Source organism: Pelodiscus sinensis, chromosome 5 (assembly GCF_052426305.1).
Source record: "Pelodiscus sinensis isolate ZL-2025 chromosome 5, ASM5242630v1, whole genome shotgun sequence".
NCBI lineage: Eukaryota > Metazoa > Chordata > Testudines > Trionychidae > Pelodiscus > Pelodiscus sinensis.
Genome location: NC_143056.1, coordinates 134595121 through 134729520, shown reverse-complemented (window position 1 = coordinate 134729520; position 134400 = coordinate 134595121). Strand labels below are relative to the sequence as shown.

The window sequence follows — 134400 nt, the reverse complement described above, 5'->3', positions numbered from 1 at the left end:
GGAGCGGAGGGGGGAGCCGTGGGGCGCTGGGGGCCCGGACGCCTGGGCTCTCCTGCGGGGAGTGGGGTCAGGGCACTGAGGGCTGGCTGAGGACGCATGGGGGGCAGGGAGTGGGTCCCACTGGGGTGCTGGCGAAGGGGGCAGAGAGCGAGTCTGCCCCTGTCCTGCTGCTCTGGGCCCACGTGGGGGGGCATGTTTCTGCGCCCCCCGAATGAGCCCCCCCTTCTGAACGGCCTAGGGCCCTGATTCCCCTCCCTCAACCCCGGCCTGGCCCCGCTCCACTCCTGCCCAGACTGCGTGCAGTGTGGGGGGGGGGAACAGCTGGAAAAGGCACCAACCCCCCCCACTAGCGCCCAGCTCCCCCCAGCACATCTGCCCCCCCGGCTTCCTGTGCCAGGCCCTGCCTTCCCCTCCCCCACATGCTCGGCTCAGCTGTGACCTTAATGGGGGGGTTTTATCTGGAGGGCATCTGGTGCAAGTGGGAAATTCGTCTTTTGTACAAGAGCTGGGCTGGCAGGGGCTGTGGGGCAGGAGTGGGGGGCACCGGCAGGGCTGGGCTGGCAGGGGCTGTGGGGCAGGAGTGGGGGGCACCGGCAGGGCTGGGCTGGCAGGGGCTGTGGGGCAGGAGTGGGGGGCACCAGCAGGGCTGGGCTGGCAGGGGCTGTGGGGCAGGAGTGGGGGGCACCGGCAGAGCTGGGCTGGCAGGGGCTGTGGGGCAGGAGTGGGGGGCACCGGCAGGGCTGGGCTGGCAGGGGCTGGGGGGCGGGAGTGAGGGGCACCAGCAGGGCTGGGCTGGCAGGGGCTGTGGGGCAGGAGTGAGGGGGGGCTGTGGGGCAGGGCTGGGCTGGCAGGGGCTGTGGGGCGGGAGTGAGGGGCACCGGCAGGGCCGGGCTGGCAGGGGCTGCAGGGCAGGAGTGAGGGGCACCGGCAGGGCTGGGTTGACAGGAGCTGTGGGGCAGGAGTGAGGGGCACTGGCAGGGCTGGGTGGGGGGCAGGAGTGGGGGGCACTGGCAGGGCTGTGGGGCAGGAGTGAGGGGCAGTGACGGGCTGTGGGGGGCAGGACTGGGTTGACGGGGGCTGTGGGGCAGGAGTGAGGGGCAGTGACGGGTTGTGGGGGGCAGGGCTGGGCTGACAGGGGCTGTGGGGCGGGAGTGAGGGACACTGGCAGGGCTGGGCTGGCAGGGGCAGGGGGCTGGGTTGAGGGGGGGCTGTGGGGCAGGAGTGAGGGGCAGTGACGGGCTGTGTTTGGGGCAGGACTGGGTTGACGGGGGCTGTGGGGCAGGAGTGTGGGGCAGTGACGGGCTGTGGGGGGCAGGACTGGGTTGATGGGGGCTGTGGGGCAGGAGTGAGGGGCACTGACGGGCTGTGGGGGGCAGGACTGGGTTGACGGGGGCTGTGGGGCAGGAGTGAGGGGCAGTGACGGGCTGTGGGGGGCAGGACTGGGTTGACGGGGGCTGTGGGGCAGGAGTGAGGGGCACTGACGGGCTGTGGGGGGCAGGACTGGGTTGACGGGGGCTGTGGGGCAGGAGTGAGGGGCACTGACGGGCTGTGGGGGGCAGGACTGGGTTGACGGGGGCTGTGGGGCAGGAGTGAGGGGCACTGACGGGCTGTGGGGCAGGGCTGGGCTGGCAGGGCCTGTGGGGTGGGAGTGAGGGGCACCGGCAGGGCTGGGGGGCAGGGAGTCTCAAAGGCCTAGGGGGGTGGTTTCTGCTGCCCCCTGCAGTGAGCCCTGGGGGGCGAGGCCGGGCCGAGGGGCAGGGGCCCGGGGTGCAGGGGCGTTGCTATGGGGCTGGTGCCCAGTTGCCCCAGCCCAGAGCCAGCCGCATGGCAGCCTGGGGAGGGGGGTCCTGGGCCGAGCTGCCGCCAGGCGTCTGGGCTGGGGACGGGAAGCGCCCCCCCCCCCCGCGTGCCGGTGGCTTCCTGCAGCCCGCGGGCTCCTGGGCAGGCGGAGCCGGGGGCCGATTCTGGGAGCTCCTGGCAGGGGGAAGGAGCCAGGGGTCCTGGCCCCCGGCCGCTCGCCGACCACTAGGCCCCGCTCCCCTCCCGGCCCCGGGGTCCTGAGCCCGCACGGCCCCGCGGGCCCCCGAGGAGGCTTATGCCCTTATATGGGCACAAGTGGCCCCTGGGGAGGAGCCCCCCCACCCGGCAGAGGCTCCAGGATGTGGCTGAGCTGCGACTTCTGCTATTTCAGGGCCTTGCTCTGCAGCGGAGGGGGAGGGGGAGGGGGCAGGGCAGTGGGGGAGGGGGCGGGCCTGGGGGGTGGGTGTTGGCCCCAAAGGTCAGGCCGTGGGGCCCCAGGAGCCCCCCACCCCAAGAGAGGCCGGACGATGCATGAGCCAGCCCCAGCCCCGCTCCCCTCCCACAGGGGGCAGCGTCCCGAGCCCGCCCCTGCCGGAGCCCGAGGGCCCCCCAGAACACATGGGGGGCCAGAGCCGCGGCAGCCCCCCCCCCCCCACCCCCCGCCTCTGGACTTTTCCATGACGCAGCCAGTTCGAAACCGCGCCCAACGGGGCCGCCCGCCCGAACCACAGAGTGTGACGAGCAGGGCGGAAACGGCGCCGCGCGGATAGAAACAGCCCCCCGCCCCACACCCGTGCCCCACGCCCGCCCCACAGCCCTGCAGCACCTGCCAGCCCCCCCACGCCTGCCCCACAGCCCCTGCTAGCCACGCCCTGCCCCCCGCCCCGCCGGTCCCCCACGCCCTGCCCCCCGCCCTGCCGGTCCCCCATGCCCGCCCCACAGCCCTGCAGGTGCCCCTCGCTTCCGCCCTGCAGCCCCTGCAAACCCAGCCCCCCAGTCCTTCCCCACAGCCCCTGCTGGCCCCGCCCTGCCGGTCCCCCACGCCTGCCCCACAGGTGCCCCTCGCTTCCGCCCTGCAGCACCTGCCAGCCCAGCCCTGGCCCCCCCCCAGCCCTGCCAGTCCCCCCACGCCTGCCCCACAGCCCCTGCTGGCCCCGCCCTGCCGGTCCCTCACGCCCACCCCACAGGTGCCCCTCGCTTCCGCCCTGCAAACCCAGCCCTGCTGGTGCCCCCCACTCCTTCCCCCCGACCTTCCGGTGCCCCCACACCCGCCCCCACAACCCTGCAGGTGCCTCTCGCTTCCACCCTGCAGCCCCTGCCAGCCCAGCCCTGCCGGTCCCCCCACGCCTGCCCCACAGCCCCTGCTAGCCACGCCCTGCCAGTCCCCCCACGCCTGTCCCACAGCCCCTGCTAGCCACGCCCTGCCAGTGCCCCTCACTCTTGCCCTATAGGCCCTGCCCCCACCAGCCCCACAGCCCCTGCCGGCCCAGTCCTCCCCCCACTCCTGTGGGTGCCCCCCACTCCCGCCCTGCAAAGGGGCTGAGAGTCAAGCGTGTTTGTACTTTCCTAGCCGCCATGGTGCACCCAGAGGGGCCGGGCTCTGCTCGGTGCAATTGGAGCCCTGCGGGGTGACCCCTCCGGTCTGGGCGGGCCCGTCCCTCGGCCAGTCGGGACCCCTGTCCGGCCGCCGTGGCGCACACCATCCGCGAGCGCGGCCTTTCGCTGCCACCGGGCCCCAGGCCGGCCCCGGCGCCGGCTCGCACGCCTACGGGCACCCCTCGGCCGAGCGCGCCCAAAGGGCCAGGCCCCCCGGCAGGGCAGCCACCCCGCTCAGCTTCCGTGCCCCAACCCGGCACCTCGCTTTCCTCGGCCTGAGCAGCTGGTCCCGGAACGGGCACTTCCGGTCACCTTGGGCTGCCTGCCTCAGTTTCCCTCTGGCCTGTGCCTTGCCCAGCGGGTGCCAGGCTGGCGCAGGTGTGCGGGAAAGGGGCTGCTGGAGGGGCCCAGAGCGAGGAGGTGCGGGGGAGGAAGGGATGTGTGTTGTATGACGGCCCCCCAACCCCATTTCCGCCCCCGCTGACCCCGCGTGGCCCATGGTTTGGGCGCTGGCTCACCCGGCCCTCCTGGTATGAGCCTACACTGCCCCCCCCCGTGAAACACCACAACGTTCGCACAGCTGGGAGCCCCCCATGGGAACGCCCCCCCATCCCTGACCCGCCCCACGGCTAGCCCCCCCCCCCCCCGTGTCTCGGCTCTCGCCCCCTCACTGACCTGAGGTCGCCCCATGAACGTTAGATCCCCCCGCTAGCCCCGTCTGACCTCAGCTGGCCGTCGGCAGACCCCCCCCCCCTGCTGAGCCTGCTGTGGGAGCCAACCCCTCAGCCTTGTCACCTTGTGACCCCCCAGTTATGGGGCACCCCACTGAGACCCACCCACACCCCCGTGGGCCCAGTTGCTACCCCATGTGACCTCCTCACCCCACATTGCCTGAGTGGTCCCCTGAAGTGACTTGTCTTGACTCCATTTGGACAATATCCCCCCCCAGGTTCTGGGGTCCCCCCCGCTAGGGTGGGGATGAGGCAATGAGCTGAGCCCAGCCCCCCAACACTCTCTAGAGGGGCTGGGGCCCCATCATGCCTGCAGAGGGGGAGACTCCGAATTCGGGTTAATGGGGGGACTGTATGATGGGGGGGCTGTGGGGCACCGGTAGCACTGATGGACACGGGGGCCCCTGAGCTATGGGGGGGCTGTGGGGCACCAGTAGCACTGACAGGGACGGGGACCCCTGAGCTATGGGGGGCTGTGGGGCACCAGTAGCACTGACAGGGACGGGGACCCCTGAGCTATGGGGGGGCTGTGGGGCACCGGTAGCACTGACTGGCACAGGGACCCCTGAGCTATAGGGGGGGCCGTGGGGTACCGGTAGCGCTGACGGGCACAGGGACCCCTGAGCTATAGGGGGGGCCGTGGGGCACCGGTAGCGCTGACGGGCACGGGGACCCCTGAGCTATAGGGGGGGCCGTGAGGCACCGGTAGCACTGACGGGCACGGGGACCCCTGAGCTATGGGGGGCTGTGGGGCACCAGTAGCACTGACAGGGACGGGGACCCCTGAGCTATGGGGGGGCTGTGGGGCACCGGTAGCACTGACTGGCACAGGGACCCCTGAGCTATAGGGGGGGCCGTGGGGCACCGCTAGCACTGACGGGCACAGGGACCCCTGAGCTATAGGGGGGGCCGTGGGGCACCGGTAGCGCTGACGGGCACGGGGACCCCTGAGCTATAGGGGGGGCCGTGGGGCACCGGTAGCGCTGACGGGCACGGGGACCCCTGAGCTATAGGGGGGGCCGTGAGGCACCGGTAGCACTGACGGGCACGGGGACCCCTGGGCTGTGGGGGGCCGTGGGGCACCGGTAGCACTGACGGGCACGGGGACCCCTGAGCTATAGGGGGGACCGTGGGGCACCGGTAGCACTGACAGGCACGGGGACCCCTGAGCTGTGCGGGCCGTGGGGCACCGGTAGCACTGACGGGCACGGGGACCCCTGAGCTGTGGGGGTCGTGGGGCACCGGTAGCACTAACGGGCACGGGGACCCCTGAGCTATAGGGGGGGCTGTGGGGCACCGGTAGCACTGACAGGCACGGGGACCCCTGAGCTGTGGGGGCCGTGGGGCACCGGTAGCACTGACGGGCACGGGGACCCCTGAGCTATAGGGGGGGCTGTGGGGCACCGGTAGCACTGACGGACACGGGGACCCCTGGGCTGTGGGGGCCGTGGGGCACCGGCAGCACTGACAGGCAGGGGGACCCCTGAGCTATAGGGGGGGCTGTGGGGCACCGGTAGCACTGACGGGCACGGGGACCCCTGAGCTATGGGGGGGCCGTGGGGCACCGGTAGCACTGACGGGCACGGGGACCCCTGAGCTATAGGGGGGGGCTGTGGGGCACCGGTAGCACTGACAGGCACGGGGACCCCTGAGCTGTGGGGGCCGTGGGGCACCGGTAGCACTGACAGGCACGGGGACCCCTGAGCTGTGGGGGGCCGTGGGGCACCAGTAGCACTGACGGGCACGGGGACCCCTGAGCTATAGGGGGGGCTGTGGGGCACCGGTAGCACTGACGGGCACGGGGACCCCTGAGCTGTGGGGGCCGTGGGGCACCGGTAGCACTGACGGGCACGGGGACCCCTGAGCTGTGGGGGGCCGTGGGGCACCGGTAGCACTGACGGGCACGGGGACCCCTGAGCTGTGGGGGGCCGTGGGGCACCGGTAGCACTGACGGGCACGGGGACCCCTGAGCTGGGGGGGCCGTGGGGCACCGGTAGCACTGACGGGCACGGGGACCCCTGAGCTATAGGGGGGGCTGTGGGGCACCGGTAGCACTGACGGGCACGGGGACCCCTGAGCTATAGGGGGGGCTGTGGGGCACCGGTAGCACTGACGGGCACGAGGACCCCTGAGCTGTGGGGGCCGTGGGCACCGGTAGCGCTGACGAGGACCTATGACAGCCCCCCCGGCTGGTGCTGCATCCCACCTTTGGAAGGGCCCGTACCACAAGCCCTCCCCGCAATGTGCCAGGCCCCGGGGCCCCGCTCTCCCTCCCGGTCGGCTCGTGGGAACGGCTCCCCATGGCCCCCAGCAGCCCCCGTTCTGGGCGCCCGTCGCTGTGTCGTCAGAGGGGCCGAGGCCGGCCAGGCTGGGAGCTGCGGCTGTCGGTTCCTTTGCAGCGTGGCTGCCGCGTTGGACTGTCGCTCCAGCAACCGTATGGCCCGAGGCCCCAGGCCGGCCTGCAGCGGGGCCAGAGCGGCCGCACGTGGGAGGCACGAGGCAGCCGGGGAGCCGCTTGGGGGGGCGCTGCCGTGTGGACAGAGCCTCCGGCTGCCCTGCAGGCAAACATGACGGGGAAACTGAGGCACAGGCAGGCTTTAGAAAAGTGTCTCACCACGTTCCTCTCCCCCTGCTCCTCCCCCCAGTCACGGGGGCCTCAGCTTGTGTCCGGGAGAGGCTTGACCCCATGGGGGTAGCTGACCCCCTGCAAGGTTTGGGGTCCTGCCACTACCTGCTCCCCTTGTTGGACAGCGGGAGAGATGGGCAGGCGTATTTCCAGGGTGCCAGCAGCTCCCCCCCACTGGCAGGCCCCATCCAGCCTGTGCCCCAACCCCAGGGCTGGGTGTGTGAGGAGCCCACGGAGCCACCAGTAGAGGTGGGAAGGGAGGCCCTGTGTTACCGGGGTGCCCGGGGGACCCCAATGTCTGTGATGAGCAGAGGGGTCTCTGGTGGGAACTGGGGTACAGCTCTGTCTGCGGGCAGGCTGTGCGGTCTGGGGTGGAAGAGTAGGGGGGCTAGCAGGGTTAAGGGGTGCCACACCCTGCTGGTTTGCGAGGTTCAAGGGAGGCAGCCTCAGGACCCCCTCTATGACGAAGGTCGGGGCGCCCCAGAGGATTCTGGGGGAGCCCCAGAGAACTGCCCCAGGCTCAGACCCCACACAGGGTAACACAAAACCAGCCAAACCTTTATTGTTTCCAAACCCAAGAGAAGATGGATGGGGGGCGGGGGGAGGGCTGGTGACGGGAGGTTGATCCCAGACCGGGGGGTGGGGGGCTGTGTGTTGGGGGCCCGGGGGAGACACTCTGGGGCGAGGGGTACTGCGCCCTCCCCCGAGCTCACTGCACAGCCTGCTCGTTCGCACTGCTGCTGGAGTCCTGGGGTTTCATGACGTCGGGGAGCTCGGGGGGGCTGGAGAAGGAGTCGATGCGGAGAGCCTCGAAGGAGTCATCTGCAGGAGAGGGGAGGCGGATCAGAGAGACAGGCTCAGTCCCCCCCGCCCGCCAGCGGCCTCTTCCCCCCACACACTCACCCCCGCCTCGGAAAGCCAGGCCCACCGTGGCCGGTGCCTGGGGCCGCGCCGTCTGGCTGGTGAAGCCGCAATCTCCTAGGGTCTTGCTGTCGTCTAGCAGCTGGTCATCCTGGGATGGAGAGAGAGGAGCGGGGAAGCTTGAGGTGCTGAGATGCGGCCAGGTCTGGGGCGGGGCGGCTGGGGAGCCGCTGCATATAACGTGGCATAGGTGTGGGGGGGCTGATCAGTGGTGACACAGCCAGCTGTGGGGTGGGGCAGCCATACCACAGGGAGTCCCTGACAAGGGAGAGCGCCCCCGGCCAAGCCCCCTCGTCTGCATAGACTCCCGCCCAGACCTCTGCATGCCCCTCACTGCGGGGGTCGCCCATTCTTTAAAGCATGGTGCCCCATCCCCCCGCCCATGGCGCCCTCTGCCCCACAGTGCCCCCCGCCCAGCTCCCACAAATCCCCACCCGGTGGCAGCCCTGCCCAGCCCCCCGCCGTATCCTCACCAGCCCCACACCTTGTAGAGCCGCTGGTCCTCGGGGGGCCGCTTGAGGATGCCCTCCACGATGCGCTTCAGCTCGTACACGGTGCTGGACTCCTTGGCGTCGGTGAAGATGGTCGTCTTGTGGCGCCGGATCATCAGGAACACGTCCTGGGGGGGCAGGGCACATGCTCAGCGCCGGCCCCTCCACCCCAACGTGTCTCAGCCTCCGCGCCTCAGTTTCCCAGGTACAACACTGGCCCCGCGGCCCTACCCCAGCTCAGTGCTGGCCACCCCAGGCCGTGCCTCAGTTTCCCTAGCTTTGCCCCAGCCCCAGGCCGTGCCCCAGCTTAGCACTGGCCTCCCCAGGCTGTGCCTCAGTTTCCCTAGCTTAGCCCCAGCCCCAGGCCGTGCCTCAGTTTCCCTAGCTTTGCCCCAGCCCCAGGCCGTGCCCCAGCTTAGCACTGGCCTCCCCAGGCTGTGCCTCAGTTTCCCTAGCTTAGCCCCAGCCCCAGGCCGTGCCTCAGTTTCCCTAGCTTAGCCCCAGCCCCAGGCCGTGCCTCAGTTTCCCTAGCTTTGCCCCAGCCCCAGGCCGTGCCCCAGCTTAGCACTGGCCTCCCCAGGCTGTGCCTCAGTTTCCCTAGCTTAGCCCCAGCCCCAGGCTGTGCCTCAGTTTCCCTAGCTTAGCCCCAGCCCCAGGCCGTGCCTCAGTTTCCCCAGCTTAGCCCCAGCCCCAGGCCGTGCCTCAGTTTCCCCGGGTCGGCGCCGCGCCCCCCCCCGGCCGTGCCTCAGTTTCCTCGGCTGAGCACCAGGCCCCGCGCGGGGGGTGCCGGGAAGGGCCGCGCGGGGGGGGCCGGGCCGGGGGGGAGGGGCGGGCCCGGGGTGGGGGGGGCCCGGTCTCTCTCTCTCTCACCATCCCGGCCGCTCCCCGCTCGCCCAGACGCAGCCGCAGCCCCCGGCTCCGCCACGGTCCCAGGCTGCACCGCGCGACCTCTGCCCGCACGCACGCCGCGCGACCCCACGCCGGCCGCCATGTTGGGAGTGGCGCCGCCGCCGCCATGGCGGGTCAGGGTGTCCGGACCAATGGGGAGGCGGGACAGCGGGCGGCCATGCTGGGAAGGTCACACCCCCCCCCACGGAGCGGCCATGCTGGGAAGGTCGCCGCCGCGCCCAGCCCCTTGAGAAGGTCGCGCGCAGAGCCGTCATCTCGGACAGGGTAAAGGTCGAGGGAGGGAGCCGCACGCGGCGGAAGCCGTCTTGAGACGGGCCGGGGACCTCCCGCGGGCCCCCCTGGCGCCATGTTGGGAAGGTCAAAGGAGTTGTGGCCTCCAGGGCGCCTGGATTCTATGCCCCGCCCCCAACCGAGATCTGCGGGTCAAAGCCGCCGCCAGCGCCCCCGGCCACGCCCCCAGCGCCCTCGCCCCGCCCCCGGACCGAGGCCCCGCCCCCTCCCGCCCATCCTTCGCCCCCCTCCCACTGACTGGGGAGACCAGAAAAACACCGGGCAGCTGGGACCCCCTGGGGGGGGGGCGGGGGGGGGGGGGGGCGGGGGGCGGGGGGGGGCCGAGGGCAGCTGGGACCCCCCGGGGGGCGGGGTCCGGGGGGGGGGGGCCGAGGGCAGCTGGGCTGGCCGGGGGAGGTTTCGGGGGGGGCGGGGCGGGGGGCCCGGGGGGGGGGTTTCGGGGGGAGCTGAGCTGGCCCGGGGGGGGGGGGGGGGGGGGGGCGGGGCTGGCGGGGGGGGGGGGGGGGGGTGCCTGGGGGAGCTGAGCTGGCCCGGGGGGGTTTCGGGGGGAGCTGAGCTGGCCCGGGGGGGGGGTTTCGGGGGGAGCGGGGCTGGCGGGGGGGGGGGTGCCTGGGGGAGCTGAGCTGGCCCGGGGGGGGTTTCGGGGGGAGCTGAGCTGGCCCGGGGGGGGTTTCGGGGGGAGCGGGGCTGGCGGGGGGGGGTGCCTGGGGGAGCTGAGCTGGCCTGGGGGGGGGTGTCGGGGGGAGCTGAGCTGGCCCGGGGGGGGGCGGGGGGAGCCGGGGGGGGTTTCGGGGGGAGCGGGGCTGGCGGGGGGGGGGTGCCTGGGGGAGCTGAGCTGGCCTGGGGGGGGGTGGGGGGGAGGTGAGCTGGGGGAAGGGGGGGGCGGGGGGGAAGGGGGGCTGGCCGGGGGGGGGGTTGGGGGGTGCTGAGCTGGCCCGGGTGGGGTCAAGGGCAGCTGGGCTGGCGGGAGGGTGTCGGGGGGAGCTGAGCTGGCCCGGGGGGGGGGTTTCGGGGGAAGCTGAGCTGGCCGGGGGGGTTTTTGGGGGAAGCGGGGCTGGCCGGGGGGGGTGTCGGGGGGAGCTGGGCTGGCCGGGGGGGGGGCCGAGGGCAGCTGGGCTGGTCAGGGGGTGCTGGGGGGAGCTGGGCTGGTCGGGGGGGTGCCTGGGGGAGCTGAGCTGGCTGAGGGGGGGCCGAGGGTAGCTGGGCTGGCGGGGGGGGGCGGGGGGGAGAGGACTGGCCCAGGCGCACGCAGATCTCAGGGCGCAAAAGCACTTTTTGCAGAAAAGCGTCCGTGCCAATCTAGACGCGCTTTTCTGCAAAAAATCCCCGATCGCCATTTTCGCCATCGGGGCCTTTTTGTACAAAACAAATCTGAGCTGCCTACACTGGCCCTTTTGCGCAAAAGGACTTTTGCCCGAACAGGAGCAGCATCGTATTTCCGCAAGAAGCCCTGATTTCTTACATGAGGTCGTCAGTGTTCTTGCGGAAATTCAAGCGGCCAGTGTAGACAGCTGGCAAGTTTTTCCGCAAAAGCACCTGCTTTTGCAGAAAAACTTGCCAGTCTAGACACAGCCTAAGGGTACGTCTACACAGCAACACTATTTCGAAATAACTAGCGCTATTCCGAAATAACGGAGTCTGGATCTACACAGCAGGCAGTTCTTTCCAGATTGTGTCAAAATACTGTCAAGCTGGAGGACTTCTTACCCCGACTCCCATAACCCTCGTTGTAAGAGGAGTAAGGGAAGTGGGAGGAAGAGGGCTCGATTTTGAACTAAGTGCGGTGTAGACACTCCCTATTTCGAAGCAAGCTCTGCGACATAAGATACGCAATTGACATAGCTTCTTTCGAGTGACGTCCTGCAGTGTAGTCGCACCCTAAAACAACTTGTCGAGGAGGATGCTGATTGGGACAAGGCTGCCGGTTGTGTGGACAGAGCTAACTGAGTCAGGTCACATGTTTAATGGGAAACATCTCAGCCCCCCACTGCCGGGCGCAGGGCCTGCGGATGGGAGAGACCCAGGCGGGGCACAGTTGTACTGAGGACTCCTGCTTATGGAGATGTGCGTCCAGGGCGACTACCCCAAACCGACCCTGTTGACTCATGGTCTCTGCTTACACCAGACAACACCTTGAGCTGCTAGACAAGTAAGACAGGCTCTGCCGTTTGTTTTCTAACTCTGAAAACACACAGTGCGTTGTCACGTGTACCACTTTCCCTACTGACGGTGAGAAGTTAGTGTGGAAATAGCAACTTCACCAGGGCACGGGAAAGCCCCGTTCGAACTGTGGTTGTGCTTTCCTGCTGTTTTTTCACACCCAGTATTGAGCAGATTGTAGGGCGAGGCTGCCAGCTAAAATGTTGCTTGTTCTTTAACCAAAGGCCCAAATTCATGGGCGGGAGGGGGGATGGGGAGACAGATTAAGCATGTCCCATCATTTCTGTCCCCTGGAATGCCACAGAAATCTTTTTCACTTTTTTCATTGTATTCCTTTGGTATATAGGGTCATGCCAATTCTCTTCCAGAATATGATCTGAGGAAGTGGGTCTGGCCCATGAAAGCTCATCACCTGATAAACCATCTTGTTAGTCTTTAAAGTGCTGCATAGTTTTTCCTTTTGTTTCAGCAAGATCAGACTAACACGGCTACCTCTCTATTACAGAAATCTCTGACGCTTTGAAATGAGCATTTTGAAAATGGGGGTCTTTTAACAGTTTGTTGATGCTTCAATTGTTCGCGGTTTAGGGGCATAAGCGCGGAGCCTTTATTTTTTCCTTCCAGATGATCTACGTGCGACCTCAGGACTGGGCGGTGAGGAGGGATGTGGTTTTTTGAAAGCATTTTGTTGCAAACTGCTGGATGCTTAAAAATCCCAGCTGCCAAAAGTGTTTGCATGTTTTAAAATGGTGAAACAATAGGTTTTCACGTTTACAATGTTTAGGGACACGTGCGTGACAGACGAGGGTGGCTTTTCTGAAGTGTTGTGGTGCAACTGCAAACCGTTTGCTTTTAGGCGCTTAAAATACGGGGATTTTTCTTTTTGTAAGTCTGCAAATGTATGTTTTAAAACGGGGTTAAAAGTTCATTTTAATGCTTAAATTCCTCACACAGGAAAACATGTGTAGGATTTTAATGTTATTTTGTTGCAAACTAGCTTTGGACGCTTAGAATACAGAGTTTTTTACTTAAAACAAAATGTGTGTGGGGGGGAGAGACTGTTTGAATGCGTTTGCTCTTCTGGGTTTGGGGAAATGCGCTGGTCTTCAAAATGTCTGTTTTAAAGAAACCCGAGTGGTAGAAATGAAAGCTAACCCTGTGTGGGTTGTAGTGTGTGTGGTGGGTATTTTACAGTCTGAAATTGATTGTGTAATGCCGCGGTTTTTAAACGGCCCCGACGCGCCCAAAAACACCCCCTAAATTAGCACTTGAGTTTTCAATTTCACACGAGTGTTTCCTGTGTCTGGTAATGATGTTGACTTTCCACAGTACGAGCAAAACAAGAGAGAGGCTCTTAGCCCAGAGTGCAAACAAGCCAAAAGAGACAGGAGAAATTCTCCAGTGTCAACCTGTTGAGAAGCATTTTAAATATATTTTGATTGTTTGGTCATTTACCCGGTTTGTTTTTTAAGCGAGTACCGTGGGTGGGTGGGTGGGTGTTGGCGAGAGGCAGATTGTAGCGTTGTTTGGTTGTGTAAACTGAGGCATCTTTTCGCAATCAATCTGTGCCACCGTCAGAGTTTTGGAGACGTGGGCGGCAGAACCACCGAACAACTGGGATCCAATGAGTCTGTTACTGCACAAGCAGCAGCAGGCCTGTGCCCAGACATCGCAGCCAAAACAAAAGACTCCTAAGTCAGCCCTGCAGCTCCACCTGCAGCTCCTCCGCGGCTGACATGGCCCTGAGCCCTGAGCAGGCTGTGAGCGAACACCCGAAGGCGGCGTGTGTGCTGCTTTGGGGCGGAGAACAAAACCCCTGCGGGTTGCAAGTACGCCGGATAGAAGTGTGGCTCCAGGCTGTGATAAAACTGTTGCAACAGTTCCTCTCCCAGAGTCTGTCTCTTATTGATCCCGGCCGGAGGGGTTTGGAATCAGAAGTTCTGTCCGTGAGTTGGGTGACTCGGCGGGGGGCCGGGTGTGCGCAGGCTGGGGGGGACGGTCCTGAATTGGGGTGTTCGAACAGGAGACGGACGCGCTGCCCAACCGGACCCAGGTGTGACCATGAGCACGGGGTGACCACGGGAAGGCGCAGGGCTGGAGAGGGGCCGCCTGGCTCAGGCGTGGCAGGGCCTGGGGGACAGACAGCCAGGCGGGGCCGGTGGAACAACGCTCCAGTCTGTTCTGTTCTCAAGTCAAACCGGAGCCCCGAGGGCCTAGGCCGACGGGGCCGCCCACAGCCCCCCATGGGGTGACGGGAATGGGGGGGAGGCCTTTGGCTTCCCTCGTGTCAGTGCGTCCCCTTTGGCTCGGCCCTTGGATGGAAATGGGCGTCGGAGCAGCCCTCCAGCAACCCCCCAGGAACACCCACCGCTCCCACGTGGGGGCAGGGAGGAGGCAGAAATAGGGGGCATGTGACCCTGGCACTGAGGGGTGGGGAGCCCCCAGGCCCTGCCCCCACCCGCAGCCAGGGGGGCTCCCAGGGACCCAGCGCGGCTCAGACAGGTCAGCACAGGGACCAGGGGCAGCCAGGGCAGCCCAGTCTGGGGGGAGGGGCCCAGAGCCGGGACCCTGGACCTTCCCCTGCCTCCCCCCAGCCATGACACCCCCCCATCCCACAGCCAGGCCCCTCTTCCCACCTTTGTCCTGCTTCCTGGGCACAAGGTGTCACCCGCTCCCACCCCCTCCCGGGCTCAGGGCACAAAAGGCCTCGGTCGGGGGGGGGGTGGCTGCCCCCCCGAAATGCTTTGAGCCTGACCCAGCCACGTTTTGGGAACGCCAGGGGCGGGGGGACACGCCCTGGGCTGGACACTCCCTGAGCAGCAGCAGCTGCCGCGCCTGCTTGTGTCTGAGCCCAGCTGGGTTGGGTTTCGGCCCAGACCCCCAGCACGGAAAGGAAGCTGCTTTGTGCCAGGCCCTGGCCAGGGACCCCCTGGACCCTTGACACTGGGGTTGGGGTCCCCACTGTGGAGGGCTGGACTTGGAGCCTGATTTGGGAGGAGAAAATCTCCCGGGAGTGGGCTGAGGGCTGCCCTGGAAATGGAGTCGGCTCCCGCACGGCACGGGGAAGGGGCACTGAAAGTAACAAGGTGGGTCAGCAGTGGCTCAGGGGCTAGGGCGTTCCCCTGGGGAGCACAGGGTGGTGGGTTCAAGTCCCAGGGATGGAGCTGGCAGGTGTTAGGGCCTTCTCTCAGGGTACTCTACACTTGCTCCCTACTTTGCGCTAGGGATGCAAATATTGGTGACCGAAATTGCTAATGAAGCGGGGATTTAAATATCCCGCACTTCATTAGCATGATCTCGCCAGTGCGCTATTCTGATCGCCAGCTGATTTGAACCAGGAAGTGTGAATCAAACCCCTTGGTTCAAACTAATGTTACTCCTCAAAAACTGCAGCTTTACCAACCCGGTAACTCAGCGCTGGAGCAACCGGTGAGGCTGGCAGGCCGGGTGGGCGCTGGGGTACCGTTGCTCACAGTACGTAGGTGTTGGTCTCTACAAGCTGCCCCAGGCGTTACCTGCCTAGCAGGGCCTGCGCTCCGGGTCGCAGGGAAACGCGCCCGCTTCGCTTTACAAATATTTGCACTGCAGGTGTGAACGCCCAGAGCAGGCGGACTCTCGAAATCACAGGCCACCAGAGACTACAGCAGTGCCAAGGCCCAGCCAGCCGCCTGTGCATGGGAGGCGGAAGGGAGGAAATTAAAGGAGGCCACCGGAGGAAAAGGTTCCATATGTTGGTGGTTTGATCGCGCACAGGGCCGGAGCCACCCAGTGAAGGCCGAGATCCGCCGGCCCCCCGTGTCTGCCCTTCGCGGGTGACTCAGACCCTGCCGAGACCTCTGCTCCTGCTCTGCCCCCGTTAACAAACCCGCAGGTCGCCTGGGACGGGGCTGGCCGCAGGCGCTGTCTGGGGCGTGTGCTCCCACCGGGCTGGGGGACGGGACCGGTCTCGGGGGTGGAAGTGCCCAGGGCGTGCTGTGATCTTAGGGGTAACGAAGTCCCGGTGGTGGGGGGCGGGGAGGGGCTGGCCGTGGGTCCGGCCGTGACTTTGGAAGGGCCCAGGAGTTCCCGTTTGTTCCTGGCTGGGCGAAGGCTCAGGACGGACGTGGCACCAGGTGGGGGGGGGGGGGGCTGCCCTGCGCCTGGCCCTCCGCTCCCCCACGGCAATTCCCCATCACCGGCCCTAAGGGCTCTGAGCCGGCACCGCCCCCTGGCGTCGGCCCGGGAGGCTGCGGGCGGAGGGCGGCCCCGTAGCTCACCTGTGTGGTCCAGATCCCGCAGGGAGTGTGTGTGTGGGGGGGTGGCACCGGCTTTTCCCTGGGTGGGGGGGGGGGGGTTGGTGTGACGGTGGCCAGGCACGAAGGGGGAAAGGGAGGGGCCACGGCTGAGCCGAGGGTTACCAGTGGCTTCAAAAAAATACCGGACACACTGGGGGGAGGGGGGGACACCAGCTGGGAGGGGAGTGGGGCTGGCCGGGAGGATGTGTGTGTGTGTGGGAAACCGGCTGTCGGGAAGCAGGGCTAGTGGGGGAGGGGAGTTCGGGAGCAGCGGGGGAGATCGGGGAGGGGGAGGGGGAGGAGGAGGGGGAGGGGGGCGGGAGAACTGGCCGGTGGGAAGCAGGGCTGGCGGGAGGGGGGGGGGGAGAGATCGGGGACGAGGAGGCGAGAGGAGGGGGGGGAGAACTGGCCGGTGGAAGCAGGGGTAGTCGGGGGCAGCAGGGCTGGCGGGGGGGGGCAGTTCGGGGGCAGCAGGGCTGGCGGGGGTGGGGGGTTCGGGGTTAGCGGGGGAGATCGGGGAGGAGGAGGAGGCGGGGGGGGGGAGAACTGGCCCATGGGAAGCAGGGCTGGCGGGGGGGGGGGCAGTTCGGGGGCAGCAGGGCTGGCGGGGGAGGGGAGTTCGGGGTTAGCGGGGGAGATCGGGGAGGAGGAGGAGGCGGGGGGGGATAACTGGCCCATGGGAAGCAGGGCAGGCGGGGGGGAGAGTTCGGGGGCAGTGGGGGAGATCGGGGAGGAGGAGGAGGGGGGAACTCTGGCCCATGGGAAGCAGGTCAGGCGGGGGGGGGGAGTTCGGGGGCAGCAGGGCTGGCGGGGGTGGGTGGGTGGTTCGGGGGTAGCGGGGGTGATCGAGGAGGAGGAGGCGGGAGAACTGGCCGGTGGAAGCAGGGCTGGCGGGGGGGGAGGGAGAGTTCGGGGGTATCGGGGAGGAGGAGGCGGGGGGGGGGGAGAACTGGCCGGTGGAAGCAGGGCTGGCGGGGGGGGAGGGAGTTCGGGGGTAGCGGGGAGGAGGAAGCGGGAGGGGGGGAGAGAACTGGCCGGTGGGAAGCAGGGCTGGCGGGGGGGGGGGAGTTCGGGGGTATCGGGGAGGAGGAGGCGGGAGGAGGAGGGGGGGGGAGAACTGGCCGGTGGAAGCAGGGCTAGTGGGGGCAGCAGGGCTGGCGGGGGGAGATCGGGTGCGGGGGGACCGGCCGGCGGGGGCGGGACTGACCCGGGCGCGCGCAGATCCCGGGGTGCTGCCCGCCCCCTGTAAAGCGCGAGCGAGTCCGGCCCCGGGGATTCCCCCCCCCCCCCGCCCCGTTGCGCCCTGCCCGCCCGGTAGACACTGACCCGCGCGGGCGGATCTATCCGCAGCGCGCAGCCCCGCCCTGACCCCCAATAACAACGAACCCGACCGCGTGTCCGGTATTTTCTTCATATTTCCCCGGGCAGATCCCGCAAATGCCTCTGCCCCCGCTCTGCCCCCGCGCGACACGGCCCAGGGGTGGGGGCTGGGGCGGGGCGGGTGCTCGCAGTGCCCCTCTCCCCGAGGCTCAAGGAAAGCCCGTGGGCTGGTGCACGCAGGCTTGGCTGGGCTGAAGCCCTTCAGGAACCGGGGTGCAACTCGTGCGGCCGAGCCCCCCCCGCTCGAAATGAGCCGGTCTCGCCACAAAGCGTTCGAGGTGAGCAGGGATCCCCTCCCCGCACTTTGGGAAGTTTGGGGTTTTACTGCTCATTCCGATCCCCCCCCCCGGGATGTTTCCGAGGGCCGGGGAGTAGAACCCTGGTCTCCTGTGACCTCGCCTCCTGTCTCCCCCCCAGTGGAAGCCCATTTCTTATCCTGCCCGCCCTGCCCAGGGGGGACACACCGGCTCCCGCGGCTCTTTGGACCAGCCCATCACACCCAGGCGGACTGGTCCCCTGGGCTGTTTTCCGGCCTCTCATCCCACTCGCCTGCGGGCGGGGACTTGCTCGCAAGGGGGTTCCTGGGTCCCCACCCGCCTGCACGCCAGGGACACCCGCCAGGGACTGCGTGGCAGGGCTTCCCCGCCAGGGCCGATGGACCCTCCAGCGCCCACGGTTCCGCACTGTCGCGGCTGGCAAACCGAGCCCGGCCCAAGCACCCCACGACGGCCACGATCCCAGCTGGCGCAGTTGGCTGGGCTTCTGCGCCTGCCCGGGCAGGGGTGTGTCCCAGGGGCGGGGCCAAAGCATGTGGGCGGGGCCACCCCCACTGGGGCTGTGGGAGACACAGAAGGCGGAGGGGTGGGGTCAGCCGGGGCGCCCGCCTGCCAGAGTCTGCAGAGAGCCTGGCCCCGTTGCTCAGCGAGGCGGTAGCTGCTCGGGATACACCTCTAGGGGGCAGCACTGGGGCAGCCAAGCCAAGGCAGCTGGGATTGGCTCGCTGGGGGAGGCGGGCTGTCTCTGGGGGGGGGCGTGGTTTCCAGGTAGCTCCTCCCACATCTCCACAGCGCCCCCTGCTGGTGCAGAGGGAGACCTGAAAGGGGGTTCTGGGGTCCAGCCCCTGCCAGCTCGGCTGCTTCCTACGCTGCCCTCGGAGGGGCCCGGAGCAGAGTCCTCCCCGGCCTCCGTGGAGCAACCTCGCGGCCGCCCCAGGGCCTGAAGCCGGGCTCAGGAACGGGCTTGTCTGAGCACATGGGAGCCGCCCAGGAATGTGCAGCGAGAGCCCTGGAGGGCTGCCCATTAACCCCCCGGACTCACCCCCCCAGGGGCTCCCAGTTCCAGCCCCCTGCTCTAACCACTAGAGCCCACTCCCCTCCCAGAGCTGGGGTGGCACCCAGGAGCCCTGGCTCCCAGCCCTGCCCCCTGCAGTGACTGTGAACAGCCTGCCCTGCCCTCTGACTGCCCCCCCCCCCCCGTGCCCGGCGGCCTCTCCTCTGGGCCGGGCCTGCAGCTGGGCACGAGGGAGCCGGAGCCGCCCGACACTTTACTTTCGTTTCTGCCGGAGGAAATTCCGCCGAGACAGACATTGCCAGCTGGGGAGCAGGTAGCGGTTGTGTGGGGGGGGCAGGTAGCGGCTGTGTGTGTGTGTGGGGGGGGCAGGTAGCGGCTGTGTGTGTGTGTGGGGGGGGGCAGGTAGCGGCTCTCTGTGTGTGTGGGGGGGCAGGTAGCAGCTGGGGTGTGTGTGTGGGGGAGGGGTGCAGGTAGCAGCTGGGGGTGTATGTGGGGCAGGTAACAGCTGGGGTGTGTGTGGGGGGGAGGGGTGCAGGTAGCAGCTGGGGGTGTATGTGGGGCAGGTAACAGCTGGGGTGTGTGTGGGGGGGAGGGGTGCAGGTAGCAGCTGGGGGGTGTATGTGGGGCAGGTAACAGCTGGGGTGTGTGTGTGGGGGAGGGGTGCAGGTAGCAGCTGGGGGTGTATGTGGGGCAGGTAACAGCTGGGGTGTGTGTGTGGGGGAGGGGTGCAGGTAGCAGCTGGGGGTGTATGTGGGGCAGGTAACAGCTGGGGTGTGTGTGGGGGAGGGGTGCAGGTAGCAGCTGGGGGTGTATGTGGGGCAGGTAGCAGCTGGGGTGTGTGGGGGAGGGGTGCAGGTAGCAGCTGGGGGTGTATGTGGGGCAGGTAACAGCTGGGGTGTGTGTGTGTGGGGGAGGGGTGCAGGTAGCAGCTTGGCTGTGGGGGGGGGGCAGGTGCCAGATGGGGGATCTAGCCCCCCAGGACAGGCTCCTCCAGTCTGTCCCCCCAGGGGGCGGGCTCGCTGCCCTCCCGGCCGGCCTAGGGCCCCAGGGGTATTTCCATGGCTGCCCCTTCCCTGGTTTAAAGCCAGTCAGACCAGCCGCCGCGGCACCGAAGCGACTTGCCAGCCCCGCCGTGGCTCTGGCTGGTGTCGGGAAGTGGCCAGCCCCCGCCCCAGGGCTGCCCCCGGGACCCTCAGGCCCAGCCCGGCCCAGCCCCCAATTCTGAGACCTGGCCCCAGGCGCTGGCCAAGGAGAGTTTGCTCCTTTCTGGGGGTGCTAGTGAGGGGGGTCCCAGTGCACAGGGAGAGCGCTGCAGAACGCAGAGCTCACACATCGACAGGGTGTCCCAGTCCCGCTCCGTGCCTCAGTTTCCCCCGCTGCCAGCCCCCCTGTTTGAGCCTAGTGGGTATGAGAGGGTTAACCCCCTGCTGCCTCTGTTCTCCAGCAGAGTCCAGCTTGAGCCCCAGCCCAGGGGGTATCGGTCACCTGGAGCCCGGCCCGTGGCCCACTGCATGATGGGAAACGCAAATAATAAACGGTAAGAGCTCAGGGCCCACTCAATTCAGCTGTAACCGGTCCCACAGCTTGGGCCAGAGTCCACGGAGCCTGGCTCCCAGCCCCTGGTCTACCCACTAGCCCCCACTTCCCTCCCCGAGCTGGGGAGAGAGGCCAGGAGTCCTGGCTCCCAGCCCCTGCTCTACCTACTAGCCCCCACTGCCCTCCCTGAGCTGGGGAGAGAGCCCAGGAGTCCTGGCTCCCAGTCCCCTTGCTCTACCCACTAGCCTCCAATGCCCTCCCTGAGCCGGGGAGAGAGCCCAGGAGTCCTGGCTCCCAGTCCCTGCTCTACCCACTAGCCCCCACTGCCCTCCCTGAGCCGGAGAGAGAGCCCAGGAGTCCTGGCTCCCAGTCCCTGCTCTAAACACTAGCCCCCACTGCCCTCCCTGAGCCGGGGAGAGAGCCCAGGAGTCCTGGCTCCCAGCCCCTGCTCTACCCACTAGCCCCCACTGCCCTCCCTGAGCCGGGGAGAGAGCCCAGGAGTCCTGGCTCCCAGCCCCCTGCTCTACCCACTAGCCCCCACTGCCCTCCCTGAGCCGGGGAGAGAGCCCAGGAGTCCTGGTTCCCAGTCCCCCTGCTCTACCCACTAGCCCCCACTGCCCTCCCCAAGCTGGGGAGAGAGCCCAGGAGTCCTGGCTCCCTGGCCCACAGAGCGTGTGTCTCCCAGGCCGCCTGCTCCGCCCGCCTCGAAGCCGGCGCCAGGGGGGATCATGCAGAGACTCCGGGAGGACGTCACCTGCTCCATCTGCCTGGACGTCTTGGAGGACCCCGTCTCCATCGAGTGCGGCCACAACTTCTGCCGGGGCTGCCTCTCGGCCCACTGGAGCGGGGTCTCGTCCCAGGGCTCCCGGTGCCCCGAGTGCCGGGCTCCCTGCGCCAGGGACAGGATGACCCCGGACACGCGCCTGAGGAGTCTGGTGGAGAACATCAGAGACCTGCCCCGCGACGGGGAGCTGGCAGCCCCGGGGAGAGCCGGCCCGGAGGTGGGGGCCGGGCTGGAGATGCAGCCACTTCTGGGGCAGTGCAGCTGGGGAAGGGCCTCCCAGCGGCTCCGGGCAGCACCGTGTCCCCTCGGGGGTCAGCGCCCTGGGCTGATAGCGGGGAGCTGAGCACACACGGCTCAGCCCGACTGATCAGAAACCAGCCATGCAGCCTGGGACTCCCTTTGGTCCTGGGAGAGACTGGTGGGTCCAGGAATGGGACATTTCCCCTCTAGGGGGCGCCATCGTCCACCCGCCTCAGGGGGTGGCAGTGGGGCAGGGCTCTCATGTGGGGAGCTGGGGCCTGGCTGGCTCAGGGGTGGGGTCTCAGCGCTGACCCTGCTCCCTCCCTGGCAGGGGCTGGGGGCTGAACTGGAACCAGGGGCCAAGCCGGAGCCGGGGTGCCCGGTGCAGCTGGTGCGTCTGGACGAGGACGGGGGCCTGATCCTGGACGAGGGGGCCCTGAGCCGCTGCCTGGAGCAGGGTGGGGTGGGGGACGCCCCCGTCTGCCTGGTGTCCGTCATCGGGGAGCAGCGCCGGGGCAAATCCTTCCTGCTGAACTACCTGCTGCGCCGGCTCCGCAGCCCGGTGAGTGGGGCCCTGATCCCCTCCTGGAGCTGGGGGGAGACCCCAGGAGTCTTGGGTCCCAGCCCCCTGCTCTAACCACTAGCCCCCACTTCCCTCCCTGAGATACACCCGGGAGTCCTGGCTCCTCTGCTCTAACCACTAGACCGTCCTCCCTTCCCACTGCATAGCGGGTGGGGGTGGCAGCCCAGGGGTGGCTGGTACCTCACCCCTCCCTGTCTCATGCTGGCTGAGCTGTTGGTGTGAACTCCTCCCCCCCCGGGGGCTCACACCAGCAGCACCCCCCCCCCCCCGGCCTCTGGCCAGGTGCGATCATCTGTGCAGGGGCCTGGGAGCCGTGCGTCTGTCTGGGCCCGCGTCTGTGTGTCCATCCCAGAGTCTGTTCACTCCGTGTCTGTCTCAGCCGGAATCTGCCTGTCCGCCTAAAACACCCGCAGCCCCTCCCACCCCCCTGCACTAACTGCCCCCACCTTGTATCACCCCCCCCCCCCGCAGGAGGAGAAGGACGGGTCGTGGATGGGCCGGGAGGACGAGCCCCTGGAGGGGTTCGAGTGGCGCGTCGGCACCCGCAGCGTCACCAAGGGCGTGTGGGCCTGGAGCCAGCCCCTCTGGGTCCCCGCCATGGGGGGGCAGGTGAGTGGGAAGGGGAGGGAGGGGGAGAGCCACCCCAGTGAGTCGGCCCTTGGAGGGGGGGGCAGCTTCATGAGGAGATGTCTGGGAAGGGAGGCAGGGACTTGGAACTGGGACCCATGGGGGGGGCTGGTGTGTGACCCACCCACGGCTCCCCCCCAGGTGGCCGTGCTGCTGATCGACACCGAGGGCTCCATGGACATCGCCAGAGACACAGAGACCAGCGTCAAGCTCTCCGCCCTGTCCATGCTGCTGGGCTCCTACCAGGTAGGCACTAGGGGGCGCTGTGGGGCAGGGAGCGGGGCAGGGCCCAGCGGGGGGTGCTCTCCCCTGGGAGGCAGGGCTGGCCCAGTGCCCCAGGACAGCGCTGGGGGCGCTGCAGGGGAGGACCCAGCAGGGGACGCTGTGAGGCAGGGAGCAGGGCAGGTCCCAACAGGGGGCGCTGTCCCCTGGGAGGCAGGGCTGGCTCAGTGCTCCAGGACAGGGGGCGCTGCAGGGGAGGACCCAGCAGGGGGTGCTGTGCCGGTTTCTGTCTCTAGCTCTGTCCTCTTTGCTCACCTGCAGATCCTGAATGTTTCCAGCCAGCTAAAGGACCCTGACCTAGAATACCTGGAGGTGAAGGGGTGGGGGGCAGGACACATCACCCTTCTCATTCTGCCCCCCCCCCCCAGGGTGATTTTACTGTTCCGCAGCTGGGGAAACTGAGGCCCAGCGAGACTCGGTGACTTGTCTGAGGTCACACTGGTCATCTGTGGCACAGCTAGGGATAGAACCCAGCAGGCCTGGTTCCCACCCCCCTGCTTTAACCACTAGACCCCACACCCCTCCTGGAGCTGGGATAGAGCCTGGAGTCCTGGCCTCAGTGCGGCTCCCCTGGCAGCCGTGGGACTCTGGGGAAGTCTCCTTGCGGGCACCGGGTCTGGCCCAGGGCAGAGGGGAACCCGGCCGTGCAGTTCTGCTCTCTGGCCACTAGGGGTCTCTGCGCCACTGGGGAAAGCTGGGACCCTGGTCACAGGCCAGACCAAGCTGGAGCTGGAGGGTGGGAGAGCGAGGCCAGCCCCTCCCCCATCACACGCTGCCTGCGGGCCCCACAGATCCCAGCCCAGACTCACCCCCTTGCTCTGCCCCACAGATGTTCCTGCACGTGGCCGAGGAGGTGGGGAAGGAATATGGACTGGAGCCCGTTCAGGTGTGTTGGCTTCTCCCCCCTCACCTGCCCCGCCCCCCCCCACCCCTCTCCCCAGGGCATGGGATCTTCCTGCCCCACTCAATCTCCTCATCACATTCCTGGGGGTTCCTCCTCCTCCTCCCTGTCCCAACCTCCCAGTGACCCCCCCCTCCCCTCCTGTCTCCCCTGCAGCACCTGGACCTGCTGGTGCGGGACTGGACCAGCTCCCAGCTCCTTGGAGCTGAGGGCGGGGAGCAGCATCTGAGAGACGTCCGGGAGGTGAGTGTGGGGCTGGGGTGGGGATTGGGACATGGGGCCTTTGGGGGGGGCTGGCTCCGATGGCTCGGGGGGCAAGGGGGAACCCCCGGGTATTTCCCTCTGGTGGTGTCTCACTTTGCTGATCCCCCGGCTCCAGCAGCTGTTGGCGGTGAGGTCCCCCTGCAAACACCCCAAGGCCCTGGCCGTGCTGGGCAGAAGCAGCAGCCGCTGTTACCTGATGCCCTTCCCCGGCAAGCGGATCTTGACTGGCAGCGTGGGAGCCCTGAGAGGTAACGGGCCGGGAGAGCGGCTCTGGGCCTGCCCCACGGGGCGTCTCTGTCTCTGGGAATGGTCGTCGGGGGGGGGGGGGGAAGGGGGAATGCTCGGCCCCGAGTTCACTGTCCATTTCCCCCCGGCAGACATGGACGAGGATTTCCGGGAGAGCCTGAGGGACTACGTCACCGCCCTGGTGGGCTCGGCCGGGAGATACGTCTGGAGGGACCAGTGGGGGGAGCCGCTCACCGGGACCCAGCTCGCCGCCAGGATCAAGGTGGGGACCAGGCAGTTGGGGAGTGGGGGCCCAGCTGGGGGCGCTCTGCCCTGGCAGGCAGGGCTGGCCCAGTTCCCCAGGGTGGCGCTAGTGTCACAAGAGGGCGCTGCCACTGCTCGGGTGATCAAACAGCTCCGGCCATGCCTTAGAACCGGCTCACAGAGCACCAGCTCAGCAGACAGATCGTACCCTTGACAAGTTTACTGCAAGCAATTCAGGAGGAAATTTTCCAAGCAGTATATGTGTGTATGTTTAGTACTTACACAATTAAAACGAACAGGGAAAGCCGTTAAAAGGCATTGCACGCATACAACGGCATTACAAGCAATAATTAAATGGAATACTTAACAATCTAAATTTAATTCTTAACCCAATTTAACACACACACATTCACACTCACACACTCACCTCTGGTGCTGGCCAGACCCCAGGTAACGTTGGCTAATTTGACTGAGGCGGAAGTCTGACGTGCACGGCACCCCAATATACCGAACGATGGACTCTTAACTCGTGGGTCAAATGGTGTGGTGTGTATCCCCTAAGCAGGGGCCGGTCCAGTGAGATGCCATCCACTGCCTGCACAGTCCCATGGGGTGATGTCTGTTAGTGACACCCCCGTCTTCTTACTGGTGTGTCCAGGACCCATCCAGAAATATCCAGTTTTTGCACCCTCCAATTTTGCTTGCCTGACCATGAGTGAGAAACGATGCTCTGCTCCTTGTTAGAGTCTTCCCTTGTTCCTATTTCTTATCTGGCAATGCCGGGAACGCTGCCTCAGCCGCACACTCCGGTCTTTTATTTCACACGGTCCTTCTTCTTAAAGTTGTAAACAAGTCCACACTCCTCCCAGGCTCTTGCCTGCACCTCAGCACGGCCTCTCTTCAGCTCACTTACTGGTGATTAGCATGAGTGGATGCGTGAACCATTCACATGGCCCATGATTCGTGACACTGGGGTGCTGTGGGGCAGGGCCCAGCAGGGGGCTCTCTTCCCCGGCAGGCAGGGTTGGCTTAGTGTCCCAGAGTGGCACTAGGGGGCGCTGTGGGGCAGGGCCCAGCATGGGGCGCTCTTCCCTGGCAGGCAGGGTTGGCTTAGTGTCCCAGAGTGGCGCTAGGGGGCGCTGTGGGGCAGGGCCCAGCATGGGGCGCTCTTCCCTGGCAGGCAGGGTTGGCTTAGTGTCCCAGAGTGGTGCTAGGGGGCGCTGTGGGGCAGGGCCCAGCAGGGGGCGCTCTTCCCCGGCAGGCAGGGTTGGCTTAGTGTCCCAGAGTGGCGCTAGGGGGCGCTGTGGGGCAGGGAGCCAGGCAGGGCCCAGCAGGGGGCGCTCTTAAGACCCGTGAAGTCTCCATTGTGATTTCTTGTGGTTTCTTTGCAGAAACTCTGTGCCCTGATGAAGAAGCATCGCTCTGGCTTCTCCTCCCCCTCTCAGGTACCTGCTCCGCCCAGCTCTGCCTCTGACGTGACCATGGGGCCTGTGCCCCCTTGTGAATTCACTTCCTGTGTAAAACTGCCCCCTACTTGTGTCTTACTGCTGTTGGCTCGCCCGAAAGGCGGCTGCAGGTCTGTGTCAGGGAAGCCATCTCTGTGTGTGGGCGCTGTGAGCTTGTGCAACAGCCCCGCCCAGAAGTGGCTGCACCTCAGCGCTGGGTGAACCACTCCCATGCAGTGTTGTGTGTCGCTGTTCCCAGATGCCCTGACCCAGAGGTGGCTGCATCTCAGGCGTGTGTTACCGCTTGTTGGAAAATGTCTGATCATTTTTTTTTTTTTTTTTTTTTGTGGAGATGAATTTGAGTTTCCAGATACTTGAAAAGCCAAAATAGTTTGCTCGGGCAATGCCACTGCGGAGACTCATGGGAATTGTAGTTTGGCTCAGCAGGCTCCCTGTTCTCCCCATAAGTCAGTTCTCTGATTGGACTGCATCTCCCAGGGTGCACCACAGAAGTCCCTGACACTGCAGCATCATGGGGCTTGTGGTTTGGGTGCCTGGCTTCAGGCTGAGCTGCCGCGGTGGCTCATGGGAGTTGTAGTTTCATGCTGGCTCGTGGGTCACCCCACCTGGTCCTGCCTGCACAGATGGCCATCACCTTCCACAACGACAGAGTCCTGGACAGAGCCCGCGCCGACCACACTACGATCCTGCTTGAGAAGGTGAGTCGGGGGCAGAGGGGGCTTGCCCCGGCCGGGGGAACTCGCGGGAACTTTCCCAGCCAGCCCGTGGGTGGGGGGGCCCTTTCTCGGTCCGGCGGGGGCTTCTTGCCCCTCGTGACACTCTGGGCCGTCTCCTCTCCGCCGGCGGCAGGACCACGACTCCCGGAACATGTTCAAGTGCCTGGGGGTGAGGCCCAGCAAGATGTCGGAGGAGCTGGCGGAGCGGCGCGGGCAGTTGCTATGGCGATGCCGGACGGACATGCGGGACCCGGCGCCGGACAAGGAGGCCCTGCTGGAGGGGCTGGAGCAGGAGCTGCGGAGCGAGGACGAGACCTTCCTGGAGACCTACAGGAAGCGCTTCAAGAAATACGTCATTTGGGCGGGGGTGGGGGCGGGGGCGCTGGTCCTGGGCCCGGTGGGTGGGGCTGCTGGGGCCGGCATCGCCGCTGCCGCCATTGCTGCCGAAACTGCCGTGGCGCTGACCGTGGCTGAGGCGGTGGCCATCGGGGTGGGGACGGGCGCCGTGGCCGGGATCTGCGTGGGCGGGGGGGTGGGCGGTGGCGTGGGCGTGGGCGTGGGCGAGAACATCGCCTGGGGAGAGAGAGCGGCGGGCGGCCTGAGGGAGGAGGGGGACAGCTCCGACGATGCGTCCGACGGCAACCCCCTGATCTGAGCCGTGGCCCCCAGTGGGGCTGGCCAATGGGGAGACGGGGCTCGTGGCCCAGACACGTCCCCCACCAACCGCCCCACATAGGGGGGCCATCGCCCACTGATTCTGAGGAGAACACCCCCCCCCACCCCCGCCGCGTTGGGCGCGAATTCCCCCCGGGACCTACTCCTGTGCCGGCCAGTTGGTCTGGAGTGGAGGCCGGACGAGACGGGGAACCCACCGTTTTCCGGGGAGCTGGCCCCCCGTGGGCAGTGCTGACGGGAAATCGGCTGGGTGGTGGGTTCCAGGCCCTGGGACCAGAGGCCGCCAGGGCACGCCCCATCCCCTCATCATGCTCGTCTCCACGGCGATTCCACGGCCTCCACGACGCCCCGTGGCTGAGGCCGGATGAGCCATGGAGGGGGGGGGGGGCTTAGGGGTCTGGTTTCTGGACTGGCCTTGGCCCCGGCCCCTGGCGAATCGCTGGCTGGGAACCGCAGGAAAGGCAACAGCGTCCCCGACTGACTCTGACTCTCAGAGGGGTCTGTTGGGTGCTTGGCGGAGGCAGTCTGGCCTAGCTGTCGCAGCGGGGCTGAGCTCTGCCCACGAATCACCGGGCAGAAGCTGGAGGGACAAAGCCTGGTCCTGGAGCCCGGAGATCGGAGGCTGCACTGGGCTAAAGTGGGGGCTGGGGGTCAGAGTCAGGCTGGGGTCAGAGATGGGGGGAGGGGAGGGTGGCCCGGTGTCCGGTTCTGAACTGGCCAGTCCAGCATTTGAGCTTTCTCTTCGGGAAACGCATGGAGACGCTAGAACTGTCGGGATTTTCTAAATAAGATGGGATGCGATTGTGATGTAACGTCAAGTGTGTCCGGTCTTTTTGTTAAAACCATCTGGCCACCCTAGGGGAGGGGGCGGAGTCTGGTGTTGGGGCAGGCCCAGGTCCGTGTGGTTCCCCAGCCAGCTCCCTGGACCCCCCCCCCCCCCGGAGTTAAATAGGGGCACGTGGCCAATCAGAGGGCTGCAGGGTGATGTCACTCTAGGTCCAGTGGACGGTATTTCCTGCAGCACCTACTCCCCACAGTGCTCCTCGGCGTGGCCCCCTGGTGGCACTGGGGGAATGTCACCCCCCAGGCCCTGCGGGTGCTCCCAAACCTGGCCAAGGGCAGGCAGGAGACTTGGGGCGCAGGGTGCCCGGCTGGCAGGGAGGTTGGGGCTGGCTGAGCATGGGGGGGGGGGCAGAAGGGGCCTGTCCACGGGGTGGGAGGAGCCGGGCATGTCAATCGCCAGCAGGCCCAGGGGTGGGGCAGGGCGCTCGGAGCACCCGGGCTGCCAGCGACTGGGAGACAGGCAGGGCTTTGGGGGGTGGGTCAGGCTGGCCTTTCCCCCGGCACGTCTCTGCAGGGCTGTGGGGGGCGGGTCAGGCTGGCCTTTCCCCCGGGACGTCTCTGCAGGGCTGTGGGGGGCGGGTCAGGCTGGCCTTTCCCCCGGGACGTCTCTGCAGGGCTGCGAGGGGCGGGTCAGGCTGGCCTTTCCCCCGGGACGTCTCTGCAGGGCTGCGAGGGGCGGGTCAGGCTGGCCTTTCCCCCGGGACGTCTCTGCAGGGCTGCGGGGGTGGGTCAGGCTGGCCTTTCCCCCGGGACGTCTCTGCAGGGCCCCGGGCAGGTGAAATGCAGCGTCAGTAGAGCAGGGGGCGGTGCCCGGCTCCCGATCCAGACAGCGCGACTGTGCCAAAATCAACTGACTGGAGCATCCGTTTCTCTTTCACAGTCCTGCCCCTGCCGGCTTCCCGCCCCCTCGGGCACTGCCAGGAAACCCGACGTGCTGGGCCCTGGGGAAAGCCGAGCGTCTGTTCCCAGAGCAGGGCGCGGCGCTGACTAGGTGGGCGGCTGGCTCCCTTGTAGCCAGGAGCGTAGCTGGGCACAGGCCTGGAGTTGGACGGGTCTGTGGGGCCCGGGCACCAGGAACTTTCCTGGCCTGCGGCTTGGCTCCACCACAAAAAATTTTCCGTTAAAAGTATTTGCGCTAAATCATGCCTGTCTAGACGCAGCCGGGCTGTCCACTCTCGTCTTCAGCCTGGGAACACGCCTGTCCCGGCCACACTGACCTCCCAGCAGTGGTCACCTACAGTCACTTGGTTCTCAGACTGCTCCAATTCTCTGGCTGTTCCTGCCTCACCTGTAACAATCGTCCGCCCCTTTGAAGCCCCTCCAAAGCCATCCGCACTGGATCTTTCTAATTCCAAGGCGGCGGAGTCACTAACAGACAAATTCTGTCTGCCAGGCGCTGACACAAGTGTCTCCTGCATCAAGCTGCTGCCTTTTCCAGGCGGAGCTTTCTCCGGAATGGCATCCCCAAGTAAAGCCCTCTCACCTCGCTCAGTCCCTGCAAACGGCTTGCTACAAGCACTGCCAGGACTCTCCCCCATGAGCTTCCTTAAGCGACAGTTCCCCCGTCTCTGGCCCTGCCGCCGTATCCCTCTGCTGAGCCACCACCAACTCCCACATTCATTTACTCCCTGGCTCACCTCTGGCTGCTTGGGTGGACTCACGGACAATCCCCTCAGGCCAACAGACAGAGCGATGAGCTCCAAGGTCAGAGACATCTTCTTCCCCTTTGCAACTCTCTGGACTGGCCCCTCACGGCTCCCTGTCCCAGCACACACCAGGGTAGGAATCCTTCTCTCTTCCTCAGGTAACACACAAACCCCTGAACCGTCTGATCTCTGGGATCCTGGCCAGACACTGACCAGATCTACCCCAGTCACGCCTCCTTCTCCCCAGCAGACACAACCCTCGGGCTACCCCCTTTCTGGGCCGTAGCTGTAGGGATAACATTCATGTATTGAAAATGATTCCCCCACATGGAAGTGACTCCCCAGAATTTGTTCCCCACAACTTAGTGTTTAGATTTATTATTAATTCTTCTTCTTATTATTATTATTATTTGTTAAGATTGTTAAATGTTTAGATTTATTATTATTATTGCTCTCAGCTGTCACAGGCTTCCTCAGACACAGGAAGAAACTTCCCTGCACACAGACAGACAATCGGAGACAGTCGCTCCCTTGTCCCAGTGCCCCTGGCTAATCCCAGCCCCACAGCTAGAGCCTCAGACTGCTTCCTTCACTCACACACTGCTACCCCCAGCAGCCAAACTGCCAGTGCCCACACCCTATGGCTGCTCACACTGTGCTCCCTCACACAACTCACTTCCCGCTTGTGCGGGTTCAGCCTCACACGCATCCCCAGCCAACGATCCATCCCCCTCCAGAACTTCATCTTGTTCCCCAGTGAGGAATCTACCCAGGCCCACCCCTGCAACCTGCTCCAGAGAAGCGTTGTCCCGACCCCTGGGGTCCCCCTGCCCTGCTTCTGACTCCAGCCTCACCTCTGAGGCATCAGACAGGCCCCCAGAACCCTCATGCCCAGGCCCACGGCCCCCCTGCACAGACACCCGGCCATCTGCCCCAGGCAAACAGCTAGACACACCTTTTCCTTGGTTGCAATAGGACCAACTAGCCCCAGACAGCTGCCCAGAGTCACACGCACCCCCTTTAGAAATCCCAACGTGCTTTGGGGCTGGGTTAAGACGTCAGCTGGGTTGAACACAGCTGCCATGTTGTAATCACACCCCAGACCCACACGGTTACACAGCGAACTCCCAGGAGGAGACAGTCTCTTCAGCTCTTCTATTTTCTTAAGCTGAAGTTCAAATCTGGCAGCTTTCTCCTTGGCTTGTCTGAGCCTCCTGTCCGACTCGGCCATTCTCCCTGCATGTTCTGCCTCTCCCTTGGCAAGTTCTCGTTCCAGCTTCTGCTCACTTTCAGCAATTTCCTTGTGTAGCTTCTGCTGTCTTTCAGCAGCGTCTTGGTCTAGCTTCCGTCTTCTCTGTTCTGCTAGCTGACGAAATCCCTCTGGTTCTCGTTCATATTTAAGTTGCAGTCTCCTCACTGGATCCTGCACGCTCATGTCTTCTGCAGCATTTCTGACAACGACCTCAGCTGTGGCTTAGAAGTTGTCTCTCTAAAGGCAATGCCTCTTTCCAGGCACAAATCTTCCAGAGCCCTCCTGTCCAGACTCTCAGACGGTTGCTGACTCGTTGCAGCGGCTCTTTAACCCACCAAACTCTCCCCACCGACAATCCAATGGAGACAGCGCGGGGTCCTGATCCAAAGCTCAATTGACCAAGATCTGTGGATCCTGCCGACTGTGCCACTGTGACGGACCCAGCCGGGTCTGGGCACAGCTGAGGGCGTCCAGAACCAGCAGAACAGCTTTCATGTGACACCTCACACGGCCCCTGTGTATAGACTTTTGGGGCATCCCCCCCACGGGTGCAACAGTGATCGTTAGAATCCAATAACCTCACACCACTGGCTAAGCAGCAGTTCTGCAGAAAAGGGCCTGGGGGTTCCAGTGGAGGAGAAGCTGGAGAGGAGTCAGCAGGGCGCCCTGGTAGCCAAGAAGGCTAATGGCATATTAGGGGCTTTAGGAGGAGCATTGCCAGCAGATCCAGAGGTGTCATTATTCCCCTTTATTCGGCTCTGGGGAGGCCACACCTGGAGTGTTGTGTCCAGTTCTGGGCCCCCCACTACAGAAGGGACGTGGGCGCATTGGAGGGGGCCAGCAGAGGCGACCAACATGATTCGGGGGCTGGAGCATATGACCTACGAGGAGGGGCTGCGGGATTGGGGCTTGTTCAGTCTGCAGCAGAGCAGAGCAGAGCGGGGTGGGGGTGGGGAGGGGTTGATGCAGCCTGCAGCTCCCTGCAGGGGGGTCCCAGAGAGGCTGGTGAGAGGCTGTTCCCAGTGGGGGCAGGTGGCAGAACGGGGGGGCCAGAGGCAGGCTCTGGCCGGAGACCTCGGCGTGAGAGTCCTGCTCAGCAGCCTGGCCGTGTGTTCTGGGACCAAGACCCTGAGGGGAGGGGGGACTGGTGCATCGCGCACTGCCGGTTCTTGAAACAGGCAGCTGCATTGGCCAGAACCAACCAATGGGATTGTGCTGGGGGCGGGAGCATGAGGCACGCCCCCCCTGCAGCCGTGTTTCTGAGGGGTGGGCAGGGGCCGGGGTGTCTGCCGGGGGCTCCCCGCTGTGTCTGTGGCCAGCGCTTGTGCCCAGCTGCTGGAGGCCAGCCCAGGCATCCTGCTACTGGGAGAGTGAGGCGGTGGGGGGGGTGGGGACAGGCTCGAGCTCCCACAGAGCCAGCTCCCTGTTGAGCCGTGGGCTGCCGACCCCGGTCCGGCTGCTGGCCCCGCCTGGCAGAAGGGCTACAGGGTGGGTGGAGGGCTGGGGGGACATAGGGGCCCCTCTCCTGCCCCTGGGCTCAGAGCAGATTTGTCACTTGCCCTGCAGCTGCGTCTTCTCTGGTCCCCAGCCCCCAGAATTCCCACCCTCCCCCTTTCCCCGGCCCTGGCTGGCGTCCCCGCCCCGATCGGCAGCGCCCACACGCCACTGTGACGGACCGGGCCATGTCTGGGCACAGCTGAGGGCGTCCGCTCAGGGCGAATTGCTCAAATCCGGGGCTCCTTACAGCCCCCGACTGGCGACCTCTCCACACAGGCCACGAACCAGTCTCACAGAGCGCTTCAGCTGCCTGCCTGAAGCCTCCCGAGCAAAACCCCTCCGACACCCCAGCAATAACCGTGCCCCAGATGGCCCCGGGCCTCATACACAGGTGGGGGGTCCTAGCACCCAATCCCACCTACCCCGAACAAGTTCTGTCCGGTTCCAAGAAACCAGCCACAGATCCCTGGTCAATTTACCCTCTGGACCTTACCACAAATCACGCTGGGCCAATCCTTTAGAATCTAAAACTAAAGGTTTATTAACACAAGAAAGAAAAGCATGAGAGTAAGGTTATTAAAGTACAGTACGTTACATGCACCGAATCTCCCAGTCCTCGATGCAGGCTCTAGCAGAGATGTTACAGCTGCTGGTTTAAAAGTCCTTATTGCACATCCTACGATCAGGATGGGTTCACAGGTCTTCCGGGCTCTTCAATCCCTGCAGTGCTGCCTCTGGGATGAAGTGCTGAGCTGAGAACAAAATGGCATCGACCACATGGCCTCTTTATACCCTTCCTGGCCTCTTCTAGTATGTAGCAGGTCACCTGGTCCTCAGCCTCTCTCTGCTGGCAGCTCTTGGGTCTCCGCCCTCCTGCTTTAGGTGTGTCTTTGGGCCATCAAGGGCCATTGTTCCACAGGGCTTCACTACTCAGCCTGTCCATAGCAATGCTCAACCACATTCACAGAAATATTCAGCTTCCACACAGATTACAGATTCCTACCCACACACACAGACATTATACACTCACATAAATAGCGTACATAAGATCAACAAACAATAATCTCCCATTCAATACCCCACATGGCTCCCCCCACACCAATTTCTGGGGCCAACACCCCCACCTAGGGGTGCAGCAGCGATCTGGCTGCTTCCCTCCAATTCAGCAACGTGACAGCCGCCATCCGCAGCTCACAGCGGGCGGCGGAGCCAGAGGAGGCGGGGCAGGGGGTGACGGGACTGGCCCGAGCAGGAGGCAGCGCCGGGCGTGGCTGGTTTGAGGCAGAGACACAGTTTGCAAAGCTGCTTTATTGGCCATTGTGGAGCAAGAGATTTAGGATCAAAGGGGCTATGGGGCCCTTCCCCTGTCGGCCTTCCAGGCACCCCCAAGGGTGCTACTGGGCTGCAGGGAGGGCTGGATATAACCCCCCCCGGCGCCCCTGCACTTCCATCCCCAGCTGTGTCCCACGGACCCCAGCAACGCGGCCCCACCCGGTGCCGAGGGGGTACGGACACCCCGAGGGGGTTGGCCGGGCAGTGCTGGGGCAGATCCGTGCGGGCTCACAGGGCGGGGAGGAGCAGGACGGCGAGGATCAGAGCGGCTGGAGAGGCGATGGCAGAGGGCCCCGCGCCGTTCACATACCCCTGGATCCAGCTGTCATAGGCCATCACCCGGGTGAAGACCCCGGGGAACTCGGGCTCAGAACAGAGCTCTCCGCTCACATTTCTGATCCTAAACCAGCTGACGGCTCCAGCCAGGTACCAGGTGTCGCCCTCTTCGCAGGCCAGAGGCCCCCCGGAGTCGCCCTGGGGAGAGAGAAAGGGGGTGAGGGGCCCAGGAATCCAAAGGCTGGAGGGGCAGAGAACACGGCCGGTGGGAGCACAGGAGCAGCGAGCTCGTCAGGGGGCCTGGCAGCGCCTGGCACAAGGGGTGGTGGTGGGGGCAGATGGCTGCCCGGCTGGGGGCTGCACTGGGGTCACACACAGAGGGGAGAGGCTCTCACATTGCAGAAGCCCTTGGGGCTGTCCGTGTACCCAGCGCAGAGCATGCTGCTTTTGATTCTCTCTGGGCCCAGCGGTGAGTTTGGATTCAGTGAGTTGTAACGATCATTGCAAGCCGCGGTGCTGATGATGGGAACCTCCAGTTGCTGCAGGGTCTTGGGTGTTGGGAGAGGCTCTGGAGAGAGAGAGAGCGGGGGTGCAGCGGGGTTACCCACCTACCTCTGGTCCCCCTGCACCAGCCTGCTAGGATCCCGAGGTGGCCTCTATGCCCGGGTGCAGCTTCCCATGCACCTGAAGCTTAAGCAATTTTAGCTTAACAAAGACAGGGCCAGGGCTGGGGCCAGCTGGATCCCAGTCTGCGCGCCCCTCCCTGGGGGCTGAGGGCGGAGGAGGGTCTGGCTGCAGGGACCCGGACGGACGTCCACCGGAACGCGGGTGCGTGTGTGACAGGGGGGCAGACCCACGTCAGCGCGATTTGCCAACGACCTGGCACAGCCTCCCTCCGGGCAACGTGCAGACCCAGAGGGGCCCGTCTCGGGCTGCGGTTCCGTCTCGGGCTGCGGTTCCGTCTTCGGGAGGTCGGTGTCGGGGAGATGTTTTGCCAGCCCCCCCCAACTCCCAGCCCCCCAGCCCCTAGCCCCTCTCTGGGCCCTCTGACACTTACTGCCCACTTCGACCCTTCCCCAACCGGTGACCCAGCAGGTCGTTCCCACGGGGAACTGGCGGGAGGCCCCCGGCAGCGCGATGGGTTGGATGAACTTTGTGAAGTTCACCGGCTTCTCCAGCTGCACCAGGGCGATGTCGGCCACGAAGCTTGTCTTATTGTAACTGGGCTGCAGGATGATCTGCTGCACCTCACGTGTGACCTGATGGGGTAAGGGGTTGGCGAGCTGGTGCGCCCCCAGCACCACACGATACTGGGAAGGGGACGCGGAGCTGGGGAGGAGAAAAGGGAGGAGGGGAGACAGTGTGAGGCTGGGATGCAGCCACCTCTGGGGCAGGGCAGCTGGGGAACAGCCACAAAGCAGGAGGCCAGGGACAAGTCATTCCCCAGGCTGAGTTACTCACGGATTGAAGCAGTGAGCGGCCGACACCACCCACTGGGCTGCGATGAGGGATCCCCCGCAGACGTGCTTGTCATCCTCTTGAACGCTGACCTGCCAGGGCCATTTGCCCTCCTGGACATCCTGCCCCCCGATGATACGGCTGAACACTGCACACAGGGGAGCCATGTTAGCACGGGACATGGTGCCCGTCTCCTCTCCCCACCCCATAACCAGGCCCAGGACCCAGAAGCTCGGGGCTCGTTACCTGGCTGGTCTTGACTCTCCTCAGCACCTGTAGAGGAAACAGAAATGTTGGGGAGATGTTACAGAGCCAGGGTGTTCAGGGGCAGGAGCAATTTTAGGGTCTGAATTACGTTTGGAGGGTGGAAGGTGGGGAATATACAAAAGCCCCACCTGCTGTCCCACAGTGCTTCCCATAATCCCTATAGCACAGCCCATGTTGTAGGTGGCTACCCCATGTCAGTAGGTTTCAGAGTGAACACCAGCACGCGCTGAGCAAGTGCTGCTGCCAGCTCTCTTGGGATCAGCTGTGTTCTCTGCAGCGTTGGAGGGCAGGCGACTGGGGAGAAGAGCAGGGGCCATGGCTCCCGGGGCAGAGGGTGAGCCAGAGAGAGTGGAGGGGTCTTGTTGGGCTTTGATAGGGTGCCTGGGGGGTGGGATCAGGGTCCCCAAATCCACAGCAGGGCTGGGGCCTGGCACAGTCATTTCTGCCCCTCACTGCCCAGAATCTTGTTACTTCACGCCCCCCGAGAGTCCACCCCACATGGCCAGGCCTGGGAAAGAGCCCGAGCCGGTCCACTGGGGCAGGATCCCCCATCCCCGTCTATCCTCCCCCCAGGTTGCAGGAGAGTCTCCCTGACCCTGTTCCCTGGAGCTCTGCCCTGGGCCCGGGTCTCTCACCGTGCGCTGGGAACAGCAGCAGCAGCAGGGCCAGCTGGGAGCAGAGCCCCCCCATCATCCTGCCCCTCGGGGGCCTGTGTCGGGACGCCCAGCTCAGCCTCCGTCTAACGGCGCAAGTACCCCCGGGCGAGCAGGCAGCGGGCTAAAAACCCAGCAGGCCCCGCCCCGTCAGGGGGTTGGGGGTGATTCTGGCAGGACCGGATGCTGAGAAAGCCCCAGCAGCTCTGAGGCTCTGCTCCCTGGCTCAGGGCCAGCGGCAGCCGGTCACATCTCTGAACTCTCAGAAAGTGAGAGCAGAAGCTCATGGACCCAGCCCCCCCCCCCCCCTCCCCCGGTGAGATGTGTCCTTCAGAGCCCAGCTCTGCCCTGCATGGGATCGGTTTCCCTCTCCCCCCCACCCCCCGACGTGCCCCCAGGCCCTGGGAAAGGGACAGAGCCGGCTCCCTGGGCAGGACCATGTCAGGTTACTGGATTTTGAGGCTCGTGAGGCTTCAGGCAGGCTGCTGAAGCGCTCTGTGGGACTGGTTTGTGGCCTGTTTGGAGAGGTCACCAGTCGGGGGCTGTAAGGAGCCCCGGATTCGAGCAGTTCACCCTGAGCGGACGCACTCAGCTGTGCCCAGACACGGCCTGGTCTGTCACAGTGGTGTAGTCGGCAGGATCCACAGATCTTGGTCAACTGAGCTTTGGGATCAGGACCCCACGCTGTCTAAACTTGATTTTTGGTGTTGAGCGTTTGGTTGGTTAAAGAGCCACTGCAATGAGCCAGGAACTATATGAGAGTCTGGGCAAAACTGCTCTGAAGGATTTGTGCTTGGGGAGAGGCATTGCCTTTAGGAAAAGGGCCTCTAAACTAGATCTGGTAGTGTTGTTACTAGCCAGAGATGTGGATGGAAGGGAGCAGAAGCGAGCCAAGGAAGCTGCTGAAAGAAGGCGGAAGGCAGATGAAGAAATTGCTAAGAGAAAGCAGGAGCTGGAATCAGAACCACGGCAGGAAGAGCCCAGAAGTCAGGGAAATGTTTCTCTGGGGCAGTCTGGAGTGGCTGGCTGGGAGGAGTTGAGGAGTTGTTGGCTGGTGAGGTTTGTGGAATTGAACCTGCACAAGCTGAAATTGATTTGTGTGAAGCACAGTGTGTGCAAGCTGGCAATTTGGCTGGTGAAAGTAGCAGTGGGTCAGTAAAGGAAGCTGTTGCAGTGTCTAGCTCTATGCCTGAAATTAGCCAGGGGTGTTGGGACGAGGGAGAAACTGTCTCTGGTTGTCTGACTGTGTGTGGGGAAGAGTTTCTTCCTTTGTCTGTGGAAGGTGCCCCAGAGTCTGTGTTGGCTGAGAGCAGTGTTGTTGTCCCAGAGTTGGGTCTGGATACAGAGAAGGCCCAGAAAGGAGGTGGCTCTAAGTTTGTGTCTGCTGGGAAGGAGGATGCTGTGACTTGGGTAGATCCAGGCAGTGTCGTGCATGAACCCCAGAAATCAGACAGTGGGGACACTGATGTTGTGCCTGATGCTGCTGTGTTTCTGGAAGAGGGGCAGCAACTCTGTGGGACCAAGGTGACCCCTTAGCCCAGGCACAAGGAGAGAATGAGGGTGTGTTAACTCTGGTGCCTAATGATGGTGTGGAAGTTTACAGCCATCTGGAGAGATGCAAAGGGAGAGAAGGTGCCTCTGACCCTGTCTCTTGTGAGTCTGTCTATGTGCCTGAGAGGGGATTGTCTGTGAATCCACCGGAGGGGCCAGAGATGACTCAGGGACTAAAGGAATTGCAGGAGGAGTTGGTTGTGGCTCAGCAGGGTAATGCTGCTGCAGAGCCAGAGAAGGGTGAACTGTTGCTTAAGGAAGCTCGTAGGGAAGTGAGTCCTGGCAGTGCTTGTAGCAAGCAGTTTGCTGTGACTGAGGGAGGTGACGATGCCTGGCTTGGAGAAGGCATTCAGGAGAAAGCTCTGCCTGTAAAAGGCAGCAGCTTGTTGTGTGAGGCACTTGTTGCAGTGCCTGATGGACAGAGCTTGTCTGTTAACAGTGACTCCACTGACTCGGATATGGCCAAATCCAGTGGGGATGGTTATGGGGAAGTCTCAGAGGGACTGAGGGTTGTTCCAGATGAGGCAGGAAAAGCCAGAGAACTGGAGCAGGCTGCTAACCCAGTGACTGTGGGTGACCAGCTTGCTGGGAAGTCAGTGTGTGTGGGACAGGATTGTTCCCAGGTGAAGGAGGAGAGTGGGAAGTTAGTGTCTCAGATTCAGGAGAAGGGCTGGGTAGCCAAGTATGCAGAGCAGAACAGCTGTGTGGTCACTCTCCCTAGGATGCAGGAGATGGCAATTAAGCTCCCATCTCTGGACACGGTGGACACTCATACTCAATCAGGGAAGTTGATATCTGGTTCCATGTGGAAACAGAGGTTAGAGAGGGACAGAGGAGAGACTTGGGAGTCTACAGCTTACTGCTGTTACCCCACTGAGTGGGGGAAGGAGGAGAATTCCAGGGCCATTGTGAGCCAGGGAGTCACGCCCAGCCAGCCCATTGTCTTGGTCAGGCCAGAGGTTTCAGGCCTGGAGCCCAGAGGACAAGGGGGAGGGGCAGGACTTGCTTTGGCCAAGAAGATTTGCAGGTTGAACCTGAAGGGCCAAAACTGCAATGGTGTGGGGCCAGAGAAGGGGCCTGATGGGGAATGTCAATATACACCTGATATAGGATTGTTCTTGTTACTGATGTTAATTCTTGTAACCAATGGATTATTGTTGCAGAGAATTGTAACGGTATACAGTGTGCATGAACTTATACCATGTAATCTGATGTACCAAATGACAGACGGTATATAAGGGGTCATTGTGATGTTGCTAGTTCATGGTTAATGCTTGTAACTGGTCTTGGAACTTCTTACAGGACAAAAAAGGTTCCAGCTGGAAGGGCCTGTGTGAAAAGGGAAACTGAGGCACGCCACCATTTTGTTTTCATGGCTAAATGCAAAAATGCCTACATGATTTGGGGTGAGAATACCTGCATTCACACAATGTTAATTGTGGTTCAGAGAGTTGCCACAGCTGGCCTGGATAAATTCACTATTTTCTTCAGCTCGGGGCAAAATCACCTGACACACTTATGGATCATGCTGCAGAAGCAGATCCAAGTAGCTGTGGTTTTTACCAAGTTCTACCTTGGGTGGGTGAGACAGTGCAAGGACATGGTTGTCAATAGGGCAGACCTTGCAATAATGAAGCCTATTTTAGGCTCACTGGGTTCTCATACTCTCATCCAGCTCTGTACTGTTGTTTCTGCCATTGGGTTAGAACATGTGATGACACAGAGCCAAAGCATGGGGAGGCCTGTGATGCCCTCAGTGATGTTACTGGCATCACTTCCTGCATCAATTTTGCCTTGGGGGTGTCATGTTACTGGATTTTGAGGGGAGCAGCCAGATCACTGCTGCACTCATAGGTGGGGGTGTTGGCCCCAAAAATGGTATAAAAGGGGGCCATGTGGGGTGTTGGATAGAAGCTTACTGTCTGCTGATTCTATGTACGCTAGTCATGTGATTGTATAATGTCTGTGGGTGTAGTTAGGAGTCTGTAATCTGTATAGATCAGTGATCTCCAACCTTTTTACACCCAAGATCACTTTTTAAATGACAGACCAAGCCAAGATCTACTGCCCCGCCCCTTCCTTGAAGCCCCGCCCTCTCTATTCTCCTCCACTCCATCACTTGCTATCCCCAACCCTTATACTGCTGCTTTAAAAAAAATTCTTCTGTAGGAAGAGGTTTTTTCCAACATTTGGCCTGTTTAGACTGGACCAAATGTCAGAAAACCCCCTTCTTTCGGAAGCCCCCTTATTCCTCGTGGAAATAGGAATATAGGGGTGACCGAAAGAGCCTGTTTGCTCTTCCACTAAAAAAAGCGGAAGAACAAACGCAACCCTGGGTGAAGAAGAGTTTTTCTGGGATATCTCCAGAATCCTGAAAAACTCCTGCAGTCTAGCTGGACCCTTGCTGTGTTGAGACAGGATGTGTAGGCTCCGGGGTGGGAATGAGGGATTTGGAGGTGGGAAGGGGTGAGAGGTGCAAGCTCTGGGAGGAAATCTGGATGGAGGAGGAGGTGGAGAAGGGGACACTGGCTCGGGGAGGGGGCTCCAGGCCGGGCAGTGTTGGGGTACTAAGCAAGCCAAGGCTTGTGGATGTGAGGGTGCAGGAATTTGGGTTGGGGTATGTGAGGGGCTCAGGGCAGGGGGTTCCAGTGTTTGATAGGCTCAGATCTAGGGTCTGGGGAAGGGGGAGTGCAGGAGTGGTCGTGGCCAGATGGGGGTTTGGCTCCAATTGGGGGATTGTTGGCCAGGCTTCATTTTTAAATAAAATACTGTGTCAAACACAAAAAGTTTCTGCATTGTCTTTATTTATGAGAATGGCAGGGAACCTGCCTTGAGTCAGGGGTCACTGACCCATAGAAAAGTCAGTTGGGAGCAGGGGACACAGTATTGAGGAGGGGTACTAGTGGGTTCTGGGGCAGGGAACAGGGTGCCAGTGGGGGCAGGGGATGCCTGCTAGCCTTGATTACCTGGCCGCAGTCTCTGGCCACTCACTGGGGAAACAGAAACGAATTCACCCAGCTCCCGGCATGTCTGCCCTCCCACAAACTATTGCAACCAGCCGCCCTGGGTCTGTCACAGGAGTTATGAAGTGTTGACTTTTTGAATTGCAGCATTTGCTGTCATTAAAATAATGGACGGACCCTCCCCATCACTATCTGCAACTGTGCAAAATTAATTAGAGAAACAGAAAAGCTGCATCCAAATAGGCATTGTTCTCTCTCCAAACTATCACAGTAATAAAACTCCCATTCTGTCAGCTTGCCAAGCCCGGTGTGTCAGGCTTTGTCATGATCATGAGGGTTAGCCAGCAGCCTGGGAACTAAGGGGTTAACCTTACCTAAGTCAGGTAGATTCAGCCAATAGGAATGCAGGTAGGAATTTCAAACTAGGAGAAAGGAATGTTTGGTTTCTCCCTGCTTTGTCCTGGGGGAGTTCCTCTCCAGCTACGGAGGGAGACAGACATGTGTCTCTCTCCAAGAAACAATTCTTCACTTTCTGTCAATAGGGCAAAGTTTAGATACATCCGTTCGGTTTTATTGTTTTATGGTTTGGGGAAGGGGATCTGCTGTCTGTGCACTGTTTTAAAAAATGTTTGGCTTTCCTTTGTAACTAAGTTCTGGGCCCATGGTGGAATTTCTCCATGAGTAGTACTTTGTTACTTTTCCATCTGGTCATTATACTTGCAACAGGGCTATTGTGGTGACAATAAAAGTTCTTTCTCTTTTCTTTTTATTAACCTGGTATTGCTTAATTTTTGTGTCCTGGTTTTTACTTTAGGGGTGAGATTTCCCAAGTGATCTCTCCCCTGGTTTCTTTGTTAATACTTGGGTGGTGGCAGCGGCGTTTTTATCCCCAAAATCTAGGTTGTTAGGATTTTGGGGGGGAGTTTTATACCAAAGCCTGGAGAGATCTGGGTTTGGGGTACTTTTGCTGGCCCCCACTCCTGCATTGATCATGCCAGAGTGAGGAAGGAGCCATGACAGGCTTCCTGTAAAGCCCGGAGCTCCAGCAGTCAGGTGAGCCCTGAGTCTCATGGGGTCAGTTTCTCGCTCGTGACAGAGAAGAACGAGCCACGAAGGCTCAGAAAACCAGACGGGCCTGGAGCTGCATTTTCCCCCTTTTCCCTCCTCTGACCTCCCCCCAGATCGATGGGGCTCTGGCCATTGGTACCTAGAACATTCTCGGAAGTTCCGGAAAGGCTCGGACGCGGCGTTCGAACGCTGTCACATGAGCGGCAGACAGAGAGGCGTCCGGCCCTCACAAACCTGCCTGCATGCTGTGGTGCTGGGTCCACAGACGGTCTTATGAGCTGGGGAACCTTAAACCCCACTGAGATTGCCGGGTTTAACTAGCCCTCTGCCTCTTGGGCGGCCCTGAGGAGAAACTCAGGCTTCATGGCAAACAATTCCCGCTGTGACTACCAGAAGCAAACGCTGGTTACAGGGAAGGGGACCGGTTAGAGATCAGTAAAATGCTGACAATTATGTTCTAAAGATGTCTGAGCCGGGGGGGTGGCCAATTAACCTGCCTAAAATTGTGACTGACTCCCCAAAATCATGAAAAGAACACCAAATAGGGGAGAGGGGATTTCCATCCTAACGTCAGGAATTTGGACATGGATTTGGGTCTAAATGTCATGATTCTGGGTGGGGATTTGGAGCTAAATGTCATAGAACACTAGAACTGGAAGGAACCTCGAGAGGTCATCGAGTTCTGTCCCCTGCTCTCAGGGCAGGACCAAATACTGTCTGGACCATCCCTACAGGTGTCTGTCCAACCTGCTCTTACATATCTCCAGAGATGGAGATTCCACAACCCCTATAGGCAATTTATTCCAGGGTTTAGCCACCCTGACAGGTAGGAAGTTTTTCCTAATGTCCAACCTAAACCTCCCTTGCTGCAGTTTAAGCCCATTGCTTGTTGTACTGTCCTCAGAGGCCAAGGGGAACAATTTTTCCCCCTCCTCCCTGTGACGCCCTTTTAGATACTTGAAAACTGCTCTCATGTCCCCTTCTCTTTTCCAAATAAACAAGCCCAATTCTTTCAGTCGTCCCTCACAGCTCACGTTTTTTAGACCTTTCATGGTTCATATTGCTCTTCTCTGGACCTTCTCCACATCTTTCTTGAAATGCGGTGCCCAGAACTGGACACAATACTCCAGCTGAGGCCTAACCAGAGCAGAGCAGAGCGGGAGAATGACTTCTCGTGTCTTGCTCACCACACTCCTGTTCACGCAGCCCAGAATCACGTTTGCTTTGTTTGCCTCTGTCACACTGCTGACTCATATTTAGCTTGTGGTCCACTCTGACCCCTAGATCCCTTTCTGCCATGCTCCTTCCTAGACAGTCGCTTCCCGTTCTGCATGTGTGAAACTGATTGTTCCTTCCTAAGCGGAGCACTTTGCATTTGTCCTTATTCAACTTCATCCTATTGACCTCAGACCATTTCTCCAGTTTGTCCAGATCATTTTGGGGTACTTATAATTGTTTTTAAAGGGGGTACTTTATAAAAAAAGGTGGAGAAACAATGCTCCAAAGCACTTGCAACCCCTCCGAGCTCGGTATCATCTACAAATTTAAGAAGCGTCCTCTCTATGCCAGTATCTAAATGGCTGATGAAGATTGAACAGAACAGGTCATAAAACAGACCCTAGCGGAAACCCACTTGTTCTGCCCTTCCAGCATGACTGTGAACTCTTAATAACGCCTCTCCTTTTCCAACCAGTTATGCACCCACATTATAGTAGTTCCATCTAAGCTGCATTTCCCTGGTTTGTTAACCGTGTCTGCAGAGTTACGGGCGACAGCAGCCCCCTTTGGCTGCAGATCACCGTTCCCAGCCAACGGGAACCGCAGGAAGCGGTGTCCCATTCCGTGTCCCTTCCTGAGGCTCCCATTGGCTGGGAATGGTGAGCTGTGGCCAATAGGAGCTGCAATCACCTGTTCCTGCTGACATGCAGATAAGTACAGCGGCAGCAGCCCATGACGGGCTAATCCTGGTGAACTTGCCTCCATTTGATTGCCCACCTGGTCTAGGTATACCGCGTCTACCGCTTTCCCCTTAGCCACAAGGCTTGTGATCCTGTCAAAGCTAGCAGGTTGGTTTGGCATGAGTTGTTCTTTAGCAATCCAAACTGGCTGTTATCTATCCTCTTATCATCTTCCAGATGATTGCTTTAATTATTCGCTTCCTAATCTTCCTTGGCACCGAAGTTAAAGTGACTGGTCTGCAGTTTCCTGGGTTGTTCTTGTTTCCCTTTTTATAGCTGGGCACTAGATTTGCCCTTTTCCAGTCTTCTGGAATCTCTCGCGACTTCCATGATTTTCCAAAGAGGACAGCTAAAGGCGCAGACACTCCTTTATCAGCCACTTGGGTGTTCTAGGTGCATTTCATCAGGCCATGGGGACTTGCAGGCAACTCACTTATCTAAGTGATTTTTAACTTGGTCTTTTCCTGTTTTAACAGCTGAACCAACCCCATTTTTTCCAGCACTCGCTACGTTAGTTGTCCCGTCACCACCAGTCATTAAACATCATTGTCGTTCCACACACGCTGCCTTCCACTTCCAAATTCCAGCCGATTCCTCTCACTTTGTGAAAATCAAATTTAGAGCAGCTGCTCCCACTGGCCTTCCCCACAGTGTGCAATCAAAACGTGTCTCCCATACAGTCCAAGAACTTGTCGGATAGGCTGTGTCCTGCTGTGTTATTTGCCCAGCCAATGTCTGGTTAGTTGACGTCCCAACACCACCAAATCCTGCTCCTTGGATGATTTTGTTATGGTTAAAAAAAAAAAAAGCCTCATCCACCTCTTCTGCCTGGGTAGGTGGCCTGTAGTAGATCCCTAACATGACATCCCCCTTGTTTTTTACCCCTTTTAACCTAACCCAGAGACTCTCAACACGTCTGTCTCCTATGCCCATCTCCACCTCAGTCCCAGCGTGTACATTTTGAATATCTAAGGGCTAGCTTGCAGCACAAAGGATCCGCCAGTAAAAGTCAGAGGCTGCTGTAGCAAAGGGAGCCTACATTGGGAGAAACTCTTTGCAGGAGAGGATGGGAGCTCTAGGTTTGAGGGGTGTGTGTGTGGCCAAAGAGTTCAGAGTATGGGAGGGGCCCCTGGGCTGAGCCTGGGATGGGAGGTGGGGCAGGAGGTTGTGGGGCAGGAAGGGGCTCAGTCTGCAGGCTCCAGGTGAGCAGCGCTTACCTGTGGTGTTGTCCAGAAGCAGCCAGTGTGTCCAGCTCGGAGGGTCTGGGGTAGCTGAGCATCTGTGCAGGCACCATCCTCACAATTCCCATTGGCCATGGTCCCCAGCCAATGGGAGCTACAGAGCCACCGCAGACCCCACGCTGGTGCCTGTCAGGAATCATGGGCCGTGTGAATGGTTGGCATGAGTGGATGCGTGAATCACCAGGAAGTGAGTGGAAGAGAGGCTGTGCTGAGGTGCAGGCAAGAGCCCGGGAGGAGTGTGGACTTGTTTACAACTTTAAGAAGAAGGACCGTGTGAAAGAAAAGACCGGAGTGTGCGGCTGAGGCAGCGTTCCCGGCATTGCTAGATAAGAAATGGTATCAAGGGAAGAATCTACCCAAGGACAGACCATTGTTTCTCACTCGTGGTGAGACAGGCAAAATTGGGGGGGTGCAAAAACCGAGTGTTTCTGGATGGGTTGTGGACACACCAGTAAGAAGAAGGGGGGGGGGGGTCACTAACAGACATCACCCCACCGGGACTGTGTGCAGCTAGTGGATGGCATCTCACTGGACCGGCCCCCGCCGAGGGGATATATCCCACACCAGTTTGCCCATGAGTTGGAGTCCATTAATTCAGCATATTGGGGTGCCGTGCACGTCAGACTTGCGCCTCAGCCAAATTAACCAACGTTACCTGGGGTCTGGCCAGCCCCAGAGGTGAGTGTGAGTGTGATAAACCGGATTAAGAATTAGGCTCCTAAATTGGTTAATAATTAGATTTAGAGTGTTAAGTATTCCAGTTAATTATTGCTTGCAATGCCCTTTCATGGCGTTCACTGTGGTCTGAATTCAAGGACTAACTACACGTACAGTGCGTTTCGAATTTGCTCCGCAATGGCTGGCGCTAGACCTTGTGGCAGGCGCAGGTGTCTGCCGTGGGTCCCTGGTTCTGTGAGCCGGTTCTCATACACGTGCTCCGCTGAATCACCCGAGCAGCAGCAGCGCCCTCTGGTGACATCCCTTCCCGGGAGCGGAGCGGAGCCAGTGCCGGCAGGACGCCCGTCTGCCCTGTTGCACCACCCACCCGACTTTGAGGGGCCCAAAATCTCCCCAATGGGTTTCAGGGTCCACCGGGAGATTGAGGCTCGTTTTGGGAGACTCCCGGGCAACCCTGCGAATGGCACCCACATGCCCATGGCTTTTAAAGTGGAAGTGTCTTGGCCTTTAGCTGCCCATGTCATGAGGCATTGTGCCTCAGTTTCCCCTGCCATCCAGCAGCTGAGCTGGGTCAGGCTCTCTCCGCTGCACCGAGCGCGACGCCTGTTTGCAACCCCAAGCGGAGAAGCGGGGTCTGACAGGGCTTGTTTGTCGTCACTTGTCATGGTCTCATGGGTCAAGCCCACACTTGGCCTGTTTTCCTTCTGGGTGCAACCCCCCCTTCAACCTGTTCTGGGAGAGTACCCCCCCACCTCTGGGCTGGCATCTCCCAGGGCCTTCAGCCTGCCTCTGCCGTGGGCATCCTCTGGGGGTCCCCTCCCTCTGGACCCCTGGGGCCTCACTGCCAGGGGGACTAGTGCAGCCCTGTTCTCCAGCCCAGAGCAGTCTGAGGGAAGGTGGGGGGATGGGTTAGAACCTCCCCGCTGTGTGAGGTGGGTGTGACAGACCGGGACGTGTCTGGGCACAGCTGAGGGCGTCAGCTCAGGGCGAATTGCTCGAATCCGGGGCTCCTTACAGCCCCCAGACTGGTGACCTCTCCAAACAGGCCACAGACCAGTCCCACAGAGCGCTTCAGCTGCCTGCCTGAAGCCTCCTGAGCAAAACCCCTCCGACACCCCAGCAATATCCGTGCCCCAGATGGCCCCGGGCCTCATACACAGGTGGGGGATCCTAGCACCCAATCCCACCTACCCTGAACAAGTTCTGTCCGGTTCCAAGAAACCAGTCACAGATCCCTGGTCAATTTACCCTCCGGACCTTACCCACAAATCACGCTGGGCCAATCCTTTAGAATCTATATCTAAAGGTTTATTATTACAATAAAGAAAAGCATGAGAGTAAGATTATTAAAGTACAGTACGTTACATGCATCGAATCTCCCAGTTCTCGATGCAGGCTCTAGCAGAGATGTTGCAGCTGCTGGTTTAAAAGTTCTTGTTGCACATCCCAGCATCAGGATGGGTTCACAGGTCTTCCGGGCTCTTCGATCCCTGCAGTGCTGCCTCTGGGATGAAGTGCTGAGCTGAGAACAAAATGGCATCGACCACATGGCCTCTTTATACCTCCTTCCTGGCCTCTTCTGGTCTCAGCTGGTCACCTGGTCCTCAGCCTCTCTGTGTTTCCTGCTGGCTGCTCTCAGGTGACAGCCCCCATTCTTTAGGTGTGTCCTTGGCCCATTGAGAGCCATTGTCCCCCAGGGTCTCGCTAATTAGCACGTCCACAGGCCCGGCCCTGCCCAATGCTCAACCACATGCAGGGAAATCTTCAGTGTCCATACAAGTACATGCTAATAATTGCACACACAGACATTATACAAACACATGAACAGCGTACATAGGATTAGCAGATAATAAGCTTCTATTCAATACCTCACATGGCCCCCTTCTATACCATTTTTGGGGCCAACACCCCCACCTATGGGTGAATCAGTGATCTGGCTGCTCCCCTCAAGATCCAGCAACGTGACAGTGGGGCTGGGGGGAGCACAGGGAGCACTGGGGTGTGTGAGGGGAGGTGGGGGATGGGTTATAACCTCTCCCCTGTGTAAGGGGGGCTGGGGGGCACAGGGAGCACTGGGGTGTCTGAGGGGAGGTGGGGGATGGGTTATAACCTCTCCCCTGTGTAAGGGAGGCTGGGGGGCACAGGGAGCACTGGGGTGTGTGAGGGGAGGTGGGGGATGGGTTATAACCTCTCCCCTGTGTAAGGGGGGCTGGGGGGAGCACAGGGAGCACTGGGGTGTCTGAGGGGAGGTGGGGGATGGGTTATAACCTCTCCCCTGTGTAAGGGGGGCTGGGGGGGCACAGGGAGCTCTGGGGTGTTTGAGGGGAGGTGGGGGATGGGTTGTAACCTCTCCCCTGTGTAAGGGAGGCTGGGGGGCACAGGGAGCACTGGGGTGTCTGAGGGGAGGTGGGGGATGGGTTATAACCTCTCCCCTGTGTGAGGGGGGCTGGGGGGTACAGGGAGCACTGGGGTGTGTGAGGGGAGGTGGGGGGATGGGTTATAACCTCTCCCCTGTGTAAGGGGGTCTGGGGGGCACAGGGAATATTGGAGTGTCTGAGGGGAGGTGGGGGATGGGCTATAACCTCTCCCCTGTGTAAGGGGGCCTGGGGGGGCACAGGGAGCTCTGGGGTGTCTGAGGGGAGGTGGGGGGATGGGTTATAACCTCTCCCCTGTGTGAGGTGGGGCGGGGGGGCACAGGGAGCACTGGGGTGTGTGAGGGGAGGTGGGGGATGGGTTATAACCTCTCCCCTGTGTAAGGAGGCCTGGGGGGGCACAGGGAGCTCTGGGGTGTCTGAGGGGAGGTGGGGGGATGGGTTATAACCTCTCCCCTGTGTAAGGGGGCCTGGGGGGGCACAGGGAGCACTGGGGTCTCTGAGGGGAGGTGGAGGGATGGGTTATAACCTCTCCCCTGTGTAAGGGGGGTCTGGGGGGGCACAGGGAGCACTGGGGTGTCTGAGGGGAGGAGGGGGGAAGGGTTATAACCTCTCCCCTGTGTGAGGGGGGCTGGGGGGCACAGGGAGCACTGGGGTGTCTGAGGGGAGGAGGGGGGAAGGGTTATAACCTCTCCCCTGTGTGAGGGGGGGCTGTGAGGTTCTAAGTAATTTGACCTTCTTTGTAGTACCCAAACCAGTCTGCGTATTACAGGGTGGAGGAAGCCCAGCAGCCCAGCGCTAGGGAGAGGGCCGGAGAAGAAAGGATTCTAGCTGTGGCTACCGGGCAGTAGGGTGCCCCACACGTTCAGGTGCTCTACACTGCCATGTATGCCGAAGGGTGGCCCTGCTCCCAGCTGGTTTCTCACAGCCTCTTCATTCACATCACTGGGACCCTGCCCCAGGCTCTATCAGAAATATCCTACCTCACAACTATCCATTCCATGGCCTTCTGGGAACTTTCCCCCTGGAAGATCCCAAAGTCCTTTATGGAGCAAGGGGAGCTGCTGGTATTGGACATCGGCCCTCGCGTTTCCATTTGGTTTTGCAGGAAGCTCGTGCTGTGGTAGCCCCAGGTGGAGCAGAACAAACACCAATTCCATCTCATCAACAGGTGCAAAGTACCAGCCCAGATTTCCTTGCTGGGGCTGCCAGGAAATCTGCCCTCCGTGCTGGAGAAGAATAGCCCCAGGGAGGGGCACTCAGGTGCCTGTAACACCTGCCCTGGCACTTTTATCACCCAGCTGAGCGTTGAGCCGAGCGGTGGCTTGGCCAAGGCAGGTCGGGGAGGGCTGAGCCATGGGGCGTCTCTGCTCCCCACTGGTCCCAGCGCTGCTGGCGATGACCCTGCTGCAGGGCGAGTGAGGGGCGGGGATGTAGGGTCCTGCCCTGTGAGGCTGCTCCCCAGGGCCAGCCCTTGAGCTCAGAGGGAACTCTGTGGTTTAGATGCCGATGGTCTGATACCCACTAGGGGCAGCGCTGCTCAGACTGGTCCTAAGCATGGAGGCCAGGGAGTGTCTGGTAACCGGGCGGAGGTGGGTGAAGGATGCAGGAGGTGGGTTGTGGGGAAGGGGATGGGAAGTAGGATCTGCCAACCTCAGGGAACCCGGTGGCCAAGATGAGTCCGTCTGAAGGGGTGGCCATTAGATGAGTAACCAATGAACGTCGTCCCAAGTCTTGCTGGCCCAGCCCCCTCTGGGCAACAAATGTCGGATCCCTCATGGAGGCGTCGCAGGCCAACGAGGTCATAAACCCGACATCACAGGGTCAACTGGATGGAACTGCTGAGCTGCATGGGGCAGATCCCCCAAGCAATCATGGGAGAGAGGCAACGAGAACGGTGATGGGTCAAAAAACAGGGTGGGGAGTGACACGTAAACCTAAACTCTACTGTACCCTCTAGCCCAACGCTCATGACGCCCTAAACCCCAATGACAAGTACCTTCAGCCCCAAGGTCCATGACGCCCTCAGTCCCAACACCCATGATGCCTTCAACCCCAATGCCCATGACACCCTCATCACGTACCCCCATGATGCCTTCTCCTCCTACCCATGAGTCTTTGCCTTAACCCCACAAGACCCTCAAATCCAGGATAACCCTAATCCAGTGGTAACCTTTGCCCCATTATAACCACATCCCTGTCCACAGTGCTATCATGGTCACTCTCTTCCGAGCACCCTCGGTCGGCGAAAACACAAGGAAAATCGTGGTAGGGCTCCACTCAGTGACCTCAGTCATCAAGTGCCTGGGTTTGGTTTCCAGCAAGCCCGGGCTGGGCTAACCCCAGGCAGAGCAGAACGAGAGCGGGAACAACCTGCTCAGCAAGTGGAATTTACCAGCTCTTCTTTGCTTGCTTGGGTAAGCAAGTAATCCAGCCCCATTATTCTCCACTGCGCCAGGGATGGGCTCACCGGTGCCCATAAAAACCGGCCCAGAATTTGCATCCCCAGCTGGGTTTTGAGCCGAGAGATGGAGGCAGCTGTGCATGGTCATGAGAGGCCTGGGGAAGGCTGAACCATGGGGCCCCTCCGCTCCCTGTTGGCCCTAGTGCTGCTGGTGATGACCTTGCTGCAGGGTGAGAGAGGGGTGGGGGTGTAGGACCCAGGAGGAGGGGGAGGGAATTGAGCTAGGGAATAACGGGGGGAATCAACCCCTTGGTGCTTCCCAGAGCCCTGCGGTCTGGATTGGTGCCTTCAGTGCTGAGTGGCCCCATTCAGATCAGTGAGGAGTGTTGATTCTTGAACCTACTGATGGTAAATCAACTAGGGACATGGCCAAAAAGTGGTGTTGGTGCTGCAGAGAGCAGGGCTGTTCTGGGGCAATGAGCGGGGCTGGGAATTATGGGTGGAGCTACTGGAATGCATTGCCCTCCACACACCTCCTCAGACCCCAGCAGCACCTGTGAACATACCCCCAACCTTGACCCCCCCCCCACGCACACACATTAATGTCTTTCCCTTCTCTTTTGTCACTTGCTAGGTGCTCAGGGGAGCTGGAATCACACAAGTAAGAGCTCAGAACAAAACACCAGCCTTACCTGCCCTGGACTGGCCTTGAGGAGGTGGTTGGGAGCCAGGACTGCTAGGCTGTGTCTAGACTGCATCCCTTTTCCGTAAAAGGGATGTAAATTAGACACATTGCAATTGCAAATGAAGCGGGGATTTAAATCCCCCCCGCTTCATTAGCATAAAAATGGCTGCCGCTTTTTTCTGGCTCGGATCTTTGCCAGAAAAAAGCGCCAGTCTAGACGGGGATCTTTTGGAAAATAAAGCCTTTTCCGAAAGATCCCTTATTCCAAGAGCCTCGAGCATGAGAGTGACCCCGACAGGGAATCGCAGGAATCTCAGGAAAGATTCAGAGTCAAACCTCCACCCTAGAGCTGCGCAGCTCACTTGGGCGCCCAGATCCGGAGAAGGGTTTGTGCCCCAGACCCTGGCAGGTGCCACAGACGCTGGATTCCCTCGGGCCGGGTGTGATGCTGTCTGTAGTGACCAGCATGTGTTCCCTGCTGGAATCTGTCTCGGCAAAGCCCAAACCCGGCCGGCAGCAGGGCGCCCCCACGCTAGCGCCACGCCGGGCAGGGGTGTCGGAGGGGGCTGGGGGGGACGCTCTCACACTGAGGGTCATGTTCCCGGCCCCCCTTTCCTAACCCCACCCAGCAGGGATGCACCCGGAGCGGCTCAGAAAAGGAAGCTCAACATGGAGCCTGTTCTTTGTGCCCCCTTTCAGGTGTCAGGCGCAAGAGCCAGCCCCCGCCGGATCTTCCCCACCGCCACCAGAGGGCAGCAGAAAGCCCCCTCCCCCTGGGCTTCCCGTCTAGGCTGGGGGGGGGGGGTTTCCACTGACATGAGTCAGCAGCAGAAAATGGGCATTCTGTTGGGGGGGGCTCCCACCGACCTCTAAACATATGAGTGACCATTTCTGCCTCCTCTTTGAGGAAGACAGAGCAGGAGCCCCGAGATTCCCCCCACCCCACCCATCAGCCCCACTCCCACAGCTGGGGGCAGAATCCAGGGATCCTGGCCCCCGCCCCCAGCTCTAACCACCAGCGCCCCCTCCCGCCCCCAGAGCCACGGAGTGAGCCAGGATTCCTGGCTCCCGCCCCTTGCTGCCAGACCCTGCTGCCCTCCCCCAGCTGGCCAGAGAAGGGTCCTGGCTCCCGACCCCCAGCCGTGGCCAGGAACCGCCTCCCCTCTGGCTACCCCGGGACCGGAGCCCTTAGCTGGGCAGGCGGAAGTCGGAGCCTCCTGGCTCGTCACTTTCACTTTCACTTTCACTTTCACTTTCGCTTCTCCAGGCGGAAATGCTGCCGCGCCGGCACCAGCTGGAGGCCAGGAACACAGGCGGTGGGCGGGGCAGAATCTCGCTCTCCAGGCTCCTCCCCCTTACGGGTGGGAGGGGTTCTGTAGGCCCCTCCCCCCCGCTTTGAGCCGGGAGGGGGGCAGGTCTGGCCGAAAGGGGACGCCCAGCAGCGAGGAGGCGCCAGCCCGGGGGGGCGGCCTGGGGGGCGCTGTGCGGGAAATGGCCGGGCGGGTCTCACTGGACCGGACGCACGTTTCCTGCAGGGGACCCGCCAAGGCCCGTCTGGTGCCAAGTTCCCATTTAAGAACCAGCCTCTGGAAGCGTCTCCCTGCGGCCTCCTCCCCGGCCCCTCCGGAGCGATGCGTTCCCGGGCGCGGCTACTTCCCCTCTCCGGCCACTGCGGGGTTGGGCGTTGGGCTCCGATGACCGGGCGCTTGGCTGATAGCGGGGGCAGGAGCCAGTCAGCAGCGAGGTGGCCTCCCACGTCCCAGGGGGTCGCCCTCCGCCTCCTCCCGTGGCTGGCTGTGGGTCTCTGCCCCGCTATTTGAACCCTTGCTTTGTACTTAGCCCCTCTCCCATGACTGTGGGTTGCGATAGCCACACATCTCTAGGGTCGCTGGATAGCTAAGCTCCAATATGTGCCACCCACGATGCAGCTGTGACTGGGGGTGGTCAGAGAAGTCCTTTGGGGAGTGACCCTTAGAGAGCCAATTATGCCACTAACACCTGCCTGCTTGCTCTCTGGGCTCCCCACCTCCCTGTCTTGCTGGGCCAGACCCTCGTGGTCCCCCAGACAAGGCACAAAGTCGGGGTAAATACCCTGGCTGCGTCTAGATTGGCATGATTTTCCGGAAATGTTTTTAACGGAAAAGTTTCCCGTTAAAAGCATTTTCGGAACAAAGTGTCTAGATTGGCACAGACGCTTTTCCGGAAAAGCACTTTTTGCGGAAAAGCGTCCATGCCAATCTAGATGCGCTTTTCCGCAAAAAAGCCCCGATCGCCATTTTCGCCATCGGGGCTTTTTTGCGCAAAACAAATCTGAGCTGTCTACACTGGCGCTTTTGCGCAAAAGGACTTTTGCCCGAACGGGAGCAGCATCGTATTTCCGCAAGAAGCCCTGATTTCAGACAGTAGGAAGTCAGTGCTTTTGCGGAAATTCAAGCGGCCAGTGTAGACAGCTGGCAAGTTTTTCCGAAAAAGCCGCTGATTTTCCGGAAAAACTGGCCAGTCTAGACAAAACCCCCCTGAAGAGCAAGGCAGACACTGAACCCCTTTAGCTCCGGGAGAATGCAGGGGTAGGGTTCAACACCCCCAGCCACTGATCAACACTGCCTTAGGCAGAGCAAGCTCATTCATTAATTTCCCCTTGTTAGCCTGAGCTGAGATTCTCTAAGTGCTTCAACCAAAACCACACTGTTGTAGGTAACATGTAAAAGGGATTAGTTGGTGCCAGACAGACAGATCCTTAGGGATCACAAGCAGCAGGCACAGCAATCACAGCTGCTCACCTAAGAAATAAAAATAAAATCACCGCTTAGAGTCCAAGACTAAGAGAACCAGCAGCGCACCCCTGACCTGGCCTGTTGAGGCGGATCAGAATCTCACATGACTGTTCCTTTGCCCTGCTATGGACCCTGCGGCACTGAGGTGAGGTTTCCAGGCCATGCTTAGGAAGATGGGATGCAAAGGGAAGGTTTAGGGGTGGCTGGATCCCAGCCCAGAAATATCCATGTTTAATACCGATGCGCTCTCAGAAGCATTCCGAGCCTTTTGCCATCCTTCAGTGTATTATTGTCCCCATTACACAGATGGGAAAGTGAGGCAAAGTGACTTGCCGAGGTCAGGGAGGAAACCCAGGCTGGAGGAGGGAGCTCAGTCCCCATCGTCCTGTGCCCTGACCTCTGGGCTAGCGCAGGAGAGGGTGCGGTGTTCTCCAGCCAGGCTCAGATGAGATGAGCTACACGCCCCTCACCAGAACCTGGGTGACTCCCCCGCCCTGGGGTGACCTATGGCAAGAGGGTGCTGTTTAGATCAGGGGATCCTTGTCGGATGGATCCTCAGCGCCATCCCCCTCCTCACTTTGTCTGCTCGCGGCCCTGGCCCTCTTCTTATCCGTGTGGGCGACGGTCCCACCCACCCCCCCGCCCACAACTCCCCCAGTCGCGGCGCCCACTGCAGCTCCAGCAGCCGCAGATCCAACCACGCCGAGTGCTACAGCAGCTTCAGCCGCGATGGCAGCAGCAGCAACCCCGGCCCCCACAGCTCCTCCCACCGGTGCCAGGACCACTGTCCCCACAGCAACACCTGCCCCAACAGCAGATCTTGTGAAGCGCTTCCTATAGGTCTGTAGGAATGTCTCAGTCTTCGGTTTCAGCTCTTCCTCCAGCTCTGCCAGCAGGGTGTCCCTCTCCACTGTCGGCCCCTGCATGTTCAACCGGCATCGCTCCAGCAACCACCAGCGCTGCTCCTCCAACCGGTTCTTCATCTTGCTGGGCTTCACCCGCAGGCACTTGATCGGGTTCCGGGAGTCGTTGTCCTGCAGCCACCGGGACAGGAGACGGCCCAGAGAGTTATTGCAAGCTACAAACTGGGAACCAGGACATCAGGCGGACAGGGGGCCACGGACAGGGGAGAGCAGGAGACCCCGCCGCTGAACGGCTGCCGGGGAGAGGGCCAGCCTTGGTGTGAGTGCGTGTGCTCGGCTGCTTGAATTCTGATTCTGACGTCAGGTGATTTCAGCGACTGTGCCGGTTGGGATGGTGTGTCTGGGAGTGTTTGAGCCTTTGCTCCCGTCATTGTCTTGGATCAGCCTCAGAATCAGCCTTCCCGTGTCACTAACGAGGGTGGGGCCTGACCTAGGCGAGCAGGCTTTAAAAGCCAGAGGCAGAGCGAGCAGGGGAGCGAAGTGGACAGGGGCTGCAGACAGGGGAGTTTAAGAAGGAGTCCTACGATGGTCAGGAAGACCCCCAGGACCTGCGCCAGCTCTGCTCCTGTCTCCTCTGCCGGCGCCTGTAGCCAGACAGACCACCTGACCATGGATGCCTCTACCCAGATCCTGCAGGGACTGCGGCTTGCAATTCCCACTGACTGCAAACCAGGCTTGTTGGAGGGAGAGTTTTCTATTTGTATTTTAGGTGTAATAATGTAGTAATGAATGCTGTATGTTAAGGTAGGGATAGACTTTTAGGCCTTTAGTTAAATATATATTTCTCTGACAGAAGAAGTGGGGTTCCACATGGGGTTACCAGACAGCTTCAGAAAAAATACCGGACACAATTGATTGGGCGGGAGGAGTGGGCGGGGCCTGGCTAGGAGGAGGGGGGGGGACGGGCAGCAGGGCTGGGCGAGGGAGATCAGGGGGAGTGGCTGGCAGGAAGGAGGGCTGGTCATGGGGGTCGGAGGCAGCAGGGCTGGCCGGGGGACATCGGGAGGAGAAGAACCGGATGGCAGGAAGCAGGGCTGATTGGGAGGAGGTTGGGGGAGCAGGGCTGGCTTGAGGGGGGGAGCGAATCAGCTGGCGGGGAGCGGGACTGACCCAGGCACATGCAGATCCCAGGGCGCTGTCTGTCCTGTGCATGGTCCCGGCAAAGCACGAGTGAGTCCAACTGCGGCTCCACAATGCCCTTGACCAGCGCCCAGAAGCACGGACAGGGCTCCCCCTCCTCCCCAAGGCGTCACTCCTACATCAGAGGCAACCAGGGCCCCACCTCCCAGCCGCTCCTCTGGCCCCGCCAGGCTTCCGTCGGCGCCCAGCCAGAAAACACCAAACATTGCACATGGCCGGTATTTTCTGATTTTTTTTACCAGACAGAGGGCCCAAAAAACCGAACTGTCTGGCTGAATACTGGACACCAGGCAACTCTAGCTCTGTTCTGGGACCGGTTCTGTTCAATCTTCATCAGCCATTTAGATACTGGCACAGAGAGGACGCTTGTTACACCAACAGGATGAAGTTGAATAAGGACAAATTCAAAGTGCTGCACTGAGGAAGGCACTTCCTCCTATTGACCTCTGACCTTTTCTCCAGTTTGTCCAGATCAGTTTGAAGTATGGCCCTGCCCTTCAAAGCACTCGCCACCCCTCCCAGCCTGGGATCATCTGCAAACTTAATGAGCGTCCTCTGCATGCCGATATCTAAATCATGGACGGAAACATTGAACAGAACCAGACCCAGAACAGACCCCTGCGGAGCCCCACTTGTTCTGCCCTTCCAGCAGGCTTGTGAACCGTTAATAACGACTCCCGGAGACCGGTTATCCAGCCGGTTATTCCCCCGCCTCACAGTAGCCGCATCTAGGTCGTATTTGCCCAGTTTATTGATACGATGATTGCGTGGGACTGTACCAGATGTTTTACTAAAGTGTAGGCAAGTGCATTAGAAGATAAGTGTAACGGCAGCACTGGACCAGATGTTCCAGGGAGAAGCCGTGGATGGATGTAATGGCGCCAGGAGATTGCTGTGCACCCCTGTTGCGATGCAGATGAGAGACAGAGGGACAGACCAGGCGCAGACCAGGCAGGTACCCGTCTGGGGGGACAAGAGCTGGGATGTGCGGGGAGCAAGGTGCGCAAACAAGCCCTCCCCAAACGGTGACGAGTGAAGCAGGATGGTGTGGAACTCCCGGGTCCCAGGAAGGCAAACTGCCCTCACAAGGCACCGCTCTGCCGTGGGCCCAGCTTCCATCGTGCCCAGCTCCTGGAGCACTGGTGTGGACGGACAGAGCCCGGCTCCTCCCTTGCTCAGCTACCTGCCCGGAGGCGATGGAAGCAGCAGGCGGGTGACGCTAAGGCGTGTGCGCGTCCCCGCACGTGCTCTGTGCTCGTGTGTTCTCAGTGAACGCGGTGCATTGCCTGGTGCCCTGAAAGGTCCCGTGAGCGTCCCAGGCGCTTAACGTTACCAGGGGCATGCGCTGCACAGACGCGGACTGCAGCTGGGGCTGCCTCTGCAGGGGGGGGTGCTGCACAGACTGGCCCTGATAGAAATCAGGGCCCCCAAATCCCGGGCTCCTGGCGTGCCAGCCCTTGCACAGACCCACCCCGAAATGAGATCAGCCCCCACCACGGGGCACAGCGCAGTCACCCCCCAACTGGGATCAGCCCCCACCACGGGGCACAGCGCAGTCACCCCCCACCTGGGATCAGCCCCCACCACGGGGCACAGCGCAGTCACCCCCCAACTGGGATCAGCCCCCACCACGGGGCACAGCACAGTCACCCCCCAACTGGGATCAGCCCCCACCACGGGGCACAGCGCAGTCACCCCCCAGCTGGGATCAGCCCCCACCACGGGGCACAGCGCAGTCACCCCCCAACTGGGATCAGCCCCCACCACGGGGCACAGCGCAGTCACCCCCCAGCTGGGATCAGCCCCCACCACGGGGCACAGCACAGTCACCCCCCAACTGGGATCAGCCCCCACCACGGGGCACAGCGCAGTCACCCCCCAGCTGGGATCAGCCCCCACCACGGGGCACAGCGCAGTCACCCCCCAGCTGGGATCAGCCCCCACCACGGGGCACAGCACAGTCACCCCCCAGCTGGGATCAGCCCCCACCACGGGGCACAGCGCAGTCACCCCTCAGCTGGGCTCAGCCCCCACCACGGGGCACAGCGCAGTCACCCCCCAACTGGGATCAGCCCCCACCACGGGGCACAGCGCAGTCACCCCCCAGCTGGGCTCAGGGCTCCCACTGCACCAGGCACTGCAGAGACCCCCCCCACCCAGACTATTACTGCACCCCCATTGTGTGGGGCACTGCCCGGGTACCCTGACAGAACGGGGCCCCTCACTGTGCTGGGATGGAGCCTCCCACCTCGGCAGCCCCCTGGGAGCTGGAGACAGGAATTCCTGCCTCCTGCCCAAACCCCGTAGCTGGTGGGGTTGGCTGGGTTGGATTCTTGGGGTTCCCCTGGCTGGGGCACAGCCCCTGTCCCACACTCACCTTCTCCTTCAGCAAGGCAGCGTGCTCTGCACGGGTGCTGTCCATGACGTGCTGGTTGGTGGTGTGATTCCTATAGCGCTCTCTGAAGGTCTTCAGTAAACTCTCAGCCTCCAGAACCAGCTCCATCTCCAGCGCCGTCAGCAGGGCCTCCTCCGGCTCCGCCATCTCCTCCCGGCACCGCCCCAGCACCGCCCTGCGCTGCTCCCCCAGCTGCTGCGCCATCGCGCCCGGATCCACCCGCAGGCAGTCGGCCATGCGCCGGGACAGGGCGTCCTGCGTGGGGCGGAGAGGAGGGGCCAGGCTGTTAGAAGGGGGGTGGCCCCGTCCCGCCCATGGGCCCTGAGCAGCCAGTCCCCCCACACCCCAGTGAGATCAGGGCCCTGTGGTGCCAGGTGCTGCACAGACCCTCTGGCTGAGATCAGGCCCCGGTGTACGTGGCTTGGAGTGTCCCATCCCTGCAGTCCCCATGGGGGCCAGAGCTGGAACTCACCAGTCCCCCCGCCGCCGTGGGGCTGGCTGGGATGGGTTGGGCTTCCCTGGCTGGGACACAGACCCGGCCCCACCGACTCACCTTCTCCTTCAGAAACTCAGCGTGGGCTGCGTGGGCTCTGTCCAGGGCTCTTTTATTGACAGAGTGACGCTGGTGGCGCTCGCTGTTGGTTTGCAGGAAGGTCTTGGCCTCCCGAGTCAGCTCCTGCTCCAGCGCCGTCAGCAGGGCCTCCTCCGGCTCCTGCATCTCCCCCCGGCACCGCCCCAGCACTGCCCTGCGCTGCTCCCCCAGCTGCTGCACCATCGCGCCCGGATCCACCTGCAGGCAGTCGGCCATGCGCCGGGACAGGGCGTCCTGCGTGGGGCGGAGAGGAGGGGCCAGGCTGTTAGAAGGGGGGTGGCCCCGTCCCGCCCATGGGCCCTCTGGCTAGAGCCCAGGAACTTCCCCCCACTCCCTATCCAAGACCAGGCCCCTTTTGTGCCTGGGTTGGACTCTCCCCCCTCCTCCCAGGGAGCCAGAGAGGAGAGCTCCCGTCTCCTGCTCTAACGCCCATCTTCCCCAGGGACTGGGCTAGGGCACGTCCCCTCCCCCACGCACCTTCTCCTCCAGAAACTTGGCGTGGGCTGCACGGCCTTTGTCCAGGGCTCCCTGGTTGCTGGCGTGACGCTGGTGGCGCTCGCTGTAGGTTTGCAGGAAGGTCTCGGCCTCCCGAACCAGCTCCAGCTCCAGCGCCATCAGCAGGGCCTCCTCCGGCTGCTTCATCTCCTCCCGGCACCGCCCCAGCACCGCCCTGCGCTGCTCCCCCAGCTGCTGCGCCATCGTGCCCAGATCCACCCGCAGGCAGTCGGCCATGCGCCGGGACAGGGCGTCCTGCGTGGGGCGGAAAGGAGGGGCCAGGCTGTTAGAAGGGGGGTGGCCCTGTTGTACCCAGACACTTCCCCCCACCCCAGTCTGAGACGGGACGAGGGTTGGAGTCTCCATCTTTGCAGGGCAGCGGGAGATGAGAACTCTGTTCCCTGCCCACAGCTGTGAGGAGGGGGGTGGGGCGGTTCCCTGCGGTTCCCGTCTAGGAGCACAGCCCCTACTTGCCCCCAGACTCACCTTCTCCCTCAGGAAGGCAGCGTGGTCTGTGCGGGCCCTGTCCAGGGCGCGCTGGTTGTGGAAGGCGATGGCCATCTGCAGGGGACAAGGCTGGGTGAGCTGGTTTATGGGGTCAGGGAAGGAGGCCTGGAAGAGGCTGCTCACAGACTTTCCTATTTCCCTAGGGGGTGGGGCAGCCCTGGGCTGGGTTCCCTAGGGTGGGGTGGAATTTCCATCTCTAGGGGTGTTTCAGTCCTGGCCTGACCCAGCCCTGGCTGGGATGGTTGAGTTGGGTGGGTCCTGCCTTGGACCGGGGCTGGAGTCGATGCCTCCTGAGGGCCCTGCCCACCTCATCCTCTGTGCTTCTACCACCTTGGCCACATTGCCATATGGAAACATCCACTTCTGGGCCAGGTCCGATAACTGGTCTTACTCCACGGCGCCAGGCACAGGGCAGGTGGCGCCAGGCCTGGGGACGTGTTGGGGCTACAGGCCTACGAACTGGGGGTGCATCAGAACCAGCTGCCCTGTGGCCCAGTCACATTCGTCTACCCTGGGGCCCAGGAACCTGAGATTTCACCCAAACCCTTCCCAGGCCCCCCAGCAGGGGGACCCAGCTCCCAGCCCTGGCATGGCCGGGAGAGGAGAGACCCCCACGTTCGGGTCGGAGGCAGTGACGGTACCTGGCAGGGGGAGGAGAAGCCGGAGCGATGGGTCCTCATCACATGAGATAAGTTCTGCCAAGGAAGCAAAAGGGACGATCAGACCACAGACTGCGCAGGGCTGGGCTACACTAGGAACATGGGCAGAGCAGCGATGCAGCCACCTCTGGGGCGGGGCATCTGGGAATGAATAAGGGACCCAAGAGCAACCAGGGAGCTACAGGCCAGTCAGTTTAACGTCTGTGCCGGGAGAGATAATGGAGCAGGTAGCTACGGGATCCATCTGCAGACCCCTGGCAGGTACCAAGGTGCTGGGGAGCAGCCAGCAGGGACTGTCAAGAGCACCCCTGTCCCAGCAATGGGAGAGCTGTCTTTGGGAGGGCCAGGGGCCTTGTGGCTGAGGGAGAGGCGCTGGTCGTGGGATACCCAGCAGGGCCGGCAAACGATTGCACAATTGAATCCTGATGAATCGCGTGTGCAGCCCCTTGGAAACACTGCGGCGGCGTCGACATGGTCGCACACGACCTGCTTTTTGCTGGGGGGCTCTTCAGGAATTTTTGAAGTGGCCCCAGGCCGCACAGGAAAGGGCGGAGACTCTGCTCCATGCTGATTAGGCCTCAGTTGGAATACTGTGTCCTCTTGCGGGCACCGCGTTTCAAGAGAGACGTGGCGAAACTGGAGAAGGCCCAGAGAAGAGCAACAGGAATGAGGAAAGCTCTAGAGAACATGAGCTGTGAGGGGAGGCTGAAGGAATTGGGCTTGTGTGATTTGGAAAGGAGAGGGGACCTGAGAGCTGTTTTCAAGTATCTAAACAGGTGTCACAGGAGCAGGGAGAAAAATTGTTCTCGGCCTCTGAGGACAGGACAAGAAGCAAGGGGCTTAAAGTGCAGCGAGGGAGGTTGAGGTTGGACATTAGAAAAATCTTCCTGCCTGTCGGGGGGATTAAACACTGGAGCTGTGTCTACAATGCATGTGTTTTGGGAAGAGGCAATGCACATGGAGTGCTGATTTGCAATTTTGCGTACTTCTTTTGCATAATCTCTTCCGATCCGTTTTTGCACAAAAACCTCTTTCTGCGCAACATCCTTATACATCTTGTCATGGCTCCTTCCTCACTCTGGCATGATAAATGCAGAAGTGGGGCCCAGCAAGTGTACCCCAAAACCTTATCTATCAGGCTTTGGTATAAAACTTCCCCCCAAAATCTTAAAAAGCTAGATGTTGGGAATAAAACTTCCACTGCCACCACCCAAATATTAATAAGGATATCAGGGGAAAGATCATTTGGAAAATCTCACCCCTAAAGTAAAAATCAGGACCCACAATTAACCAATACCAGGTTAATAAAAAGAAAAGAGAAAGAATTTTTATTATCACCACAATATTCCTGTTGCAAGTATAATGACTAGATGGAAAGGTAAGAAAATATACTCAGGGAGAACTTCATGGGCCTAGAACTTAGTTACAAAGAAAAGCCAAAACATCTTTTAAAAAGTGCACAGACGTCAGATCCCATACCGAAACCACAAACAATCAAATCTAACGGATTTATCTAAACTTTACCCTACTTACAGAAAGTGAAGAATTGTTGGAGAGAGAGACATGTCTGTCTCCCTCAGAAGCTGGAGGGAACTCCCCAGAGACAAAGGAGAGGGAAAAACCAAAAATTCCTTTGTCCCACTTTGAAATTCCTACCTACATTCCTGTTGGCCACTCCACCTGGCTAGGTAAGGGGCATAGTTAACTCCTTAGTCCCCAGGCTGCTGGCTAACCCTCAGAATCATGACACCTCTAAAATGAGGTTTTGCGGAAAACATCCACGTTCACACTGCTTGGTTTTGTGCAGGTCCCCACCTTGATCCTGGCGGCGAGCTGGGTCCCGGTGAGCGGCTCCCCCCACTGGTCCCTCCAGACGTGTCTCCCGGCCGAGCCCACCAGAGCGGTGACGTAGTCCCTCAGGCCCTCCCGGAAATCCTCGTCCATGTCTGCCGGGGGGAGATGGACAATGAACTCGGGGCCAAGCGTCCTCCCCCACAACTCGGGAGAGACAGAGACGCCCCGTGGGGCAGGCCCAGAGCCGCTCTCCCGGCCCGTTACCTCTCAGGGCTCCCTCTCTGCCAGTCGCGATCCGCTTGCCGGGGTAGGGCATCAGGTAACAGCGGCTGCTGCTTCTGCCCAGCACAGCCAGGGCCTTGGGGTGCTTGCAGGGGGACGTCGCCGCCAGCCTCTGCCGGAGCCGGGGGAACGGTTAGAGAGACACTCGCCCTGGCCAGTATGGGCAGCACATGGAGCCAGGAGGCTGGAGCAGTTTCCATGGAGACTTTAGCACAGAGATGGGCAATAACTTTTGCAAGGGGACACTTCACCGGTGCTGGTACTGATCCCAGGCCGGCCCTGGAAGGGGTGCAGCCTTAGGTGGAAGGGGCTGGTCCCTCTAGGCACCGGGAGTGGGGGGAAGGAGACTTCACACACACCCCTGCAGGGTGGGGAGCAAGAAAACCCCTCCCTTCCCCCACCCAGCCCTGCCAGGGGTGCACAGTGCCCAGAGCAAACCTCCAGCCAGTTTGAACAGCTGGCGGTTCCCTATGGTGCCATGTGTCCCTGGCCAGGGGAGGAGACGTCTCCCTCTCCCCTGTCTCCAGGTCTTTGTTAGCCTGGGGCACGGGCGTGGCAGGGCAGCCGTGGGCTGGATCAAACAGCGTGGCGGGCTGGATTTGGCTTACGGGTTGGATCTTGCCTGCACCTGGTTTAGCAGTGACACGCCAGCCAGCCTCTGCTGAGCATGTGCAGTGAGATTCTCCGGCGTCTGCTACTTGGCCAGTGTAGGGCGGGGGGAGGACAGAGGGGGACAGATTTTCTTGGCTCAGCTTTGGGCATGTCTTTGACTCATGGGCCACCCCCTGCCAAATGACATGTCCCTGCTCCAGGGTCAGGGGTGCTGGCCATGTTCAGGAAACGAACGTCCTGTTTTTTCCAGTGTTCTCAAACAACCTGTGTTTCTTTAGCCTCGGTCTCAGAAGCATTGTAAGAGAAAAACATGGAGACCTGGGTCATGGGTCAAAAATGGGAGGAGCGTGGGCTTTAATAGTAGAGGGAAAGGAGGGACAAGGCAGAACTGGGGGTCAAAGGCTGGAGTTGGATGGCAGGAGACAAATCGCTTGATCGTTGTCTTCAGTCCACCCTCTCTGGGGCACCTGGCGCTGGCCACTGTCGGCAGACAGGATACTGGGCTAGATGGACCTTTGGTCTGACCCAGGACGGCCGTTCTTACGTTCTTATGTGCCAAATGGGGTAAAGAATGTGAGTGAGACCAAAGAGCAAAAATGAAGATGTTTGTACACCGATGCGAGGAGCCTAGGTAACAAAGTGGAGGAACTAGAGCTACTGGTCCAGGAAGTGAAACCAGATATTATAGGAATAACAGAAACATGGTGGAATACTAGGCATGACTGGAGCACAGGTATGGAAGGGTATGTGCTGTTTAGGAAAGACAGAAATAAGGGTAAAGGTGGTGGAGTCGTATTGTACATCAAAGATGAGGTAGATTGTAAAGAATTAAAAAGTGAAGGAATGGAGAAGACAGAGTCTGTCTGGGCAAAAATCACATTGGGGAAGAAAACTATCAGACCCTCCCCTGGGATAGTGCTTGGGGTGTGCTATAGACCACCGGGATCTAATTTGGATATGGATAGAGACCTCTTTAATGTTTTTAAAGAAGTAAATACTCATGGAAACTGCGTAATCATGGGAGACTTCAACTTTCCAGATATAGACTGGAGAACAAGTGCTAGTAATAATAATAGGGCTCAGATTTTCCTAGATGTGATAGCTGAGGAATTCCTTCATCAAGTAGTTGCTGAACCAACAAGGGAGGATGCTATTTTAGATTTGGTTTTGGTGAGTAGTGAGGGCCTCATAGAAGAAATGGTTGTAGGGGACAACCTGGGCTCGAGTGATCATGAGCTAACTCAGTTCAAATTAAATGGAAGGATAAACAAAAATAAATCTGAGATGAGGGTTTTTGATTTCAAAAGGGCTAACTTTAATAAATTAAGGAAATTAGTTAGGGAAGTTGATTGGACTAAAGAATTTATGGATCTAAAGGCGGAGGAGGCCTGGGATTATTTTAAGTCAAAGTTGCAGAAGCTGTCAGAAGCCTGTATCCCAAGAAAGGGGAAAAAATATATAGGCAGGTGTGTTAGACCAAGCTGGCTGAGCAAGCATCTCAGAGAGGTGATTAAGAAAAAGCAGAAAGCATATAAGGAGTGGAAGATGGGAGGGATCAGCAAAGAAAGCTACCTTATTGAGGTTAGAGCATGTAGGGACAAAGTAAGAAAGGCTAAAAGTCAGGTAGAGTTGGACCTTGCAAAGGGAATTAAAACCAATAGTAAAAGGTTTTATAGCCATATAAATAGGAAGAAAACAAAAAATGAAGAAGTAGGACCACTAATTACTAAGGATGGTTAAGGATAATCTCGGCATGACCCAATATCTAAACAAATACTTTGCTTCAGTCTTTAATGAGGCTAATGAAGAGCTTAGGGATAATGGCAACATAACAAATGGGAATAAGAATAAGGAGGTAGATATTACTATATCCGAGGTAGAAGCCAAACTCAAACAGCTTAATGGGAGTAAATTGGGGGGCCCAGATAATCTTCATCCAAGAATAGTAAAGGAACTGGCACAGGAAATTGCAAGTCCATTAGCAAAAATGTTTAATGAATCTCTAAGCTCAGGGGTTGTACCATTTGACTGGAGAATTGCTAATATAGTTCCGATTTTTAAGAAAGGGGGAAAAAAGTGACCTGGGTAACTATAGGCCTGTTAGTTTGACATTTGTAGTATGCAAGGTCTTGGAAAAAATGTTGATGGAGAAAGTAGTTAGAGACATTGAGGCTAATGGCAATTGGGACAAATTCCAACATGGTTTTACAAAAGGTAGATCGTGCCAAACCAACCTGATCTCCTTCTTTGAGAAAGTAACAGATTTTTTAGATAAAGGAAATGCAGTGGATCTAATCTACCTCGATTTCAGTAAGGCATTTGATACAGTACCACATGGGGAATTATTGGTTAAATTGGAAAAGATGGGGATCAATATGAAAATTGAGAGGTGGATAAGGAACTGGTTAAAGGGGAGACTACAGCGGGTCATATTGAAAGGTGAACTGTCAGGCTGGAGGGAGGTTACTAGCGGAGTTCCTCAGGGATCAGTTTTGGGACCAATCTTATTTAATCTTTTCATTACTGACCTTGGCACCAAAAGTGGGAGTGTGCTAATAAAGTTTGCGGATGACACAAAGTTGGGAGGTATTGCCAATTCAGAAAAGGATCGGAATATCATACAGGAAGATCTGGATGATCTTGTAAATTGGAGTAATATCAATAGGATGAAATTTCATAGTGAGAAGTGTAAGGTTATGCATTTAGGGATTAATAACAAGAATTTTAGTTATAAGCTGGGGACACATCAGTTGGAAGTAACGGGGGAGGAGAAGGACCTCGGAGTCCTGGTTGATTATAGAATGACTATGAGCCGCCATTGTGACATGGCCGTGAAAAAGGCTACGATCTTGGGATGTATTAGGCGAGGTATTTCCAGTAGGGATAAGGAGGTGTTAGTGTCATTATACAAGGTATTGGTGAGACCCCATTTGGAATACTGTGTGCAGTTCTGGTCTCCCATGTTTAAGAAGGATGAATTCAAACTGGAACAGGTACAAAGAAGGGCCACTAGGATGATCCGAGGAATGGAAAACCTGTCTTATGAAAGGAGACTCAAGGAGCTTGGTGTCTTTACATTAACCAAAAGAAGGCTGAGGGGGGACATGATTGCTCTCTTTAAATATATTAGGGTATGTCTACACTACCACCCTAGTTCGAACTAGGATGGCTAATGTAGGCATTTGAACTTGCAAATGAAGCCCGGGATTTGAATTTCCTGGGCTTCATTTGCATGTTGCCGGGTGCCGCCATTTTTAAATGTCCGCTAGTTCGGACTCCGTGCCCGCGGCTACACGCAGCTACACGCGGCACGGACTAGGTAGTTCAGATTAGGCTTCCTATTCCGAACTACCTGTACTCCTTGTGGGGTCAGCCTAGATGATCATAATGGTCCCTTCTGACCTTAAAGTCTATGGCTGCGTCTAGACTGGCAAGATTTTGCGCAAATACTTTTAACGGAAAAGTTTTTCTGTTAAAAGTATTTGTGCAAGAGAGCGTCTATACCGGCATGAGCCTTTGCGCAAAAGATTTGCTTTTGCGCAAAAGCATCTGTGCCAGTGTTGACGCTCTCTTGCGCAAGAAATAAACGTGGCTGTCTACACTGGACTTCTTGCACAAGAATATTTGCGCAAGAGGGCTTATCCCTGAGCGGGAGTGTCGGAGTATTTGTGTAAGAACCACTGATTTTGTACCTTACAAAGTCAGTGGTCTTGCGCAAATTCAAGTGGCCAGTGTAGACAGGAGGCAAGATTTTGCGCAAAAGCAGCTGCTTTTGCGCAAAATCATGCCAGTCTAGATGCAGCCTATGAGTCTATGAGTCAGCTTCATGTGATCCCTGCACCCCAGCCCTGATTGGCGTGAGGGTGAGGGAACACAGGAAGTCTCCTCCCAAAGCCAGGGACATGGGTGCATAGTGGGAACAGGGTTGCCAGCTGTCCTGTATTCAACCAGACAGTCTGTTTTTTGCACCCTCTGTCGAGTAAAAAAGTTCAGAAAATACGGGACCTGTGCAATGTCTCATATATTCTCCTTTTCTTGCTGGGCAACGCCTCCCACGCCACTCCCCCCGCCCCTCCCGCCCCACCAGGCTTCTGTACGCAACCAGCTGAGGGCTCCCAGTGGGGGCAGGCAATTAATTTCCTCCCCTGCTGCCCTGACCCCTTTGGGAAGTGTAAATCCCCCCCCTTCCATCCGACGGTCTGCCCTCCGCTCAGAGCCCGGCCAGACATTCCACCGGGCGTGGGGGCAGAGGACGGCGCCTTCCACTTCGTGCTCACAGATTTTCAGGCAGCTCATCCCCGTCCTGTCATGGCCGGAATATGGGCCAGGCCTGAACCCCCCTTGATTCGCCCCCACAACGGAACAAAGGCTCTGAGAGGCAGGCTCAGCCTGCCAATGGGGTTTCCGGGGGGAGCCCTCAGCTGGCGGGGTGATTGGAGGTTCATGTTCAGTATTTTGGGGGAAGCCATCTGGCAACCCTAAGTGGGAAGGGGGGGCAAAGGGGCTCCCCCACCCCCAGACCCATCATGGTCTGGAGGGGGGGACATCTGGAAGTACCCTGGCCCCACTTCTTCCATTTGAGGCCACCCCTGTTATCATGGGATTTGCCAGGCAACTTGCATAAAGAGTGGGGCTAGCAGCCCCATATGGCGGTAAGCCGCTGTGCCCCATTCCCCACCCCCCCCCCCGCTCACCTGCCGGACGTCTCTCAGATGCTTCTTCCCGCCCTCAGCCCCAAGGAGCTGGGAGCTGCTCCAGTCTCGCACCAGCAGATCCAGGTGCTGTGGGAAGACGGAGGGGGGGGGGTGCAATGGGCAGGAGGATGATATCTGGTGGGGAACCTTGAAATCCAAGGGCACGGGGGGGGGGGGGGTGGGAGGGAGGTGGGGGCAGGATCTTGCTGTGGAGCAGGGCAGGGGTGCAGGGTGGTGATATATGGGGCAGGATGGGGGATGGGGTGGGAAGCCATCTCACCTGAACGGGCTCCAGTCCATATTCCTTTCCCACTACTTCAGCCACCTGCAGGAACATCTGTGGGGCGGGCAGAAAGGGGGTGGGGGGCAGGTTGTGGGGGTGAGTCTGGGAGTGCTAAAGTGTTTGCCCTGAAAGCGAGGGCTGGGGAGTGCGACCCCCAGCTGGAGGGGACCAAACACTGGTTCCGTGGGGCAGAGGGAAGCAGCCTACCCTGGGCAGGGACATGGGTGTGGGGGTCTGGGACAGGAGATGACCCTTGGCCACCCCCGTTTGTCCCCACTCACGCCCCACAGAGCAGCATGTCTGCTCCCAGGGCCCCTCCTTGTCCCCAGGGGGCTCGGTGGAGGCTGGGGTGGGGGGTGGTCACTGATCTTGACACGAGGCCCTTTCTTATGGGGGTCCTGAGAATCCCCCCCCCAAACACCATCGCCTCTGGCCAATGGATGCTACCAGCTTCCCAGCACTGGCCCCGCCCTGACTTCCCGGCTCCGCGCCCCCCTCAGGCCTTCCCCGAGCGTTTCCCTCCCTGGCCCAGGCAGAGCTAAGGGGCTGCCATTGGCCCACCCCGTGGGGCTGGGCTGGGTACAAGTTGGGAGAGAAGAGAAGAGCGGAGCAGAGTGGGGGGCAGAGCGACAGCCCCAGGCCCCAGCCCAGCAGCCTTCCCACCGCCCGCTGGGCTGGGCTGGGGGGCAGGGACGGGCCAAGCTTCGACCCCACGGCCAGTGCCGGGCACCTGGGGGAGAGAGCCAGGCTGGGAGCTGGCCAAGCCATGCGCACAAGCGGCAGGTTTGTGTCATTTTTGGTGGTACCCCATTAGCCACGCCCCGACCCCATCAGCCACACCCCCAATCCCATTAGCCACGCCCCAACCCCATCAGCCTCACCCCCAACCCCATTAGCCACGCCCCGACCCCATCAGCCACACCCCCAACCCCATTAGCCATGCCCCTGGAGGTACGGACACATGACCAGAAGCAAAAGGTGTCATGTCACCCCTCTCAGAGGACTTTTCCCACCATCCTTCTGTCACATTACCGGAGTTTAAGGGAAGCAGCCAGGTCATGCTGCGCCCATGCGGGGGTGTTTGCCCCAAAAGTTGGTATGAAAGGGGCCATGTGAGGTGTCAAACAAAAGCTTACTGTCTACTGATTCTGTATCTGCTCTTCACAATGTCTGTGTGTAGAGTTAGGGAATCACGAGCCGGGTAGAACTGTGGACCCATCCTGGCATAGGATGTGCACCAAGGACTTTTAAGCCAGCAGCTGTAACATCTCTGCTGCAAGCCTGCATGGAGAACTGGGGGATTCGATGCATGTAATGTATGATACTTTAGCAACCTCACTCTCATGCTTTTCTTTCTCTTAGTAATAAACCGGTAGGGCTGTGTCTACACTAGCAAGATTTTGCGCAAATACTTTTAACGGAAGAGTTTTTCCGTTAAAAGGTATTTGCGCAAAAGAGCGTCTACACAGGCATGTGCTTTTGCGCAAGAGATGTGCTTTTGTGCAAAAGCATCCGTGCCAGTCTAGATGCTCTCTTGTGCAAGAAAGCTCCAATGGCCATTTTAACCATCGGGCTTTCTTGCGCAATAAATTACCATGGCTGTCTACACTGGCCTCTTGTGCAAGAATACTTGCGCAAGAGGGCTTATCCCTGAGCGGGAGCGTCCGAGTATTTGCGCAAGAAGCACTGATTTTGTACAGTACAACAGCCGTGTTCTTGCACAAATACTCTTGGCCAGTGTAGACAGGCAGCAAGATTTTGCACAAAAGCACCTACTTTTGCACAAAATCTTGCCAATGTAGACACAGCCTAGATGTTAGATTCTAAAGGATTGGCTCAGCGTGATTTGTGCGTACGATCCAGAGGATAAATTAACCTGGGATCTGTGGCTGGTTTCTTGGAACCGGACAGAACTTGTTTAGGGTGGGTGAGATTGGGCTCTAAGACCCTTCACCGGTGTATGAGGTCTGGGGCCATCTGGGGCACAGATATTGCTGGGGTGTCTGAGGGGTTTTGCTCGTGAGGCTTCTGACTTGCTGCCAGCTTGGCCAAAGCACCCTGTGGGACTGGTTTGTGGCCTATTTGGGAGGGTCTCCAGTCTGGGGTTATAAGGAGCCCCAAATTTGAGCAATTCACCCTGAGCAGACACCCTCAGCTGTGCCCAGACACAGCCCGGTCTGTCACAAATCTTACCAACAGGGATTAGTTTGGCCCCCACCAAACCTCCCTTATGCAACTATCCTGCAATTGCATTAACCCAACGTGTGTGACATTAACTCGGGGGCAGAGACGCTGGGGGAAGGGTTCCCTCTAGGGCTCTGTCTACACTCGCGGCTTCTTGCGCAAGTACAGTCGTTCTTGTGCAGGAACGCACAGAGCAGCCACACTGCCCGCCTGCTCTTGCGCAAGGAAACTCACCGTACGGTGTGGGAAAAGAGGGCGTCTTGTGCAAGAGCTACGCTCTTTTCTAACAGGTGTAAGCTCTCTTGTGCAAGAGGGCACTGTGGGTAATCGGCAGGGATTTATTGTGCAAGAAACCCTTATGGCTAAAATGGCAGGAGAGCATCCACACTGGCATGGATGCTCTTGTGCAAAAGCACAGCTCGCACGTGGCAGTGTGGACGTGCTCTTGCACAAGAAGCCGCCAGTGTAGACGTAGCCTAAGAGGTTCCTCCCGTGAGCAGAATGGATTTGTGTTGTGCACCTGAACTGAGTTCATGGGGCTTGTTCGGACGGGCCACTGTGACACCTAAGTTATTAATAAATATTTTATAAAGCTCTACCTTTTCCCTCTGCTGCCCTGTCTCCTCCCCTTGCTCCATCAGCTCCCCTGGTGCCTCCTGGCCCCCACAAACCCTCACCCACCTCTGCTGTCCTGACTCCTGCCTTCTCACTGCCCTCAGCCCTCCTGCGACCTGCCCCCCTCCACCAGCCCTTCTCTCCCCCCTGTGCCCACTCCTCCAGTAGCCCCACTCTGATCATGTGAGCGACCCCTCTTCTAACACCTCCCTCTACACACCTGCTCTGCCTCTCTCCTCTGGTGCAGGTCCCTCCCCTGCAGGTGTCTGCCCTTCTGCTTCATCCCAGAATCCCCTGGCACCTGCACCTTCCCTTAGCCCTGCACCCTCCTGGTTCCTCCCCTTCCCTCACTGCCCCCACCCCCTTTGCCCTCTTTTTCCCTGATGCCCACCCCCTCACCACCCTCTGCCCCTGTTCCCCTCCTGCCCCTCTGTGCCCTCACACATGACTTGCTACATCCTCGCCTTTCGCATCCTACCCCTTCTTTCAAGCCTTCTCCCAGCACCTCCCCCTCCAGCCCCCAATGCCCGTCCCCTCTCCTCTCTCCTCCCAGCATCACCTTGCCCCCTCCCACTGACACCTCCCCTCCTGCCCTTTTCCTCATTGTCTGCACTTGGCCCCCTGCACTTTGTCTCTCCTCTACGCTGTCTCTTGGTGCCTGCCCCTTTCTTCCCCCTCCCCTTCCACACAAGCCCATTCCTCTCCCACCCCTTCCCCCTAGTTTTCCCCCTCCCCTACCTTCTGCCTTCCACTTTGTGGGGCCGGAGTCTGTGCTCGGGCCCCGGACTCCGAACCCGGAGCTAGGCCGTGCGGCGCCGAGCAGTTTTGAAGTCCCGGGCCGTGACATCATGTCACGTCTGGGTATCTCCTGGGAACACCGTGTGTGGCAGAAGCAGCTGGCAGAGTGCACCGGTGAGGGGGAGCCGCACTGAGAGCTGTGCACGGCAGGGACGGTCCAGGGCCTAGGGGGAGCTCTGGGGATGGGGTGGGAGAACACATGGGGGGAGGGCCGGGAGATGGGGGCCGGGGATCACTCCAGGCTGAGCTGGGAGAGAGACCCAGCTCCAAATATTGCTGGAGCAGGGCCCCTGGCTCTGAATATTGATGGAGTATGAGCACCTCGAACCCATATAACTCGCCGCGCATGGCCATTCGGTGACAGCGCTGAATCAGGAGGCCCAGGTGGGAGAGTCAGTTTCTCCGGGCCTCAGTTTCCCCACAGGACCGTGGGGAGGGATAATACCCGGTGGGGCTAACGGGAGAGCCTGGCCCAGCCCCGTTCTGCGTCGCGCTGACCGGCCTCACCTCCAGGTATTCGAGATCCGGGTCCTTCACCCGACAGCCGATGTTCAGTATCTGCAAAGAGTCGGGACGGGAGAGCTGCAGCCACGGCCCAGGTCACTGCCCAGCCACGGCACTGCCCTGAGCACAGCGCCCCCTAGTGCCACCCTGGGGCACTGCCCAGCCCTGCCCGCCAGGGGAGAGGGTCCCCTGATGGGCCCTGTCCCACTCCCTGCCCCACAGTGCCTCCTAGTGTTCCCTTCTGGGGTCCTCTAACCTGGTAGGAGCTGAGCAGCATGGACAGGGCGCAGAGTTTGATGCTGGTCTCCTTGTTTCTTTCCACGTCCATGGAGCCCTCGGTGTCGACCAGCAGCACGGCCACCTGGGGCCAGGAGAGACCCACGTCAGCGCCATGGCCCCTCTGCCCCCACAGCCTGCCCCCTGCCCTCTGCCCCCTGGCATCTTGTTCCTGCCTCCCGCAGACCTCACTGTTCGCTCCCTACATCTGTCTCTTTTCCTCCCCCAAGTCTCCATCCCTCCCTTTCCCCCCCATTCCCTCTCCTCCCTTCCCCCTGCGCCCACGTCTCCCTCCCATTTACCCTGTGTACCCCCATAGCCCCACTCACCTGTCCCTCCTTGGCAGGGACCCAGAAGGGCTGGCTCCAGGCCCACACCCCCTTAGTGACCCGCTGCTCGTCGGCCCGCCACTCGAACCCCTTCAGAGGCTCCTCCTCCCGGCCCATCCATGACCTGTCACTGGTGTCCTGCCGGAGGGACGCGGGGGTGTCAGTGCAGGGCGGGGGACGGGAGTGACTGCAATGCCGGGGAGGGGTGGTGCTAGTGGTATATGTGTAGGGTGGGGAGGGATACCGGGGGTAGGGGCGCTAGTGGTACGTGTGCGGGGCAGGGAAAGATACGGCGGGGGAAGGACCAGCTTGGAATGGGAGATGTAGCTAGTCCCACGCCGTGGCTCTGGGTAAACCCTTCCTACACCCCACGCTCACTCCCCACCCTGTTCTTTTGCCCTGCAGATGGTTCTGCCTGTGGCCCGGGTGATGGGAGAGACCCACGGACTGTGTAGACAGACACACTGAGCTCTGGATATACCCCAGGCAGACAAGCTGGAGTCCGGCCATGGCATGAGTGACTTGACATGTGGGTCTGTGGGTGTGCAGCTCGGGGCCCTCCAGCAGGGGGCAGGCGGGGGCCACTCACCCCACAGCTCCCCCTGCCCTGCCCCCACTCACTGGGCTGCGGAGCCAGCGCAGCAGGTAGTTCAGCAGGAAGGATTTGCCCCGGCGCTGCTCCCCGATGACGGACACCAGGCAGACGGGAGCGCCCCCCACCCCACCCTGCTCCAGGCAGCGGCTCAGGGCCTCCTCGTCCAGGAACAGGCCCCCGTCCTCGTCCAGACGCACCAGCTGCACCGGGCGCCCCGGCTCCTGCTCAGCCCCCGGGCCCTGCTGCAGGGAGAGAGCAGAGTTATTGCTGAAACCCCACTCCTGGGCCAGCTAGGCCCCAGCTCCCCACATCAGAGCCCTGCCCCATTGCCAGCCCCATGTCCATCCAGCGCCCTGTGCTCCTGGGTCAGAGCCCCCTCCCAGGTCTCTTGTTTCTGTTGGACACGTGCAGGGGGCTGTGCCATGCTGGGGGCCCTGGACAGAGAGCTGTGCTGATGGGACAGGCACCCCCTAAGCTGGGCGGGGCACAGACTCCAGGCTGGGGGTGGCACCACTGGCGGGAAGGGCTGTGCACTAGGAACTGGGAGGGGCCCTTGGGCTGCCCAGTCTGATTCCCGTGTGGGGCAGGAGGCGAGACCCACCGGAGAGGGTGGCGAGCGAGACAGGCGCATCTGAGAGCCGGTGGTGGGCGGAGGGAGGTGCCAGGAGTGCCCACACCAACAGGAAGCAGAACGACTGTAGCTCGCTGGGTGACAACAGCAGGTGCTAACAGGCAAGCCCAGCCCTGCCCAGGAGCACAGACCCACAGAGCAGCGGCAGGCATGGCCGGCATGAAGGGGAGAGGGCAGAGGGATGGGGGGGCGGAGCACAGCAGGGGGCTCAGGACCTGGGAGTGCAAAGCAGGGGTGGGAACGGGGGACCTGGCTACACAGGGAGCACTGCCCATCCTGGGCCTGCCCGGGCCAGGAGCAGAGAGACTGGAGCCCCCTCCACTTTACTCAGTTCACTGGTTACACTGGCCATTTCCCCCACTAAGTCGTGCGAGGGGATTTCACTCCCTAGTGCACACGCAGGACACTCCCCCCCAAGAGTGTGGTTCACATGCAGGCACCTGGCTGCCACCGCCCCTCCCTATCCTCCCGGGCAGGCGAGTGGCCAGAGGCGGAGGACAGTATGGGGCATAGGACCCCACCGGTCCCTGGGCTGGGTGTACGGCGGTGAGCACCCTGGGCAGCACTTCCAGCGCTCAGGGGCAGATTCTGCAGCACCAATTCCTGTAATTGAGAACTCACAGGCGGGGAAGGAAGGGGCCCGGGCCCATCCTACGTAGCCGGGAGATAACCCGCACCCGGGGCATTCCTCAGCCTCCCCCTTGCGCAGCCCACATGCCCCTAGAGCCAGAGCCAGCGAGAGGGGAAGCGAAGGGACGGGAAGGGAAGCAAAACTTGCTCTGTTCAGCCAAAGAAGGCGCCTGCCTGGGCCACATTCCCCTCCTGCGGCTCAGTCTGGTCTGGCTATGGGTGCAGGGCCGTGGGTCTGGGTCCCTCTCCCCCAGACCGGGCTGCCCTGGCTGCCCCAGTCCCTGTGCTGACCAGGCTGTGCTGTGCTGGGTCCTGGGGAGCCAATGGCCCCCCTGTGCCCGGTGGGGCTGTGAGAGAGGTGGGAAGTGGGGGAGGGGCTGTGAGAGGGGTGATGCAGGGGTATGGTCGGGGCTGTAAGAGGCCGAGGTGGGGAAGGGGCCGTGGCCGGCCAAGTGCAGAAGGCTGGATGACGGGCGTGATGGGCCCTTCAGGCTGCAGCCTGAGTCTGTGGGTCCCATTCCCGCCCCTGAGCTGCCCCCCCCATATCCACCGGGACGCCCCATACCAGAGCCAATCCTTCCCACCGCTGCTCCCTGATTGTCTGCACCGAGCTCCTGGCGCGTGTGTCCGGGACTCGCCCGTCCATGGAGCCGGTGACGTCCTGCCGGGCCCGCTCCAGCCTCGGCCCACGGCCCACGGCCTGGGGAGACCCACCAGGTCAGGCGCCTGCATGTGGGAGCACCGGGGCCAGCTGGGGGGTGGGACGCCTGGTTCCCTGCAACCTCTCCCATGCCTGGGCCAGCCCAGCTCTGTCCTCAGCCCTTCCAGTGCCCCCCGCACCTGCCCCACAGCCCCTGCCAGCCCAGCCCTGCCGGTGCCCCTCACTCCCACCCCACAGCCCCTGCCAGCCCAGCTCTTCCAGTGCCCCTCACTCCCACCCCACAGCCCCTACCAGCGCCCCTGACATCCCACCTGCAGCCCCTGCTGGCCCAGCCCTGGGCTCCCCCCTCTCCCAGCTCTGCCTGTAACTCACCCCGGTGACCAGTCTCTGATTCTCACTCGGCCTCCTTTGCTCGCTGGGTCTCCGCAGTGAGGGGCCGGTTGCTCCCCCCCCGTTTCCTTTTCAGTCTCTGGGTGTGGACACTGGGCAGGGCTGAGGGCTCCTGGTTCCTCTCCCCTGGAGGTTGCTAAAGAAGCCCTTGCAGAAGCAGAAGATGCGTACTGTTATCGGCAGGAACTGCCCTGTTTCCTGCCCAGCCCTGGCAGAATCAGACAGCGAAGGGCTGAGTCCCTGCTCCCCCTCCCTTTGCCCACAGGCCCCCCTGTTCTCGGGGGCTGCCTTCCCCACCCACAGGGCAGAGTACTGGGCACCTGTCAGCCGACGGTCAGGGCAGTGTGTGTGTGTATGTTTTTGAGAAAAGGTTTAACGTCCGTGTCTTTACTGCTAGGACCGGGGTCCCATTGCAGGGAGTGGCCAGCAGGCCAACAGATGCCCTGTTATATAGGAAGAGCTTATTACACCTTAGATTTTAGCTGCTAGAACACAAAGTTCCTTCGCAGCGGGCAGCCTAGGAAAGGCTGAAAGGTGCCCCAACGGATCTTGTCACCTGAGAGTGACACAGATCCAAACGCCTAAGCTTTCTTTATGTCTGTTCCTTTTATGACCGGCTGAAGTTCTTTTAAATTGTGCTTGGTTCTATTACAGCAACTGAAGGAGTCAGGTTAAAGCTTAAACAGTTACAGGTTTATTAAAAGACTTATAAAAGCATATGGTTACAATGGCTATTGCTTTATTTTTTTAAATGCTAGCAAATATAAATATAGATTTTAAAAATGGTTACAGGAAAAAGGTAAAGATAGAAAATAGAAATAATGGCACCACGTGACAGCTTAATCTTTAAAGAGCTCTAACACTATGTATATAGATACTTAAACAAAGGACACATCCAGGTACAATTTTTACCCCTTTTTGTGCCTCTCGACTCCAGCGGGTCAGGCCAGAGCCGGTCTCTCAATTCCTAGGAAAGACGAATACGAGGTGGGCGTCCCCTCTGGAACCTCGGGAGATCAAACACTAAACCCGACCAGCAGATAGATGGCAGATGGACACTCAAAGTAAATGTGCTGCTGGACCCATCTTTATACCCTGGGGGCCCGTATCCTCTTTTTTATTTTAAGATGCCAAATTTTACTGGTCCGTTTTGTGGCGCCAGTTCTTACAAGCAGGTTACAAGTTAACTTACACTTATAAGAGAGGAAGATAGCTAAATTAGGACTGCCGGATGTTCTTGTTGGGCGGGAGATTCCTCCCCCCGCGGATGGTTGTGTGTTCGTATCAATATGGGTTAAGTCAAGGGCACGATGTACAGCCTCTTAGTTTGACCACCCTCTTATCTCTGCTTACTGCTGGTCACGGTCACTGAGCCAGCCTATCTAAACCTCTTGCTTCAAGGTTTTCAAAGAATATGCTGATTTCCTGCTCTTATGTGCCCTGCATGGTTTTAAGCAGACAAAGATGGATGTAAAATGGGGGTTCACGTCTGGCTACAGCACCCCATAAGCAGGGCCGGCCTTAGGCCGATTCGCCCCATTCCCCTGAATTGGTCCCCGCGCCCTGAACCCAGAAGTGTGCCGGGCGCTATGGGCGGCGAGTTGATATTCAGAGCCGGGGGCCCTGCTCCAGCAATATTTGGAGCTGGATCTCTCCCCCGGCTCTGCCTGGAGCAGGCCCCAGACCCCACCTGCCGCCTCCCCCCCCCCGTGTGTCCTCCCACTCCGGCCCCAGAGCGTCCCCCTCGGCCCAGACTATCCCTGCCGTGCGCAGCTCTCAGTGCGGCTCCCCCTTGTCGGCTGCTGCTGCCATGCACGGCGTTCCCAGGTGTGGGAGAAAAATCTAACAACTCCAATTGTGTCTTAAGGGGGACTGTGCAGGAAATCAACACTCTCTAAAAGAAAACTGCTGTCAGGGTTAAAAGTTTTCCAGGCCTCTCTCCCTGTAACAGAGAGAAATCATCTTAACTCTAATCAAGACCCTTACAATGCCTCCTGTCCAACTTCATGGAGACTCCTAGTCTGTCACAATGTGTCGTGTAAACTCTGATCTCTGTCACAGTTTGCCTTGTAAGACTCCTCACTCAAGTTCTCATGTGCCTTTGTTCTGTAAAACTGACTTCTAGTATACTTGGTGTAAACAGAAACCTCTCAGAGTGCTTCTGCTGAGACTTTGATATGTTCAAGAAAACAATCAACAACTAAGCTGTCTGAGCATACTATATAAAGGATCCCTGAACCTGTCTCTCAGGGCTGCTGCTGCTCTCACTCTGGTAGCTGTCAGCCTACATGCATGCATAATAAAGTTTTCCTTCTAGATTTCTCTCCTGCCTCACTGCTTTGACCTCCAGCCTCGGACCCTTCTGGGGACCCTGTACCGCAGGGGAGTGAGATTTCCCCAACACAGGTGAGCGAGGATACGCCCGGGCGTAACGTGACGTATCTGGGACTTTAAAACTGCTCGGTACCACTCGGCCTAGCTCCGGGTTCCGAGTCCGGGGCCTGAGCGCAGACTCCAGCCCTGCAGAGTGGAAGGCAGAAAGTAACGGAGGGGGAAAACTAGGGGGAAGGGGTGTGAGAGGAAGAGGCTTGGAGGGAGGGGCTTGTGCAGAGATGGGGGGGAGGGACAGGGGAGGCAGGGGCTTGTGTGGAAGGAGGGGCATGAGAGGAAGGTGCTTGTGTGGGGAGGGAGAAGGAGGGGCAGGAGAGGGAGGGGCTCGTGCGGAGGGGGAGGGGGAAGAAAGGGGAAAGTCAGAAAGTGTTCGGGGTAGGTGACATTGGGCTCTAAAACCCCTCTTCTGTGTACGAGGCCCAGGGCCATTTGGGGCACGGATATTGCTGGGGTGTCGGAGGGGTTTTGCTCGGGAGGCTTCAGGCAGGCAGCTGGAGCTCTCTGTGGGACTGGTGTGTGGCCTGTTTGGGAAGGTCTCCAGTCTGGGGCTGTAAGGAGCCCTGAGTTTGAGCAATTCGCCCTGAGCCGACGCCCTCAGCGATGCCCAGACACGGACCAGCCTGGCGCAGCCTCTTCCGGAGAAAGAATCAGAAAACACAACGCCCATTGTGGTTTGCGGTTTGGCCCCATTTTTCCGGAGAAAGGTCGCGGGGCAGATGCAGCCTGACGCTCTCTGCTTCCTGCACCTTCCTTCCCCAGCACAGTGACAGCAGCCAGGCCTGTGGGGCGCAGTGAGGCCGAGTGTTACCTCCGCGGTGTTTGGGGGGAGCGGTTGTGACAGACCGGGCCGTGTCTGGGCACAGCTGAGGGCGTCCGCTCAGGGCGAATTGCTCAAATCCAGAGCTCCTTACAGCCTCCAGACTGGTGACCTCTCCAAACAGGCCACACACCAGTCCCACAGAGCACTTCAGCTGCCTGCCTGAAGCCTCCCGAGCAAAACCCCTCTGACACCCCAGCAATATCCATGCCCCAGATGGCCCCAGGCCTCAAACACAGGTGGGGGGGGGGGGGGTCCTAGCACCCAATCCCACCTACCCCGAACAAGTTCTGTCCGGTTCCAAGAAACCAGCCACAGATCCCTGGTCAATTTACCCTCTGGATCTTACCCACAAATCACGCTGGGCCAATCCTTTAGAATCTATATCTAAAGGTTTATTATTACAGGAAAGAAAAGCATGAGAGTGAGGTTATTAAAGTACAGTACGTTACATGCACCGAATCTCCCAGTCCTCGATGCAGGCTCTAGCAGAGATGTTACAGATGCTGGTTTAAAAGTTCTTGTTGCACATCCTAGATCAGGATGGGTTCACAGGTCTTCCAGGCTCTTCGATCCCTGCAATGCTGCCTCTGGGATGAAGTGCTGAGCTGAGAACAAAATGGCATCGACCACATGGCCTCTTTATACCTCTTTCCTGGCCTCTTCTAGTATGTGGCAGATCACCTGGTCAGAGGCCAATCTCTGTGTTCCCTGCTGGCTGCTCTCAGGTGACAGCCCCCATTCTTTAGGTGTGTCCTTGGCCCATTGAGTGCCATTGTCCCACAGGGTCTTGCTAATTAGCATGTCCACAGGCCCGGCCCTGCCCAATGCTTAACCACATGCAGGGAAATCTTCAGTGTCCATACAAGTACATGCTAATAATCGCACACACAGACATTATACAAACACATGAACAGCGTACATAGGACTATCAGATAATAAGCTTCTATTCAATACCTCACATGGCCCCCTCCTATACCATTTTTGGGGCCAACACCCCCACCTATGGGTGCATCTGTGATCTGGCTGCTCCCCTCAAGATCCAGCAATGTGACAGCGGGGGCACCCAGAATGACCCCACCTCTACGCGTCCACCCATCCCTCTGGCGCTCGCCTGCCTCCTGCGCTGAGGTCGTGCTGGCCGAGGCAGCTTGTGCCATGAGCAGGGGCGGGGGAGCACCACATACGCCATGCTTGCTCTTGCCGGGCCCCTATTCACTGCCCCGCAGGTCCAGTTTGGACCCTACTCGCAGGCCAGTGGCCGCCCTCAGCCAGGGACTCCCACTCCCGTCTGCTCCCACAGACGCCATCCTTTGGCCAGGCCACGCCCAACCCACGTCGCTCCTTCAGCCCGGTCCTGCCGGCCCGGCACCGTCCTGCGTGACCCCTGCACCACACAGGGAGATGGCGCTGTAGAAGCCTGGGGAGCAGGAGTGAGTGGTGCCTGGGCCAGTCCTCCTGGGCAGACTTAGCCGCCTCACCCAGACGCTTCTGGAGCTGGGGGGAGGGGGACAGTTTGGAGGCTGCTCCAGTTGGGTCACTCTCTGGGGCAGGGTCAAACCCAGGAGCCAGCAGGCCGGGTAGCTGCTTGGCTAAGGGCCAGGTGCCTGGGTGAGCCGGGAGAGGCAGAGCCGGGAGCAGGGGGCAGGCGGCTGCCCCTCGCCCTGTAGTAGGTTCGTGAGGCTGTTCCCCCTCCGCCGGGGACATGGGCGACGCTCACTGTAGCCGGGGGACCTGGGAAGGAAAATGACATCTCCTGTGGTAAAATTATTATGATCAGATCAGTATCTGCTTCTGCACCGTATGATATTATAAAGGGATGTAATTACATCCATTTCTGTTGCTCTTTTAGGGCTTGCTGTGGGGAGGCCAGCACGGGACTGTCCCTACTGAAATTTCTTAGCCTGAACTCCGGGTCTGCAGCTGCTTTCTGTGGGGCTGGGGGTGATGTAGACACTGGAGAAGGGCAGTGATGTCTGGGCCCCCAAGGCCACACAGCGCGCTGCCCACGCCTGCCTGTAGCCCTGAGCCGTGCCGGCCTGGTTTACAATACGCATTATTCCCAGCAGCAGCGGCTGCGTCTCTGAGCGGGGCCCCAGAACCTGTGGCTGGAGCCAGAGCAACCAGCAGCCCCAGCCCCCAGAGAGCGGAGCCGCCCCAAGGGCGTGGGGCTGGTGTGGCAGGGCCCCAGCTGTGCGCTTTGGCGCTGAGCGAGCCCGGCTCCCTGTGCTGAACCCGGCGCTTCTTGTGCGTGCTCTGAGTTACCGGAAAGCCAGAGAAGAGCTGTCGCCCCTGTGGTGAGTGTGGGGGAGGGAAAAAGCTTTTCTGAGCCTTCCAGTCGCTCAGGGAGCTGGTGTGTGTCCTCGGCCGTTGTTAACTCTTCAGACCCAGCCGGCCGGGCCTTGCCTGGGAGTTAAACCCGCGGATGCCGGCTCGTGGCGGGGGGCTGGAGGGAGGAATCCGAGTTCCGCAGAAGAGCCCAGACACCTCAGGAGCAGAGTTCAGGCTCCGGGGAGCCAAGGACACGGTCGGGGCAGCGTCAGAGCAGCGCTCGGCCCGTCTGTGCAGGGAGCGGGAGGGAGAGAATCGGCGGGAAGGGAGCCGGTGTCAGGCCCAGGGAGCAGCAGCGGGAACGCGCTGTTGGGAAGAGTGAAGGGCCCCAGCCTGGTAGCCGGGCGGCTGGAGAGTATTGCAGCTGGACAGGGTCTGCAAGGAGGTGGGGAAGGTGCAGCCTCGTCCCAGAGCCAGGCGCCCGCTGCAGAGCGCCCTGCAGGGACAGAGCGAGCCCCGGGGGGCGGGAGGAGACACGGACTGAGAGCGAGTCGGGGCGGGAGGGAGGCTCAGTCCCTGCTCCTGGGGATGTGGGGAGCCGAGGAAACAGGCACCGGCGGGTCCAGCTACTAGAAGGGAGGCAAGAGAGTTAGCTCGGCCGAGGCGGTACCGTGAGGGGCCCAGATGGCACCTGGGTCTCAAGAGATGCCTGGGGAGCCGCAGGAGAAAGTTCTCAGAGCAGCACTTGCCCGGGGCCTGCAGGAAGAGAAGCAGAGTCCTAGAGCGGTGTGGCTGGAAGTGGAGTGACGTGTGGGCTGAGAGGAGGTAACAGGTGATGCAGAGATGAGGGAAGAGACGCGGGAGGAGGCCTCATCTGCTCTGGGGGGGTCTGTCCCAATGGAGAACAGGGGGTGTTGTTAGGAAGTGGGACTGTCCAGGGGCCGGAAGAGGCTGGTTGCAGGGGACCCCAGTAGCTAGTGCCCGCGAGGTGGCCAGTTCTACGTGACAACAGACACACCAGCCGAGGGACCCCGGCCCTGTGCCTCCACAGACTGTCACGTCAGTGCCATAAAGACCTTCAAGGGGCTGGTCCCTAGCAGGGTTATGTGTTTACAGGCCACGGGGGGTCCGGGACCGTGTTCAGGCAGTCCAGCGGGTGCTTGAGGCTGAGGGACAGGGTACTGAGGAACCGCGAATGCGCTTGACTGAGCCGACACTGGGAGGCCCAGGCCCGCACCCTCGCACCGTCCCGCAGCCTCTGCTGACGCCTTTCCTCCTCTCCCGGGCACAGTCTCCCCTCCTGCCGGGTGGCTGCTGCCAGGGAGACAGAAGGGAACCCGCTGAGTTCTTGGCTGCAGACTCTCTGGATACTCCGCAAGGCACCAACAGGCCTGAGTACCCTAATCGCCCCTGGAGGCAGGGCTGTTCGCAGGAGACCCACAGGATCTGCAGTGGGCGGGGGCTGCCACATGACTTGAATCCTAGACACGGGGGAGCCATTTGCAGTATCCACGTTCAGGATCCTAGATCCTCTCTGCCACAGGGCGACCGAGATGCTGCCCACTTTCACCCTGTCGCCCTGTCACATGAGAGATTAATGGCAATGCAGGCGTCTGGGCTCGGTACCGCTCCAAAGACTCACACCGAGGATGAAGTTCTAGGACCCCATATTCCCTGTAAGCTGAGCACTTGGGCAGTCACCCAGAGGAGATGCCAGTGCCACCTGATTGGCCGAGCACCCACAGCTGGCAGCATTGTGTTCCTACCAGTGGTGCACATCCACACATGCCTCGGTGCTCAGAACAAAATTTATTCCACACACAGATGGAAAAATTAGAGGGCACATGGGACAGTCCCGCCCCAGATTTAACAGGCAGCAGCTCGGAAATCTGCAAACCCCAAGCCCCTGGTGTGAGGGCACCGCTCAAGGACTGGGGTTCCCCCTAAGGGATCGGGGGAGGGGGATCTCTAACAAAACTCTCTAAACTGGGAGTCCCCAGCTGCCTGGCGCAGAAGCTGAGCAAGCCAGGAGCTGCTGCTCCCCTCCCCCCGTGTGTTTCTGGCTCACTTGGCCCCTGACCCTGGCAGCTGAGTCTGGGTGTGGAGGGGCCCACCGCTGCCTCCCAGCCAGGCTCTCGCACAGAAGTGACCCCATCTCTTCCCGCCCTCCGCAGGGAGAGCGGCACAGAGCTGGGAGGGGGCACAGTGAGCGAAGGACAAAGCCCCCCCCCTCCGTCTCTGGGGGCGCTCGACCCTCCTTGGCCCCTTTACGCGCCCCTGTGTTGCCGGGCTCAAGGTTTGCGCCGCCTGCGTGGAGTGGGCAAAGTGCCAACGCGGGACACTCGGACACAGGGTGTGGCAGCCAGACGGCTGTCCCGGCCGCGCTCCCCAGCCGGGGTCAGGCCGAAGAGATTTCCTCACCCCGCTCGGCTCCCTGAGAAACTGAGGCAGGCTTGGGGAGTGTGTCTGGGACATGGGCGGTCGGTAATGCAGGCAAGGGGAGGCACAGCCCCACTGCCTAAGGCACCGCCCATATCCCAGACACTCCCCAGCTTCAGCAGCCATCCCAGCGCCGGCAGCTCCGCCCAACAGTGCCAGGGCCAGACACCCCGCACTGTCACCCGCCAAAATGGCGAATTTTCCAAAGCGCTTCCTGTAGGTCTCCAGGAAGGTCTCGGCCTCGCTCTGCAGCGCCTGCTCCAGCCCCTCCTTGTCCGGCGCCGGGTCCCGCCTGTCCGTCCGGCATCGCCATAGCAACTGCCCGCGCCGCTCCGCCAGCTGCTCCGCCATCTTGCTGGGCCTCACCCCAAAGGCACCTGAACATGCTCCAGGAGTCCCTGTCCTGCTGGCGGCGGCGAGGAGACGGCCCAGAGTGTCAGAAGGGGCCCAGCACAGACCACCTGACCGGATCAGGGCCCCCTCACCCCTTTGCCCCCATCACACCAGACTAATGCAGACACCCCCTGACCAATATTGTGGCCCCCGTTGTGCTGGGCAGAGCACAGACCCTGACAGAACGGGGCCCCTCGCTGAGCTGGGATGGAGCCTCCCCCCTCGGCAGCCCCCTGGGATCTGGAGAGAGGAATTCCTGTCCTGCCCCGAACCCTGAATCCCATGGGGCTGGCTGGGAAGTTTCTCTGGGGTTCCCAGATGGGGCACCTGTCACTCACCACCTCCTCCAGGCCCCTGTCCAAGTCTGCACAGACTCTCTTGCTGGCGTGACGCTGGTGGCGCTCGCTGTAGGTCTGCAGGAAGGTCTCGGCCTCCCGAGCCAGCTCCAGCTCCAGCTCCAGCTCCAGCTCCAGCTCCAGCTCCAGCTCCAGCTCACTATCGCAAATCTTTGCACCGTGTAAAACAAAAGCAATAACATTTCCCAGTAACATTTCCTGTCTGAGTGCTCCTTCGTGGCTGAAAGGGGTCTCGCAATAATTACCCTGCCTGTTTGCACAGTCCAATCAGTGGCAGAGGTGTAGGCCTCCTTTTTACCACCTCACTTGGGTGTAGTTTTTGGGGGGGAGGGGAGACACAGGCCCCCCCCCACTCCTCTGGGTCCCAGCCTATATATAGCACGTACCTTCCAGGTTTCAAAATCTGCAGTTCTGGTCATGTCCCTGGTCATGTCACTTCCATGGGATGCTGTTTCATCCAGCCCGTCTCAAGGCCTAGCTGCATAGTTCCCCTTGTCCGGGGGTTCCTCAGGGCTGTCTCTGGCTAGCCTTTTGCCGAAGGACATGGCTCCACTTAGAGCTGTCCAAGGTGCTGGTGCTCCTAGTCAGCCCAGACGTCCGCCTGGGTTGAGCTCCAGAACAGAACGGACAGGCCTTACCTAGCAGCTCTTTAAACAGCACACAGCTGCAACCTGGTTGGCTGCCCCTCTACCTTGCTCGGAGGGCCTCTCCACTGCTCTAGCTGCTGGCCAGGGTGCTGAAAGGCTTCCAGCGGGAAGGTCAGGTTTTGTCTACCCCATCACAGCCTCCACGGCCACTCAGTCCTACTGCTTCTTCAGCCAATCCCACAGACAAACAAGTGTGGTTACATTTGCAGGTGATAATGCTGCCCATTTATTCTTGACAGTGTCACCAGAAAGTGAGAACAAGTGATCTCAGGGCACGGTTGTAACAGGCATCGCAGGGAATTTACATGCCAGATATGCTAAACATTCTTCATGCTTCTTCGCCATTCCAGGAACACGCACACAAATAATACTCTGACCCTGCAGCCTGCAGCAGGGGCCTTTGGGCCTGGTCCACCCATCACATCTGCCTTGCGAGACCCCACGACTGCTATCACGAGAGCCCAAGATGCTCCTCCCAAGCAGCTGAGCTGGCACTTGATGCGGGGAATGACCTGGCTGCTACTCACCCATCCAGCATGACGCCTCCAAGTCACAGCACCAAGTTGTCAGGGGATTCCCCTTTTCCCCTCCCTTCTCTCTGGTCACACACACGAAAGCAGAAGACCAGAAGCCACAGTGCAGGCAATGCCACGCTGATTGGGGTTCACCAAGCATCCTGGCCATGGCTCTGTCCTCTGCCATCTTTTCTTGATCCCTCCTCTTCTGGAGCAGGCACAGGGGTAGCAGATGTGAGGCAGAGTTAACAGGTGAGGGGTAGGGGCATCAAGTGTAGTGGTAGCTGGCATGAGGTAGGGTTAACAGGTGTGAGGTAGGGGCAGCAGGCGTAGGGGTAGCAGGCATGAGGTAGGGGCAGCAGGCGTAGGGGTAGCAGGCATGAGGTAGGGGCAGCAGGCGTAGGGGTAGCAGGCGTGAGGTAGGGGCAGCAGGCACAGGGGGAGCAGGCGTGAGGTAGGGGCAGCAGGCGCAGGGGGAGCAGGCGTGAGGTAGGGGCAGCAGGCGCAGGGGCAGCAGGCGTGAGGTAGGGGCAGCAGGCGCAGGGGCAGCAGGCGTGAGGTAGGGGCAGCAGGCGTAGGGGGAGCAGGCGTGAGGTAGGGGTAGCAGGCGCAGGGGCAGCAGGCGTGAGGTAGGGGTAGCAGGCGCGGGGCAGCAGGCGTGAGGTAGGGGTAGCAGGCGTAGGGGGAGCAGGCGTGAGGTAGGGGTAGCAGGCGCAGGGGGAGCAGGCGTGAGGTAGGGGCAGCAGGCGCAGGGGCAGCAGGCGTGAGGTAGGGGTAGCAGGCGCAGGGGCAGCAGGCGTGAGGTAGGGGTAGCAGGCGCAGGGGGAGCAGGCATGAGGTAGGGGCAGCAGGCGCAGGGGCAGCAGGCGTGAGGTAGGGGCAGCAGGCGCAGGGGCAGCAGGCGTAAGGTAGGGGCAGCAGGCGCAGGGGCAGCAGGCGCAGGGGGAGCAGGCGCAGGGGGAGCAGGCGCAGGGGCAGCAGGCGCAGGGGGAGCAGGCGTGAGGTAGGGGCAGCAGGCGCAGGGGGAGCAGGCGCAGGGGGAGCAGGCGCAGGGGCAGCAGGCGTGAGGTAGGGGCAGCAGGCGCAGGGGGAGCAGGCGTGAGGTAGGGGCAGCAGGCGCAGGGGGAGCAGGCGCAGGGGGAGCAGGCGCAGGGGCAGCAGGCGCAGGGGGAGCAGGCGCAGGGGGAGCAGGCGCAGGGGCAGCAGGCGCAGGGGGAGCAGGCGCAGGGGGAGCAGGCGCAGGGGCAGCAGGCGCAGGGGGAGCAGGTGCAGGGGGAGCAGGCGTGAGGTAGGGGCAGCAGGAGCAGGGGCAGCAGGCGCAGGGGGAGCAGGCGCAGGGGGAGCAGGCACAGGGGCAGCAGGCGTGAGGTAGGGGCAGCAGGCGCAGGGGCAGCAGGCGCAGGGGCAGCGGGCGCAGGGGCAGCGGGCGTGAGGTAGGGGCAGCAGGTGCAGGGGCAGCAGGCGCAGGGGGAGCAGGCGCAGGGGGAGCAGGCGCAGGGGCAGCGGGCGTGAGGTAGGGGCAGCAGGCGCAGGGGCAGCAGGCGCAGGGGGAGCAGGCGCAGGGGGAGCAGGCGTGAGGTAGGAGCAGCAGGCGCAGGGGCAGCAGGTGCAGGGGGAGCATGCGTGAGGTAGGAGCAGCAGGCGCAGGGGCAGCAGGCGTGAGGTAGGAGCAGCAGGCGCAGGGGCAGCAGGTGCAGGGGGAGCAGGCGTGAGGTAGGAGCAGCAGGCGCAGGGGCAGCGGGCGTGAGGTAGGGGCAGCAGGCGCAGGGGCAGCAGGCGTGAGGTAGGGGCAGCAGGCGCAGGGGCAGCAGGCGTGAGGTAGGGGCAGCAGGCGCAGGGGCAGCGGGCGTGAGGTAGGAGCAGCAGGCGCAGGGGCAGCAGGCGTGAGGTAGGGGCAGCAGGCGCAGGGGCAGCGGGCGTGAGGTAGGAGCAGCAGGCGCAGGGGCAGCAGGCGTGAGGTAGGGGCAGCAGGCGCAGGGGCAGCGGGCGTGAGGTAGGAGCAGCAGGCGCAGGGGCAGCAGGCGTGAGGTAGGGGCAGCAGGCGCAGGGGCAGCAGGCGTGAGGTAGGGGCAGCAGGCGCAGGGGCAGCGGGCGTGAGGTAGGAGCAGCAGGCGCAGGGGCAGCAGGCGTGAGGTAGGGGCAGCAGGCGCAGGGGCAGCAGGCGTGAGGTAGGGGCAGCAGGCGTAGGGGTAGCAGGCATGAGGTAGGGGCAGCAGGCGTAGGGGTAGCAGGCGTGAGGTAGGGGCAGCAGGCGCAGGGGGAGCAGGCGCAGGGGGAGCAGGCACAGGGGGAGCAGGCGTGAGGTAGGAGCAGCAGGTGCAGGGGGAGCAGGCGCAGGGGGAGCAGGCGCAGGGGGAGCAGGCGCAGGGGGAGCAGGCTACCCCTGAGACAGCAGGGTTGATTGTACCTGTAGTGCGCTGCGCACCCTCGGATCACACTTCACACTTTACTCTCATGTTTTGCGTTGAGGACCGTGAGTCGGGGAGCTCTGGCGCCGCCTCTGCGGTACCCGTGGGGGAGCAGGGTGAGGTCATGTACCAGCCGGGTCACCTTTGCCTTTGGTTTCTGGTGTTTCTTACGCCTCCTGCCCAGGAGCAGCCCTAGACGAGCTGCCGGCAACTGGCGCCGTAGGCGAGACGCGTGATCGGCGCCCCACCTCCAAAGCCCTCAGCGGCTGTTTATCTTGGCACCCTCAGCGCCTGCCTCGTTCGCCTGTATTGACGGGCCGCCCTGCTCCTGCCACCCTCCTTGCCCCGGTCAGCGGTTTGACCTCGGCTGTCTTTCCCATGGGGCGACGCTCCAGCGGGCGAGGCAGAAGCGACGCTCAGCGGCGCATTCGCTCACGTACACAAAAGTGCCCGACGGTCAAGGGGGCAAGGAAGCCCCCAAGCCTCTCAGGCAAACGCGCGGGCCCGCCTGCGACGTCACAATGACGGATGCTCGCTCACGCCGGCATGGGGCCTGTGCAGCATCATGTCACTGCGCTCACCCTGCGGGCTCCTTCTGCCTCCCACGGCCTCTGCCTGGGCCAGCAGCCCAGGAAAGTCCACGACCCTCGACCCCTGGGTGCTGGCCAGGCCGTGCATGTCCCAAAGCCCTGCACAACCCTGGCACACGGACGCCTCCCCGCCCCCAGCAAAGCTCGGGAGGAGCAGGAGACGGGGGAGCAATTTCCAACCGGTTCACAGCTTGAACCTGCACCCTCCACCCTCCCATTGGGCGCTCTCCTCTGAGAGCCACCTCCCTGGAGTCCGGTTCCCTGGGCCCTGGTGCACAGTGCGTCCTTAGGGCTTAGCTCCTCCCTGTCCAGGCTGTAGCCAGGGGGCAGGAGGCGGCTGGGTTATGGTGGGGGCCGGCAGCAGCCTGAAGATATGCACTGCCTTTCTACATGGTGAGGGATTGGGGCTTGTTCAGTCTGCAGCAGAGCAGAGCGAGGGGGGATCCGAGAGCAGGGGGTCCAGAGAGGCTGCCGAGAGGCTGTTCTCTTGGGGGCAGGTGGCAGAACGGGGAGCGATGGGCTCCCCTTGCAGTGGGGGAGGGGGAGGTGGGACTTTAGGACAAACTCTTTCCCTGGGTGGGCGGGGAAGCGCTGGGCTGGGATCCCTAGGGAGGGGTGGAGTCTCCATCCCTAGGGGTGTTTAAGTCCTGGAGGGACCAAGCCCTGGCTGGGTTGATTGAGTCGGGGTTGGTCCTGCTTTGGGCAGGGGCTGGATTTGACGCCTCCTGATGTCTCTTCCAACCCTAAACTTCTAGGATTCTTCCATGATCCAGTGACCCAGCTCCGGAGCCTTGTGTATTTCATTGTGCAGCAGGAACACACTGCTCGAGAAAAAGCTGTTAAAACACCAGCACGTCTGCCTGGCTCGTGTCCTACGGTCCCCCGGTGTTAGATCCAGGAGATCCGGCTTCTCCAGCCAGTGTGGCCGCATGTTCTCCCTGGGCCAGTCCCAGGAAGAAGGTGTCTGTCGGCGGGAGGGAGACCAGGACTGGTGCTGACGCTGGTAACCCAGGCGTTGGTTGTTAACTCCCGTCCCACCCGTCAACTTTTCTACAAATACTTGGGAGATTGCAAGAAAGACCTTTATTCAGCTCGGAAATGCAAGCTCAGGGTGTTCCCCTGTGCAGGACGTCTCTGCTCCGGAATGGATCAGGGCTGTGCGGCGAGAGAGGCTGCTGTTTCTTGGGCCCAGCCTTCGTTGATTGGAAGCGGTGGGGTGTGACGGGCCGGGCTGGGTCTGGGCACCACTGAGGGTGTCCAAATTGCTCAGACTCAGGGCTCCCTACAGCCCCAGACTGGAGACCTTCCCAAACCAGTCCCACCGAGCGCTCCAGCTGCCAATCCGGCCAGCAGGAAGCCTCAGGAGCAAAACCCCTCAGACACCCCAGCTCTCCCTGTGCCACACTCAGCCCCAGGCCTAACACAGGTGAGGGGTTATAGAACCCAACCTCACCCACCCCCAACAGGTCTTTCTAGTCCCAAAGAACCAGCCACCAGTTACACCCTGGCTACGTCTACACTGGCACGATTTTCTGGAAATGCTTTTAACAGAAAAGGTTTCCGTTAAAAGCATTTTCGGAAAATCGCGTCTAGATTGGCAGGACGCTTTTCCGATCGCCATTTTCGCCATCGGGGCTTTTTTGCGGAAGACAAATCTCTGCTGTCTACACTGGCCCTTTTGCGCAAAAGTTTTTCAGAAAAAGACTTTTGCCCGAACGGGAGCAGCATAGTTTTCCGCAAAAGCACTGACAATCTTACTTGAGATCGTCAGTGCTTTTGCGGAAATTCAAGCGGCCAGTGTAGACAGCTGGCAAGTTTTTCTGCAAAAGCAGATGATTTTGAGGAAAAACTTGCCAGTCTAGACACAGCCTCTGGGTCTTACCCACAAGACCACGCTGGGCCAATCCTTTAGCATCTAACATCGAAAGGTTTATTACTACAAGAAAGAAAAGCAGGAGAGTGAGGTTGCTAAGGAGAATACGTTACACGCATTGCATCTCCCAGTTCTGGATGCAGGCTCTAGCAGAGATGTTATAGCTGCTGGCTTAAAAGTCCTTGGTGCACATCCTATGCCAGGATGGGTCCACAGTTCTTCCTGGCTCGCTGTTCCCTGCAAGGCTGCATCTGGGATCAGTGGCAGAATTTAAGACAAGATGGAGACCTCCGCATGGCATTTTATATCCATCCCTGGTACCTTGCAAGCTGGAGCGGGTCACATGGCCCAGTGACCTGTCCCTGCGTCCCCATGATATTGGCTGGTTTGCTGGTCCCAGGCACATTCCTCGGGTGGGTAATTGCTCTGTCTCAGACGGAGAATCTTCCAGCATCAACCCAGAGTCCAGATTTATAACCCCACACAGACATCACACAAGCACATGAATCACACACACACAGGATCAGTAGGACATGAGCTTTCATTGGACACCTCACATGGCCCCTTTGTACAGACTTTGGGGCAACCCCCCTCCCCCCTGGGTGAAGCAGTGACCTGTCTGATCCCCTTAAAATCCAGTAACGTGACGTGGAGAAGGAGGCAGGGGATGGCAGGATGAGAAGAGAGGGAAATAAAGTCAGGGACCGCGCACTGCACCCCAAGGAGAAAGCATCATGATACAGCTGAGCCCTGCACCCTAGGGAGAACACTGGTAAGTGAGCATGGAATTACAGACTGTATGCTAATGCACATGCATGCACAAGGGGCAGTGTTAAGGTTGTGGGGACACCCTTGATCCTACCATCGCCGGCTTTTAAAGTGCTTTGCATTGCAACCATCCCGGGCCGTTAGAAGAAGGGAAAGGCAGAGCTGGGGGGGGGGGGGGGGGGAATGAATGGCTGGATGTTAGAGCCTGACGAATGAGAAATAAAGCACCGGGTTTGGATAGTGCCCTTCTGCCGGACGTTGCTACCTACCACCCTGCCCATGTTCATCCCGGCCGTGGCGCCCACCCCTGCCCCAAGGACGGCCGCTCAGGGGAGGGCTAACTCCGCAGCCACCGTAGCCACCGCTCTCTAATGGATAACTCCGAGCCCACAGCCCAAGGACCCAGCCCACTGCCCGAGGACCCAGCCCACTGCCCGAGGACCCAGCCCACTGCCTGAGGACCGAGCCCACCGACCAGGGACCCCAGTGCCACCCCCCCGACAATGCCCGCCTTGACAGCATGACACCGATAGCGCCTGCGGTAGATTTTCTGGAAGGTCGTGGCCTCCCGTGTCAGCTCCACCTTCAGTGCCACCAGCAGACGGTTCTTCCCTGGGCCCACCATCTCCCTGCGGCATCGCCTCAGCACCGCCCTGCGATTCTGCACCAACTGCTCCTTCATGGCGCACGGCGTCACCCACAGACAGCCCAGGCGCTGGGACAGGGCAGCCTGCAGGCAGCGGGAGAGGCGGGGAAAGGAGGAGGCCCCGAGGCTGTTAGAAGGGGGGAGGGTGACCCTGTCTCACCCATGGAGCCTCTGGCTCCAGGACAGTAACTTCCCTCCACCCCCTGTCCAGGATCAGGGCCCCGTTGTGCATCGCTGCAGCCACCTTGGGGGCTAGAGAGAAGAGCGCCCCCCTCCAGTCCAAAGCCCATTGCTCATGGGGCTGGCTGGGATGGTCCCCTGGCTGGGGCACGGCCCCACCCGCCCGACTCACCTTCTCCCTCTGAAACCGAGCGTGGTCTGAGCGGGCTCGGTCCAGGGCTCTCTGGTTGACGGTGTGATCCTGGTGGCGCTCGCTGTAGATCACCAGGAAGGTCTCAGCCTCCCGAGCCAGCTCCTGCTCCAGCGCCGTCAACAGGGCCTCCTTCTCCGGCTCTTTCAACTCCTCCCGGCCCAGCTCCAGCAGCAACCTGCGCTGCTCCTCCAGCTCCTCCGCCATCGCGCCCGGATCCACCCGCAGGCAGTCGGCCATGCGCTGGGACAGGGCGTCCTGCATCGAGCAGGACAGGAGGGGCCCCAGGGTGTTAGAAGTGGGGTACAATGGACTCCTTCCTCCCCCAGAGCTTGGGCTACGGGCCAGCCCTGCCCCTCGCTCCCGCGACTGAGCTCAGAGCTCCCGACGTGCCGGGGTTGGGTCCCCCATATCCTCAGCCACCTCCCAGCCAATATGAGGTCCCATTGGAGGTGAGGCTGGCTGGGATTTTTCCCTGGGATTCCCCTAGCTAGGGGCCCAGCCCTCCCCGACTCACCTTCTCCCCCAGCCAGGCAGCGTAGTATTGGCGGGCGCTGTCCAGGGCGCGCTGGTTGTGGAAGGCGACGGCCATCTGTGCAGGGGACAGGCCGGGTGAGCTGCGGTTCGTGGGCCTGCCATCCCACTGCCCCACGGCTGCAGCTTCCCGCCAGCCCCTGGGGCAGCCACTTGGGGCTCCAGTGTGACCCTCACAGCAGCCCACCGTGGCTCCCGAGTGGCACTTTCCAAACCCCTACCCCAGCCGGAGGCTGGCCCCTGAGAGCACACGGCGGGCCTGGTGGTCTCTGGCAGTTTCACTGGATCCCCCAGCAGCAGGGGGATAGGCGGGAATCCCAGCTCTCGTTTGGGGCCGAGGGACGATTGTTCTAGCCCCAGCCCGTCTGAGGCTGACGCCCAATGGAGTTTGCCGCCCACGTCTCACGTTCTGCCTACGCGGAGACGTCGGGCCAGGGGGAGCAGCGCTCGAGGTACCCGCCCCGGGGGTTCTTCACCTAGGGCTGGAGCCTCTACATTCCTCTGTAAGCCCAAACGATCCAAGCCTGGGGCACTGGCATCTACCCAGCCTTGTGCCAGCTGGACCACGACTATCCCCATCCTAGACACCCTAGTGCCCTCTCTGGCCGTGGCCACACTGGCCCTTGGTTACTGGTGCAGCCTGGGAAACCGGCCTGCCCTCCACTCTGTGGGGTACACTTGGTGGCCTCCCAGGCTGTGTCCAGACTCAGGGTTTTTTTCAGGAAAAGTAGCCTTTTTCCGAAAAAACTTCCCCTGCGTCCAGACTCAAGCCGCGTTCTTTCGAAATTAAAATGAAAGAACGCGGCTTTTCTTTCGATGGCGGTAAACCTCATTTCACGAGGAAGAACGCCTTCTTTCGAAAGTTCCTCTTTCGAAAGAAGGCGTTCTTCAATGTAAATAGGGCTTCTTCAAAAGAGAGCATCCAGACTCACTGGATGCTTTCTTTCGAAAAAGCAAGCCGCTTTTTCGAAAGTTCAACGTGCAGTCTAGACGCTCTCTTTCGAAAGAGGCTTGCAGACATAGCCCCAGGCAAGAGTCCAGTGGGGCGTTGAACCCCAGTTCTTGTCCCGACTCAGGCTTGGACCTGATGGATCCCAGGACTCTCGTCCCATATTCCAGGGATCACACCACCTTCCCTCCCCGCTGCCCCATGCGCTTCCCATGATGCACTGGGGCCACAGCTCACACAGGAGGAAGGGAGAGGTGGTGGAATTATGGGAAATGTAGTTCAGATGCATTGTTGTCTATATATCCTGGCCTCCCAGACTTCGTCTGCCATGATGCATCAGGGCTACGATGCCCAGCGGCTCCTTACCAAAATAAGGATCCCTGGTGCATTGTGGGCAATGTAGTTCACCCCATCCTCCCCTCTCTGCCCAACTCCCTTGTCAGATGACATCCTAGAGGAACTCTTGGACTGGTCCAGGAACCTTAGGTTACTCCCAGACCCTTTCCCAGTTACCTCCTCCAGATCCTGAGGCATGGCCGGGAGAAGGGAGGATCCCCACCCCCCCCCATGGTTGGGACAGAGGCAGCGACGGTACCTGGCAGGGGGAGGAGAAGCCGGAGCGATGGGTCCTCATCACCTCTGATAAATTCTGCCAAGGAACCACAAGAAACCTTTAAGACCGGACTGCACAGAGCTTAGTAAGGCTCTGAGCACAAGGAAGGCTTGCTTGGTGCTGAGATGCAGCCACCTCTGGGGTGGGGCAGATGGGGAGTCGCTGTGCGGCTCTTCCCCACGGGGACTGGGCTCATCCCTATGGCCAGAGGAGAGGCCCCTGTCCCGCTCCCTGCAGCCCCACTGGCCAGTCCCCACCTTGATCTTGGCAGCGAGCTGGGCCCCGGTGAGCGGCTCCCCCCGCTGGTCCCTCCGGACATGTCTCCTGGCCGAGCCCACCAGGGCAGTGATGTAGTTCCTCAGGCTCTCCCGGAAATCCTCGTCCATGTCTGCCAGGGGAGACGAGCGATAAGGGGGACGTGGGGCCTGTTTGGCCCCCTTCCTACATACAAACACAAGCAGCGACCGAGTCGCATGGCCCTGTCCACAGCAGGGGGCTCAGAGCTGCTCTCCCGGCCCGTTACCTCGCAGGGCTCCCGCGCTGCCAGTCGCGACTCGCTTGCCAGGGAAGGGCATCAGGTAACAGCAGCTGCTGCTTCCACCCAACACGTCCAGGGCCTTGGGGTGTTTGCAGGGGGACGTCGCCGCCAGCCCCTGCCGGAGCCGGGAGATCGGTTAGAGAGACACTCGCCCTGGGTGACATCAGCCAGCCCCAGGGGACAGGGAGAGGCCCCAGCCCGGCCTCGCCTGGCCCGCATGCTGGGGAGAGCCGTGGCCGAGGCGGGGGTGGCAGGAAGAGAAAGGGACAGCCATGAGTCATGACATGATAGACGTTTTCAAGTATGTAAAAGGCTGTTAAAAGGGAGAAAACTTGTTCCCCTTGGCCTCTGAGGACAGGACAAGCAGCAATGGGCTTAAACTGCAGCAAGGGAGGTTTAGGTTGGACATTAGGAAAAAATTCCTGCCTGTCCGGGTGGTCAAACACTGGAATAAATTGCCCAGGGAGGTTGTGGAGTCTCCATCCCTGGAGATATTTCAGAGCCGGTTGGACACACGCCTGTCAGGGATGCTCTAGACAGTGCTGGGTCCTGCCGGGAGGGCAGGGGGCTGGACTCGATGACCCTGGAGGTCCCTGCCAGCTCTGCGGTTCTATGAGTCTATGACCCTCGGAGTTTCCTTGCTGTGTTCCCAAGCAGCGCGTTTCCTTCAGCCTCATTCCCGGCCACGGCGGGAGGCAGAATCCAGCCGGTGGCAGAGAACACGCATGGGAAATGGCAGCCCCAGAGGTCAAGTTTGGCAAAGTTACAGGCAACGTTTCTAGAGGGTGGAGCTTCAGCCCCTAGAGTACCCTGCCCTGGGGCCAGATGGAAGCCAGCACCCCCCAGAGGGGACAGGCCTCGTGCCCCGTTCCTCCGCCCTCTCACCTGCCAGACGTCTCCCAGATGCTGCTCCCCACCCCGGAATCCAAGGAGCTGGGAGCTGGTCCAGTCCCGCACCAGCAGGTCCAGGTGCTGCAGGCCGACGGGGGGAGAGGGGGTCACTGGGTGGGGGGACAAGGATGGTGCCTTTGGGGTTAAACCTCAGCCTCTCTGGAGTGAGGAGAGGTGCTCGGGGCAGGAGCATGCTGTAGAGAGGGGGGAGGGGTGCAATGCAGGGACCCATGGGGCAGGGCAGGAGCCGGGAGGGGGGGAGGAGGGAGTTGTCTCACCTGAATAGGCTCCAGTCCATAGGCCTCTCCCACCACTTCGGCCACCTGCATGAACATCTGCGGAGGGGAAGAGGGGGAGGGGGAAGGGAGGATGAGTCTGGGGTGCCCGAGACATTTGTACCGGGGCGGGGGGAATCCAGCCTTGGGATAGAAAGGGGCCGGATCAGCCCCTCCCCCCACGAGCCACTCTCTCTGCAATTGCAGGGTGGGACCCGGGAGCTGGCATGACACTCGAGATGGACGGAACCGTTTTCCGCGGGGCAGAGAGAAGCCGGGTGCACCCGGCCCAGGCACTGGGAGGAGCCCAGGAAGCATGGGAAGCTGGGATGGGAGTGATGGAGGAGGAAGTCTGGCTCTATGTGGGGATGCTGCGGCTCCCGCCCCAGCCCCGAAGCAGAAGGAGCCCCACTGGAGGGGGCGGGGTGGGAGAAAGACGGAGGTCCCGCAAGCGTTGGGGACGAGGGAGAGGAGCAAATGACGGAGGCAGGGCCTGGGGGAGGAGACCGAGGCGGGGCCTGGAGGGAAGAGGTGGAGCAGGGGCGGGGCCTGGAGGGTGGAACAGGGGCGGAGCATTGGGGTCTGTTCACTCACAATCAGAAAGGGGCAACGCTAGCCCGGCCTCACCTCCAGGTATTCGAGATCCGGGTCCTTCACCCGGCAGCCGATGTTCAGTATCTGCAGAGTTGGGACGAGAGAGCTATGGCCACGAGCAGCCACGGCCCAGGCCACTGCCCGGCCACGGCACCGCCCTGAGCACAGCGTCCCCTAGTGCCACCCTGGGGCACTGCCCAGCCCTACCTGCCAGGGGAGAGTGCCCCCTGCTGGGCCCTGCCCTGCTCCACAGTGCCCCCTAGCGCTGCCCTGGGGCATTGGGTCAGTCCTGCCTGCCAGGGGAGAGCGCCCCCTGCTGCACCCTTGCCCCGCTTCCTGCCCCACAGTGCCCCGTAGCGCCATCCTGGGGAACTGGGCCAGCTCTGCCCTCCAGGGGAGAGCGCCCCCTGTTGGGCCATGTCCCGCTCCCTGCCCCACAGCGCCCCCTAGCGCTGCCCTGGGGCACTGGGCCAGCCCCCTGCTAGGGGAGAGCGCCCCCTGCTGAGCCTGCCCTGCTCTCTGCCCCCTAGCACCCCCTGCTGAGCTCCAACCTGGTAGGAGCTGAGCAGCATGGACAGGGCGGAGAGTTTGATGCTGGTCTCCTTGTTTCTTTTCACGTCCATGGAGCCCTCGGTGTCGACCAGCAGCACGGCCACCTGGGGCCAGGAGAGACCCACGTCAGCACCCGGCTTTGTGTGCCCCCCCCCACCCCTCTGCCCTCCTGCTGGGCCCTGATGGCACCTGGCATCTCGTTCTGTGCTTCCCTCAGGGCCTCCCTACGTCTGTCCCTTCTCCTGTCCCTCCTTTATCTCTGCACTAGGTTCCCCTGCGGCCTCCTTCCGCACATTCCCATTCCCTCTGCCCTTCCCCATGCCCCCACTGCCTCCCTTCCAACCCTCCACCCCTTCACCCACCCCACGACTCCCCCCTCTTCCTTCGCTCTCCCCCACTTACCTTGCTTCCCCTAGTGGGGACCCAGAGGGGCTGGCTCCAGGCCCACAGCCCCCTGGTGACATTCTGGGTCCCGACGCGCCACTCGAACCCCGCCAAGGGCTCCTCCTCTTGGCCCATCCACGACCCGTCGCTCACACCCTGTGGGGGGGGGGGGGAGCACAGCTACAAGGGGGGGAGGAGAATGACTGGTACCCCCTCACCCAGGCAGGCAGCCCAAAGACGGGGGCGGAGCTCAGTGCACCTGTGGGAGGAGAACATGGGGATGGCTCTGCTTGAGGATCCAAGGGACAAAAAGACCCACCACTGGCTTGGAGAGACACAGACAAACTTCATTCAGACAGACACACGGACATCTCCCGATCCAGACAGGCAGACAGCTCCCTCCGTCGGGCAGGCTCCATTCCAGACTAGGGCCCAGCCAACTGGAAGGGGTGGTGGGGAAGGAGGTGCTCCCAGAGGGGTGTGCCGCTTGGGGCCCTCCAACAGGGGGCAGGCGGGGGCCGCTCACCCCACAGCTCCCCCACCCCCACTCACCAGGCTGCGGAGCCGGCGCAGCAGGTAGTTCAGCAGGAAGGATTTGCCCCGGCGCTGCTCCCCGATGACGGACACCAGGCAGACGGGGGCGTCCCCCACCCCACCCTGCTCCAGGCAGTGGCTCAGGGCCTCCTCGTCCAGGATCAGGCCCCCGTCCTCGTCCAGACGCACCAACTGCACCGGGTGCCCCGGCTCAGCTCCCGGCTCCGGCTGCAGGGAGAGCAGGGTCAGCGCTGGGACCCCACCCATGGACCAGCCAGACCTCCACCCTGGGAGCAGACCAGAGCCAGACTCCCTGCAGGGGAATGGTCCAGACTCCTGTTGGGATGCATGAGGACACAGCCCCAGGCTGGGGACGACACAGAGAAACAGAGGAATTCCCCCGTCCCTGGCGGAGAGCAAGGGCACGGCAGGATGGAGATGCTGAGCTGATTGCTCCGGCCGTGGGGCTATGACCTTTGACCCCTGGGGGCGTTCACAGACGGAGGGGCAATCTCATGGCACCTGCGCAGGGAGGGAGAGAGACGTCTGGGGTGCAGGTTGGCAGGACGTGGAGATGGCCGTGAACTCGCCAGGCCTGATCCTTGCACTGGGTGGGTGGCGAATCCCGTAGGAGAGGGAGCACCGGAGAGAGGGACGACAGAGGGCGGGAGAACAGAGCCACGGGGCAGCGGCAGCCACGCCCGGCGTGCAGGAAGAAGGGAAAAGGCAAAGGGGCAGAGTCATGTTACCGACGGGCGCTAACGACGAGCCGGAGGGGGGAGGAATGACAAGGGGTGGCCTGGAGAAAACAGAAAGAGTTGGGGTCAAAATCCCGGTGGGGAAGGAAGTGCCCGGAGCTCCCCTGGCAGAGTGCCTGGGCTCGGCTACAGCCCCCGGCATCCACGCTGGACAGGGCTAGAAAGCGCTGAGTAGCCTCTCTCCCGCCTCTCTGGCCCCCCTGCAGGGAGCTGGAGGCTGCTCTCGGATCCCCCCTCGCTCTGCTCCTCTGCAGACTAAACACGCCCCAATCCCGCAGCCTCTCCTCGTAGGTCAAGTGCTCCAGCCCCCGAAACATTTCGGTCGCTCTCCGCTGGACCCTCTCCAATGCGCCCACGTCCCTTCTGTAATTGGGGGCCCAGAACTGGACGCAACACTCCAGATGTGGCCTCCCCACAGCCGAATAAAGGGGAACGATGACATCTCTGGATCTGCTGGCCATGCTCCTAATGCCCCTAATACGCCATTAGCCCTCTTGGCTACAAGGGCGCCCTGCTGACTCCTCTCCAGCTTCTCCTCCACTGGAACCCCCAGGCCCTTTTCTAAATATAAATAGCTACAAACTGGCGAGCTACCAGATGAGACTTGACACTAAATGTAGGTCCTAACCATCTACGGTCTAGGACTTTGCTGTTTTGTGTGTGTGTTGGGGAGGACCAGTTTGTTTCAAGACTGAGTGTGATAAGTTAGGGAGGGGAAGGTGTGTAGGGGGGCGAGGGGACTGCCTACAAGGGCGTGTGCCCATCTGCGATGGCCAGCAGCCAGTATCGACAGTGGCCCCAAGGGGACCCAATTCCCAGCTGGGGCAGCTGCAGGTTTAACGGATGCAAGTGGATTCTCGGTAACGTGACGCCTTTAACATGACCCCAGAACTGCTGTAACTCAGACGGGGGCCTGGGTCTTACAGGCGTGGGGGGGGGGGGGGACTCCGAGCCCGGTGACGGCAGGTCAGACAACATGGCCGTGACGGTCCCTTCTGGCTTCAAGCCGATGACTCCGTGCGCCCCACTCCCGCCCCTCGCAGCCAGCCGGTCCCCACACCTGAGCGGGTCGGACCCGCCCTGCCCGGGAGGGGGAAGAAAGGTCCCGCCCCCGTATCCGCCCCCACGGGTCTCACCGGCTCGGGCTCTCCCGGCAGGTGCTGGCAGAAGCTGTGGCCACGCTCCATGGAGACCAGGTCGTGCAAGATGGTCGCGCAAACAGAACAGGTGACGTCGTCCCCGAGTCGCGCCGTCCTGCCGGGGGAGGGGCTGGGAGCCAGGACACCTGGGTTCTCCCCCTCCCTCCCCAGCCCCGGGCTGGGCGAGAGCCAGTCGCTGCTGGGACCGGCCGTTTCCGCTCTCTGGCCGAGCGAGCAGGGGCTCACGAGAGGGCCCCACCCGCTGTGCCCGCTGCAGCCGGGGGCCGAGCGCAGCGCCCTGAACGCCCACGGGAACGACACGGCCCAGCCTGCCCCGGGCTCGGCCCGCTGGGACCGCCCCGCCCAGATCGCGGGCTCAGCCGTGGGGTGAGACTCTCAGAGACTGCCCCAGAGTCTGCCAGCCCTGCGCCAAGGGGCTCGGACACGCCAGCTGCTGTCTGCGCTGTTCCCATCAAAGGGGGCAGCCTGAACCCCTCCTCAGCTCTGCTTGTGCCCCCCACTTCTGCCCCACAGCCCCTGCCAGCCCAGCCCTGCCCTCTGCCCCCTGCTCTGCTGGTGCCCCCCACTCCCACCTCACAGCCCCTGCCAGCCCTGCCCTGCCGGTGCCCCTCAGTTCCAACCAAGCACCCCTTTCCAGCCCACGCCTGGGATCAAGGTCTGCCCCCTTCTCCCATCACGCCCCACAGCCCTCTGCATTCACAGCCAGGCGCTCACCTCGCAAACCAGACTCCAGTGCCGAGCCCGACGTTACGTTTCGGTCTGTGTCCCGTGCTCGGTGCATGTCTCTGTCCCGTGCCTGGCTGGCCGCACCCTGCCCCATTTGTCTTTCTGTCTCCAGGCACCAGGGGTGGGGCTGAGGGCTCTTGGATCCTTTCCCTAGAGCCACTCGCAGGGGGAGGAAGGTGTGTGGGGGGAAGGATCCTGCGATTGTAGGGTGCTTGCCTGGCTCCCGTAGGGCCCTGTTGGACCCACTCACACCAGACGTCCCCAGACCCGCCGATCGCAGCAGTCAGTGAAACCCGACACGATTTATTAACGAGCAGCAATAAGAAAAGTCTGAGAAAGCTGGGGCAGGAAAAGGAAAGGGGGGACCCGCCCTGTGGGCAGGGGGTACCACCACCAGCACCCCTGGGACGAAAGGCAAGGCCAGAGTCTGGTCCTCATCCATCCCTGCTCTGGCTGGTTGTGGGGACACCGTGGGTCAGACACCTGCTCTGGTGGTGGCCACATGCTCCCAGGCACTAGGGGGCTGGGCCCTTCTCCCCAGCATCCCCCCGCCTTGGTGACATCTCCCTTCCCTGGGCCCTCGCCCAGGACTCCTTTTTGCTCTCCCCGGCTATTCACTGCTCCCCTTAAGTCTGCCCACCTCACATGGAGGATGGCCCCGGGGCTCCTGTCTCCCTCACTGGCCTGCCTGCCCTGTCAATCAGGCTAATCTGGTGCGCTGGCCTCTCCCCTTGGCCCTGGGGCCTGTCAGTCTCTGAGATGCTCCTCCCCATCAGAACCTTAACCCCAGTGTCCGTGAGACCCTCACGATGCTCTTACCCCATTGCCCTCTGAGCCGTTCCCTTCGCCCCATGGCCACGGCCTCCTGGGCCTACGTGCTACCGTGGACTCCCCTCGGCCCACCCAAGCGACAGAACGCACACAAGCAAAATCACTGCAGGGCTCACGCCGGGCCCTTGGCCCTTGGCCCTCGCGTTTCCATTTGGTTTTGCAGGAGGCTCGTGCTGGCATGGCCCCAGGTGGAGCAGACTGAAAGCCGACACCCTGTCATCAGCGTGTGAAATGTACCAGCCCAGATTTCCTTGCTGGGGCTGCCAGGAAATCTGCCCCCCCCCCACGGAGAAGAATAGCCCCAGGGAGGGGCACACAGGTGCCTGTAACACCTGCCCTGGCACTTTTATCACCCAGCTGAGCGTTGAGCCGAGCGGTGGCTTGGCCAAGGCAGGTCGGGGAGGGCTGAGCCATGGGGCGTCTCTGCTCCCCACTGGTCCCAGCGCTGCTGGCGATGACCCTGCTGCAGGGCGAGTGAGGGGCGGGGATGTAGGGTCCTGCCCTGTGAGGCTGCTCCCCAGGGCCAGCCCTTGAGCTCAGAGGGAACTCTGTGGTTTAGATGCCGATGGTCTGATACCCACTAGTGGCAGCGCTGCTCAGACTGGTCCTAAGCATGGAGGCCAGGGAGTGTCTGGTAACTGGGCGGAGGTGGGGGAAGGATGCAGGGGGTGGGTTGTGGGGAAGGGGATGGGAAGTAGGATCTGCCAACCTCAGGGAACCCGGTGGCCAAGATGAGTCCGTCTGAAGGGGTGGCCATTAGGTGAGTAACCAATGAACGTCGTCCCAAGTCTTGCTGGCCCAGCCCCCTCTGGGCAACAAATGTCGGATCCCTCATGGAGGTGTCGCAGGCCAACGACGTCATAAACCCGACATCACAGGGTCAACTGGATGGAACTGCTGAGCTGCATGGGGCAGATCCCCCAAGCGATCATGGGAGAGAGGCAACGAGAACGGCGATGGGTCAAAAAACAGGGTGGGGAGTGACACGTAAACCTAAACTCTACTGTACCCTCTAGCCCAACGCTCATGACGCCCTAAACCCCAAGGCCCATGACGCCCTTATCTCCTACCCCATGACACCCTTAACCCCAATGCCCATGATGCCCTAAACCCCAATGACCAGTGCCTTCAACCCCAACCCCCATGATGCCCTAAACCCCAATAACCAGTACCGTCAACCCCAACGACCAACGCCCTCAACCCCCATGATGCCCTAAACCCCAATGACCAGTGCCTTCAACCCCAACCCCCATGATGCCCTAAACCCCAATAACCAGTACCGTCAACCCCAACGACCAACGCCCTCAACCCCCATGATGCCCTAAACCCCAATGACCAGTGCCTTCAACCCCAATGACCAATGCCCTAAACCCCAAGGCCCATGACGCCCTTATCTCCTACCCCATGACACCCTTAACCCCAACGCCCATGATGCCCTAAACCCCAATGACCAGTGCCTTCAACCCCAACCCCCATGATGCCCTAAACCCCAATGACCAGTGCCTTCAACCCCAACGACCTCAACCCCCATGACGCCCTAAACCCCAATGACCAGTACGTTCAACCCCAACGACCAATGCCCATGATGCCTTCATCCCCTACCCATGACAGTCTTTGCCTTAACCCCGCGAGACCCTCAAATCCAGGATAACCCTAATCCAGTGGTAAGCTTTGCCCCATTATAACCACATCCCTGTCCACAGTGCAATCATGGTCACTCTCTTCCGAGCACCCTCGGTTGGTGAGAACACGGGGAAGTGACAGTTGCGGTCGGTCTCCACCCAGTGATCTGTCATCAAGAGCCTGGGTTGGTTTCCAGCAGGCCCGGGCCGGGCTGACCCCAGGCAGAGCAGAACGAGAGCAGCTACAACCTGCTCAGCAAGTGGAATTTACCAGCTCTTCGTTGTCTGCCTGGGGAAGCAGGAAATGCAGCCCCATTATTCCCCACTGAGCCAGGGAGGGGCACGTCGGTGCCCATAAAAACCGGCCCAGAATTTGCATCCCCAGCTGGGTTTTGAGCCGAGAGACGGAGGCAGCTGCGCGTGGCCACGAGAAGCCTGGGGAAGGCTGAACCATGGGGCCTCTGAGCTCCCTGCTGGCCCTAGTGCTACTGGCCATGACCCTGCTGCAGGGTGAGTGAGGGGTGGGGGTGTAGGGCCCGGGGAAGGAATTGAGCTCAGGAATATCAGGGGAAATCAAGCCCTTGTCCCTTCCCAGAGCCCCGCGGTCTGGATTGGTGCCTTCAGTGCTGAGCAGCCCCATTCAGATCAAGGGGGGGGTGTTGATTCTTGAACCTACTGATGGTAAATCAACTAGAAATGTGGCCAAAGGGTGCGGCTGGTGCTGAGGACAGCAGGGCTGTTCTGGGGCAATGGTTGGGGCTGGGAATTATGGGCGGAGCTACTGGGATGCATCACCCTTGACACCCCTTCTCAGACCCCAGCAGTGCCTGTGAACATCCCCTCAGCCTTGCCCCCCCCCCCCGATACATTAATGTCTTTACCTTCTCTGTCATTGCTCCCTAGGCGCTATGGGGAGCTGGAATCACACAGGTAAGATGCTAACGGCCAAACACCAGAATTACCTGCCCTGGACACCTGCCATGAGGAGACTTGGGAGCCAGGACTGCTGGGTTCTTTCCCCAGCTCTGGGAGGGGAGTGTGGTCTAGTGGTTGGAGCGAAGGGGGAGGGAAGAGGAGGGGCCGACAGTCCATACTCTGAGTTCTTTGCTCCTCCCATATCCATGCTGCTCCCCTCCAGGGTGCGGGCAGCCCAGGATCTCAGGCCGGATTGTCGGGGGTGGGGACGCCCCAAGGGGCCGGTGGCCGTGGCAGGTCAGCCTCCAGTACAACGGACGCCATTTCTGTGGAGGGTCCCTCGTCTCGGCCCAGTGGGTCGTGTCGGCAGCGCATTGCTTCGACTTGTGAGTACCTGGGACGGGCAGGGGCTGGTGGAACCGAGAGACGCCCTGCCTGGATCTGTGCCAGACAAGCCAACCCCCTGGCACCCCACCCCAGAGGTGGCTGCATCTCGGAATGGGAGGAGCCACCTCCGTGCAGCCCTGTGTGTGGTTTTCCCCAAGCCAGCCCACCCCAGAAGTGGCTGCATCTCGGCATGGGAGGAGCCACCTCCGTGCAGCCCTGTGTGTGGTTTTCCCCAAGCCAGCCCACCCCAGAGGTGGCTGCATCTCGGCATGGGAGGAGCCACCTCCGTGCAGCCCTGTGTGTGGTTTTCCCCAAGCCAGCCCACCCCAGAAGTGGCTGCCTCTGACTGTCTGGGGTTTCCCTCAATGTGGCCCGGATCCCGCTGCATTTTTGCCCATGCTGGCAGCCAATTCCCCACTGATCACGGCGTTCTCTCTGCCCCCCAGCACCTTCCCTCAGTTTGGCTACCGTGTAGTCCTGGGGCAGCACCAGCTCTCCTTCCCCTCCCCGAGCCGCGTGGCATCCCCTGTGCGCCAGATCATCCCCCACCCCAACTACAACAGGGGGACCCGTGTGGCCGACATCGCCCTGGTGCAGCTGGAGGCAGCGGTGGGATACACCGACGAAATCCGCCCAATCTGCTTGCCCGACCTCTCCGATACCATCCCTGAGAACCACACGTGCTGGGTCACAGGCTGGGGGGCCACAGCCATGGCGGGTAAGAACGTCTATGGGAGGCAGGGGATTGGATCTGGTGGTGGGGATGGGGAGGAGCCCTGGGGAGGAGATGGAGAGGGGGCCGGCCTGGGGGTGAGGGAGCGGCTGGGGAGGTGGATGGGGATGGGCAGTTGTCAGGCCTGGGGGCAGGTTGCAGGACGGGATGGATTCACTCCCCCAATTCTCCCTCCCCCGCACCCAGTCTCTCTCCCAGCCCCCAGGACGCTGCAGGAGGTTCAGGTCCAGCTGATTGAAAGGGCAGCCTGCAATGCCCTCTACAACATCGACCCAGACCCGAGCATCGGCAGGGACCCCGTCCAACCCGACATGGTCTGTGCCGGCGACGCCGCAGGGCAGAGGGACTCCTGCCAGGTGAGCCAGGTGGCTGCAGGCCCCACACAGCTCCGTGTTGCCACCTAGGGCCTGCAGGGTGCAGAACGGCTGCTATGGCCGTGGAGTTTCACAATCCGGCCTCCTTCGAGCGGGCCGGAGCAGCTCTGGAATTCAGATCCATGTGATCCATGGAATTCTATGCCCTGCTCCCTTGATTGTGGCATAGCTCCAGCTGGCAGCGGGGTAAGAAAGAGGGACCGTGGGGCTATGGGGTAACTGCCATCTGCCTGAGTCTGCATGATGCCTGAGCCAATCATTGTGAGATGGGCAAAGACCCAACGTGTCAATGGGGAAGGGTCAGCTCCCAGCCCCCTGCTCTCAGGAGCCCTGCCAGTGGTCTCTGTGGAGGGCAGGAAAGGAGGAACAGCCACCTCACCATCTGTGAAGGTACTAGGGATCCCACCGCTGACACCAATGCCTCCTTCTGGGAACGAGGACGGGAAAAGCGCAGCAGACTCTCTTTATACCTTCTGGCCGCGTCTAGACTGGCATGATTTCCTGGAAATGCTTTTAACGGAAAAGTTTTCTGTTAAAAGCATTTTTGGAAAAGAGCATCTAGATTGGCACGGACGCTTTTCCGCAAAAGCATTTTTTGCGGAAAAGTGTCCGTGCCAATCTAGATGTGCTTTTGCGCAAAAAAAGCCCCGATCGCCCTTTTCGCCATCGGGGCTTTTTTGCGCAAAACAAATCTGAGCTGTCTACACTGGCCCTTTTGCGCAAAAGGACTTTTGCCCGCACGGGAGCAGCATCGTATTTCCACAAGAAGCCCTGACAATCTTACATGAGATCGTCCGTGCTTTTGCGGAAATTCAAGCAGCCAGTGTAGACAGCTGGCAAGTTTTTCCAGAAAAGCGGCTGTTTTTGCAGAAAAACTGGCCAGTCTAGACACAGCCTCTGTGTTTGTGGAAAAAATATGTGAGTGGGGCTATGGGATGGGGCATGTGTCTTTACCCAAAATGCTGGGACATGGACGCCTGAGGCTGGGGGACGTCACTAATCCCAATTTCTCTGCCCCCCCCAGGGTGACTCTGGAGGGCCACTGGCCTGTGACCACAATGGGACCTGGCTGCTGATGGGGGCCGTGAGTTGGGGGGATGGCTGTGGCCGGCCCAACCGTCCCGGTGTCTATGTCCGGACGGTGACATACAGCGAATGGATACGGGGGCACATTGGCTCCGGGGGCCAAGCCACCGCCACAGAGAACAGCTCCTCAGGACTAGATGCCCCCAGAGCCTCCTTCAGCCCCTACTTTCTTCTCTTCACCACTCTCCTGATGTCACTGTGACCCCCCCTACTGGGATCCCCCCGACTGTCCCTCCTCCATTCACCCAGCAGCGGAACCTTCCCCAGTCTGAGCGCAGGAGGAGGGAGAGATGGGAGAAGGCCCGAGAGCTCCCAGCAACGCCCGCAGGCCTGAGCGTGCGAGAGCCTGAACCAATCCCGCAGGGAGGAGGGGCCGTGCGCCGAGACGCCTCTGGGGCAGCCCTCGGACGCGCAGGCCCAGGACGACTGGGAGACGGCCGGCCGGTCTGAGGGGCGGGATTCAAAGGCAGCCCCCCGAGCGCGCCCCCGGCCTACCGTGTGTGAGGCTGCGCCCTCATCGCGCATGATCAGAAAGAAATTGGATTCGCACCAAACACTGTTCCTGGAGGCCTGGCTGGATCCAATGGGCCCTGAGGGACCCCCATGGTTTCTGCAAGAGCTATCCCTGGGGGGCGATGGGGAACTCCCCCCAGTGATCTAGGTGCAGGGCCCAAGGAACCCCCTTGCTGCAAGCTCCGCCCCTGCCCTTCCTCTGCTCCGCCCCTTCTCCTCCCCACATCCTCTGCTCCTCCCACTTACCCTCTCCCCCAAGATCATGAGCCAGAGCATTATGGGGCCTGGCAGTGGGCAGCAGCAGGGGTCGGCCCCTGTCCTCCCTGCAGTGGTAGAAGCTTGGCACGCCCCCATCCCCCACTCTTGCCCCTGGGAAGCCCAGTGCCCCAGGGCCAGCTCGCGGTGGTGAGAAGTGCAGCCGGCCGGGAGAGGGGACACAGGGGAGCAGACTGCTGGGCTGCTCTGGATCCTGCTGCTGTGGTGAGTGTGTGTGTGGGGTTGACCCCAGCTGTCCATAGCCCCTGGATCCCGCCCACCCATAGGATGGGTGAGGGGGCTGCCGTGGGGCCCACCCACAGCGCAGGGCCTAAAGCGGCCGCCCCGAACCATCCTATGGCTCCGCCTGTCTGTCCCAACGGGGCTCATTCCTGTCACAACCCTGCCAGCCTCAGCTTCTACAGCCACGCTCCCAGATTCGGGGGGGGGGGGGGGAGGGGCCCAGCTGAAATCCTGCCCCACCCCAGGGCCCTCAGAGGATCAGGAGGGAGAGCTCTGGGGTCAGCCCTAGCTCCAGCCGTGTCCCACGCACCCCCCCGTGACTCAGCGCCGTGCTGTGGAGGGTGCAGGAGGGGAGGTGGGAACTGGGTGGGAGTTAGGACGAAGGAGGGGGTTGTGACGTGGGGCAGAGGACTGGGGTGTACGATCTGGGAGGGGGTGGTTCCCAGGCAATTGCCCAATCCCCAAGGCCACTCCAGAACCCACCCCACCTGCCGACCAGTGGGATGCCCCTTATCCTACCTGCCTGGTGCCTGCGCCAAGGCTGATCCAGCGTAGGGCTCCCGCCTGGCCCTCCCCAACGACAGTAGGACCGGCCGGGCCTCTGCTCCTACAGTTTCCCCATGTAACCTAGAAACACTAGGGCGGGATCCCCGACCCACCCTCTTGCTCAGAGACCGGACCAAGGAACCCTCCCCCGCAGTGGCTTGTCCCACCTGCCCTTAAAATTCTCGGCTGCGGGGAAGGAACGGGGACCCTGACAGAAGGAACCGGAAGCCTGTCCCGGAGCCGGGCCCCCCCGGATCGCAGGAATCGCCCCCAAATCGGAAACGTTCGGATCAAAGCTCCACCCTTGAGCTGCGCAGCTCACCTGGGCGCCCAGATCCGGAGAAGGGTTCGTGGCCTGGACCCCGGCGATGCCACAGGCGCTGGATTCCGTCGGGCCGGGTGGGACGCTGTCCGTAGTGACCAGTGTGCGTTCCCTGCTGGAGTCTGTCCCGGCAAAGCCCAAACTGGGCGGCAGCAGGGCGCCCCCATGATAGCGCCACGCCGGCTGGGCTGCCCCGGGGGAGCTCTCTCAGCGAGGGTCACGTTCCCAGCCCCCACCCAGCAGGGATCACCCGGAGCGGCTCAGGAAAGGGAAGCTCCCCACAGAGCCTGTTCCCTGCGTCCCTTTTCGGTGTGTCGGGGGCAGGGAGACGGTCCCAGGAGCCAGGCCCTTCTGCTTCTTTCCTGCAGCCACCAGAGGGCAGCAGAGAGCCCCCTTCCCCCAGGGCTTGGGGGGTAGGGGGGAAATTTCCACTGACATGAGTTAGCAGCAGAAAATGGCAATTCTGTGGGGGGGGGGGGGTCCCCATCGACCTCTAAGCACGTGTGACCATTTCTGCCGCTTCTTAGAGGGAGACAGAGCAGGAGCCCCGAGATTCCCCTCCCCCGCCCCACCCCAGTCCCACAGGTGGGGACAGAACCCAGGGATCCCGGCTCCCAGCCCCGCCCCTGCTCTAACCACTAGCCTCACCTCCCCCGAAGAGAATCTGGGGCCCAGCTTCCCCCTCCCGCCGCTAGCCCCGACTCCCCTCCCAGACCCACGGAAAGAACCAGGGGGCCTCGCTCCAGCCCCCCCGCCGTGGCCTTGCTCCGCCTCCCCTCCGGCCACCCCCTCCCGGGCCGGAGCATGCAGCGAAAGTCGGAGCCGCCTGGTTGGCCACTTTCACTTTCACTTTCGCTTCTCCCGGCGGACATGCCGGCGCCAGCTGGGCTCTGGGAACGGATGCGGGGGGCGGGGCAGGACCGCCCCCTCCAGACTCCTCCCCCTTCTGGCGGGGGGCGTGTCCGCAGCCTCCTTCCCCCGCGAGCGGAGCGGGGCAGCGGGTCTGGCCGAAAGCGAAAGCGAAAGGGGAAGCGAGGAGGCGCCAGGCCGGGGGGGCGGCCCGGGGGGCGCTGTGCGGGAAATGGCCGGGCGGCTCTCACTGGACCGGACGCACGTTTCCTGCAGGGGACCCGCCAAGGCCCGTCTGGTGCCAAGTTCCCATTTAAGAACCAGCCCCTGGAAGCGTCTCCCTGCGGCCTCCTCCCCGGCCCCTCCGGAGCGATGCGCTCCCGGGCGCGGCTACTTCCCCTCTCCGGCCACTGCGGGGTCGGGCGTTGGGCTCCGATGACCGGGCGCTTGGCTGATAGCGGGGCAGGAGCCAATCAGCAGCGAGGTGGCCTCCCACGTCCCAGGGGGTCGCCCTCCGCCTCCTCCCGTGGCTGGCCGGGGGGGATAAAACTTCCCCCTCTCCCTCTCCCAGAGTCTGTCTCTTATTGATCCCGGCCGGAGGGGTTTGGAATCAGAAGTTCTGTCCGTGAGTTGGGTGACTCGGCGGGGGGCCGGGTGTGCGCAGGCTGGGGGGGACGGTCCTGAATTGGGGTGTTCGAACAGGAGACGGACGCGCTGCCCAACCGGACCCAGGTGTGACCATGAGCACGGGGTGACCGCGGGAAGGCGCAGGGCTGGAGAGGGGCTGTCTGGCTCAGGCGTGGCAGGGCCTGGGGGACAGACAGCCAGGCGGGGGCCGGTGGAACAACGCTCCAGTCTGTTCTGTTCTCAAGTCAAACCGGAGCCCCCAGGGCCTAGGCCGACGGGGCCGCCCACAGCCCCCCATGGGGTGACGGGAATGGGGGGAGGCCTTTGGCTTCCCTCGTGTCAGCGCGTCCCCTCTGGCTCGGCCCCTCGATGGAAATGGGCGTCGGAGCAGCCCTCCAGCAACCCCCCGGGAACACCCACCGCTCCCACGTGGGGGCAGGGAGGAGGCAGAAATAGGGGGCATGTGACCCTGGCGCTGAGGGGTGGGGAGCCCCCAGGCCCTGCCCCCACCCGCAGCCAGGGGGGCTCCCAGGGACCCAGCGCGGCTCAGACAGGTCAGCACAGGGACCAGGGGCAGCCAGGGCAGCCCAGACTGGGGGGAGGGGCCCAGAGCCGGGACCCTTGACCTTCCCCTGCCTCCCCCCAGCCATGACACCCCCCCATCCCACAGCCAGGCCCCTCTTCCCACCTTTGTCCTGCTTCCTGGGCACAAGGTGTCACCCGCTCCCACCCCCTCCCGGGCTCAGGGCACAAAAGGCCTCGGTCGGGTGGGGGGGAGGCTGCCCCCCCGAAATGCCTTGAGCCTGACCCAGCCACGTTTTGGGAACGCCAGGGGCGGGGGGACACGCCCTGGGCTGGACACTCCCTGAGCAGCAGCAGCTGCCGCGCCTGCTTGTGTCTGAGCCCAGCTGGGTTGGGTTTCGGCCCAGACCCCCAGCACGGAAAGGAAGCTGCTTTGCGCCAGGCCCTGGCCAGGGAGCCCCTGGACCCTTGACACTGGGGTTGGGGTCCCCACTGTGGAGGGCTGGACTTGGAGCCTGATTTGGGAGGAGAAAATCTCCCGGGAGTGGCCGGACTGGGGGGTGTCAGGTCCAGGGCGTAGCCGGGCTAAGGGGCTGTTGGGGGCTGGGGGACAGGACCGGTCTCGGGGGTGGAAGTGCCCAGGGCGTGCTGGGATCTTAGGGGTAACGAAGTCCCGGTGGTGGGGGGCGGGGAGGGGCTGGCCGTGGGTCCGGCCGTGACTTTGGAAGGGCCCAGGAGTTCCCGTTTGTTCCTGGCTGGGCGAAGGCTCAGGACGGACGTGGCACCAGGTTGGGGGGGGGGCTGCCCTGGGCCTGGCCCTCCGCTCCCCCACGGCAATTCCCCATCACCGGCCCTAAGGGCTCTGAGCCGGCACCGCCCCCTGGCGTCGGCCCGGGAGGCTGTGGGCGGAGGGCGGCCCCGTAGCTCACTTGTGCATCGGATGCCGAGAGACACAAGTTCGTGTCCTGCAGGCGGGATCCCGAGGGGGGGCGGGGAGAGAAGGGCGCTGTGGCACCGGCTTTTCCCCTGGTGTATGTGTATGGGGGGGGGGGGGTTTGGTGTGGAGGTGGCCAGACACGAAGGGGGAAAGGGAGGGGCCATGGCTGGGGTAAGGACTGGAGCAGAGGCTGGCAGGCGGAGGGGGGGGGGGGAAGTATGAGGGGATAGATCCAGGAACCCACTTCTCCACCCCCAGTCTCTGTGAGGTGCCCCCCAGGGCTGATCCAGCCTAGGGCTTCCTCCCTTCCCCCCACCATGGCGGGACTGGGGCAGGTCTCTGATTCTGGAAGTTTCTCCCTGTGACCTCACACAGGCCCATGGCGGGCAATGGGACCCCCAGCCCCGCATGAAGAGCCCCCCCCCCCCCCCCGGATGTTTCCGAAGGGCCGGGGAGTAGAAGGCGACGTTCTGTCCAGCCGGGCTCTGCAGACAGTGGGGTCTGCTGTGACCTCGCCTCCTGTCTCCCCGCCCAGTGAAAGCCCATTTCTTATCCTGCCCGCCCTGCCCAGGGGACACACCGGCTCCCGCGGCTCTTTGGACCAGCCTGCCGGGCCCTGGCGGACTGGTCCCCTGGGCCGTTCCTCCCCAGCCCTGGGCTGTTTTCTGGCCTCTCATCCCACTCGCCTGCGGGCCGGGGACTTGCTCGCGACGGGATTCCTGGGTCCACACCTCTAGGGGGCAGCACTGGGGCAGCCAAGCCAAGGCAGCTGGGATTGGCTCGCTGGGAGGAGGCGGGCTGTCTCTGGGGGGGGGGCGTGGTTTCCAGGTAGCTCCTCCCACATCTCCACAGCGCCCCCTGCTGGTGCAGAGGGAGACCTGAAAGGGGGTTCTGGGGTCCAGCCCCTGCCAGCTCGGCTGCTTCCTACGCTGCCCTCGGAGGGGCCCGGAGCAGAGTCCTCCCCGGCCTCCGTGGAGCAACCTCGTGGCCGCCCCAGGGCCTGAAGCCGGGCTCAGGAACGGGCTTGTCTGAGCACATGGGAGCCACCCAGGAATGTGCAGCGAGAGCCCTGGAGGGCTGCCCATTAACCCCCCGGACTCACCCCCCCAGGGGCTCCCAGTTCCAGCCCCCTGCTCTAACCACTAGAGCCCACTCCCCTCCCAGAGCTGGGGTGGCACCCAGGAGCCCTGGCTCCCAGCCCCGCCCCCTGCAGTGACTGTGAACAGCCTGCCCTGCCCTCTGACTGCCCCCCCCCCCGCCCGTGCCCGGCGGCCTCTCCTCTGGGCCGGGCCTGCAGCTGGGCACGAGGGAGCCGGAGCCGCCCGACACTTTACTTTTTACTTTCATTTCTCCAGGACCCAACCGGCCACCAATTCTGAGACCCCAGGCGCTGGCCAAGGAGAGTTTGCTCCTTTCTGGGGGTGCTAGTGAGGGGGTCCCAGTGCACAGGGAGAGTGCTGCAGAACGCAGAGCTCACACATCGACAGGGTTTCCCAGTCCCGCTCCGTGCCTCAGTTTCCCCCGCTGCCAGCCCCCCTGTTTGAGCCTAGTGGGTATGAGAGGGTTAACCCCCTGCTGCCTCTGTTCTCCAGCAGAGTCCAGCCTGAGCCCCAGCCCAGGGGGTATCGGTCACCTGGAGCCCGGCCCGTGGCCCACTGCATGATGGGAAACGCAAATAATAAACGGTAAGAGCTCAGGGCCCATTCAATTCAGCTGTAACCGGTCCCAGAGCTTGGGCCAGAGCCCACGGAGCCTGGCTCCCAGCCCCTGCTCTACCCACTAGCCCCCACTGCCCTCCCCGAGCTGGGGAGAGAGGCCAGGAGTCCTGGCTCCCAGCCCCCTGCTCTACCCACTAGCCCCCACTGCCCTCCCTGAGCTGGGGAGAGAGGCCAGGAGACCTGGCTCCCAGCCCCTGCTCTACCCACTAGCCCCCACTGCCCTCCCTGAGCTGGGGAGAGAGGCAAGGAGTCCTGGCTCCCAGCCCCTGCTCTACCCACTAGCCCCCACTGCCCTCCCTGAGCCGGGGAGAGAGCCCAGAAGTCCTGGCTCCCAAGCCCACAGAGCGTGTGTCTCCCAGGCAACCTGCGCTGGCCACCTGGAAGCTGGTGCCAAGGCGGACCATGCAGAGACTCCGGGAGGATGTCACCTGCTCCATCTGCCTGGACGCCTTGGAGGACCCCGTCTCCATCGAGTGCGGCCACAACTTCTGCCGGGGCTGCCTCTTGGCCCACTGGAGCGGGGTCTCGTCCCGGGGCTCCCGGTGCCCTGAGTGCCGGGCTCCCTGCGCCAGGGACAGGATGACCCCGGACACGCGCCTGAGGAGTCTGGTGGAGAACATCAGAGACCTGCCCCGCGACGGGGAGTTGGCAGCCCCGGGGAGAGCCGGCCCGGAGGTGGGGGCCGGGCTGGAGATGCAGCCACTTCTGGGGCGGTGCAGCTGGGGAAGGGCCTCCCAGCGGCTCCGGGCAGCACTGTGTCCCCTCGGGGGTCAGCGCCCTGGTCTGATAGCGGGGAGCTGAGCACACACGGCTCAGCCCGACTGATCAGAAACCAGCCATGCAGCCTGGGACTCCCTTTGGTCCTGGGAGAGACTGGTGGGTCCGGGAATGGGACATTTCCCCTCTAGGTGGTGCCAACTTCCACCTGCCGCAGGGGCAGGAATAGGGCAGGGCTCTGATCTGGGGGGCAGAGGCCTGGCTGGCCCAGGGGTGACCCGGCTCTCTTCCCACAGCAGGAGCCGGGGGCTGAGCTGGAGCTGGAGCGCCCGGTGCAGCTGGTGCGTCTGGACGAGAAAGGGGTCTTGATCCTGGACGAGGGGGCCCTGAGCCGCTGCCTGGAGCAGGGTGGGGTGGGGGACGCCCCCGTCTGCCTGGTGTCCATCATCGGGGAGCAGCGCCGGGGCAAATCCTTCCTGCTGAACTACCTGCTGCGCCGGCTCCGCAGCCCAGTGAGTGGGGCCCTGATCCCCTCCTGGAGCTGGGGGGAGACCCCAGGAGTCTTGGGTCCCAGCCCCCTGCTCTAACCACTAGCCCCCACTTCCCTCCCTGAGATACACCCGGGAGTCCTGGCTCCTCTGCTCTAACCACTAGACCCTCCTCCCTTCTCACTGCATAGCGGGTGGGGGTGGCAGCCCAGGGGTGGCTGGCACCTCACCCCTCCCTGTCTCATGCTGGCTGAGCTGTTGGTGTGAACTCCTCCCCCCCCGGGGGCTCACACCAGCACCCCCCTTTGTCCCCTGGTGCGGTCGGATCAGCTGTGCAGGGGGCCTGGGAGCCGTGCGTCTGTCTGGGCCCGCGTCTGTGTGTCCATCCCAGAGTCTGTTCACTCCGTGTCTGTCTCAGCTGGAATCTGCCTGTCCGTCTAAAACACCCGCAGCCCCTCCCACCCCCCTGCACTAACTGCCCCCACCTTGTATCACCCCCCCCCCCCCCCGCAGGAGGTGAGCGACGGGTCGTGGATGGGCCGGGAGGACGAGCCCCTGGAGGGGTTCGAGTGGCGCGTCGGCACCCGCAGCGTCACCAAGGGCGTGTGGGCCTGGAGCCAGCCCCTCTGGGTCCCTGCCATGGGGGGGCAGGTGAGTGGGAAGGGGAGGGAGGGGGAGAGCCACCCCAGTGAGTCGGCCCTTGGAAGGGGGGGAGCAGCTTCATGAGGAGATGTCTGGGAAGGGAGGCAGGGACTTGGAACTGGGGCCCATGGGGGAGGGGGGCTGGTGTGTGACCCACCCACGGCTCCCCCCCAGGTGGCCGTGCTGCTGGTCGACACCGAGGGCTCCATGGACATCAAAAGCAACAAGGAGACCAGCGTCAAGCTCTCTGCCCTGTCCATGCTGCTGGGCTCCTACCAGGTAGGCACTAGGGGGCGCTGTGGGGCAGGGAGCGGGGCAGGGCCCAGCAGGGGGCGCAGTGCTGGTTTCTGTGTCTAACTCTGTCCTCTTTGCTCACTTGCAGATCCTAAATGTTTCCAGCCAGCTAAAGGACCCTGACCTAGAATACCTGGAGGTGAAGGGGTGGGGGGCAGGACACATCACCCTTCTCATTCTGCCCCCCCCCCCGGGTGATCTTTCTATTCCGCAGCTGGGGAAACTGAGGCCCAGCGAGACTCGGTGACTTGTCTGAGGTCACACCGGTCATCTGTAGCATAGCTAGGGATAGAACCCAGCAGGCCTGGTTCCCACCCCCCTGCTTTAACCACTAGACCCCTGTGACGGCGCATTGGGGGTCCCCCGTCTCCTGCACCCCCAAATGGCACGAACAGACTCCGCCAGCCGGTAGAATAGAGGTGGTTTATTGCTTCTCCAGTATACAGCCCAGCACAGATGTCATCAGGTTACGGGACAGGCCTAGGATGCCTCAGCCCCCCCTTGATATGGGGCAGGGGTCTCGGCTTCTAAACCCCCCAGCCTTTGCTGAGGCTGCTTCCTCCATGCTCCCAGACAGAAACTAACTCCCTCTCCTCCAGTCCTGCCCCCCAGCCAGGGCAGCATTCACTTTCCTTTGTTCCTCTCCATGGGGGGTAGCTGAGAGATCCTTTTGCATAATGACCCATCCCTGTCCTTCTGGGCTGTGGTACCGGCGGCAGCCAGTGGGGTTACCACAGACCCATAGAAACCAGCCAGGTACCCCCACTACGTCACAGTTCTCCCCCCTCCGAGAGCGAACTGAGCAGGGTCACTCCGCTCGTGACCTAGGGAAGTTCGGGTCCTCTGCGTGGGAACCTGCTCTGGGGACATGGGTGCTCCCCTTGACTCGGGCCGGCCGTGGCGAGGCCCCACATGAGCTGGCTTCCCTCTGTCCACTCGCCGCCCCGCTCCAGGGCGACTGGCACAGGCCTGTCCTCGGGGGTCACTCCCACCCTTCCGCTGGTCTTGATCTCTGGCCAGGGTCTCTCGGGCCGGGTCCATGAGCCCAGCGAGCCTTCTCTGGACAGCCAGGGCGGCTTCCACCCCCGACGCTCCATCCAGGGGGGGTCTTCCCCTCCCATAACTCTCTCAGCAAGCCCAGAGGGTCCTCTATCTGGGGTAGAGACCCCCAAGCCGCTTTCCTCCTGTCTTGGGCCTTCCCGCACCTCTGGCAGGAGTCACAGGACCGGCAGTACCGCTGCATGGCTGTAAAGATTCCCGGCCAATAGAAGTGCTGGAGCAGCCTCAGCTGGGTGCTCCGGATCCCCCGGTGGCCCCCAACGGGGACATCGTGGGCCAAATACAGCAGCTTGAGGCGATACTTTCGGGGGACGACCAGCTGCCGCTGGACCCCCCATGCCCTCACCTTCCTGGGGGGAAGCCATTCACGGAACAGGAGTCCACGCTCCCGCAGGAATCTCTCCTGGCCACCTCTCCCCCGGGGCTGAGCTGCACGGAGGCCAGCCTGGTCCCTCAACATCTGCAAGGAGGGGTCTGCCTGCACCTCAGCCTGGAATTCAGCCGCTGAGGCAGGGATCGGGACCTGTCCCCCACCTTTGCCTAGGTCCGGAGTCTCAGCCTGGCTGGACCCCGTGTCCACTGGGATGGGACCCTGAGGACGCTGCCGGGAGTCCTTCCCTGGACCCACGTTGTCAGCCCCCCGCTGGCTCTGGCTCTGGGTAGTGACTAGAGCCCGCTGGGATTCATGGGGTCACTCCTCTAGGTCATTCCCCATCAGCACCTCGGTGGGCAAGTGCGGGTGCACCCCCACTTCCTTGAGAGCTTCCTTGGCCCCCCATTTCAGATGCACCCGGGCTACAGGCACCTTAAACGGGGACCCGTCTATGCCCTTCAGGGTCAGCTGCGTGTGGGGTAGTATCCAGTCTGGGGCCACTATGTCGGATCAGGCCAGAGTCACCTCCGCCCCCGTGTCCCAGAAACCCGTCACCTTCCTACCATCCACCTCCAGGGGTATGAGACACTCGCTCCGCAGGGGCCGTCCTGCCCCCACCCGGTACACGGAGAAATCCGCCTCCTGAGGGTCAAACCTCCCAGGGGAGGTGCACTGAGCATCCTTCCCCTCTCTCTGAGCTGAGGTTTGCCGGCCAGCCCCTGCCTCTGGGGCAGCCTGCCCTTCCTCCCGCCCCAGCCAGTTAACCCTGGAAAGTCCCCGGTCCTGGGACCTGGTGCACTGAGCCCTCTTGTGGCCTTTTTGCCCACAGCGATGGCAAGTTAGGCTTTGGGCTGTCTCTGTCCAGGCCCTGGCTGGTTCTCTGGGGCGCAGACGACCTGACCTGTTCCTTGGTCTCGCCCCGTAGTTGACTCCCTCCGTCGCTCAGCCGAGATCCGGTCTCTGCGCGATTCCCTTTCTCTCCGGGACTCCCGTTCACACCTGGACCGGCTCTCTGTGAACTCATCCGCCAGCCTCCCGGCCTCCTGGGGGTTCTCTGGCCTCTGGTCCTTGAGCCACAGCCTCAGTTTGGGTGGGCACGCTTCATAGAACTGCTCCATCATGACCAGCTTGAGCAGCTCCTCTGCGGCCTGGGCTCCGACTCCAGACACCCACTTGCGGCAGTATTGCGCCAGGCGGGAGGCCAGGTCCACACAGGTCTCCCGTGGCTCCTTCTGCACCCCCCGGAACCTCTTCCTGTACATCTCGGGGGTCAGCCCGAACTTATGCAGCAGGGCCTCCTTGACTCGGTTGTAATCCCCTGGCTGTAGGTCCTCCAGCTGACTGAGCACTCCGGCCGCCTCCTGGTTCAGTGCGGGGATGAGCTCCTGCAGCCAGTCAGCTGGGGGGACCCGTTGCAGTCCACAGGCCCTCTCAAAGGAGCTGAGGAACCCGTCTATGTCACCCATGTCCTTCAATTGGGCCACCACGAGCCTCTGCAAGCATCTGGCAGTCCCGGGACCCTGGGGCCCATCCACTCTTGGCACAGCCGGTGCCCCGCCGGTTCTCCGCTCTGCCATGGCCAGCTCATGCTGTCGCTGCCTCTCTCGGTCCTGGCGGTCCCTCTCTCAGTCCTGGCGCTCCTTCTCTCGGTCCTAGCGGTCCCTCTCTCGGTCCACTACTTCCAATTCCTTGATCTGCAGCTGGATCTCCAGCCGCCACAGCTCTGCTGGGCTGGCCCCTGCCCTAGATGGGCTACAGCTTGCAGGCCTCTCGGGAGACGCTGTCTCATCTCTCCGTTGGGTTCCAGCGCTCCTCCCCCTCTCTGAGCCTGACACACTCTCAGGAGGGGTCTGGCTGCTCCCCCTGAGGACAAGATCCTGGCCCTGTGGCTGGTCATTCTCTTCCAGCTGGGCAATCAGCTGGGCCTTGGTTGCCTTCTGCACAGGCAAGCCCCTCTCTCTGCACAGCTCCACCAGCTCTGCCTTCAAGAGTCGGGCGTAGGCCATCTGCCCACTGGGCCCCTCGGTGCAGACTCACCAGTCTAGTGCTGCAGCGCCCCACGATTCCCCGGAACCGCTTCGCTCTGCCTCCAGCACGCCTGGCTCCAGGGCTCTTGCTTCTACTGCGCCTTGTCGCTTGCCGCTGGAAGCTCCATCCACGGGGTGCAGTGCATCCCACTTCTGACACCAGTGTGATGGCGCGTTGGGGTCCCCCGTCTCCTGCACCCCCAAATGGCACAAACAGACTCCGCCAGCCAGTAGAATAGAGGTGGTTTATTGCTTCTCCAGTATACAGCCCAGCACAGATGTCGTCAGGTTACAGGGCAGGCCTAGGATATCTCAGCCCCCCCTTGATATGGGGCAGGGGTCTCGGCTTCTAAACCCCCCAGCCTTTGCTGAGGCTGCTTCCTCCATGCTCCCAGACAGAAAATAACTCCCTCTCCTCCAGCCCTGCCCCCCAGCCAGGGCAGCATCCACCTTCCTTTGTTCCTCTCCATGGGGGGTAGCTGGTCGGACAGGTTGAGAGATCCCTTTGCATAATGACCCATCCCTGTCCTTCTGGGCTGTGGTACCGGCGGCAGCCAGTGGGGTTACCACAGACCCATAGAAACCAGCAAGTTCCCCCCCACTACGTCACAACCCCACACCGCTCCCGGAGCTGGGATAGAGCCTGGAGTCCTGGCCTCGGTGCGGCTCCCCTGGCAGCCGTGGGACTCTGGGGAAGTCTCCCTGCGGGCACCCGGCCTGGCCCAGGGCAGAGGGGAACCCAGCCGTGCAGTTCTGCTCTCTGGCCACTAGGGGTCTCTGCTCCACCGGGGAAAGCTGGGACCCTGGTCACAGGCCAGACCAAGCTGGAGCTGGAGGGTGGGAGAGCGGGGCCAGCCCCTCCCCCGTCACACGCTGCCTGCGGGCCCCACAGATCCCAGCCCAGACTCACCCCCTCGCTCTGCCCCACAGATGTTCCTGCACGTGGCCGAGGAGGTGGGGAAGGAATATGGACTGGAGCCCGTTCAGGTGTGTTGGCTTCTCCCCCCTCACCTGCCCTGCCTCCCCCACCCCTCTCCCCAGGGCATGGGATTTTCCTGCCCCACGCATCCCTCTTGCTCTAGTCAATGGGATCTTCCTGCCCCACGCATCCCCCTTGCTCTAGTCAATGGGATCTTCCTGCCCCACGCATCCCCCTTGCTCTAGTCAATGGGATCTTCCTGCCCCACGCATCCCCCTTGCTCTAGTCAATGGGATCTTCCTGCCCCACGCATCCCCCTTGCTGTAGTCAATGGGATCTTCCTGCCCCACGGGATCCCCTTCCCCAGTGCGTGGGATGCTCCTTCCCCAGGCAACCCCCTCAATACATTCCTGGGGGTTCCTCCTCTCTGTCCCAACCTCCCAGTGACCCCCCCTCCCCTCCTGTCTCCCCTGCAGCACCTGGACCTGCTGGTGCGGGACTGGACCAGCTCCCAGCTCCTTGGAGCCGAGGGCGGGGAGCAGCATCTGAGAGACGTCCGGAAGGTGAATGTGGGGCTGGGAATGGGACACGGGGCCTTTGCCCTCCTGGGGAGGGGGAGGGCTGGCTCCAATCCGGCCCCAGGGGGGCAGGGAGGAGTCCCCGGGTATTTCCCTCTGGTTGTGTCTCACTTTGCTGATCCCCTGGCTCTGGCAGGACCTGGTGGTGACGTCTCCCTGCAAACACCCCAAGGCCCTGGCCATGCTGGGCAGAAGCAGCAGCCGCTGTTACCTGATGCCCTGCCCTGGCAAGCGGATCGCGACTGGCAGCGTGGGAGCCCTGAGAGGTAACGGGCTGGGAGAGCGGCTCTGGGCCTGTCCCACAGGGCGTCTCTGTCTCTGCCAAGAACGGTCGTCGGGGGGGGGGGGGAAGGGGGAATGCTCGGCCCCGAGTTCACTGTCCATTTCCCCCCGGCAGACATGGACGAGGATTTCCGGGAGGGCCTGAGGGACTACGTCACCGCCCTGGTGGGCTCGGCCGGGAGACACGTCAGGAGGGACCAGCGGGGGGAGCCGCTCACCGGGACCCAGCTCGCCGCCAGGATCAAGGTCAGGGGGGACTGGCCAGCTATGGGTGGGGGCTCAGCAGGGGGCGCTCTCCCCTGGCAGGCAAGGCTGGCCCAATGCCCCAGGGTGGTGCTAGGGGGCGCTGTGGGGGCAGGGAGCAGAACTGGTCCAAGCAGGGGGCGCTCTAGAACTTCTTTGACTTCTTTGTTTCGGTCTTCACCGAGAAGTCTGTAGGAACACCTAACCTAGTGAATGCCAGTGGGAAGGGGGTAGTTTTAGAAGGTAAAATTAAAAAAGAACAAGTTAAAAATCACCTGGAAGAGTTAGATGCCTGCAAGTCACCAGGGCCTGATGAAATGCATCCTAGAATACTCAAGGAGGTGATAGAGGAGGTATCTGAGCCTCTAGCTATCATCTTTGGAAAATCATGGGAGACAGGAGAGATTCCAAAAGACTGGAAAAGGGTAAATCTAGTGCCTATCTATAAAAAGAGAAATAAGAACAACCCAGGAAACTACAGACCAGTCAGTTCAACTTCTGTGCCAGGGAAGATAATGGAGCAAGTAATTAAGGAAATCATCTGTAAACACTTGGAATGTGGCAAGGCGATAGGGAACAGCCAGCATGGATTTGTAAAGAACAAATCATGTCAAACCAATCTGATAGCTTTCTTTGATAGGATAACGAGTCTTGTGGCTAAGGGAGAAGTGGTGGATGTGGTATACCTAGACTTTAGTAAGGCATTTGATAAGGTCTCGTGTGATATTCTTATCAATAAACTAGGTCAATACAACTTAGATGGGGCTACTATAAGGTGGGTGCATAACTGGCTGGATAACCATACTCAGAGAGTAGTTATTAATGGTTCACAATCCTGCTGGAAGGGCATAACAAGTGGGGTTCTGCAGGGGTCTCTTCTGGGACCGGCTCTCTTCAATATCTTCATCAACGATTTAGATATTGGTGTAGAAAGTACGCTTATTAAGTTTGCAGATGATACCAAGCTGGGAGGGGTTGCGACTAATCTGGAGGATAGGGTCATAATTCAAAATGACCTGGACAAATTGGAGAAATGGTCTGAGATAAACAGAATGAAGTTTAATAAAGACAAATGCAAAGTGCTCCACTTAGGAAGGAACAATCAGTTTCACACACATAGAATGGGAAGCGACTGTCTAGGAAGCAGGACGGCAGAAAGGGATCTAGGGGTTATAATGGACCACGAGTTGAATATGAGTCAGCAGTGTGATGCTGTTGCAAAGAAAGCAAACATGATTCTGGGATGCATGAACAGGTGTGTTGTGAGCAAGACACGAGAAGTCATCCTTCCTCTCTACTCTGCACTGGTTAGGCCTCAGTTGGAGTATTGTGTCCAGTTCTGGGCACCGCATTTCAAGAAAGATGTGGAGAAATTGGAGAGGGTCCAGAGAAGAGCAACAAGAATGATGAAAGGTCTAGAGAACATGAGCTATGAGGGAAGGCTGAAAAAATTGGGTTTGTTTAGTTTAGAAAAGAGAAGATTGAAGGGGGACATGAGAGCCGTTTTCAGGTATCTAAAAGGGTGTCATAAGGAGGAGGGAGAAAACTTGTTCTCCTTGGTCTCTGAGGACAGGACAAGAAGCAATGGGCTTAAACTGCAGCAAGGGAGGTTTAGGTTGGACATTAGGAAAAAGTTCCTCACTGTCAGGGTGGTCAAACACTGGAATAAATTGCCAAGGGAGGTTGTGGAATCCCCATCTCTGGAGATATTTAAGAGCAGGTTAGATAAATGTCTAGCAGGGATGGTCTAGACAGTATTTGGTCCTGCCATGAGGGCAGGGGACTGGACTCGATGTCCTCTCGAGGTCCCTTCCAGTCCTAGTATTCTATGATTCTATGAAGTCTCCATTGTGATTTCTTGTGGTTTCTTTGCAGAAACTCTGTGCCCTGATGAAGAAGCATCGCTCTGGCTTCTCCTCCCCCTGTCAGGTACCTGCTCCGCCCAGCTCTGCCTCTGACGTGACCACGGGGCCTGTGCCCCCTTGTGAATTCACTTCCTGTGTAAAACTGCCCCCTACTTGTGTCTTACTGCTGTTGGCTCGCCCAAAAGGGGCTGTCTCTGTCAGGGAAACCATCTGGGTGCTGGGGCACTGTGAGCTTGTTCAACAGCCCCACCCAGAGCTGGGTGAACCACTCCCATGCATTGTTGTGCATGGCTGCTCCCAGATGCCCCACCCCAGAGGTGACTGCATCTAAGGAGTATGTTACTGCTCGTTGGAAAATGTCTGCTCATTTTTTTTGTGCAGATGAATTTGAGTTTCCAGATATTTGTAAAGCCAAAATAGTTTGCTTGGGCAATGCCACTGCGGAGACTCATGGGAATTGTAGTTTGGCTCAGCAGGCTCCCTGTTCTCCCCATAAGTCAGTTCTCTGATTGGACTGCATCTCCCAGGATGCACCACAGAAGTCCCTGACACTGCAGCATCATGGGGCTTGTGGTTTGGGTGCCTGGCTTCAGGCTGAGCTGCCGCGGTGGCTCATGGGAGTTGTAGTTTCATGCTGGTTAGCGGCTCACCCCACCTGGTCCTGCCTGCACAGATGGCCATCACCTTCCACAACGACAGAGCCCTGGACAGAGCCCGCGCCGACCACACTGTGATCCTGCTTGAGAAGGTGAGTCGGGGGCAGAGGGGGCTTGCCCCGGCCGGGGGAACTCGCGGGAACTTTCCCGGCCAGCCCAGTGGGTTTTGGGGCAGGAGATGGGAGCTGGAGTCTCCGATAAAGTCCTGCACCGGGAGCTGCTGGGGGGCTGGGTTTGCCCCCGAGTGCCCCATGTGGCCAGCTGTGGACGTGGCGGCATCATGGCCCGGGGGGTTCATGGGCTAGAGCAGGCGTGGCCCCCCCCAGCCCCGCTCTGTGCCGTGCGCCCGGCACGGGGGGTCCCAATCTCGGTCCGGCGGGGCCTTCTTGCCCCTCGTGACACTCTGGGCCGTCTCCTCTCCGCCGGCGGCAGGACCACGACTCCCGGAACATGTTCAAGTGCCTGAAAGTGAGGCCCAGCAAGATGGCGGAGGAGCTGACGGAGCAGCGCAAGCAGTTGCTACGGCGAAGCCGGACGGACATGCGGGACCCGGCGCTGGACAAGGAGGCCCTGCTGGAGGGGCTGGAGCAGGAGCTGCGGAGCGAGGACGAGACCTTCCTGGAGACCTACAGGAAGCGCTTCAGAAACTACGTCATTTGGGCGGGGGTGGGGGCGGGGGCAGGGGTGGGGGCGCTGGTTCTGGGCCCGGTGGGCGGAGGTATCGCGGCTGGCATGGCTGGTGCCGCCATCGTGGCTGAAACCGCCGTGGCCCTGGGTGTGGCCGAGGCAGTGGCCCTCGGGGTGGGGACGGGCGCCGCAGCTGGGATATGCGTGGGCGGGGGGGTGGGCGGCGGCGTGGGCGTGGGCGTGAGCAGGAGCATCGCCAGGAGAGAGAGGGCGGCCGGCAGCGCGAGGGAGGAGGGGGACAGCTCTGACGCTGCGTCCGACAGCAACCCCCTGATCTGAGCCGTGGCCCCCAGTGGGGCTGGCCAATGGGGAGACGGTGCTCCAGCGTGGCCCAGACACGTCCCCCACCAATGCCCCCACATGGGGCGCCATCGCCCACTGATTCTGAGGAGAACCCCCCCTTTCGCCTGCACTGGGTGCGAATTCCCCCCGGGACCTACTCCTGTGCCGGCCAGTCGGTCTGGAGTGGAGGCCGGACGAGACGGGGAACCCACCGTTTTCCGGGGAGCTGGGCGCTGATGAGGTGGCAGGTTCCCAGCAATGCAGTTTGCGGGAAGGGCTCTGCTCCCCTCCCTGCCCCTGGTTTGGTGGGACACCCGCCGAGGCCTCGTGGCTGCTGAGCGGAGCAGAACGGTTGCCTCCCACGTTGGACGTCTGCCTTTGCCGGGACGGCGCCCCCCAGGGCATTCCCCCAACCGCCATCACGCTCGTCTCCACGGCGATTCCACGGCCTCCACGACGTGGCTGTCACGTTGCTGCTCGTGCTTGCTCGCCCCGTGGCTGAGGCCGGACGAGCCGTTGGGGGGGGAGCTTAGGGGTCTGGTTTCTGGACTGGCAGTCGTGGCTGGTTGGTTGGTTTCTGGTAACACGCAGACAAAGCTCACGGGCTCGGTTTTTTCTGTCGGTCGGCGCCTTGGCCATCCTGGCATAGGATGTGCACCAGAGACTTTTACGCTAGCAGCCTGCATCCAGAACTGGGGGAATCGCTGGCTGGGAACCGCAGGAAAGGCAGCAGCGTCCCCGACTGACTCTGCCTCTCAGAGGGGTCTGGTGGGGGCCTGGCTCGACTCCCCGACCCCAACCGTGGCACAAACCCGCACAGCCCAGTGTAACCCCACCCCCCCACCAGGTACGTGTCACTTACAGGCACCCCCAGCCACCGCAGGGCCTGGGCCACGGGCAAACCTTGGTCCCCCCAGTCCTTTGCCCGGGGCCGTGGCATTTCAAGCTCTGTGTAATGCTTGGATCTTACCCTGGGGGGACGGGGGGGGGGGCTGGGAAACACAGAGTAGAGGGGCTGGGGTCCCACACGGCCATGGGGGAGGTTTGTGATGGTCCCAGGAGCTGAGGGGAGGCCAGTCCTGCATCGGGGCCAGCCCCCCAAGACACTGTCTCCCCCACTGGGCCAGCAGGTCGGGCAGGGTCCTCACTCTGGATCTCTCAGCTCTGTGGGACGTGGTGGGCCCGGGCCCTGGAGGTGGGGACAGGGACCGTGAACATTATTGGCCGTTGTAGCACAGACGTGGCCAGGCGGGCAGGGACATCGCCCCGTGTCCGACCAGCTCAGCGTTCCAGCCAAGGGAGTGGGGTGCGTGTGTGTGTGGGGGGGAGGGGCTGTAACCCTGTAAGGGACGGGGGCAGAGGCAGTCTGGCCTAGCTGTCGCAGCGCTCTGAGATCTGCCCACCAGTCACCAGGCAGAAGCTGGAGGGACAAGGCCTGGTCCCGGAGACCAGAGTCAGGCCATGTCCAGAGCTCAGATATCGGAGGCTGCACTGGGATAAAGTGGGGGGCCGGGGGTCAGAGTCAGGCTGGGTCAGAGATCGGGGAGGGGGCAGAGTCTGGTGTTGCGGCAGGCCCAGGTCCGTGTGGTTCCCCAGCCAGCTCTGCCCCCTCCCACCCCGGAGTTAAATAGGGGCACGTGGCCAATCAGAGGGCTGCAGGGTGATGTCACTCTAGGTCCGGTGGACGGTATTTCCTGCAGCACCTACTCCCCACAGTGCTCCTCGGCGTGGCCCCCTGGTGGCACTGGGGGAATGTCACCCCCCAGGCCCTGCGGGTGCTCCCAAACCTGGCCAAGGGCAGGCAGGAGACCTGGGGCGCAGGGTGCCTGGCTGGCAGGGAGGCCGGGGCTGGCCAAGCATGGACGGGGGGCAGAAGGGGCCTGCCCACGGGGTGGGAGGAGCCGGGCGTGTCAATCGCCAGCCGGCCCAGGGGTGGGGCAGGGCGATCGGTGCACCCGGGCTGCCAGCAACTGAGAGAGTTCCCCTGGGCCCAGGCCGGGTTCCCATCTGTGGGGAGCAGAGGGTGGGGAGCAAAGGGGGGGAAGGACTCTGAGGGTGAGGGAAGGTGGGGGACACCCCCAGGAGGGGTGGGACAGGAGCTGAGGGGTGCAGAGACGCCTCAGCTCACTTGGCTTCTAGGCCCATAGCTGGGGGCTATTACCCCACACGTGTGGGGCGGTGCCTGCTGGGTTTATAGCCCGCTGCCTCGAAGCCTGGGGCTGAGCTGGGCTGTCGCGCCCCAGATAGCTGGATTGGGGGTGTCATGTTACTTGATGTTAAAGATCCAAGGGGGGGTTATCCCAAAGTCTGTACAAAGGGGCCATGTGAGGTGTCCAATGAAAGCTCATGTCCTGCTGATCCTGTGTGTGTGATTCATGTGCGTGTGTGATGTCTGTGTGGGGTTAGAAACATGGACTCTGTGTTGACGCTGGGAGATTCTCCGTCTGAGACAGAGCAAAGGGCTGGGAATGGTCAGTCAGTGACTGTACTAATTAGCGAGGCTCCAGGGACGAGGCTCTCGGAGAGGCCAATAGCCACCTGAGGAATGTGTCTGGGACCAGCAACCCAGCCGATATCATGGCTCACTGGGCCATGTGACCCGCTCCAGCTTGGAAGAGACCAGGGATGGATATAAAGTGCCACAAGGCGACTCCATCTTGTCTTCAGTTCTGCTTCTGATCCCAGATGCAGCCTTGCGATGCACAGCGAGCCGGGAAGCACCGTGGACCCATCCTGACATAGGATGTGCACCAGAGACTTTTACGCCAGCAGCCTGCATCCAGAACTGGGGGATTCGGTGCATGTCATGTATTCTCCTGAACAACCTCACTCTCCGGCTTTTCTTCCTTTTCGTAATAAACCTTAAGGCTATGTCTACACTATGAGTTTTCTCCGCAAAAATATGCTAATGAGGAACTCGTTTGCATGAGTCGTGATCTCATTTCCATATTTTCCGCCCATCTGTTTCTGCCTAGTGGTTTTTGTGCAAAAACAGGCGGTGCGGACATTTGATTTTTGCGCAAAATCCCCTTCTCCCGCCAGATCAGGAAACGTCCTTTTGGGGGCCTAAGGATCTGGTGGGCCCCGGCTGTGCCTGCTGCAGCGACCTTTGAGACGCTCATCCGCACCAGCTGCCTCAGCCTGGGAGAAGGCGGCTGGAGGGTTTCCCCACAATGCCCTGAAGTGAACTTCCCCAGCCGTCCCGCTCCACTTTAGGAGAGTCCTTGGGTGTCTTCTTCAGGCAGCGCATGGGCCCAAGAGGCAGACTTGCCCACGGGCCGGCTGTCCAAGCCCTGGCTCGCCCTTGGGACCCGGCATCGTTCATTAAGGAGCTTCCCAGGCTAGGGACGAACCACCATCTTCCGCCGACTTCCCCACGTCCGACCGGCCCATCAGGCCACCCCTCCACTGGCAGGAAACAGCCGACCCCACAGCCCAACGATTGCCTCGTGAGGATTGCGTGTAACCCGACCCCCATGACAGCCCCGTCCCTGACCTCCTGAGAGCCGCCAGCCCACAGTGACCCCAGCCCCCAGGGCTCTTCGTTGTCTGCCTGGGGAAGCAGGAAATGCAGCCCCATTATTCCCCACCGAGCCAGGGAGGGGCACGTTGGTGCCCATAAAAATCGGCCCAGAATTTGCATCCCCAGCTGGGTTTTGAGCCGAGAGATGGAGGCAGCTGCGCGCAGCCACGAGAGGCCTGGGGAAGGCTGAACCATGGGGCCTCTGAGCTCCCTGCTGGCCCTAGTGCTACTGGCAATGACCCTGCTGCAGGGTGAGTGAGGGGTGGGGGTGTAGGGCCCGGGGGGGGGGGAAGGAATTGAGCTTGGGAAAAACAGGGGGAATCAACCCCTTGGCCCTTCCCAGAGCCCTGCGGTCTGGATTGGTGCCTTCAGTGCTGAGCAGCCCCATTCAGATCAATGGGGAGTGTTGATTCTTGAACCTACTGATGATGATAAATCAACTACGAACTTGGCCAAAGGGTGCGGTTGGTGTTGAGGACAGCAGGAGTATTCGGGGGCAATGGGTGGGGCTGGGAATTATGGGTGGAGCTACTGGAACGCATTGCCCTCAAAACCCCTTCTCAGACCCCAGCAGCCCCTGTCAACATCCCCCCCAACCTTGGCCTCCTCCTCCCCGCCCCCCACTCCACGCACACATTAATGTCTTTCCCTTCTCTTTCGTCGCTCGCTAGGTGCTCAGGGGAGCTAGAATCATAAGGGGACCTGGCTGGATCCAATGGGCCCTGAGGGGCCCCCATGGTTTCTGCAAGAGCTGTCCCTGGGGGGCGATGGGGAACTCCCCCCAGTGATCTAGGTCCAGGACCCAAGGAACCCCCTTGCTGCAAGCTCCGCCCCTGCCCTTCCTCTGCTCCGCCCCTTCTCCTCCCCACATCCTCTGCTCCTCCCACTTACCCTCTCCCCCGAGATCATGAGCCAGAGCATTATGGGGTCTGGCATGGGGCAGCAGCGGGGGTCGGCCCCCTGCACGCCCCCATCCCCTGCTCTTGCCCCTGGGAAGTCCAGTGCCCCAGGGCCAGGGCGCGGTGGTGAGAAGTGCAGCCAGCCGGGAGAGGGGACGTAGGGGAGCAGACTGCTCCGGATCCTGCTGCTGTGGTGAATGCGGGGTGTGTGTGTGAGACCCCAGCTGCCCATAATCCCGCCCATCCATAAGATGGGGCAGGTGGCTGCCGTGGGGCCCACCCACAGCGCAGGGCCTAAAGCGGCCACCCCGAACCAATCTATGGCTCTGCCTGTCTGTCCCAACGGGGGCTCATTCCTGTCACAACCCTGCCAGCCTCAGCTTCCACAGCCACGCTCCCAGATTTGGGGGGAGGGGGCGCCCAGCTGAAATCCTGCCCCACCCCAGGGCCCTCAGAGGATCAGGAGGGAGAGCTCTGGGGTCAGCCCTAGCTCCAGCCGTGTCCCACGCACCCCCCCGTGACTCAGCGCCGTGCTGTGGAGGGTCCCCGCCCGACCTTCCCCAGCCCCGGTGGGACCGGCCAGGTCTCTGCTCCTTTCAGTTTCCCCATGTGACCTAGAAACATCGGGGAAGGGGCTGAAGGGGTCCCCAACCCACCCCCCTGCTCAGAGGCTAGACCAAGGAACCCCCCCTCCTCCCCACAGCAGCTTGTCACAGCTGACCTTAAAATTCTCAGCCAAGGGGAAGGAATTAGGGACCGTGGCCAAGAAGCCTGTTCCAGAGCCCCCCCCCCCTTACTCTGGAGCGTCAGAGCGACCCCGACAGCGGATCGCAGGAATCGCCCCCAAATCGGAAACGTTCGGATCAAAGCTCCACCCTTGAGCTGCGCAGCTCACCTGGGCGCCCAGATCCGGAGAAGGGTTCGTGGCCTGGACCCCGGCGATGCCACAGGCGCTGGATTCCCTCGGGCCTCGAGTGACACTGTCTGTAGTGACCAGCACGAGTTCTCTGCTGGGGTCTGCTCGAAAGCGAAAGGGGAAGCGAGACGGGGCGAGCTCCCTTCTGCCCAGGGACGCTAGGCCCGGGGGGAGCAGCCCACAGCAGCCCAAGGGGGTGTCTCTGGGCTGGCAGCCTGCTCCCAGCTAGTTCGGAATAGGAAGCCTAATCCGAACTAGCTAGTCCGTGCCGCGTGTAGCCGCGTGTAGCCGCGTGTAGCCGCGCGGCACGGGGTCCGAACTAGCGGACATTTAAAAATGGCGCCAGCCGGCATCATGCTAATGAAGCCCGGGAAATTCAAATCCTGGGCTTCATTTGCAACTCCGAATGACTACATTACCCTCCTAGTTCGAACTAGGGGGTAGTGTAGACAGACCCTCTCTCTCTCTTCCTCCACCCGCCCCATCCGCCCCCCCCCACACAAACACAACTACCTCGCTACGCATAGTCTCCTGACCCTGCCCTGTGTAAACTGATCCATGGTTACCTAACGTTTGTAATCACTTTCCATTTAGATTTAATATTGTAACCACTCAGAAATCAATCACGCTCATTGGTAAGCTGGGTGCTTCTCTCTCTCTCTTTCTCTTTCGCTCACTCTTCCGCCAGGGCTGCTCTTTTCGCTTCCCCATTCGCTCTGCAACAAGGCTTCTTGTCCCCAAGCGAAAGATCCCTGGAGGGCCCACAGTCCTGTGAGTTTGCTCATCGTGTGGTTTCCCGGTGAATGACTGTGGTGTGGGAGTGGGGATGGGGGTGTTGAACCCCCTGAGGATGGCAGCTTAAAGTGCTGTTTCATCCAGCCCACGGAGTCCAAAGGCCCACGAGGGAGCAGTGTGGCGTTGCTGTGAACCCAGCCTGCTGAGTCCAGGGACATGGGAGGGGTCAGCGTGTGGGTGCTGAGTCCCCAGTCCTCCCAGACGGGCTGTTAGTGGGGTGAGCGTCCGGGTGTTGCTAAGGAGGGAAGACCCCGTCCTGAGGACCCTGCTTCCTGCAGGGGCGCGTGTTCGTTACTATTGGCTGTGGAGGAGCCAAGTACGGCCGAGTTATTTCCTGCTTCCCACGCCGTCAGCCCTGGCTGACGTGACTGGGCGGCAGGTTTAACGCCAGGAACAGGAGCGGCTCCTTCGCACGCTGCCCTGGGGAACTCCTCGCCAACGGCGTAGCTGGGTGCAAAAAGAAAGAGCGACATTTATGGAGTACAGGTCCAGCGCTGGCTACAAGCCAACGAGAGAAGCCCACGCCCTGGGAGTCCGTCCACTTCCGACTGACACGCTGGGAGCCGACGCAGGGCAGGAGTAAGTCAGGAGGCGCCCTGTTCTTATGTTCGTAGTGTAGGGCCCGTACCCAGATCCCTGAGGGATCAGCCCCGAAACAGCAGCGGTGGCACTCGGAGCAGCTCCCCTTCCAAGAGCAATCGGCTCAGGCTCTCGGCACACTCAGGCCTGCGGGCGTTGCTGGAAGCTCACAGGTCTTCTCCCATCTCCACCTCCCCTGCGCTCAGACCAGGCAGGATTTCACTGCTGGCGACCAGAGGGGGGAGATTTGGGGGAATCCCAATAGACGGGGCTCACAGTGACGTCAGGAGAGTGGTGAAGAGAAGTATGTAGGGGCTGAAGGAGGATCTGGGGGCAGTTAGCCCTGATTTGCAGTTCCCCGTGGTGTTGGCTTGGCTCCCGGAGCCAACGTACCCCCATATCCATTCGCTGTAAGTCGCCATCCGGATATAGACACTGGGCCGGTTGGGCCGGCCACAGCCATCCCCCCAGCTTACGACTCCCATCAGGAGCCAGGTCCCATTGTAGTCACAGGCCAGCGGCCCCCCAGAGTCACCCTGGGGGAGCAGAGAAATTGGGATTAGTGACGCCCCCTCACCCTAATTAGACAGTTTGGCCCTTTGCAGATCTAGCCACGTGGCCCCTCCCATGGCACCTGCCACATATTTTGCCACACCCACGTGAGAAGTGCAAAGAGCCTGGTGTACCTCCCCCAGTACCACATGCACACCTTTCCTTGAAGGGTGCGTTGGTGGCAGCGGTGGGATCCCTAATACCTTCACAGCAGGAAGTGTGGCTGTGTTCTTCCTCTCCTGCTGGGGACAGGCTAGCAAAGCTCCCCAGAGCTGTGGGGTGGGAAGTGGACAGCCTCCATAAAGATGCCTGGGGTGGTTTTGGGCTCTTTGCTGACTCGGGATATCCCCATTCTCTCTCTTTTCAGAGGGAGATCTAGCTTTTTTAATGGCAGCAGAAGAGTCTATGCTTTCCTGGCACTGGGGTGTAGGCGCGGGGCTGTGACTCCACATCTAAAAGCCAGAGCTGCTCCTTGTGAAACTCCACAGCCGCAGCCCCGAGCCTGGCTCACCTGGCAGGAGTCCCTCTGCCCTGCGGCGTCGCCGGCACAGACCATGTCGGGTTGGACGGGGTCCCTGCCGATGCTCGGGTCTGGGTCGATATTGTAGAGGGCGTTGCAGGCTGCCCTTTCAATCAGCTGGACCTGAACCTCCTGCAGCGTCCTGGGAGGTGGGAGAGAGACTGGGGGGAGGGGGGAGAATTGGGGGAGTGAATCCATCCCGTCCTGCAACCTGCCCCCAGGCCTGACAACTGCCCATCCCCATCCCCCTCCCCAGCTGCACCCTCGCCCCCCAGGCAGGCCCCCTCTCCATCTCCTCCCCAGGCCTCCTCCCATCCCCACCAATAGATCCATCCCCTGTATCCATTCCCCACCTCCGCCCAGCTACCAGAGCCGTGCCGAGCCTGCAGGGCCCAGTCTGCCCCACACAGGGTGTGCTCTGCAGGCAGGGAGCCAGAGCACACCTGTATCTCAGACCCAGGTTCCCCCCTCAGCCCTGCAGATGCCCCATAGAGGGCTGGCAGGGGACAGCAGAGAGTGGGACGTGCAGTAGTTAGAGATGCTGCAGGAGTCACAGGTCTCAGGGAGCAGAGGGGCAGCGCCTCCCCCAGGGGTTCTTACCCTCCGTGCCTGTGTTCCCCCAGCCGGTGACCCAGCACGTGTGGTCCTCAGGGATGGTGTCGGAAGGGCCTGGCAGGCAGATGGGGCGGATTTCGTCGGTGTATCCCACCGCCTCCACCAGCTGTACCAGGGCGATGTCGGCTCTGTGGGGCTCCTTGCGGAAGTTGGGGTGGAGAATGAACTGGTTGATGTTGGACGAGATCCGGCCTGGGGAGGGGTTGGAGAGCTGGTGCTCCCCCAGGTTCACTTGGTAGGAGGAGGCGAGGTCAGAGCTGGGGGGGAGGAGTAAAGGATGCTGGCATGGCTGGCAGACCTAGCCAGAGAAGCAGGTGGGTCTGCGATGGGTGAGGCGAGACCAGCCACACTGCAGTTCCCCATGGGGTGGCTCAGCTGGAACAGGCCCAGGTACTCACAAGTCGAAGCAATGCGCTGCCGACACGACCCACTGGGCCGAGACGAGGGACCCCCCGCAGTGGTGGTGTCCATTGTACTGGAGGCTGACCTGCCACGGCCACCGGCCCCTTCGGGCGTCCCCACCCCCGACAACTCGGACTGAGATCCTGTGCCGGGCGCACCCTGGAGGGGAACAGCATGGACATGGGAGGAGCAAAGAACCCAGGGTCCTGTCAGCCCCTCCTCCTGCTCTAACCACTAGACCTCTCTCCCTCCCTAGAGCTGGGGAGAGAACCCAGGACTCCTGGCTCCACCTCTCATGGCACATGTCCAGGGCAGCAAAGGCAGGTGTTCTTCTGTGGGCATGTCACGTTACTGGATCTCGAGGGGAGCAGCCAGATCACTGCTGCACCCATAGGTGGGGGTGTTGGCCCCAAGAATGGCATAGAAGGGGGCCATGTGGGGTGTTGAATAGAAGCTCACTGTCTGCTGAGCCTGTGGACGCTATTGATGTGAGTGTAGAATGTCTGTGTGTGTAGGTAGGAATCTGTAATCTGTGAGGAAACTGAATATTTCTCTGAATGTGGTTGAGCATTGGGCAGAGCCCGGCCTATGGACATGCTAATTAGTGAGGCCCTGCGGGACAATGGCACTCGATGGGCCAGGGACACACATAAAGCATGAGGGCGGAGGCCTAAGAGCTGCAGCAGAGATAGGCTGACGGCCAGGTGACCGGCTGCGGCCAAGGAGAGGCCAGGAAGGATGTGTAAAGAGGCCATGTGGGGGATTCCATTTTGGTTCTCAGCTCAGCACTTCATCCCAGAGGCAGCATTGCAGGGATCGAAGAGCCCGGAAGACCTGTGAACCCATCCTGATGCTAGGATGTGCAACAAGAACTTTTAAACCAGCAGCTTTAACATCTCTGCTAGAGCCTGCATCGAGGACTGGGAGATTCGGTGCATGTAACGTACTATTCTTTAACAACCTCACTCTCCTGCTTTTCTTTCTTGTGATAATAAACCTTTAGATAGAGATTCTAAAGGATTGGCCCAGCGTGATTTGTGGGTAAGATCCAGAGGGTAAATTGACCAGGGATCTGT

The 134400-nt window shown here is 61.4% G+C and overlaps 7 protein-coding genes across 12 annotated transcripts in view; 3 read left to right on the top strand and 4 right to left on the bottom strand.

Moving 5' to 3' along the window:
- Nucleotides 1-7290: 7290 nt before the first annotated feature.
- ELOB (elongin B) lies at nt 7291-9059 on the bottom strand. The gene is made up of 4 exons (XM_075928762.2): nt 9036-9059; nt 8159-8293; nt 7657-7765; nt 7291-7575 (listed from the first exon to the last, which is right to left on the bottom strand). Exons 1-4 carry the CDS (start codon nt 9036-9038, stop codon nt 7463-7465), a joined length of 360 nt encoding a protein of 119 aa, XP_075784877.2. The 5' UTR covers nt 9039-9059; the 3' UTR covers nt 7291-7462.
- A 9591-nt stretch (nt 9060-18650) lies between these two features.
- On the top strand, nt 18651-126337 carry LOC102463808 (RING finger protein 112-like). Of its 6 annotated transcripts, none has more exons than XM_089779035.1 (14): nt 18651-18782; nt 113286-113378; nt 113771-114086; nt 114425-114640; nt 115130-115267; nt 115433-115537; nt 115641-115691; nt 119942-119998; nt 120407-120493; nt 120645-120774; nt 120906-121036; nt 122909-122962; nt 123572-123646; nt 123987-126337. In XM_089779035.1, exons 2-14 carry the CDS (start codon nt 113353-113355, stop codon nt 124518-124520), a joined length of 1920 nt encoding a protein of 639 aa, XP_089635161.1. In that variant the 5' UTR covers nt 18651-18782; nt 113286-113352; the 3' UTR covers nt 124521-126337. The 6 variants fall into 6 exon arrangements, with proteins under 6 accessions (XP_089635161.1, XP_089635165.1, XP_089635164.1 ...); XM_089779039.1 differs by lacking the exon at nt 18651-18782 and adding an exon at nt 109695-110232 and having other exon boundaries at nt 113289-113378; nt 114428-114469; XM_089779038.1 differs by lacking the exon at nt 18651-18782 and adding an exon at nt 109696-110232 and having other exon boundaries at nt 113289-113378; nt 114425-114469.
- LOC102462060 (RING finger protein 112) lies at nt 18666-28180 on the top strand. The gene is made up of 14 exons (XM_075928733.2): nt 18666-18782; nt 19914-20006; nt 20691-21006; nt 21361-21591; nt 22084-22221; nt 22381-22485; nt 22783-22833; nt 23351-23407; nt 23579-23665; nt 23805-23934; nt 24064-24194; nt 25567-25620; nt 26265-26339; nt 26491-28180. Exons 2-14 carry the CDS (start codon nt 19981-19983, stop codon nt 27010-27012), a joined length of 1923 nt encoding a protein of 640 aa, XP_075784848.2. The 5' UTR covers nt 18666-18782; nt 19914-19980; the 3' UTR covers nt 27013-28180.
- LOC102462230 (serine protease 27-like) lies at nt 32926-36498 on the bottom strand. Its single transcript, XM_075928753.2, has 6 exons — nt 36239-36498; nt 35583-35609; nt 35340-35484; nt 34936-35207; nt 34274-34446; nt 32926-34076 (listed from the first exon to the last, which is right to left on the bottom strand). The coding sequence occupies exons 1-6, from the start codon at nt 36294-36296 to the stop codon at nt 33831-33833; spliced, it is 921 nt and encodes a 306-aa protein (XP_075784868.2). The 5' UTR covers nt 36297-36498; the 3' UTR covers nt 32926-33830.
- LOC112547711 (uncharacterized) lies at nt 52250-100175 on the bottom strand. Its single transcript, XM_089778867.1, has 30 exons — nt 98810-100175; nt 98306-98515; nt 97772-97909; nt 97369-97473; nt 96851-96901; nt 96227-96283; nt 95943-96029; nt 95043-95172; nt 94777-94907; nt 94502-94555; nt 92941-93015; nt 92406-92681; nt 91750-92137; nt 85781-85796; nt 84589-84745; nt 75454-75588; nt 73654-73869; nt 73033-73170; nt 72684-72788; nt 72431-72481; nt 68324-68380; nt 68044-68130; nt 62720-62849; nt 62477-62607; nt 60644-60697; nt 59982-60056; nt 59478-59750; nt 58962-59234; nt 58391-58663; nt 52250-54984 (listed from the first exon to the last, which is right to left on the bottom strand). Exons 1-30 carry the CDS (start codon nt 99185-99187, stop codon nt 54475-54477), a joined length of 4761 nt encoding a protein of 1586 aa, XP_089634993.1. The 5' UTR covers nt 99188-100175; the 3' UTR covers nt 52250-54474.
- LOC102462713 (serine protease 27-like) lies at nt 103255-107081 on the top strand. The gene is made up of 6 exons (XM_089778866.1): nt 103255-103316; nt 103466-103503; nt 104523-104685; nt 105133-105404; nt 105618-105775; nt 106818-107081. The coding sequence occupies exons 1-6, from the start codon at nt 103255-103257 to the stop codon at nt 107079-107081; spliced, it is 957 nt and encodes a 318-aa protein (XP_089634992.1).
- Nucleotides 126338-131507: 5170 nt separating the features above from the next.
- The window catches only part of LOC102444017 (prostasin-like), a 5412-nt gene continuing 2519 nt past the window's right edge, over nt 131508-134400 (bottom strand). The window contains exons 3-5 of the mRNA XM_075928848.2: nt 132908-133179; nt 132299-132468; nt 131508-131771 (exon numbers count right to left, since the gene is read on the bottom strand). Of these exons, the coding sequence (XP_075784963.2) occupies nt 131508-131771; nt 132299-132468; nt 132908-133179 (706 nt within the window). The remainder of the gene's footprint in view (nt 131772-132298; nt 132469-132907; nt 133180-134400) is intronic.

Bases quoted from the DNA above. Each gene is read 5' to 3' on its own strand.
- ELOB (XM_075928762.2), bottom strand. The intron at 7,766-8,158 runs GTGTGGGGCTGG...TCTCCATCCCAG, and splicing joins AGGACCAGCGGCTCTACAAG to GATGACCAGCTGCTAGACGA. The intron at 7,576-7,656 runs GTGAGTGTGTGG...CCTCTCCTGCAG, and splicing joins CCTGGCTTTCCGAGGCGGGG to ATGACTCCTTCGAGGCTCTC.
- LOC102462060 (XM_075928733.2), top strand. From the start codon at position 19,981: ATGATGGGAAACGCAAATAATAAACG. The intron at 22,486-22,782 runs GTAGGCACTAGG...GCTCACCTGCAG, and splicing joins TGCTGCTGGGCTCCTACCAG to ATCCTGAATGTTTCCAGCCA. The intron at 23,408-23,578 runs GTGTGTTGGCTT...TCTCCCCTGCAG, and splicing joins ATGGACTGGAGCCCGTTCAG to CACCTGGACCTGCTGGTGCG.
- LOC102462230 (XM_075928753.2), bottom strand. From the start codon at position 36,296: ATGATGGGGGGGCTCTGCTCCCAGCTGGCCCTGCTGCTGCTGCTGTTC. The intron at 35,610-36,238 runs GTGAGAGACCCG...TTTCCTCTACAG, and splicing joins GCTGCTGTTCCCAGCGCACG to GTGCTGAGGAGAGTCAAGAC. The intron at 34,077-34,273 runs GTGAGAGCCTCT...CTCTCTCCCCAG, and splicing joins GCCCCAAGGGCTTCTGCAAT to GGCGACTCCGGGGGGCCTCT.
- LOC112547711 (XM_089778867.1), bottom strand. From the start codon at position 99,187: ATGCCGGGGGCTGTAGCCGAGCCCAGGCACTCTGCCAGGGGAGCTCCG. The intron at 72,789-73,032 runs GTGAGTGGGGCT...TCCTGGCCCCAG, and splicing joins TCCCTGCCAAGGAGGGACAG to GTGGCCGTGCTGCTGGTCGA. The intron at 60,057-60,643 runs GTACCGTCACTG...TGTCCCCTGCAG, and splicing joins GCTTCTCCTCCCCCTGCCAG to ATGGCCATCGCCTTCCACAA.
- LOC102462713 (XM_089778866.1), top strand. From the start codon at position 103,255: ATGACCAGTGCCTTCAACCCCAACGACCTCAACCCCCATGACGCCCTA. The intron at 103,317-103,465 runs GTACGTTCAACC...CCCTGTCCACAG, and splicing joins GCCCTAAACCCCAATGACCA to TGCAATCATGGTCACTCTCT. The intron at 105,405-105,617 runs GTAAGAACGTCT...TCTCTCTCCCAG, and splicing joins GGGGGCCACAGCCATGGCGG to CCCCCAGGACGCTGCAGGAG.
- LOC102463808 (XM_089779035.1), top strand. From the start codon at position 113,353: ATGATGGGAAACGCAAATAATAAACG. The intron at 115,268-115,432 runs GTGAGTGGGAAG...GCTCCCCCCCAG, and splicing joins TCCCTGCCATGGGGGGGCAG to GTGGCCGTGCTGCTGGTCGA. The intron at 120,494-120,644 runs GTGAATGTGGGG...TGGCTCTGGCAG, and splicing joins ATCTGAGAGACGTCCGGAAG to GACCTGGTGGTGACGTCTCC.